General features: G+C 36.4%; 2 protein-coding genes across 5 annotated transcripts; both read left to right on the top strand.

Annotated features, from left to right (window-relative positions):
* The first annotated feature begins 234 nt into the window (after positions 1-234).
* SGK2 (serum/glucocorticoid regulated kinase 2) lies at positions 235-76257 on the top strand. Of its 3 annotated transcripts, none has more exons than XM_074212005.1 (14): positions 235-306; positions 28250-28306; positions 29258-29318; positions 34082-34131; positions 36958-37015; positions 47425-47508; positions 47995-48126; positions 49449-49561; positions 60372-60408; positions 61842-61928; positions 69951-70046; positions 71631-71786; positions 73153-73242; positions 74120-76257. In XM_074212005.1, exons 3-14 carry the CDS (start codon positions 29289-29291, stop codon positions 74273-74275), a joined length of 1089 nt encoding a protein of 362 aa, XP_074068106.1. In that variant the 5' UTR covers positions 235-306; positions 28250-28306; positions 29258-29288; the 3' UTR covers positions 74276-76257. The 3 variants fall into 3 exon arrangements, with proteins under 3 accessions (XP_074068106.1, XP_074068105.1, XP_074068104.1); XM_074212004.1 differs by lacking the exon at positions 235-306 and adding an exon at positions 27994-28061; XM_074212003.1 differs by lacking the exons at positions 235-306; positions 28250-28306 and adding an exon at positions 28871-28980 and having other exon boundaries at positions 74120-76256.
* Positions 76258-82024: 5767 nt separating this feature from the next.
* Positions 82025-120331, top strand: IFT52 (intraflagellar transport 52). 2 transcript variants are annotated; one of them, XM_074212001.1, is made up of 15 exons: positions 82025-82162; positions 87407-87531; positions 89124-89211; positions 91014-91143; positions 91260-91335; positions 94531-94602; positions 96595-96721; positions 97891-98007; positions 98907-98993; positions 102455-102523; positions 105827-105981; positions 110029-110116; positions 115984-116092; positions 116779-116924; positions 118069-120331. In XM_074212001.1, the coding sequence occupies exons 1-15, from the start codon at positions 82142-82144 to the stop codon at positions 118114-118116; spliced, it is 1458 nt and encodes a 485-aa protein (XP_074068102.1). In that variant the 5' UTR covers positions 82025-82141; the 3' UTR covers positions 118117-120331. The 2 variants fall into 2 exon arrangements, with proteins under 2 accessions (XP_074068102.1, XP_074068103.1); XM_074212002.1 differs by lacking the exon at positions 97891-98007 and having other exon boundaries at positions 82028-82162.
* The last annotated feature ends 1565 nt before the right edge of the window (positions 120332-121896 follow it).

Raw genomic sequence — 121896 nt, 5'->3', positions numbered from 1 at the left:
GTGTTTTTGTGGCAATTAGTCTAACAAAACATTTAAGGGAACCAACTGATGCGGTTGGTCCTGCACTTCCGGAAGGAGTTATACACAGCAAAATGGCAACTACGAAACAAGACAGAGCCAGTTATGTTATGCCAGAAATTTACTTTTGACAGTAGCTTCCCCTGCTCGATCAGCTCACACCATTCCTGGAATGTCTGCTCATGCTTTCCCGTTTCTAGTTCTTCAGAATGTGGGCTTCTTCACTGGAATATGAGCCTCTGAGGAATCATATTTTTGCCTTTCTCTGTTTCTGCAGTGCTTATCACAGTAAGTGCTTAGCATACAATAAATAAGAACTTAATAAATGCTTGTGGATTGACTCTTCCCCAGGAGCTTGATTCTTTGACTTAGGTTCCCCATCCCTGAACCAAAAGAATCTTGTGCTTAGAGTTAGGAGAACTAGGATTGAATCCTTGAGTCTATAGAATTAGAGTTGAAAGTAGCCTTTAGAGGACGTCCAATTCCAAACCTCTCATTTTACAGATGAGAAAAATAAGATCCCTAGAAGTAAAGTGGCTTGCATAGACAGTAAGCAGACTTTTAAAGTTACTTTTTTTTCCTTTTGAATTCACTTTGAGTTTCTCTCAATTGAGTATATATTTCCCCACTGTATTCATTATTTTCTTCTGTTTACTCATATCTTCAACCTGTTTCTGCATTGGGTTTTGTTTTTGCATCAAACTTTTCTCCCTTCCATACTCTTGAATGATGTGGGTAGGCCCTGCTTAGTGTTGGATGTAGTGGTTAAGACTAAACTTTGACTTCTATAGAAATTACTGGATTTAGCTCAATGACCTCACAGCTCAACTTAAAGTTAGCCTTGGATCTTTCTCTTAACTCCTGTCTATTAAAATTCTGAACTCAGATTTTGCTTTTTTTGTCCTATCCAGAAGTTGATGATGATGCTCAAAGCAGGACTTTTAGAAAACCCTAGGAACTTTGTTTCCCAGGGGCTAGCCTTTTATCTTGTTGGGATTATGTGTGGGCTGCCAGGAGGCTGAACTACCTTTACAGTTTTGTGTGTGTGTGGTTGTGTATCTGGGGAACTATCTGGGCAGTGAGTTACCAGGGCACTGGCCTCATTTTATCTTCTGGTCTTTGGCTCCTTTGAGAAGACTACCCCAGATTGTCTCCACAGGATTCTGTCAGTCTTTTTGTTCAAGCCTGAATAGAGGCACCTATAGCTGTTCCCTTCCCTCTTGTTTGTCTTCATTCATTCTAGTGCATGTGTAAAGCTTTAATGGGTATTTGTAGGGATCTTGGTCTTTCAGGTTCCTAATGCATAACCACCTTTGCCCAATTCCTCTCAAAGCAAGATTCCAACCTAGGTCCTCTGAAGCCAGAACTGGTCTTCTTTTGACTCTATTACTGCCTCCCAACTTCAGTTTTCAATAAGTCACATTATCTACCAGAGGCTCAGTTTCCTCACATACATCTATCTACCTCACTATTTGTAAACCATTAAATGGGTATAGTAAATTGAGTGTCCTGGACTTAGCTTCAGGAAGAATTGAATTCACACACTGTGGTCCTGGGAAAGTCACTTGAGCTCTCACAGTTTTAATTTTCTCACTTATATAATGGGATAATAATAGGACTTACTTGGGGTTATTGTAAGGATCAAATGAGATTATATTTCTAAAGCACTTAGCATAACCCGTGGAACATAGTAGATGCTACATAAATATTAGCTTTTTATTATTATTATTATTAACAATATTATTAGAGTGCTTTGAAAATTTCAAGACACTCTTAAATGCTAGTTATTATTAAATGCTACCTATAAAACAGAGAGAACTATTATTATTATTATTATAAGACTTTGAACTTTAGAGTTTAGTAACAAGTGCAGTTGAATAAGGTGGAACTGCCTCTCAGGAAATACTACTCTGGAACCATCCATGTCCTGTAGTAAGGGGAGAGACCCAATTAATTTTACTGTTGAGGGGGTTAGTGCTTGAAGCTTAAAGGTGATTTTAAAACTGTTACACACTGACTTAGGATGGAGTGAGTTCTCCTATTATTCTGATTATTATCTCTCCTAGAGAAATGTGGGGCAGCCTCTCTTATTCTAAATAGGATCACAATTACTAGTTTTCAGTTAACTCTTCTAGAAATACAAAGAGAAGAGAAATTTATCTGTCATAGTCTTGATAATTTTTAAAAATACATTTAAATGTATTTTATATAGTTGTACTTAGTATTATATATTTATGTAAATTAAATTAAATACATTTAAGAATCTAAATTACATTATTTTTAAAATAGTGTTCTCTCGATGCTGTCAAAATATTTGGAAACACCCTCTTTTCCAGAGCTAAGGCCCTGCTTGCTGCGCCTTAGTTTAGCACAACAATAATCCTTTGCACTCACCTCTATTAATGTTACCTTATGGCAAAATGTATTGCTTTGACCAGCACCAGGTGTTCTCTGAGGGATTTATGATTTTCATATTAATTTTTAACTGTAGATTTGTTGGAGTTTCTCTATTTACCAGGAACCTGAATCAGAAACAACTAACATTCTACACCTGAAAGTAATCAATCATTTCTCCTGACACTCTCAACAACAACCATGCTTGTAACTGCTAAGTAAATCGAACCAGGGGCTGCACTACAGTTCCTGCAAGGTGAACTCTGGTTCTGTACCCCACTGAATAATCACAAGGCTCAACAAGCCTAAAGACTTGAAACAATCATAAGACTAACTGATTCTAATAACTTGGGCACTGATCCCTCAGGATCTAACAACATCTGTATTGCAGGAAGTGCCAACCCTGGAAGTTGTTTACTAAAGACCTAACAATGACTGTGTTATTGTCCCACCTATTATGGTTTTTAAGAATAAAAGCCCTACCCCTACAGAAGCCCTCCTCAGAATGACTTTGGCTTGCAAACCCATTTTCCTCACTTTGAAATTAAACTTCTGTTTGATTCCTGACTCTCTTGTCTCTAGTCTGCTTTGTTCACTCTGACTGCCCACAGGTTAGAGACCAGTTTCTGTCCTGCTGATCATGCCATTGGCTTTACAGCACAGTTATTTCCCCCTCCCCATCCCATAACCTACAGATTGTGTCATCATTTATAAAGAATTTTAAAAAATTAGACAAAGCCAGACACTTCAGGCTGATTATGTACAGAATAAATTCTGTCTTAACAATTCCCCTCCCTTCTGCCCTGAGGAGGGAGGTTTTTTCATTTCTTCTTCTCTAGGAATTTCCCTAATTTTTTTCCACTTCTTAGAATTTAATTTCCTATTAAATAAGCTTTTTGTTTACATTGTGGTGATTGTATAAGTCCATGAATAAAAACAAGATTTAGATTTAAGATTTAGAGCTGGACTCTCACCTGAACTCATTTTCCTTTCCCACTCCCTACCCCTAAACCATCCTTTCTTCCTACTCCCCTATTTCTTTCAAGGGTACCTCCCAGTCACTCTGTCTTGAAACCTAGGAGTCATCTTTAATTCCTTACTCTCTTTCCTACTCTCCTTCATAGCTAATCTGCTGATAAAGCCTGTGCACTTTATCTTCTTAATATCTTGCTATTTCTCTTCTGCTACTTACTGTCATCTTCCACTCAGCTGTCAAAGTGACCTTAAAAGATAGATCTGACCATATCATTCCCCTCCTCAGTAAACTCCAATGACTTCCTATCCCCTCTAGGACTAAATATAAAATCCTCTGAGGATTTTATGCCCTTCTCCATACTTTTCCTGATTTCTTAAACCTTATGTAGCCCCACATATTCTGCACTCCAGTGGCAAAGGTTTCTTTGCTATTCCTTGCACAAAACACTCCATCTTCAGATATTTTCACTGGTGCAGCATCTGACCTCTTGGCTCATGTTTTTTTAATTGATATTTTATTTTATATTTTCAATTATATATTATGAAAGTCTTTTGACATTCATCCATATATATGCATATTTTTAAGTTATATAATTTCCTTCCACCCCCACTCCCACCCTGCCTCATGTTAAAACAAAAACCTGGGTTAGAGAATTTCCAGAAAATTAGAACTCAGAAAACTAATATAATTAAGACCTTTATTATGCAGACAGACAAATAAAAGCATACATATAGCAATATAAACTGATAAAGATATATACTCCTGAATGTAAGAAACACACTGTATTGTAAAGGTGAGAGAGATACATCCACTGGGGAAGCATGCTCAAAGTTGAGGTTCAAATGGCAAAATTATATACCATTGCAGGGATCCAGCCTCCATGAGGTCTCTGGAACCTGACAGAAGGGATAGAGTCGGCAAAAGGAATTGAGTGAACACAAGGGTTTAAAGGCAGAATCAGGTTGACTGACTGTCAGATGCTCAGATTTATTTTTATAGTCTCAGAATCATATAAGCATCAAGCATGCAAGCCAAAATCATTTCCTTGGTTACAAAAGTTTATAATTTTCATTATCTATCAATCATGTGGTTCATATGGTTACAAGTTTGATCATGTAGTTCATGTGGTTACAAGTTTAATCATATAGTTAATTTCTTGTCCCTGCTCAGACCGTGATGACCTTAACCTGTCTGTCACCTAATTAATTTCTTGTCCCTGCTCAGACTGTGATGACCTCAACCTGTCTGTCGCCTAATTTGTTGCTGCATAGTAAAGTTATTAATTAAACATAACTTTCCTAATAATAATCTCTGATATAATTCATTTAATGGAATGTTTTTTATGTTTTTTATGTTTCTGTGTATGTAATGTTTTTTGACACGCTCTCTTGACAGTTATATTTGTCCACCCATCCGTTAACTTCTTCAATAACCATTTTCCTTTCAGCCCTTGTTGATAGACACCACGGTTTCTATGACTTTTTATTCTTTCCCTTTTTATTCTTTCCCAATAAACTAAGGCTGTTAAAGTTCACATATCGGTCACCTATACTGACTATTCTTTCACCATCTTTATCATATATTCCTGTGTATGGTAAAGGGGGGCAAAGCTGTTGATTTTCCAGGAATTCTACCTAACCCATCTTGTATCTGTTTTCCCTGTATATATTCTGATGTCTCCTTGGAATTCCCAGTGTTGTATTTTCCAAAGATTTCAAAAATGTTGGAACTTTTTGTATGCCTTGGGAATGGGCAATCCTGTTAAATTTGGACAGAGTTTACAATCTGTTTTATTCAAGGAATTTCCCTGGAATTCTTCCTTTATAGTAATTCCACTATTAGAATGTGTAAGTTTTGCAATCAATATTAATCCTACAAATATTGGTATACATGGAATCCATATATATCTATATCTCTCTCTCTCTATATATATATATACATGTATATGTATATATATATACATATATATATATATATACATATATATATGTATTGAAGAAGGAAATGTTGTTCCATCAGGTGGTGTGGCCGCCTTGAGTCCTCTTGCCACGTCTGTGTCAAGCAGCCTAGAGACCCTGGCTCCCAACATACCCTAAGAATGGGTTTGATTAAAAACAAATTATCAATGTCAGATATAGGAGAAAGTATTCTTACTCAGGACCCAGCTATGATGGAGAAGTTCTTAGGTACCATGCTTTGGCAAAGCTCAGGTAAGGGGAGTCTCTTTGTAGATGCCACAAACTGATGGGGAAGGATCTAATCTTAATTATCTAAGGCAGCAGAAAATGAGAACTAGGTCAGACTGTTACAACTGACCAATTTTGGGTTTAGTCATGTCTGACCTTTCTTCATGAGTCTATTTGGATTTTCCTGGCTACACTACTGACATTTAAAGTCCTTTACATTATGGTTTCCACCATTTTTCTTTCATGTTAATTCGCTTCATGCATACTCTAATTTCAATCAAATTGGCCTGTAGTTGCTTGCAAATCATATTCCATCTCCTGCCTCTTGGGCTTTGTACAGGTAGTTTCCCATTCTCAGAATGCACTTCCCCCTCAACCAAGATCATAAGTAGTAAGCTCAATAGGTGGGATTTGAACCAAGTATCTCCAGTCCAAAGCAATGCTCTGATAACTTTTATTTTCCAGAAGCAAAATTGTTTGTTATAATCAACAAACTTTAGCTTCCTTTTTACATTCTTTTCATCTACATTATTGTGTTCATGGTAAATATTGTTTTTAGATTCTGTGTATTTTACCCTGCTTAAATTCACATAGCTTTTCCCATCGTTTCTCATGGCATAATAGTATTCCATTACATTCATACACTATAGGTTGTTCAGTCATTCCCTAAGTGACAATGATAAGTAGTGATATTTCTAACTATTTGTTAAAAATGAATGAATGAAAAAAATTGCTAAATGCTTATTGTGTACCAAGTGTTCATATTTTGTTCTTGTATTCTTCCCTTTAACTTTGTTGGATGTTCTTACTTGAATTTTCAGAGATAGTGGGAGGACAAAGAAAAAGGGAGTGTTGAGGAAGATAGAGATGAATAGAGGCTGTTTGGTACCAGAAGAAGAGAGAGTGTTTGTGTGTTTGTGTGTGTGTGTGTGTGTGTGTGTGTGTGTGTGTGTGTGTGTGTGTGAATTTTCTGGCACTGAATAACTCTTCTCTGCACCACATTGTCAGGCCTGGTACTGGAGAGACAGTGTAGTTATTGTTGGAGGGATAGAAGAAGGATATCAAAGTAGAACTGACTGATGGATCAAGTGGAAGATGGCTTCTCTTACTCCTGGATGATGGTACAGCAAGGGGTGGCCTTGTTAACAGGTGCGTGGGGGTCTTAAAAACTTGGTTCTCTATGACAATTAACTCAATTTAAAATAGGAATAATGATAGTACCTATCACCTGATCAAATGAGGCAATATTTAAAATGCTTAGTAAGGTCTCTAGTACATAGGAGGTGCTATATAAAGGCTGGCTATTATTATTATTATTATTATTATTGTTGTTGTCAAACTATAGGCTTATGAAGCTCTGGATTGGTAGAGAGAGCAGAGAAAACTAGTTCTTTGAATAATCAGGGTGAAATCACCAGCAAAATCTGTAGAAAGTTGAGTAACTTATTGCGTGGATCTTATAGCTGGCAATGGTTAGGTTTTGGTCATTGCAATTTGTATGTTTCAGATATCAGAGCAATAGTGATGTTCACTGTACTTGGGTCATAGTCAGGGTTTGATGGGTTCTTTTAGATAGTATGGGGTGGCAGCTGGGTGGCACAGTGAATAGAGCACCAACCGAATTCAGGAGGACCTGAATTCAAATCTAGCCTTAGACACTAGATACTTACTAGCTTTGTAACCTTAGGCAAGTCACTTGACCCCCTGCCCCACAAAACCCATAATCTAGACAATGTAGGGAAAAGACTGTTGGGTTCTCTGAGACCTTAAGCACATGAAAATATTGGGGGGGGGCAGAGTTCAGGGAATTCTCTGAATAAAAGACATTGTAGTTATTCAGTCATTTCAATTTTGTCTAAGGATTCATGGCTTCATTTGAGGTTTTCTTTGAAGGGATTTAAAATTTCCTTCCCTAGTTCATTTTTACAGATGAGAAAACTGAGGAATCCTGGAGAAGGGACTTGACAGAATGTGGGACTTTGTGGCAGGAATCTTCTTGGATCCCATCTGGGAGATCTAGAGGAAGGCTTCTGATAGATCCATATTTGCAACTTGGACTTTTTGGATTAATCACATTTCAGTCTGGAACTCTGTGCAGAAAAGATGCTAGTCTCAAATCCAGTCCATAGAATGTTTCTTTTTTTAAAAAAAAGTTTGGTGATCTGTGTAATTTTGGCAAAGTAAACTTTTTCCAAAGCCTTGATCCATAGAGGCTGGATCTATGTCCTCTGAGGTTCAAATCAAGAATTATATGGTCTTAGTCAACACAGGTTGTATGTGTGACATTAGACAAATTCCTTTTCTGCTTGGCTTCAATTTCTTCCTCTGTTCAACAAGGGGTTTGAATCTATAATCTAATCTGTATTGATCCTTTCCTGTGATGTTGCCAGGCTGCTACTGGTTCCCTGCTATGGCATAAATGCAGCTAGATGTCACAGTGGATAGAGTATCAGCCCTAGAATCAGGAGGACCTGAATTCAAATTCTGCCTCAGACACACTTAACTCTTACTAGCTGTGTGACCTTAGGAAAGTCACTTAACATGGATTGCCTTGCTTCCAGGTTCATCCTGAGTTATCTTGATCCATATCTGGTCACTGGATCCAGATGGTTCTAGAGGAGAAAGTGAGGCTGATGACTGAGCACAGCTCTGCCCCCCCCCACTCAAATCCAATTCTCATGCATGTTGTAGCATCACCTCCCTGATATTATGGCCTTTTTCAGGAATAAAGGACAAGCATCATCATCATGGCTTAGAGAGAGATCCTAACAATGGGCTCTCCTGAGACCTTGGGGGACTTGTACACTTAAGATACAGTGTTACACAGCTCAGATAAGGTTGTAACACTAGAATTTGTCTTTGCATTATTAACTAAAACTTCCTGATAGTGTAGTGGACTCTGGACTCCATCTCCTACTCTGTGGATGCCTAAATCTCCCCCCTCAGGGTGCAGAGTATCTAGCGTTTTAGATAATTTAGAATCTGGGGTATCTCTTTTCTTATACCATCAGCTAGAGTTCCCATTCTGGTGTATTCTCTACTACCATTAACTTTCAGGGTTTAATACCTAGTTTCACTTAGCCAATTAACATCAGTTAGCTTTTCCAAAGGGATAAATAAAACAAGAACACAAGTTAAAAACATCCCCCCCCAATATTTGAGAATATGTATTTCCTCATACAATCTCAGTCCCAGGGGATATTTGATTGATGTGATTTCTATATAACACTGGTCTGCCAAAGTCACATTCAAATGCAGTTGGTTGATAGATGGATGAGTTGGCATCTTTAATATTCCTCAGTTGGGTCAAATTTCCCTCCCTGTCTAACTTTTTGTAAATCTAGGAATGTACTTCAGCTCCCAGACCTCTGATGACTCTTCCTCCTTTCAAATCTCAGGTCATAATTATCTCCAATTGCCTTTGCCTAAAAGCAAGAAATAATGTAATGGAGAAATAAGCAACAGCAGGGTCATGTGCTCTCTGTTTCATGGTGGTCTGAGATGATCCCCAACCCCATCCAAAGACCCTCTTTGCTCAAATACCAGCCAGACCCAGACTGTGGATTAGTTAGTGCCTTTTGAGTGTACTACAATTCTGACTTCATAGGTAATCAGAAAGACTTCTATTCTCCATGTGGTTAGCTGTCTCATTCAGTTATAGAATATCTACATGTGCTCCAAATGGGGGCGGAGCAAGACCCTTCCACAACTCATCCTCCTGCCTTTCTAGAGGCAGTCTCTCTAGATTCTTCATCTAGGGATTGCATCGACCAACCATTCTGCTCATTCTCACTAGCACCTAATTAATCAAATTTTCAATCTGAAAGAATCCTTTGTCATCTAATTTAATCCCTTCATTTTAGAGTGAGAAAATAGGCCCAGCAAAGGGAAAGGGTTAACAAAGTCATGCAGATTACAAATAGCAGAATCAGGATCTGAATTTAGTCCCCTGATTCCAAATCCATCTTTTTCTTAAAGTTTCATAATACCTTTAAGCTTTTTTTATGGAACTGGTCTGTTCTCTTTTCTAAACTGATTTATTGCCCTCAAATGTAATCTGCTTCCTCTCTGGTTTACTTTCTTTTTCTCTTCCCTTGAACTCACAGGAATTAGTTTCTCTAATGATTATAAAACTATTATTGACTGGCAATAGGAAGAGTACTGGATCTGGGAAATCTGAACTCAGATATTTACTAGTTGTGTGATCCTGGGCAAGTCACTTAACCTCTTTTTGCCTAATCCACTGGGGAAGAAAATGGTGAACCACTCCAGTATCTTTGCCAAGAAAACCCCAAATGGGATCATGGAGAATCAGAAACAATTGAAAAGCAGCAATAGGAAGTGGTGGTTTCCAACTCCTAACCTATTTCTGTCATGATGCTGCCTCCCATCTGCCAATTACAGCAATAATGTCTAATGTGTCCTAGGTTCTTTTTACAATTCCTTCTGTTCTTCACCATTATAATGGCGAGCATTTACACACACACACACACACACACACACACACACACACACATTTACATACACACATCCAATAAATATATATATATATATATATATATGTATGTATATGTACACATAGTATGCCAGGTACTAAGCCAGGTACTATGTAATGAACTTAACAAATATCTCTTAGATTCTTACCACAATCTTAGGAGATGGGTGCTATTGTTATTAACATTTTACAAATGTGGAAAATGGGACAGAGGGATATTAAATGACTTGCCCAGGGGTCATACAACTAGCTAGGTTGTATCTGAGGCCAAATTTAAACCTAGTTCTTCTTGACTCCAAGCCCAGAGGTGTATCTCCTGTGCCACCAGCCACAGCAAACAAAAACCCTAAGTCTGTGATTGAATGCTGCCCATGGAAAAGCTTCTAGCATATCCATCAGATTTAATAATAATAACTCCTAATTATACTAATTTTGCCAGTCTGACCTTAGTTTCCTCATTTATACAGTGAAAAATTAGAAGTAATTAACATAAAATTCTTCTCAGATCTATATCTTATTATGAGATTGTCATTGTAATGTGACTCTCCCCTCCCACCCCCCCAATCCAGAATTCTTGGATTGTTTGGATTAAGTATCTCCTTCCTCAAGCATAGAAAGAGCCTAGCACTATGTTAATGAAGACATGCAATATCTAAGTTTCCCATCAGGTGGCACACTACTCAAGTCTCCAGCCTGGTTGAGTTCTTTCAGCTGCGATTGACTTTGTGACCCATTTGGGGTTTTCTTGGCAAAGATACTGGAGAATAATTTACCATTTTCTTCTCCAGGTCATTTTACAAATGAAGAAACTGTGATTTTTAGATTGCTTTTTTCTTTTCAAGGCTTCTCTTTATTTGTTAATTTTTTAATGTTGTCTTTTTTCCATCACATTAATTTCTAACTGGCATTTCTCTCTCTCTCTCTCTTACCCATTGAGCCTTGCCATTTTTTCACAAAAGTTAAAACATAAAAAGCAGTTACTCAAAAAGAACTCACATATTGATCACAATCTCATCTATACTCTTGCTTCTCTTTCTCCAGTGAAAGGAGGGAGGTTCATTTTTTTTTTTAGGTTTTTTGGGCTTTTTTTTTTGCAAGGCAAAAATGGGGTTAAGTGGCTTGCCCAAGGCCACACAGCTAGGTCATTATTATTAAGTGTCTGAGGCCAAATTTGAACTCAGGTACTCCTGACTCCAGGGCCGGTGCTCTATCCCCTGTGCCACCTAGCCACCCCCATTATATTTTTTTTCTTAGAATTACACAATGTTCAATTTCATTTTTTTGTTTTTTCTATTTACATTTAAGTGGTCCTTGTAAATATTGTTTTTTCTGTTTCTGCCCATTTCATTCTGCAGCAGTTCATACATAGAGTCCATGCTTCTCTGATTTCTTAATATTTGTCATTTCCTATGGTTCAATAATGTCATATTATTTTGTATACCACAACTGTTCAGTCATTCTGCAGTCAGTGGGCAACTAGTTTTTTTCCTAGTAGCACAAAAATTGTGACTATTAATACTTAGGTTTAATATTTTTCAGTACTTAACAAAGAATTCAGCATATAGTACGTTCTGAATAAATGTTAATTAACTGACCTGTTGTATATGGGACTTTCAGCACTGGTTCTGGGAGCAAGATGAATGGATCTGAAAATTTTAGTCATTTTTTAATATAATTCCAAGTTGCTTTCCAGAATAGTTAAAGAAGTTCCTCAATCAACCAATGGTATGTTGTTCTTGTCTTTCCTTTTACTTTTTTCTTGAAGTACATAGGTAGTTTCCCTCTTGGACAACATAGGAAAAGGGGTGTGTGTGTGTGTGTGTGTGTGTGTGTGTGTGTGTGTGTGTGTGTGTGTGTGTGTGTGTGTGTGTATCACAGACTCCTTTGGTATTCTGATTAAGCCTATGAATATTCTCAGAATATTTGAGTTCTAAAAGTCAAAATCAGTTAGAAATTTAGTGAAATAAACATATACATTTTCCCCTTCCAAGGTGAAGTCTATCCATGAACTCCAGGTTAAGATGTCCAGTCTTAGGGATGAAATAGAATATTGCTCAAAATATCAAAATATGTCTGTTATTTATATCTAGCTCATGAGTCCCCAGTTCATTTGGGTTTTACCCTCTTAATTAACTGCCTACTGTTGTATTTTTTCACTCATGTTGAGTTTTTTATTTTATGTTTTTTTCAAAAATATTTTGTTTTTCCAATTGTATGCCAACAGTAGTTTTTACCAATGATTTTTTGCAAGTTTTTGAGTTTTCCATCTTCTCTTTCTTTCCTTTCCCTCCCCCTCTCCCTGACAGACAGCAGTCATTTATTTTTTATTTTTTTATTTTTTTTGCAAGGCAATGGGGTTAAGTGGCTTGCCTAAGGCCACATGGCTAAGTAATTATTAAGTGTCTGAGGCCAGAGAGCAGTCATTTATAACCACGCTAAACAACAGATTCATATTGATCATGTTGTGAGAGAAGAATCAAATCCAAACAGAAGAAAGAAAACAGAAAGAAAAAAATGACAATTTATAAGACAAATAAAAAAATTGAAAATAATAAACTTGAGTCTTCATTTAAACTCCACAGTTCCTTCTATGGAAATGGATAGTATTATCCATCATGTTTTTAAAATTGTCTTTGATTATTGTACTGCTGAAATGAACAAGTCAATCAATGATTATCACTCCATGATGTTGTGTGTATAATGTTCTTCTGGTTCTGCTCATTTCACTCAACATCAATTCATGCAAATCTTTTCAGACTTTTCTGAAATCCTGTCCTTCATGTTTTCTCATAGAGCAATAATGTTCTATCGCATACATATGCCACAATTTGTTCAACTATTTCCCCAGTTGATGGGCATCCTGTCAATTTCCAATTCTTTGCCACTACAAAGAGAGTTGCTATGAATATTTTTGTACATGTGGAATTTTTACTTTTTTTCATGACCTCTTCAGGATACAAACCCAATAGTGGTATTGCTGGACCAAAGGATATGTATAGTCTTATTATCCTATGGACATAATTCCAAATTGCTCTCCAGAAAGGTTGGATCTAACTGGCTACTGTTTTCATGGATTCTAAGAACTTGGGTGTGGTAGTCATATATTTTATAACAGAGGGGTCAGATAGAGAGCCTGGGGACCCTATGTTGCAGACAAAATTCCTGAGTGAGGCTTAAATCAGATTAAAATATAATTGGGAACTGTTTAAAAAATAAATAAAAATATTTTCACCATAGATAATGTTAATTTGTGTTTTTCTAAGTCAATATGCAGTATACAGGTATTGGGGATAGGGGAGGTTAAAACTCCTTGCCCTGGTTTGGTGTCCAGTCATAAGAGAACACATATACAAACAAATGATCCCTTGAAGTCAAGTTTTAATTATTTGATAATATTTACATCAGGAGTGATGTGAGACACAAGGTCAAGCTGAAAGTTTGTCTTAGCGAGAGCAGGATGAGGTTAAGTAGAAGAATCTGACCCTCCTTAATTAACAGATGGCAAGATGTTAGGATCTTTGATCTGCTTCTTTCCCAGAAAAAAGGGTTGGGGAAGTGAGCTAAGAGGGCAGGAATTGTAGGTGAGACAAGGGAAGGAGGCAATTCTCATTTGTGGTTAGTCTAGGAATGAGGCAGTAGATAAAGGAAGGCATCTTCAGCTATGCAGGTACAGATGGGAGGAGTTCTTTCAGGGCTGCTTTTCTACATCACAAGACTTGTCACAAATCTTATCATAAGATCAAAAGGATTGGAAAAGAATTTTCTCAAACCGGTGTCTTTAGACAGAGAAGAATTTTTCCCAGGTTTGTAGCTCTAAATCTTAAGGCTTCTCTCAGGCATAAGCTCCAATACCCAATTACAGTTTACCACATCAAGGGATCCATTTCTATGTGAGCTTGATGTCACTGGTTTACAAATACAAAATAAAACAAACAAACCAAAAAAAAATGACTCCAAATTCTGCTTTTGACTATTTCAAAATTTTCCACCTCTGTCCTTCAAGACCTTAGGGTACAACTATGGGGAACTCCACCCATACTTCTGATGCTTCCTGAGGAACTGAATGGAAGGTCTTTCCATTCACTCATCATATGCAAAGACCAATAGGAAAGTATGCTTTTCTAGCTCACCAGTCCAATATGATTCACAGGAGCCAACAGTGTCAGAAACTCTGGATTTTCTTTCTTTGGGGATGGCTTCCAACTGTCTTACCCTCATGGTGCTGGCTCCTGGTCAGTTTTGTCACACTATATATCTACCTTTGCTCCCGGGTCACCAGCAGCTACAATCCTAAAACACAATTTATTTTTCTTATTAATAAAAAAGTTTTATTAATTATTATATGGGTGCTTGAAGATTTGTAAATTGGTTTATTGCATAACCAATTTTAGAAGAAAGGTAAAGCAAACTATCATCTTCATTTCACAGAAGTCCAGTGATTTTTGCCCAAAGTTACATATTAAGTGCTGGAACTAATATAAATATTTTTTTCTCACATACACTAGCAGTGACTCCTTTGGTCAACCCTATGATCCCTCCAGGCTAGGTTTTTGTCTTTCATAGGAACTCCAGGTAATTTTTGGTAGGAGATTTGGGTACAGTCTGTCCCAAAGCTTACTAATGAGTTATGTTTTGAAAGTTAATTTATAAATCAGTTGTTTGTCACTTTCCCAAGAAAATATAAATAGCAGGTAGCTTCCAGAACAGCCAACAAAAGCCTGTTTAGCCCCTAATACAGGTGAGCTTCTCCACTAAAGTTCTACTTAGATGTCTAATGTAGCATGAAGGTGACCTGGGGTTCTCAAAGGTCATCTCAGGTAAACACAAGCTTAGAAAGACTTTTAGTATGAGTTGTCATTAGTCAAGAGAATACCAATCTATACAGGTTCACCAAAAGCTTACTTTCCAGTTGAATTTTTTTGGCCATAGTAGTCCATGAAGACCATCTAAGGGTTAGTGGAAATGCCCTCTCTTTCATTTCAGGGATTTCCCCTTCCCCCATTATGAAAACCTAAAGCTTTTAAAGTATTAAAATAGGTATGTAAGCCACTAGTGCTAGTACTACTAGTCTGAGAATTCTAATCCTGGAAATTAGAAGACAACAGATCTTGGGCTGAAAGGGACCTTGGAAATCATCTGATTCAATGAGACACTATGAACAGTACAAGAGGATAGCAGTAACCATCATTTCCTCATTTCATCCATTTGATTAAACAACCAAAGAGAAGCAGACTGATTGGACTAATTCATGAATATCTATTAGAAATGTTAAAAATGTAAATGTAAATTTTTTTAAAATTAAAAAGCAGAATGCTTCTATTTTCATAACAGGTCATATAAAAGAATTCTGTACACAATTACGAATTTCTATTTCAGATTACTTGCTTTAAAAAAAGAGAATAGTCTTTCAAAACTTGTGCTTCAAAACTTCTCTTCTGTGCACTTTATTTATTTTATTTTGCAAGGCAAATGGGATTAAGTGGCTTGCCCAAGGCCACACAACTAGGTAATTATTAAGTGTCTGAGACCAGATTTGAACCCAGGTACTCCTAACTCCAGGGCCGGTGCTTTATCCACAACAACACCTAGCCGCCCCTTTCTGTGTGCTTTAAAAAACTTTCAGTGGTTCATATTTTTTACATCATTACTGCTAACCCTAGCCTTCTCTGACCCTTCCCCCACTTAATCAATAGATTGGAAGGAGGAGACCCTTATAATAAATAAACATAACTAAATAATATGAATCCACATAGAGGCCATGTGAAAAAATGTCTCTACACTTTGTCTTTCAATTCTCTGATAGACTTAAATAACTTGCTTCATCATAGTTCTTCTGGAGATATGACTGATCATTTGAGGAAGAGGATAATTTCAAAAACCTGGGAAGGCTAGTATGAACTGGTGCAAAGCGAAGCAGAACCAAGGAACATTTTATACAGTTAACAGCAATATTGCAAATATAATCAACTTTGAAAGGCTTGATATCTCTGATTAAGACAACAACTGGACTCATGATGAAACAATACTTTCTGCTTCCAAATAAAGGACTCAGAGTACAGACTGAACCATATTTCCTTCTATTTCTTTCTTTCCCTTGCTTTTTTTGGTGGAGGGGGAGAACATGGCTAATGCAAAAAAAATGTTTTGCATAATTTTTTTATATTTTCAATGGATTTTGTTTTCCTTTTCAATGGATGGGGGAAGGAAAGAGGGAGGGAGAGAATTTGGAACTGGAAATAGAACTGAATTAAGAAATGAATCTTATTTTTAAAAAAGAAACTTCTTAAAAGACATCTAGGAACTGCTTCTGTTCCAGAGTTGTAAATTGTCCCAGCCTTGTAATCATCTGAACTCTTAAGTTTATGTCAACTTGTCCCCAGTCTGGCCTTTGGGTATATTTTTGGGAGAGTGTGCCACTGACTGATGTTGGGAAAACACTTAGTAATTAATCTTATTTCTGTTCTTTTTGGGCAAATGCCTTTGCAAAATAACTGAATCAGATTGTCAAAGGGAAATATACAGGGGACAACTTGTGAATGAGTGTTTAGGAGACTAGCCCTTCACAGAATTACCCTTAGAACCAAGCAGCCAGAGTCAGGGTGAATTGGATGAGTGAACCCTGAGGAAATATTACATTTATGTTATCTTTCCTTGACTTGCTTTCCAGGTCATTTAGATTTAGTTTTAGATAACTTATATTTTCTTCTATTTAAGAAAATCTTCTTATTTTAGTCTAATGTTTCTTATTCTGCAAAGACATTGCTTTCTGTTTGTGCTACCCTAGTTTTCAAGGAGTCTATTTTTTGAATAAGATTTACTCTTTCTTTTCTATTCCATGTTCTTGACCTCTTTGCCTCATATCTCTCTTACCTAATCTTAATGATTGAATGGGCATTGACTCAATCAAACTGTGACCCGGGAAAGACATAACTTTAAAAAGCCAGGGTCTCTGGTTGCATCCAGGACCATTTCAGTCATCTTGATCCATATCTGACCACTGGACCCAGATGACTGACTGAAGGAGAAGGTGAGACTGGTAGATTTACAACATCTACGCACTTAAACCCAACTCACTTTCATATCATAGCATTACCAATCTGATGTCATAGTCATTTTCAAGAACAAAGGACAGACAACAACAGCAAGAACATTTGCCTTCCAATTCTTTCCTCAAGAACTTTTTTTAAATTTTGTATTTCTTGCTTCATTTCTCCTGTTTTCATGTAATTATTAAAGAAAATCTATCACCACTTCCACTTTGAGTCTCTGGTCATAATTATTATGGGGTTATATTTAAAATGATTTTTGATAGAGTTGAAAAGATTTTTGATAGTGGTTGCACTAGGAAGGAAATGGAAAGGGTTTAAAGCTTGCATGCCAATCAACAGTGGGTTCAGGCAAAGGAGTGGCCACTACATTTTCAATTTGACAAAAAAGGAGATACAGTCAAGAAGCAAAAAATTCTTTTGACACCAGTTGGATCATTGTCAAGATCAAAAAAACAACAATTGATATAGACCAAACAAGAAAATGCTTAGAGGACTCAAGGGTCAGATATTGACTTCCTATAGGAGACAAAACACTACCCAGTACATTCAGGAAATTCTTAATCCACAAGGTCATAGAACCTGAAGGTCTCCTGGTACACAGCAAATCTTACTGGCTGGTGATTGCTCACAAAGTAAAGTCATTGATGGGAGGGCAGTTCAGCAGACTATCAAGATCATCAATCCAACTCTGTCCAAAAAACTATAAAACTGTATATTCCCTTTTATCCTGCAATGCCACTACTAGTTCTCTATCTCAAAGCATTCATAAAAAAGTGGAAAAGACTCATATGTGGAAAAACTAATTATGGCAACTTTTTTCGTGGTGGAAAAGAATTTTCATTTGAGGGATTGCCCATTGATTGGGAAATGGCTGAATAAATTGAGACATATGAATGTCAGGAAATATTATTGCTCAATAAGAAATGATGAGCAGATAGATTTCAGAAAAACCTGAAAAGACTTGCATGAACTAATGCTGAATGAAGTGAGCAGAACCAGGTGAACATTAAAGACAACATTGTGTAATGATCAACTGTGATAGATTTAGCTCTTCTCAGCTAATAAGCAAAGACAATTCCAAAAGATTCATGATGGAAAATGCTATCTACATCCATAGTGGATGTCTGAATGCAGATCAAGGCATACTATTTTCACTATTTTTTTCTTTCTTGTGGTTTTCCCCTTTTGTTCTCATTCTTCTTTTACAACAGAGCTAATATTGAAATATCTTTAACATGATGTACAAATATAACATTTCAGATTGCTTGCTGTCTTAGGGAGGAAGGAAGGGAGAAAATTTTGGAACCCAAAATCTTATAAAAATGAATGTTGAAAGCTACTTTCACATGTAATTGGGAAAAAAAATAAAATACACTTAAGTATGTGGGGAGGGGGAAGATCATCAATCTAAGTGCTTGACTGAGAAGTAAACAATGAATAAATGTCAGCTCTTTGGGTTAAACCAAACTTCTCAAATGTGATGAAAAAGGTGGGGCAGGGGAAGGAGTACTTGTGATGGGTGAATTCACTTCAAGGTGAATCAAGGATAGTTTCTAATATGGAGGGTTTTTTTTAAGGTTTTTGCAAGGCAAATGGGGTTCAGTGGCTTGCTCAAGGCCACACAGCTAGGTGATTATTAAGTGTCTGAGACCAGATTTGAACCCAAGTACTCCTGACTCCAGGGCCACTGCTTTATCCACTGTGCCACCTAGCTGCCCCGAATATAGAGTTCTTATGATAAACTTGACTCTATGCAAATGTCAGAGTATCTTTGTTAATTTACATAGATCACTTTGTTAATTGGCATAGATGACTTTGCATTTTCTTGTCTGGTCTATGTCAATTGTTGTTGTTTTGATCTTCACAATGATATGACTAGTGTCAAAAGAACTTTTTGTTCTTGACTGTGTCTCCTTTTTTGTCAAACTAAAAATGTAGTGACTACTCCTTTGCCTGAACCCATTGTTGGCTAGCTTGGAAACTTTAAACCCTCTCACATTCCATTTTTAAAAGAGAATATTTGTTAATTTACATAGATCACTTCATTTGATCACCAACATGACCAGCTGCCCATTGTGTGCTTAGCACAGGATCTAGGGTAGAAAAGTTTCTAGAAAGGTTTCTTCTCTTCCTATATCCAAATGACCTAACCTCCCATTTCATTAAGAAAACAGAGGTTAAAGACCAACCAACATGAGTTCTTCTCTATTTCTTATAGCTTCTCAGCATCTTTTTTTCTATCCAAAAAGTTAATATTCTATCTGGACTCTTGAGATTCAGGTATTCTTAAACCACAAAAGCCCTTTGCTTGATTCTTCATTCCTATTCACTTGTCTCAGTTTTCCTTCCCTCTTCTTTACTAAATTCTGTTAGAAAGTTGCATAAGTAGGAAAGCCAAGAGCAAGTATCAAGTATCTTCAGGAAAATCTAGAGAGGAGTTTCTTGGAGAAAGTGGGGGGAGGAAGGGAGGTTGTTTACACATTAATTTCTAATGTCTCTATTTTATCACTTCCTACTTTTTCCCTTATTCCCTTATGATCAGACTTCTGTCTTTACCACTCTCCTGAAACTGCTCTCAGAGGTTACTGCTCGCCTCCTAAACACCAAAATCTCAATTCGTGCTTATAAACCAGATAGCAACTATGTTCCTTTGCTACCTCTAGGGTATAGATGCTTCTCCTTTATGAAGAGGTTCAGGAAAGGGGCTTAAAGATTGGGTTCATTTCAGGGTGAAAAACTCACCAAATCTCTGACTCAGAGAGATAAGAAAGGCTTAAATTTTAATTCACAGGTTACTGCAAAGTTCACAGATTATTACATAAAGTTCGCAGTGACTACAAAAAGTTCACAGGTTAAGTTCTTTGGAGAAGTAGCAAGATGGTGAGTTTCTTAAAGGACAGGTTGATTAGCAGAAGTTGAGTTAAAAAGGCTAAATTGATTAAAAGGAAATAAGAAAAGAAAAGAAGCTTAGATCAGCATAGATCTAGTCATATAGAGCTAGGGCCATATTGGTAGTTTCAAACTGGGAAAGGAGAAGTCAAATTAAAAGGAAAGAAGTGAAAAGAAGAGAAGCTTAGATCAACAAACATCCAATCACATAGATCTGGAACTATATTGGTAAGTTACTAGCTGGGAAAGGAGAAGTCAAGTTAAAAAGGAAAAAGGAGGAGAAAAGAAGCTAAGAGAAGAGAAGAGAAGAGAAGAGAAGAGAAGAGAAGAGAAGAGAAGAGAGAAACAAATAGCAAGGAGTCCAAGACAGAAAGGAAGAGAAGAGAAGGGAAAAGAAAAGAAAAGAAGCTTAGATCAATATAGAACCAGCCACATGGAACCAAAGCTATATTGTTTCAGCAGCATGGTCAGACCATGTGGATCTAACTTAGAGAGAGGAAACAAGTAGCAGCTCATTGGGAATTTTGGAGTGAAAGTAAGAGCTCCCACTGGGCAGAAGTCCACTCAAATACCTTTCAGGTGGGTGGGACAAGGGTATCACTTGAGAAGTGGTTTAGCATCTGGTTTCAAGTATTCTCCAATGTATATGCCACAGGAGTGGTCCCCAAGGAGATGATTATATAAGACAACACTCATTGTGCATTAGTGATATTCTACCATAATCTGCTTTCTCTTGCCATAGAGGATATGACCAAAAGTCCAACTTGGCAGAGGAAGTGGAGATCACAAATAGTACAGAATGGAGAATGCCTTCCACAGTACAGAAAAGTTTCAAAAGATTACCACATTTTCTCTGGGCCCTACTTGACCTCTTTTAGCCCTGGTAAAAGGTAACTGATGTTTTCAGTCCTTTTCCTCCTTAAATTCTGCAGCTTTTGATATTCCTGACCATCACCATCTTCTACCCCTCCCACTTTCTTTCAGATTATCTCTCTTGAGTTCACTTTATTCTAGTATTTTACTACATTGCCATCTTTCTTTTTAAAAGTATATTTTTACTGAAATCTTTTGTTTTTGCATCACTAATCTTCTCTAATGTATTCCTAACCTTTTCCTTCTTCAGAGTGCTATCCCAGATAACAAAGAATAAAAGCAAGGAAATAAGCCACAATTCAGTAAAAATTGTCCAACATATGGTAAAAAGACTTAACTGTATTATTCCATGTCTATAGTCTTCCACTTCTTCATAGAGAGGGAGATGCCTTTCTCTATAAAACTAAAGTATTAGACTTGATGGACTCTAAATCCCTCCCAGTCTTAAATCAATGAGGCAGTGAGGAAGGAGAGAATACTAATAACTGGAAGAATCAGGGAAAGCTTCATGTGGAGGTGGTGCCCAAGCTGAGCCTTGAAAGAAAATATGAGTTCTGAAAGATGAAGAGGGAGTGCATTTTAGGCAGGAGTGATTGTTATTTTATAAATAATATTTTATTTTCCCCAGTTACATGTAAAAATAATTTTTAACATTCATTTAAAATGTTTTTTGAATTCTAAACTTTCATTCTCCCTCCCTCACCTTCCCTTTTCTGAGACAGTGAACAATTGGTTGTACGTTATACATGTTCAATCATGCAAAACAGAGTGCCAAATTATTCATATTGTAAACGAAGACAAAGGAAAAAACCTACCAAAAATACATAAAGTGAAAAATAGTATGCTTCGATCTACACTCAGATTCCACTAGTTTTTTCTCTAGAGGTGGATATTTCACCATGAATTCTTCAGAATTGTCTTGAATCATTATTGCTGAGAAGCGCTGTCATTCATAATTGATCATTATAAAGTGTTGTTGTTACATACAGTATTCTATTGCTTTCTTCACTTTCATTTAAGTCTTTTCAGGTTTTTTAAAAATCAACCTGCTAATCATTTCTTATAGTATAGTAATACTTCATTATAACCATATACCACAATTTGTTCAGTCATTCCCCAAATGGTAGACATCCCTTCAGTTTCCAATTCTTTGCCACTCCAAAAGGAGCTGCTTTAAATATTTTTGTATAAATAAACCCTTCTTCTCCCCCCACCTCCTTTTTAAAAAAAAGATCTCTTTAAAAAGATCTAGTAGTGGTATTTCTGTGTCAAAGAGTAGGCAGAATTTTACAGCCCTTTGGGCATAGTTCCAAATTGCAGGAAAGATGGTTTATGCATATATATGGAGGCAAAAGTAGATGTCACATCAAATTCAGGGAACAACTAATAGTATAGTTTGATTAGGAAATAGAATGTATGAAGGGGAATATTGGGATATAAAGATGGAGATGGAGATTAGAATCAGACTGTAGAGGACCTTGAAAACTCACTAAGACATATTTTATATTGCAGACAATAGATATCCCTAGATCCATCAAAAGTTTTTGAGCAGGGGAATGACATGGCTAAACCTATGCTTTAGAAAGATGATTTTGGTGGTGATTTGGACAGAATTAGTGGCAGAGAAATCAATGAAAAAACTATTATAGTCATCTAAGTGAAAGGTGAAGAATAGCTATGATAGTGGCCATTTGAGTGGAGAAAATGGAATAGGAATAAGAGCCATTGTGAAGGTATAATTTATAAGATTTGATAATAATTAGATGTAGGGGTTGAAGAAAAGGGAAGAGTCAAGGATGACTCTGATGTTATGAACCTGAGTGACTAGAAAAACAGTGCTGCCCTCAACAAAGATAGGGAAGATAAAGGGAGGAAAGAGTCTGGTGCCAGGTGAACATAAAAATAATGAGTTTCATTCTGAATATGTTGAATTTTGAGTTCTGGTGGGATATCCAGGTGGAAAAGTCTAGCACACAGATGGAAGTCACCAACAAAAAGCACAAAAATGCAAAAAATATAATAAAGAAATCAAGGGAAAGAGTATAAAGAAGAGAAACTTCCTACCCTGTTTCTGACTTTCTGGCTTTCATGATTATACCTCTACTATTGTCTCATTCTTGAACTTCCTGGGGCCTTTTTTCCTTGGATCATCAAATCATCACTGCTCAACCTGTAGTACCTGTTTACAAGGACTCAGGCAACCTACCTTCACTGCCCTTCCCTAATTCCCAACTTTTTTGACTTCAAAATCATGGTGCCCTTCTGACTTTTCAACTCCTTTTTTGTGTATCATCTTCTGCCCTTAGAATGAAAACTTGAGGTGGGGGATTATCTTTCTTTTTGCTTCTTCAATGGATTTTTATTATTCACAGATTCTATATTTGTGAATTCTTCTAATTACTAAGATTTATTTGGAACTCCAAAGTCAATATTTGAAACACTTTCCTGGTCATTTTTGGAGATGTGCAGAGTGGTAACAAATTTTAGTCACCCTATGAACAAGTTCCCAGGTGAGGTTTAACAAGACAATACTCTATCTTCATGTTTCATTTCCTAACCTATAAACTTGACCTTTTTGCCATCCACATTTTTTTATTATATTTTTTGCATTTTTGTGCTTTTTGTTGGTGACTTAGCTGTTTAGAATGGCCTCCAAGCACAGAATTGAAGTGTTTGCTAGTATTGGCTAAGCATAGGAAGATGAGTGAAATGTCTTATGAAAAAAAAATATGTATCATGTAATGCATGAGTTATAGTACCATTTGTGGTCAATTTAATGTTAATGAATCAGCAACATTGTACATTCAGAAAAAGGAAGAGGAAATTCCCATATAATTATGTGGAAGAAATATGTTAAATAAGATGCCTTTAAAAAAACATAGAACAAGATTATGTATTGATTAATTGATGAATTGTAATGATCAGAGGCTCTCTGGAACCAAACACTCTTTATCCCTTAGACCAATGGTTCAATATTTGCTAATGAAGTGTTTGTGGCAACTTTATAGAACATAAGTAATGCAAATTACAAGAATTGACTATATTTGTATCCTGAGTGCCTCACACAGTTCCTGCCACGATGATGTTTATCCTTCCTTTCTGAAGACCATGACATCAGGAAGGTGATGTCATGATATGCATAAGAATTGGAATTGAGTAAGAGGATGCTGTGCTAAGTCACCACAGCTTCACTTTCTCCTCTGGAGCCATTTGGGTTCAGTGACTAGATGTAAAGCAATGAGGGTTAAGTGATTTGCCCAAGGTCACACAGCTACTAAGTATCAAGTGTCTGAGGCCAGATTTGAACTTGGATCCTCCTGACTCCAGGGATGGTGCTCTATCTACTTCACCACTTAGTTGTTCTAGACGTATTTAATAATTACTTGGTTCCTTTTTGTCTTTCTTCCAAGAGTGGAACCGTTTTTTTTGCTAGACAATGGGGTTAAGTGACTTGCCCAAGGTCACATAGCTAGGTAATTATTAAATGATTGAGGCCACATTTGAGCTCAAGTCCTTCTGATTCTAAGGTTGATGCTCTATCCACTGCACCACCTACCTGCCCCCCAAGGGTGGAACCTTGAAAGGCATCTGTACTTAATGGCTGAAAGGCTGATAAATCAGCCAAGGAGAATGAAAAGGAGTGATCAAACAAGTTCTGGGAGAGCTAGGAGATAAGTTAATTAAACCAAGGGAAGAAAAGAGTTTCCAGGTTTTACCCCAGCAAGATGCTTCTCCACTTTTTTCTCTCCACTTTTTTAAATGATATGTTATGACAACCTTAGTAAAAATCTTTTATTACCTGCCTATAGAAATTCTTTTTTTTTTAGGTTTTTGCAAGTTGAGCGACTTGCCCAAGGTCACACAGCTTGGTAATTATTAAGTATCTGAGGTCAGATTTGAGCTCAGACCTCCTGACTCTAGGGCCAGTTCACTGTGCCACTTAGTTGCCCCTGATCTTTTAAAAAAAAACAGATAGACAAACTCATATAGATTTGATTAGGTGCTCAAAAATCTTCAGGATAAAAATTGCTTCCTGGGAAGTTCAGATTCATTCCTTTTTGACAGTCGTGGTTCTCTATAATTTGACACCACCCCACCTTTCTAGCCTTATCTTGTATTATACCCTTCTCACATTCTTTGCTCCAGCTAAACAAGATAACTTTCTATAGCCTCTCTGGACCCCAATAACATATTACTGCACTCTCCCATTTCTATTGAGCTTTGCTTAGACACTGATCCCCATCTTTGGGATGAGCTATCTTCACCTTTTGAATTTTTAGCTATCCTTTAAAGTCCAGTCCAAATACCATTTTGAAGTCTTCCCGGATTTCCTGCTAATACCAAAACAATATTAACTGATAATTATTTAGCACTTCAAAGTTTGGCACATGTTTACTTATTTGTTGTACTTGTTCATTACATGGATAATTATTTCTTTTAAGATTCATGATAAACCCATTAGGTTGGTCCTACATTAACAATTGTCTCCCTCAGACCTCACACTGTAATTTGTTTTGCCTCCTTCTAATGCAATTATTATTTATTTTAGGCAGCTACCGGGAAATCAAAGTCTGAGTTCTGGGGGGAGTAATAGTTGCAAAGCTGACTAGAATGGACCCACATAAGACAGGTACCCTGTTGATGAGGTTTTGTTGCCTAGTATGAGTGGAATTGTAGTTCCAAACATTCCATACCTACTGATAGAGACATTGACTAATTGAAGGATGTATTTCCTTGGATGAGGATCCAATGGGGGCTGCTGCTGTTGTGGAATTTTGACTGAATATTGCTAAATCATAACCCCTAAATCTGAAGATTAGGGCTATCTTTGTTTCTATGATTCTCCTTCTGCAAATTGTAAATTTCATTAGGGCCAGAAATCCATCTTAATCTGAGTTTTTTTTTTATTATTGTTGAGGGGGATGTGTTGTCACAGATTAGGCACATTATAAATATTTGTTTTTTTCAGTTCAACAAATATTTAAGCACCTACTTTCTATAAAGCAGCATATTAGGCTCTGGGATGCAAGACATGAATGAAATTTTATGTTTCCTCTAAGTCTTTAGGCTGTATTATGAAGAGGTGTGGTTTCCTAGAGTAGATATAAAATTTGGAAGGACAATGGATCTTTAGAGTAGAGAAATTCACAGGATTTTTTATTTTGTTTTTGTGTTCTGCCATGTTTTTGTCTCTGGTTGAAATCTGAGTTTTAGAAATATAGGATCTTATGCTTGACCCTAATGACCAGCTCTAAGAAATATCTCTGAAAATTCCATGATTTTCAAGCTACATACAAAGTGAAGTGTCTCTCCTCTATTAGGTAGGTTAGTCTCAGTCTGGGAAAATGTCCCAGGTGGTCAGCTCAGGAAGGAATGGGTCTGGAGCTCTTAGTGACTCAATATCCAACTGGTCTCAGGGAAGATTGACAGGTCAGTTATATCTCTTAACTTTTCACCTGCTGGTTCCAGTAAATCACCTGACCTTGAGAGTTCCTCTGATGATGGAAGGTGGTAGGTAGGGCAAATGGAAGAAGAGACATTCATAGCTCCTTCACTATTACAGGTAGACTGTGCCTAAATCTGACAGTTTCAGGTCCGGCCTTTCCATTGGCCAATCTTAGTGGTGGTGTTTAACCCTAAACAGAAATACCTTTTATTGACTGTCCTTGGGCCCAGGTTCTTGGCTTGATCCCTGATACTACCTGAAAGGGCTTGGGTCCAAGGAGAAGGGTGCCTAGGCCTGCTTACAGTCAATAAATTAGGATCTGGAATTTGAGCTCATGAATCTGCCACATTCTTTTCTTATTTCTGTATTTGACTTTCTCTGAGTTGGCAAATACAACACCAATGCTCTCTGACTAATGCTGTCAATAGAACTGGGAAGAGGAAAGAAAGAGAGGGCAAAATAAAACTTAATGAAAGCAAAGTTTCTCACAGCCTTGGCACTGAGCCTAAGAAGGGGGAAGGGAAAGAAAAAAAGAGAACAGGGCTGGAAGTCCCTGGACAGATTTAATTCCCTTACTTTAATTGAGAGGGTGTATTTGCTCTTTCTCTGGTCTTTCTCTTCTCTCAAGTTACTACAAAGGGATGTGTGTGTCTATGTCTGTGTATGTGTGGTGTATCTGTTTGTGTTTGTGTGTGTGTGTGTGTGTGTGTGCGTGTGTATGGTTAGTTGTTAAGGACAGCCCAGGATTGTAGGAGACACAACTTGTTATTGTGAGAAAAGCTTACTGCTAAGTTGTGTAGTGTGGGGTATGTCATATCTTTTTTCTAGACCTTAGTTTCCTCATCTGTAAAATGAGAAGATTTGACTAGGTAAATCTGAAGTTTCCCCTCTAGCTCCAGCATTCTGTTTCTTATATCTTAAGGACCTTTCTAACTCTTTTTTTTTGGGGGGGGGGGTTGCAAGGCAATGGGGTTAAGTGGCTTGCCCAAGGCCACACAGCTAGGTAATTATTAAGTGTCTGAAGTTGGATTTGAACTCAAGTACTCCTGACTCCAGAGCCAGTGCTTTATCCACTGTGCCACCTGCCCGCTCCTGGTCTCATAATCTTAATAGTTGTATGCCCTTGGGCAAGTCACTTAACCCTGCTTGCCTCAGTTTGTTCATCTGTAAAATGGGGTGGAGAAGGAAATGGAAAACCACTCCAGTCTCTTTGCCAAGAGAACCCCAAATGGGGTCACAAACAACTGAACAACTACCATTAACAAAACACTGGCATCCTGTATTCAAAGGTCTTTTTCAGCTTTGACATTATACAATGTGATGCATAAACTATTGGGTTTAGCACCAGAAGAGCCAATTTCAAATCTCAGCTCTATCACATACTACTTATATGCTCTTGTGAAGGGGCTTGGACTAGATTGTTTCTAAGGTCCCCTTTCGGCTCTGTCTGTGTTACTGTGACTCTATTTCTCCTGCAGAGCTTGAATTTCTCATAGACACCACCTCTGCCACTGACTTCTTCCCTGCCACCCTGCCTTGCCTCACCTCCCCCATCCCTGAACTTCCAACGGCAGGTCTGCTCCAGTGGGACCAGTAGGTTAGGGATGGGTGTGTTGTAACAGCTGGGGAAAGGAGGCAAAGGTGAGCAAGCTGTGGGCCCAGCTGATCACTCCCCAGACCTTTGCTGGCTGTTTATTACACAGAAGAAAAACTCCATTGCTCCCTGGGCTCCCAGGTTTCCAACTCTGATAGCTGGTTTCTATTGTAACCCAGGGGCAAATCTTTCCTCCAGGACTGGCTGAAAGCTGATTTCGACTCATCATTTTCCATTGATCTTTAACACTAAGTTATTGGGGAAAATGTAGAGGAGTATATAATTGTCTTTTCTGATTATCAGCTAATGACAGTTGTTTGCCTCTGCAGAACTTCCAGAACAAGGGGACTGGAGAAGGACAGGCAGTGGATTCTGAAGATCTTGAGGTACTGCAGGTTTATGAGGTACCTTGGTTTATGATAATTAGCCATGGGGACGATGGCCATCTGTAGCTCCCCCTGTTAAAAATGAGGTTGGGGGCTCAAGGTTGGGACCACATGCTCTGAGCTGCTTTTAGTAGACCTATTCTAAAAGTCAAGAAACTTAGATTCCAAGTCTAGGCTCTATCACCAACACAGGATGACCTTTGGCAGACTGTTCCCTCTTGAGGACCTCAGTTTCCTCATCTGGAGGACTGAGATTATAATGTCTAGGGTCCCTTCCTGCTCTCAAGTTCTATGGGTTTGTGACCTGTTGCCAGTATGGAGAGGCTTGTGACTGAAAGTTCCTTCCCTGGCTTGGGACAGGTGTTCAGAAAAAGGGGAAAGGGGAAAGGGGTCAGTTCTGAAACTGGAAGATGATTTTGGTATGGAAGAGATTGGATAAATAAAAGGATCTGAACAGGAATCCTGATCTTCCTTCCACTATGTACCTGCAAGCCCCTAAGAAAATGAAGGACTCTTGGTTGACTGACTCCTTGTCATGAGGTCACATTCCTGTGAATTTCTCCACCCCCTCCTCCTTTCTGTACCCATGAGGGCAGAATGTAGTAGATCCAGGAAGGCTCTGATGGTGAGGATGAAAGGGAATAACTTTAGTTTGAAAGGAAAGAATTGAGCAGGTAAGGAAGCTAATGGTTGGGGGCACTGAGCCCTATCAGGCATTTCTGGCATCAAGCCCAAGAGAGGGCAAAGAGGATCAGCCACTGGGTTGGAGAGGGATTCAAGTGACCCTTAGGGAATGCAGTGGTCTGAAAATTGAAGTGTGGAGGTTTACAGTACCTGGGGACTCTCCTTTGATTTGTGCAAAGTGGGGGGGGGGGAAGAGAATGGGAAAGGAAAGGGGGAAGGGAAAGGTAGAGAGGAAGGTTTTTTAATCCCAGCCTCCCTCTTCTCTAGTCTGCAGTGCTGACCGATTTGCTGTTTTACCATGAATCCTTCTGCAAGTCCTAGTCTCCAGGTAAGCTGAAGTATTGCCGATATATAATACCTTCACATTTTAGAGATCTGACTTTCAAGACTGAGATCCTTTGGGGGCTGGTTGGGAAGGCAGTTACATGAAAGTATTTTTATATACTTCCAAAGTCAATGCATCTGTTCTCAGAAGCAAAAAAATTTTTTCTTACTAACAAAAGAAAAAAAGATTTTTAAAATATTGCAGTCTCATCCTCTGCTTATAGTAAGTGACCTTTGGGGAAAAGATCTTCTCTATCTACACCTGTTTTAAAAGAGGGTGTAGGGCTTGAGTATGAAAGGAACCCTATTCTCTGAGCAACTTTTCAGCAAATTTGTATTAAGTTAGGAAATTCAGGTTTTAGTCCAGATTCTGTCACTAATATAGTATAACTTCTGGCAAACTATTCCTTTTCTCTGGACCTCAGTTTCCTCTTCTGTTGGGTGGAGTTTGAAAATATCTAGTCTTTTTCTGCTCTCAAGTTCTCTGAGTCTGTTGATGCTACCTGTAGTGGAGTGTGGAGAGTCTTGTGACTGAAAATTCTGTGGCCTGGGGAAGGCATTCAGAAAAGAGAAAAGGAGCAGGGTATCAGTTCTGAGACTAGATGATGATTTTGGACAAATTGAAAGACTTGAGTAGGGACCTTTCCACCTTTTCTAAAGTGCTGAGAGATTTGCTATTTTACCATGGATTTTTCTGCAAATCCTGGACTCCAGGTGAGTTAAAACTGATTTTGTTTTGGAGTAAGAAGGATCTAGTCCAACAAATCCAATAATCATTTACTAAGCCACACTACTAAGGACCAGGTACAATGGATTCAACTACTAAAAAGAAAGATGTTTGTTGCCCTCAACAATTTACAGTCTAAAGGGGGAGATAACATACAAAATGAGAAGATACACCAAGGGGGGGGGGCGCTTATCCCAGAGGGATGGGGTTGGGATCTTTCTTGTCTTTTAAAATGATGTGGGGGAGAAGATTTCTGGAGGAGGAAATAGGCTGGACTGTTGGGAATTTAATTTACTTCCTTTCTGGTGGACTGAAGAGAAGCCCACTGGAAAGAGGGGAGTGAAAGGGACAGTGGAGGTAGAATCCAGGAATGTGAGTTCATATCCTTGCTCTATTACTTACCTTAGGCAGGTCATTTAACTTTTACTGGTCTTAGTTTCATCTGCAAAGTGGAGGCTGGAATAAATGGATTCTAATGTCCCTTCCAGCTCTAAACCTACTTGGCTGTAGCTGTAGAATGTTCCTGTAGACTAGAGGTGAGAGATAAGTCTGCAAAGATAAGTTGGAGGGGTTTGGAGATGGCATTATTCATGTTTTGATTAAGATGTCTGACATTGCTCTTGATGCTAACACTGGGAGAGGGAATTTCCTTATTTGGAAATTCCCTTTACTGATGCTGGTTAGCATCTGCTTCTTAACTTCTAGTCCTATTTTGCATGAAAAATTGATTTGGGTTCAATGTAAATCATGTTTTACAACTGTAAATTAGACTTTAGGTCTAATTACATTATGAATGATAGGATAGGGATATTTCAGATGGGATTCTTTGTTAAATTAAAAATTGGAGTTATTGACTTTTGAGATTTCTTCTAAAATTTCTAACCTATGGCCTTTAAAAGATTTCAAATAGGGACGGCTAGGTGGCATAGTGGATAAAGCACCGGCCTTGGAGTCAGGAGTACCTGGGTTCAAATCCGGCCTCAGACACTTAATAATTACATAGCTGTGTGGCCTTGGGTAAGCCACTTAACCCCATTTGCTTTGCAAAAGCCTAAAAAACAAAGATTTCAAGAGTTTTGGGAAGGTGTCTATCTTTCTGTTAGGAGAGAGTGGGTAAAAGGATTCTCTCTTCCTCTAGACTACTCTGAAGACTTAAAGGGCTTAAGTTTTTTATTAATGTTCACATTATAGTTTTCTCTGTGTTTTTAATAGACTCTTTCTTTTGATGAACTTCCTTTTCTAGATTGGAAATGGTTGATGTATCACTTAATTTTTAACCTTTCTCAGACTAGTCTTCCAGGTCTAATTCATTAAGTAGAGCTATCACTGTATTAGTCTTATAAAATAGAACCAAGGAGGAAGCAGTATCCTTCCAAGAGGATATACTGAGCAAGAACAAATTAATTAGGTCGCTATAAGATAATGAAGCCAAATAAATAGGCCCTTTAGGTCTACTTATTTACTAAATGATTTGTTAGTCTTTAACATAAAAATCAATTTAAACTATGTTTATTTAGTAACTAGTATAGCAAATTAATTTCAGTGCCTAAAATACCATAATTCTTTTTTTAGTTTCTCTGGGTCTTAAGGGGAATTTTAAAAAATTCAATTAAATTTTTTTCAATTAAAAAAATTGTCTTTTCTTCTTTTTTACTTCTCCCTAACCCTTTCATAAAAAAAAAAGAAAAACCAAACCTTTAATAACAAATATAGGCTTTTTTCTTTATTACAAAAGGAGAGCAATAGAACTCTGGACTACTGAAATATTAGTCAGAAAAAAGAAAGTTTAGATTCTTCTTTGGATACTTACTAGCTGTGTGACTCTGGACAAGTCCTTAAACTTCTTAATGAAATGGGGATAATGATAACACATACCTTCCAGGGTTGTTGTGAGGATAAAATAATATAATATGTGCAAAGAACTTTACAGATCTAAAATCACTATAAAAATATTGACTATAATTATGTGAAATGAAGTTTTTATCATTAAGCACCTGATATCAGCCAGACACTATGCTAAACCCCAGACATACAAAAAAGGGCAAAAACAGCCCCTGTCCTCAAGGAGCCCACAATCTAAAGGGAGAGACAGCAATGCAAAAAGCTATACCATATACATATATATATATACACACATAAATACATAAATATATAAAATATATATTTATGCACATATTTATACACACATACATACTAGCTGTGTGATGGGTCAAGTGACTTACTTAACCTTTTTCTGCCTTAGTTTCCTTATTTGTAAAACAGGGATGATAATGGAGTTATTATAAAGATACAATGAGGTACTTTTAAAGTGCTTTGTAGTCTTTTATTATCGATGTTGAATCATGTCTGGCTCTTTGTTATTCTGTTGACATTGTTGTCCATGAGGTTTTCTTGGCAAGGATCCTGGAATAGTTTGCCATTTCCTTCTCCAGTGGATTAATACAACAGAGGTGAAGTGATTTGCCCAGGGTCTTACAGCTACTAAATGTCTGAAGTTGAATTTGAACTCAGGTCTTCCTGAACTCAGACTAAGAGCTCTATTCACTGAGCCTCTAACTGCCTGTAATTGTAAACCCTGAAGTGTTTTAAAATGCTTGCTGTTATTATATAAAAACAGGGTAGACACAAGATGGAGTTACTCTCTGAGGGAAGTATTAGCATTAAGTGAAATGGGAAAGAGTTCTTGCAAAAGACAAATTGGAGCTGTCTGCAATGGAGAATTCCATCTGTATCCAGATAAAGAGCCATGGAGTTTGAACAAAGACCAAAGACTATTTCCTTTAATTTAGAAAAAAGAACTGCTTTCTTATTGTCTGATCTTGCTATCTCTTTTACTTTATGTTTTTTCCTTAAGGATATGATCTCTCTCTCATCACACTCAATTTGGATCAATGTACAACATGGAAACAATGTAAAGACTGACAAATTGCTTTCTGTGGGGGGGGGAGGGAAGTAAGATTAGGGGGAAAAATTGTAAAACTCAAAATAAATAAAATCTTTAATAAAAAAATAAAACAACAACAAAAAACAAAGAATGTGAGCTCCTTGAAGATAGGGACTGTTTGATCTTTATTTTTGTCTCCCCAGTGTCCAACACAGAATTTTGTTAATAGTAAGAGCTTAATAAATTTTCAGTCAATCATTTATTCATCAACTAGAAGATGTGTTATGGACCAGTTTTTAAGAAACTGAAACTGTAGATTTGCCTCTAGAAATTTCTCTTCTCTGCTAACTTCCTTTCAAACTAAATGATAGGACCTTAGAAGTCATCAATTCCAATCTGTTCGATTTCAGATAAGGGAAACTGAGGACAGGGCATTTTGGTTCTCCCACAACCTCCAGCATCAGATATTCATAAAATGAGAGAAGGGAAGAAAGTATCCCTACTGATATCCAGGAAAGCTAGACATGTCTATGGTGGTCTCTGGAAGTTGTGAAATTATGTGTGATGGCAGTATTGTTCATTACCTGTCTACTTCTTGGCAGTAGGAAGGAAAGGCAATTGTTTGCCTCACTTTACAAAATTGCAGTGGGGAGTGGTAGTGGTGGTGGGGAGCAACAGAAAGATAGAATATACCTCGACTCTCCCTAGAGCATCAGATTATTTGGTTGTGAGGAGGGAGGTAATTTTACATTCTTGCCTCTTATATGAAATTAGTGAGAGTACTGCTAGGCAGAACAATCTCTGAACCCTCTTGGATTTGCTGCTTCTGTTATTTTTCTTTCTCTTGTGGACATAACCTATTCAGAGTTTCTAATGTTTGGCTTTCAAATTGCAAACTGTAGATTTAGTGAATGGGCACAAGGTTGAATTCTGAATCCTAGTGTTTCAGAACTACTTGTCCTGAAACTGTTCTTTAAGTAATTTGGGGAAAAAATAATTTTTTCTTCATCTTTGAATCAGGGCAATACTTGATCCTTTTCTACTTCACAGATGGGAGAATAAATAAATTTATATAGGTTTGACTGTGGCTTTTGAGGAAAAAATACAAAAAGAATAAAAGTGATTTTAAATAACTTACTTTTGTTTATTTTTTTAGACTTCAACATCCAATGGAAATATCAACTTGGGACCCTCAGCAAATCCAAAGTGAGTTCTTAAAATGAAGAAATAGAGGTATCTCTCAGAAGGCCTCTAGATGGGAGAAAATATGTTTGCTACTCAACGGATTTTGTGATTCCCTGCTTCTAACCTCCCACCTTAAAATACGTTTTGTTTACTACCAACAATCTTATTTCAGTCTTCCTAAGGCACATACATTCCCTACCAAAAAATTCCTTCACTTGGCTCCACATTGTCTTGTGCAGTAGTCTTCAAAGTTTTGTGCAAATGAAAAATGTTAAGTATATATGTAGCTTTTATATATATATATATATATACACTTATTTTCAAATTTAAAAATATACTATTATAATAATGATATATATTATATAACATATAAGTAGATTGACAAAAGAATGAGATGAAGATGTAATAATATTTGATTCTCAATTCTCAAATATTACTAAATAGTTAATAGGAAGGTAGTTACAAGGGATACACAATGGTAGGCACAATGGATAGAGTGCTGACCCTGTAATCAGGAGGATCTGAGTTCAAATTTGGCCTCATACACTTACTAAGCTGTGTGATCCTAGGCAAGTCACTTCACCCTGTTTGCCTCAGTTTCCTCTTCTATAAAATGAACTGGAAAAGGAATGGCAAACTACTCTTAACTCTATAATGGGAAAGGAGCTGGAGAAGGAATGATACTCCAGAACTTTGCTACAAAAATCCCAAATGGAGTCACACAGAGTCAAACATGACTAATTGACTAAACAAGTTAATTGGATGTCACTGGAGTTTATTGATTAGGGGAATGATATGATTAGATCAGTCAGTACTCTAAGAAAATTTCCTTGAAGCAAAGGCTTTGAGAGGGGAGAGAGGAGAGACTTGAGGCTGGCAGAGTGTCTAAGCTATTGTAATAATCTGGCAAGAGGTGATGAGGACCTATGTGTAGGGAGAGATATTGTGGAAATAGAAATAAGATTTGCTTACTAATTGGATATATAGGGTGATGGAGGGTGAGGAGTTGAATATGTCACTGAGGTTGCAACCTAGGAAATTGAAAGACTGGTGAATGGTGAATAATAGGGAAGTTTAGAAAAGGAGTGGTTTGAAGAGAAGGAGGAGATAACAACCCTATGCCTGCTTATTCTCTCTGACTCACTTTATGCCACCATAAAAATGGGAAAGTTTGAGAGTTAGGGCTCTTTCTCACTGTCCACTTCCCTGAAGCAGAGCCTGGTCCTTTAGGATAAGATGGGAGACAGAGGAGGTGGGAGAACAATAGATAAGACAAGGAACTTTGCCTATATGACCAGCTGCTTGTTAGATTATAATTGACCTGAGGAGTCAGTGCCAGAAATGGAAGGTCAACATGAAAGAGGGCAGAGTAGAATAGGGGAGAATTGGTTGATAATGGGTAAAGGGGGTGGTGTAGCTAGAGGCAAGGCCAGGATTAGCTAAGGAATGTGACCCATTTTCCCATCCTCTGATTGGTTGATCTGAAAGCCTCTGGGGACAGGGTACAACCCCTACTTTTGAAACCATTGACCTAGTGAACAAAGACCAACTTCTTACCCTGATATTCAGGTTCCTCCAGGGTCCAGCATTTGCAACCTCCCCTTACACCCTTATCCTCCCCTAACCATTCACTGTTTCTAGTTCTGTCCCATGGAGCCAATAATCTTTAGGGCTCCACATAAAGAAGATAATTGGCTATTCTCCAAACAGGCTATTCTCCTGGGTTTTCCTGACTTTGCATTTTTCCTGTGCTTTTCTTTCTTCCTGGCATGGTTTCTTCTCATCTCTACCTGTTGAAATTCAGCCTTTCAAGACCCAGTACACAGGAAGTCTCTTTCAGGAAACTTTTCCTAATGCCTTAGAGCTAAGTAAACTTTCCCTCTTCATCTATATTCACTCAATCTGTGCTTTTGATCTTTTAATGTTGGCCACATCCTGACCAGTATTGCAGTTATTTTCATTCATGACTTTTCTAAGCTCACTTAAGCTGAATGCAACTGAGTATCATAGGACAGTTGAATTTAAAAAAAAAATCATAAATAGTCCATTCTCAACTTTGTGGATGAGCCCAGGGATTAAGTCTTATGACTTCCACTCTTCCTCCTAGCACCATGACTATCTCATAATGGCTGTTGAATCAGGTATTTGTGGAATGAGTGAGAAGCTTTATTTTAGGAAGGTAAGTTAATAATGTGTAGTGAAGAGTTGCCCTCAGCACTGACAAAGAAACATATTGTTCTTCACTATTTTTCTTTTTCCCTCTTAAAGTTATACTTGCCTTTTTTTCTTCTTATTTTCATTGTATTTGATGACAGATGCCCTTCTTTTTTCCTAACCATTTCAAATGCTAACATGCTGTCCTTTTTCACTACAGGGTTTTAATCATTCATTTAGTCAAGGCTTAGAGATCTGAGATGGAAGAGAATTCAGGGTTGTCTAATTCAAACACATACTTATTTTATAAATAAAGAAATGGAAGACTAGAGAGGTTAAGTGACTTGCCCACTCAAGGTCACATGGGTGGGAAATATTCAAGTGGGTATTTCAACCAGGTCTTTCTATTTAAACCCAAGTCTTTCTGCTCAGTCTCTCTGCCTCTGATTTCTTCTTTCCTTTATTTTTCTCTCCTCAATATAACACAAACATCAAGTAGTAGAGAAATAACAATTTGCTTTGAGTCCTGATCAAGTTCTGTGTTATGTAAATGAATTTAAATGTGGCCAGAGAGTTTCCTCCTTAAATGATTAGAATTTCTCTTCTATTGGAAAGATCTGGGGAGTTCCCCCCATATGCCAAAAGTTAGAACAAGAGATTTGTTAATGATGCATTCTTCTTCTCTTTCAACAGTGCCAGGCCAACAGACTTTGACTTTCTGAAAGTGATTGGAAAGGGGAGCTATGGAAAAGTAAGTGATATTTGGGGCCGTAAATCTCCCTTCTTGGTTCCCAAACATTTTTCTCTGCGGTCTCATGGTATTAAGTGTATACCCCTCTCAAATTCACCAGTTTTGAAGATGCAGGCAGTCAAAGAAGGTTACACCCCCATTGTTGTGACAAGGGACTACAATGAGCTGCATGCCAGGTAAACTGATCATGCTCAAAAATTGTGTTCAGTTGTATTAGTTTGTGCAACTCTCCGTGACCCCATTTGATGCTTTCTTGACAGACATACCAGAGTAGTTTGATTGCCACTTCCTTCTCCAACTCATTTGTACAGATGAGGAAACTGAAGCAAATGGGGTTAAATGATTTGCTAATGCAGGCTGGATTTGAACTCAGGTCTTCCTGACTCAAGGCCCTGGACTCTGGTACCACATAGCTTCCTCATACCCTGAAAAGCCTAGGTTAAATAAGACCTCCTAATCCAAGATCAGTCTATTAACTCAGATTTGAGCTAGATCTGATTGTTTGGAAGTTTTTTCTTATATCAAGCTTAAATTTGCCTATTTACCCTACTTTTCAGATTTCTCCATCATTACTTTCATTGCTCCTTACCCCTAACCCTTTTCTTTTCAGCTTTCTTTTATGTGTAATCTTCCTGCAATAGATAGTGAACTTCCTTGGACAGGGAAAATTATTCTTTTTTTTTTTTTTAGTTTTTTTTGCAAGGCAAATGGGGTTAAGTGGCTTGCCCAAGGCCACACAGCTAGGTAATGATTAAGTGTCTGAGGCCGGATTTGAACCCAGGTGCTCCTGACTTCAAGGCCGGTGTTTTATCCACTACGCCACCTAGCCGCCCCTGAAAATTATTCTTTTTGCTTATAGTTGTAGTTCTAATGCTTAGAAAAGCACTTGCACATATTAAGTGCTTAAGAATGCTTGTTGACTTGACCTCTCCCATTCACTGTATCTAATTCTGTCCCATGGAGCCAAGCAGAAAGTCTAAACCTCTTCCATTTAGTAGCACTTGACATATTTGGACACAGCTATCATGTCTCCTCTAAGTCTTTTCCATACCAAACATTACCATTTCTTTCAAACAATTCCCATATGGCATCAACTTGAGGTATTTCACCATTCTGGTTGCCTTCATATTGATGCTTTCCAGATTTTCAATGTCTTTTCCTAAAACATGTACTGAATTAAACAGTACTCAAAGTGTGTTCTTGTTGATGCCTAAAGAAGATCTGAGGACACTGAAAAGGTGAAAGAATTTGGGCTCTTTCTGGGATGTTAAAACTGCTCAGAATTTTATTAAGAAATATAGCAAAGGGGGTGGCTAGGTGGAGCAGTGAATAGAGCACTGGCCCTGAAGTCAGGAGCACCTGAGTTCAAATCCGGCCTCAGACACTTAATCATTACCTAGTTGTGGGGCCTTGGCCAAGTCACTTAACCCCATTTACCTTGCAAAAAAACCTAAAAATAAAAAAACCCTAAAAAAAGAGAAATATAGCAAAGTAAACAGGTTAAAAAACTTTTCTTTCCAAACTTCTTCAGACACATTGATGGCCAAGGATAAAATGTCTTTTCCATTTTATACTTGTGAAATTTATAATTTTTTTGAGCCTAAGATTAGACTTCATATGTATCTGTAGTAAATTCATTCTTATTAGAGTCAGTCTTATGTTCTAGCTTGTCAATATTTGACAAGGGAGGATTCCATCATTGGATTAATTCAATTAATTGTCCCCCTTGATTTAAAAAATGAATATACATGCCATTGATACTTTTTTCACTTCATTAATATGTTTATTCACATCATGTCAATTTCCCTTTGGTTACTTCTCATCTGCTCTCCTCCCCTTTGGCAGTCATAATAGCTGCAGGAGTTTAGAGGAGAAAGATATAATAGAATAGTTTAGGGTATCTTCCTGGAAGAGGCAGAAGTCTTAAAGAATGAATGGCAGGGGGTGGCAGCTAGGTGGCACAGTGGATAGAGCACTGATCCTGGAGTCTGGAGTACCCGAGTTCAAATCCAGCTTCAGACATTTAATATTTACCTAGCTTTGTGGCCTTGGGCAAGCCACTTAAGCCCATTTCCTTTCAAAAAAAATACTTTAAAAAAAAAGAATGAATAGAGGGAACATATGAAGGATAGTCCTCCAATTTAGAAGATTGTCGAATATTTCAGCTTTCAAGGAACAAAAAATTGAAGGAACAAAACTTCAAGTTAGCTTTTTCAGCTTTTTCATATCTCCTTTTCCAACACTAATCACCTCTGACCAGCACTGATAAGACCACTTTTTCACCCAGAGAATTTCTTACCAAAGTAAGGATCTTTGTGTTATCTAGGTTATAAAGGCAAGAGAATATGCTGAATAAGCTGGATGAAACCTCCTGTTCACTACTAAGTCCCCTGCCCCCATAATTAGATACATTCTTTTTTTTTATAGAGAATCTCTTAAACAAGAGTTTGACAACTTTCAGACATCAGGGGAAAAAATGAATCTTTAATTTTATTTTATTAACTTTTAACTGAAATTTAGCATTTTCTTCCATTATGAATTTAAAAAAAAACTCACAGTATTCTGATTAGGGGTCCAAGGCTTCACCAGACTACCAGTCTCTCTCTCTCTCTCTCTCTCTCTCTCTCTCTCTCTCTCTCTCTCTCTCATATAAGAACACTCTCCTTAGACCCCTTTATAGACTCTAAGTCCCTCATTTTCATTCCTAACAGAAGCTGAAAACTACTGCTCTGTGGTAAATAGCATTTCTCTACCCCTCTCTTCCTTTTCCTTGTTCTCTTGCTCTCTCTCTTTCTGTTTCTTGTTTTTTTCCCCCTTGAAATTTGATAAATTTATTTTACTCACAAACTGTTGGCTTGAGTAACAAGAGGATAGTGAGTCAGTCATCAAATATCTTTAGCACTCATTGGGCTCAGAACACGCCCTAGGCCCAGGACAGAGTACATTTTAATGATTAGATATGCTGTGGTTGGAGAGCTTAGGGACTCTTATGTCTGAAATTCTCCATCATCTTTATTCTTGTTAGTGATCATCTATACTCCCCATGTCCCTTTCTCAATACCTGATAATGCTGTTGTTGTTTAGTTCCTGTCCAACCCTTTGTGACCCCATTTGAGGTTTTTCTTTGTAGAAATACAGGAGTGACTTGACATTTCCTTCTTCAGGACATCTAATAGTATCTAAGATGTGTTGGCTCAATACTCAAGTCTGGGAATTTCCTAGGAGTGACCCAGTTACAAACTTCAATAAAAAAACTGTCCGGGCATTGAGCTCTGACTTGGTGTTTCTCCTCCCCAGGACATTTTCACAGATGTTATCTTTCTGTTTTTGATTGTAAGGTCAGAGTCCTAATGTAGGGTATTGAAAGGCATGGGAGCAATGTCAAGCCTATGGGGAGCTAATACTACTATGATGATTATGATGATAATAATTGGTATTTATATAGTACTTTAAAGTTTGTAGAGTGCTTTACAAATATTATCCCCTTTGATGCTGTCAGCAACCTGGGAGATAGGTGCCATTTTTATCTCTATTTTATAGATGAGAAAAACTAAGACAGAGAGGATAAATGACTTACCCAGGGTCACGTAGCTTGTAAGTAGCTGAGACCAGATATACACTCTAATCTTATGAACTTCAGGTACTCTATCACTAAGCTAACTTATCATATTAGTAAGTATTCTCTCCCTGCCCAGTTTTTTTTTTTTTTTACCATACAAAACTATAATTAGGACAGAGGATCTAGGTTTTTTCTCCCAGGGCACTGAAACTGAAGACACAAAAATTAAACAAATACAATTCTTCAACTTGATAATCCCCCTCAACTCAACTGCTTATGTTTGAGTTTCTTACTACTAGTTTCTATTTTCAAATTTATTTTGAAATCTTTTGTGTTGTGATTAAGTATTGTGATTAAGGCACAAAGCTCTAAACATGATCAATTTATTACTAAGGAAAGCTGTTACCAATTAACGGGGTCTCTCAGTTCCTTAGATCAAAAGATCTTGAATGAGATAAGAAGAATATTTTTATGGACAAAAGGAGGAACATTCAGGAGCTAGAAGACACTATAGATAGGCAAGAATAGGATTGGTTATATTTCTTGAAGCACACAAGCATGGGGATAGTATGATTGGATGGAAGTCTGTAATTCAGGGCTAGCCCACCCCTCCTTCCATCCCCTCTGGTCCACCTGCATGACTAGTTAGTGTCATGGTGATAACAGACCAAACTTCCTTGAAGAACAGCTAGTATTTCAGAGATAACAGACCAGACTCCTTTACAACCACCTGCATGCTTCAAGGCTAACATATTGCCTTGACACAAGAATGAAATGGAGATTAGAAGGAAAATTGAACTTCCAAACTTAACTCAGAGTAATTTACAGGAAAGCTGAACTTCCAAATTTAACTCAGTGGCAAATGACATATAACTTTGTTGTTTTACTGTTAAGGGCAGCTAGATAATACAGTATATAGAGCACTGGGTTTGAACTAAGAAAGATTCATCTTCCTGAGTTCAAATTGATCTCAGACATTTATTAACTGTGTGATCCTTGGCAAGTCATTTAATTCTCTATATTTCAGTTTCCTCATCTGTAAAATGAGCTAGAAAAGTAAATTGCAAACTATTTTAGTATCCTTGCCAAGAAAAACCTCAGAAATGGAGTTACAAAGATTCAGACATGACTGGAATGACTGAACAACAACATCATTACTGACATTTTATGGTAAATTATGACACAAATGAAATAAATTATAGAATAAAATCAATTTCATTTTCTCAATTTTCACCAGTTAACCCAAACTGTAGCAATATATAATAAAAAGGACTAATCCAGCAAAACCAATTAATACAAGAGCCATATCTGACTATATATGTGTATATATATATATATATATATATATATATATATATATGTAATATTGTATCCCTTGAGCTTCTACCTTAGGACAGGAGTGAATCTCTTCTCTAGGCCCAACTTTAGTCATCATAATTGCAAAGCATTCAGTTTTGTTTTCTTATTTTTTTCCACTTACATTGTTATAGTTATTGTTTTCCTGGATCTGTTTTTTCCATTCTGATTAATTTTATACACATTTTCTCAGACTTTTATGAATTTATTATGTCCTTTTTTAATCATTATTTTTAAATCATAGACAACTAGTAAGTGAGCACAAAGAGTGCTAGGACTGGAGTTAGGAAGATCTAAGTTCAAATAAATTTGGTAAAGGATTGAAACATAGTGTTATTTTTTTTTCTTGTTCTATTTTTCCCCCAGAACATGTCTAATGTGGAAATTTATTTAACTGGACTTCACATTTGTGATGGATTCTATATTTCTTGCCTTCTCAATAGGTGCAGTTTCCCCAATTGGAAACTAGAAATAATAATAGCACCTATCTCTTAGGACTATTGTAGCAAATGAAATAATACTGGTAAAGCACTTAGCACCTAGTTAGTATTTAAAAAATGCTTATTCCCTTCCCCTCCCCATCTTGAATTGCAAATTCAATGAGAAGTCATGATTTGTTCCATTTAGAAGCACATTTAGAATGATTTATTTATTTATTGGTTTTTGCAAGGCAGTGGGGTTAAGTGACTTGCCTAAGGTCACACAGCTAGGCAATTAGTAAGGGTCTAAGGCTGGATGTGAACTCAGGCCCCCCTGACTTCATAGCCAGTGCTCTATCCACTGTGCCACCTAGCTGCCCCCAAATGATTTACTTCTGCTGTTTTTAGTGCATTTTACTTTGGCTGCTACAATGTACTTGTTTCCATTCTTCAAAGAGAGCATTGTATTGAAGTTAGAATCCTTTGTTTAAATCCCAGTCTCTCATTCCCCAACAGGTCAATAATCAAAGGATAAGAACAGGCAGGTTTATTTTTTAAACTTAAAAAATTTAATATAATGTAATTTAATTTTAAAAAATGTTCAGTTCCAGATTTTCTCTCTTCCAATTTCTTTTGCACTCATTGAGAAGGCAAGAAATATAGAACCCATCACAAATCTGAAGTCCAGTCAAATAAATTTCCACATTAGACATGTTTTGGGAGAGAAATAGAACAAGAAAAAAATAACACTATATTATTTAAATCCTTCACTGAATCTATGAGCTATCTCTCTCTGGAGGTAGATAATATTCTTCACTGTGAATCCTTAGAAATGTGGTGGGTCATTATGATGATCAGAGTTACCAAGTCTTTCACAATTCTTTTGTTTCTATTTATCCTCACCCTCCATCAGTTCATATAAAGAGGCAGTTTTCAAAGGAAGAAATACAAGTTATCAATAGCCATTTGAAACAATGTTCCAGATCAGTAATAATTATGCAAATTAAATCCAATCTGAGATTTCACCTTACATTCATCAGATTGGTAAAGTTAACAAGAAAAAAATAACAACAGTTGCAAGGGCTGCAGGAAAAGAGACACATTAGTGCATTTCTGGTAGAGTAATGAATTGGTTCAGTCATTCTAGAAAGCAATTTTAACTAAGCCCTGAAAGTCACTAAATATGCATATCCTTTGCCCCAGTAATACAACTACTAGACTCCTATCCCCAAAATATCAAAGAAATAGGATAAGGAGGCAAACACACAAAAATATTTCTATTAACATTTTTTGTGATATCAAAGAACTGGACATGAAAGATGTACCCATCAATTGGGAAATGGCTGAACAAATTAAAATATAGGAATTGAACAAAATACTATTTTGCCATTTGAAGTGAAGAAAGGGATGGTTTCAGTGAAACCTGGGAAAGTTTGTATGGGCTTATGAAGAGTAAAGTGAGCAGAGCCAGGAGAACAATTTATATAACAGAACTAAAAAACTTTGATTGGCTTAAGGACCTTGATCAATAAAATGACCAGCCATAATTCTAGAGAGCTGCTCATGGTGAAACATCAGAATTCTTTATTTTGGGATATAGCTGACATAGAAATTTGTTTTGTTTAACTCTACACATTTGCTACAAGTGTTTTGGTTTTCTTTCTTTCCCCCAACATGGGGAATAGATTTTTTTGTTAATTAAAAATTTTTTATTTACTTCTAATCAATTCCTTTTGTTTTCTCTTGAGGAAGAAAAGGAACTCTGCTGTTAACTAGCATCTTTGGTAAATTACTTTCCTCCTCTGGGTTTCAGTTTCCCTTTTATGTGAAATAAGGGTATGAGATGAGATAATTTCTTTTTTTTTCTTTTATTAAAGATTTTATTTGAGTTTTACAATTCCCCCCATCTTACTTCCCTCCCCCACCCCACCCCCCACAGAAAGCAATCTGTCAGTTTTTAATTTGTTTTGTTTCCATGCTGTACATTGATCCAGATTGAGTGTGATGAGAGAGAAATCATGTCCTTAAGGAAGAAACAAAAAGTATAAGAGATAACAAGAGCAGACAATAAGATATCTGTTTTTTTTCTAAATTAAAGGGAAAAAGGGAAAAACTTTGTTCAAACTCCACAGTTCTTTATCTGGATACAGATGGCATTCTCCATTGCAGACAACCCAAAATTGTCCCTGATTGTTGCACTGATGGACCGAGCAAGTCCATCAAGGTTGATCATCACTCCCATGTTGCTGTTAGGGTGTACAGTGTTTTCTGGTTCTGCTCATCTCACTCAGCATCACTCCATGCAAATCCCTCCAGGCTTCCCTGAATTCCCATCCCTCCTGGTTTCTAATAGAACAATATTGTTCCATGACATACATATACCACAGTTTGCTAAGCCATTCCCCAATTGAAGGACATTTACTTGATTTCCAATTCTCTGCTACCACAAACAGGGCTGGTATGAATATTTTTGTACAGGTGATGTTTTTACCCTTTTTCATCATCTCTTCAGGGTATAGACCCAGTAGTGGTCTTGCTGGATCAAAGGTATGCTCATTTTTTGTTGCCCTTTGGGCGTAATTCCAAATTTCTCTCCAGAAAGGTTGAATGAGTTTACAGCTCCACCAACAATGTAATAGTGTTCCAGATTTCCCACAACCCTTCCAACAATGATCATTATCCTTTCTGTTCATATTGACCAGTCTGAGAGGTGTGAGGTGGTACCTCAGAGAAGCTTTAATTTGCATTTCTCTAATATTTAATGATTTAGAACAATTTTTCATATGGCTATGGATTGCTTTGATCTCCTCATCTGTAAATTGCCTTTGTATATCCTTTGACCATTTGAGACTAGATAATTTCTAATCCCCTGCAAGAAATTAATTCTGTGGTCCTGTGACTATCACCTTAACTAAATACATGTAAAACAGGGGAAACTGAAGTTCAAATTGCCAGAGTTCAGATTGATACAATAATAAGTATTGCAAAAAAAAAAGGGAAACCAGGTGCCATAGGTTGCCTTAATCAGTATTATTGTGAAGCTCAATGGAAATTTCCAGGCTGGATCTCTGCCAAAAGGATTTGTCTAGTGATTCAGAGATGTTTAGCCTCCTTTTGGTATCAATGCTAACATGTAGCCTAGCCCTCTTCAGTATCTTAAAAGAACCACAGTTTTACTCGTTTAACTCGTTACACCTCTCTCTCTCTCTCTCTCTCTCTCTCTCTCTCTCTCTCTCTCTCTCTCTCTCTCTCTCTCTCTCTCTCTCTCCCCCCACGCCCTCTCTCTCTCTCTCTCTCTTGTTTTTGTTTTTGTTTTTTTGAGAGCATCCTTCTTAAAAAACAATCTTCCCCACAGTTGACAGAGAACTTACTTCTTCCCAAGGCCAAACCCAAAGTAATCTTCTAGGGTAACAATATTTATCACCGGTACTGAATGGTCAAAGCTTCCAGAGAAGATTCCATGCTTTTGATGCTTTTTTCCAACAGAAAACACAACAGGCTAGTAATAGATTTACTGAAATTTTTTTGAAAAAGAATAAAAGTAAGAAAGGAGGGTTCCTTAAGCATTTTTAAATGCCCAGAAAGAAATAAGAGAAAGTAGAAAAGTTTTGACAATAACTTGTTTGATCTCCTTTATACTTGAATGGAGAAGAAAGCATGCTAGTACATGTGCAGATTTGTGTCTGCATAGACAATTCCCTTTTTCTGTTCTTTGTATGTAGAAATGTTCATTTTATTTGGTGTTTGTTAATTTCACAATAAAAAAGATAGCTTTTGGATATATGTGTAAACACATTCATACATGTACCCACATGTAATACAATATACATGACACACACAAACATGTACATGCATATTCCATATAAGAGATACATGTATGCACATATATGCAATACATGTGTGTACATGCATCTATGTACATAGACATAGGTTTTGACATAGACATAGACATTGACATTGATAGATATAGACATAGACATAAGCATAGACATAGATGTAAAATGATCCTTTTTCCTCTGGATTTAATGAGTTCGAGTTAAATAATAATAAAACAGATTTCTTCACTGCTTTAGGTTTATAAAACCCTTTACTTACTACAATCCTTTGACAAGGATAGTACAAATATTTTTATTCTGCCTGATAGCTGAGGAAATTCAGACAGGGTCAGGTTTAATGACTTAAGCTGGTTCACATAGTACTAAGGTCCCTAAGCTGGACCCTTCCCACTACCCTTTGCTAATGGAATAGAGTCAAAGAATATAAGTAGTGAGAGGAAGGCTCCCAGTGGCTTAGCTAGTTCAGGGGTTCCCAAGCTTTTTTGGTTCCCCTGTCTCTTGGTCTTCAGTAAACCTTTCTGTATCTCCTATTCAGTAAGGAAAGGAAATGAAATCTAGTATTTACCATACAAAGGAACATGAGAAATAGAATTATTAAATTTAAATCTTGTGAGTATATTTAGTAAGAATTCAGGTATACCGAAAATATAACTTTATTGCTTATTAATCAATTCAGAACAATCAAACCCAAATATTCCCAATACAACTTTGTTGTGTTTCTTATAACCACTGAGGGCACATGTAACCCAGGTTAGGAACATCTTATCCCTTATACACCTAAAAGGAATTCCCAGCTCCAATTCCTCTACAAGTGGTAGTCCAGCCTCAGTTTGATGGCCTCCAGTGAGGAGGAATGTGTCATCTTTGAGACCCCAAAACCACCTCTGGAGGGAGATCATTTCATTTTTGAATAACTAATTTTTAGGATTCCCCCCCGCGCCAAGTTTAGGCCTAAACTTGATTTTTTGCAGTCTCTACTATTTTTCCAAGTTCTACCTTGTGCTCCAAAGGGAACAATCTAATCCCTTTTCTAATATTGTAGCTTTTTTTTTCTTTTTTTGGCAAAGCAATTAAGTGACTTGCCCAGGCTCACCCAGCTAGTAAGTATGTAGTCCTCTTGACTCCACGGCCGGTGTTTTACTGTGATACCTACCTGCTCCTTCATATGGCAACTCTTTAGTTAACTTGGAGACAAGGTTACCATCTCTTACAACTAACTCTTCTGTGTTTCTGATGTAGGTTCTCTTGGCCAAACGCAAGTCTGATGGGAAATTTTATGCTGTAAAAGTCTTACAGAAGAAATCCATCTTGAAAAAGAAAGAGGTAACAGAGCTCAAGTAGAGAAAACTGGAGATAATTTGCTTCTTCTTCCCCTCTCATCCCCCTCCATCACCTCATCCCTCCAGTTCTATGAAGTCCTTAGAAAGATGATAATATATTTTCAGGCTCTGTATATAATAGCCCAGTCTCCTGAAGTTTGAGAATGAATGGGTGGGTGACTATTTGTGTTTAACTCCCTCTGGCTTAGACTCCTCCTAGTTTGGATTGTACCTGATTAGGACAGACTCTTCTTGTCCATCCACAAAAGCCTGGCACCAACCAATAGGAGAAAGTAGATAGATCCTGTTATTCTTCTTTGATAACTATACTTGCTTTTTCTGGGTAGACAACACTTTTCAGGGTAGGCAGGAAGTCACTGCCTATGAATGGAGAGGGCAATGCACATGTGTTCCCCTTAGTCTGTGTGTTGGAGCAGGAAGCAGTATAACTTGGATTTTTTTTCCCCCTCTTGGGTTTGAATCATGGCAGCAAAATCATATCATGGCAGAGCGCAATGTGCTTCTAAAGAATGTGACACACCCTTTTCTGGTGGGCCTCCGCTACTCCTTTCAGACTTCAGAGAAACTCTATTTTGTCCTAGACTACGCCAATGGAGGAGAGGTGGGTCATCAACTCTATTCACTGGGCCACATCAGGCAGATTTAATATCATAGCTTCTTCACAAACTTTGAGCTGAAAGGGAGCTTAGTGATTAACTAGCTCAAGTCCCCTCCCTGTACAGATGAGTATAACATCTAAAATTAAAGGAATTTTCCCAATGTCTCACAGATAGTAGGTAGCTAGAGGGCACAGTGGATAAAAAGCAAGACTTGGACTCAGGAAGACTTATCTTCCTAAATTGAAATCTGGCCTCAGATACACACTAACTGTGTGACTCCAGGCAAGACACTTCACCCTTTTTGCCTTGATTTCCTCATCTATAAAATGAACTGGAGAAGGAAATGGCAAAGCACTTCAGTAACTCTGCCAAGAATGGGACCTCAAATGGGATCAAAATGACTCAGACACAACTAACTGACAAAACAACAACATAGAAATAGTGACAGAGTTGAAATTTGAACCTTGATTCTCTTAACTCCAAATTCAGCAGTCTTTTCAATATACAATGAGATGCAAGGTCTTCCACTGTGCTGAGCTAACATCTCAGGTGATAGATACATAATGGGATAATGGATATGAATTCTGGCAGGGATATAAGGGAAATCTAGGCAAAATGAAAATAGAATCTATTCATAAAAATTTATTAAAAAATAAAGAAAAGAATGAAGTATACAAACTTTAGACCAGTAAACTCCACTTTGGTTCTTGGCAAACAGCTAGGATACATTTTTAAAAGGATATGATTTGGCTTCTGGAGACATATAACCTTAACTTTTAATTGTGTCATTTATTTGAAGGAATGATTGTAGGTGGGGAGAGGGGAGGAATTTGGGGTAGGTCCAAGAACCCTACACTCCAGGCCTGGAGGGAGTCAGTAAGACCTGAGATGGTCATTAACTTTGTGACCCTGGGCAAGTGACTTAACTCTGTTGTCTTAGTTTCCACATTTGTAAAATGAGCTGGAAAAGAAAATGACAAACCATTCTAGTATCTTTGCCAAGAAAATCCCAAATAAGGTCATGAAGAATCAGATGTGACTGAAAATGATTGAACAACAATAAAAATCAAGAACCCTTTCATAATTTTGAGAGATGGGTAGGATGAGAAAGAAGTTTTCCATTATTATAAAAAAGGCCAAAGCAAAGCTGCTCACTTAAACTTGGTCTCATTGATTCCTTAATCTTAACTATCCATAACTTCTTACATATTTCCTATTAGGCAGAATGTAATCACATTGGCCTGTGAGAATTGAAGATGATTGATGGAAGTAGTTCTCACTTCATGTAAGGAGATATTTGCTTACAAGTTATTCTTTCCTGCAGCTCTTCTTCCACTTGCAGAGAGAGCATTGTTTCCAAGAACCTCGAGCTCGATTCTATGCTGCTGAGGTGGCTAGTGCTATTGGTTACCTGCATTCTCTGAACATCATTTACAGGTAGGTTTTCTCTAATCATATGAGAACAAGCACTAGAAGAGACTTCGATTATCTTACAGGTTTAGCTAGAATTATGCTCTTAAAAATATTATCTATAGTTTATTTTAAATGTGTGTTAAATCCAACAATTTAATTAGCAAAATTTCTCTATTATTTTTTACTTCCTACTCTAAATTTCTTTTTTGTCTAAATCAGCAACTCTCAAAATATGATCTAGGAACCCCTGGGAGTCCCCAGAACCTTTTCAAAGGGTGTGTGAAATCAAAATTGTTTTTATAATAATGCAGAATTGTTTTTATTTCTGAAATTTAGATATCAATGGATATAATCCACATAAACAAAAACTCTTTAAGGGGTACTTAGTAATTTATAAGAGTTTAAAGTCTGTGACCAAAAAAATCTGATAACTACTTATTAAAATGTTTGCTAACTTTGCCTTTTAATAATATATTTGAACTGTTTACAGTTATCCCTTCCAGTTATGAGTCTTAGGGACCTAGCACACCTATGATCTGGAAAATCCCTGTAAAGTTTTTTGGTCAATCTGTTTTTGGGGGGTTATGGTTTATTTTACATTATAACAATAATGTTGTTGTGAAAGTAAACATAAACTCATCCCCCCCCCCAAAAAAGATAGAGAAATCACAAGAGAAATGAAGTGAGAGGGAAAAAAGTGTACTTCAGTCTGTGTTCAGATTCCATTGGCTCAATCTCTGGGATGAGTTGCCTTCTTTATCATAAGTCCATCAGAGAAGTTGCTTCAAAATAGTTGCCATTACTAGCTGTATTTCCCCTCTATTCTATTCCTCCTCATTTCCATTTATTCTATCCTCTCTCTCCTTTTACCCTGTCCCTCCTCAGAAGTATGTTGTATCTAAGTATCCTCTCCCACAATCTTCCCTCTCTTCTAATATCTACACTCCCCTCCTCTCCCCCTCCTCCCCATTTCTACTAACCCTTTCTCTCCTTTTTTCCTTTAGAGTAAGATAAATTTCTATAACCTGTTGAATGTGTTATTTCCTCTCTGAATCACTTCCAATGAGAATGAAGGCTCACTCATTCCCCCTTACCTTCCCCCTTCCAATCCATTGCAAAACCTTTTTCTTGACTCTCATGAAATATCTTGGTCCTTTTTTTCCTCTCCTTTCCCTTTTGCCCAGTACTTTCCTTTATCATCCATTGACCCCATCTTTATATTTTAGTATACCATTATATTCAATTCCATCCTGAGTCTTGTCTAAATATGCTCCTTTTAACTGCTCTTACAATGAGAAGGTTCATATGAGTTATCGGTGTCTTCTTCCCATAAAGAAATATATGCAGTTCAACATCATTAAGTTCCTCATAATTAGTCCTTCCAGTCCACCCTCTGAGTCCTGTACTTGTAGATCAAACTTTCTGTTCAACTCTGATCATTTCAACAGGAAAGACTGAAAATCCCCTGTTTAATTGAAAGTTCATTTTTTCACTTGAAAGAGGATGTTCAGTTTTTCTGGATAGTTTATTATCAGTTGTAAACCAAGATCTTTTGCCTTCTGGATTATCATAATCCAAGTCCTATGAGCCTTTAATGCAGATGTTGCCAAATCCTGTGTTATCCTGACTGTAGCATCATGGTAGTTGAATTGTTTCTTTATGGCAGCGTGGTATTTTCTCTTTGATTTGGGACTTTTGGAATTTAGCTTTAATATTTCTGGGGAGTTCTTAATTTGGGATCTCTTTCAGGAGGTGATCAATTTCTATTTCACCCTCTACTTCTAGGATCTTAGGGCAATTCTGAAGTATTATTTATTGAAAAATGAAGCCTAGGCTTTTTTTTCCTGGTCATGACTTTCAGGTAGCTCAATGATTTTTAAATTATCTCTTCTGGATCTGTTTTCCGGGTCAATTGTTTTTCCAGTGAGCTATTTCACATTTTCTTCTAGTCTTTTGTTCTTTTAGTATTGTTTTATTGTTTCTTGATTTCTCACAGTCATCAATCAACTTCCTTTAGCTCCATTCTACATTTGAAGGAGTTGTTTTCTTTGTAGAGTTTTTATAATCTCCTTTTCCAAATGACCAAGTCTGCTTTTTGAGGCATTCTTCTCTTCATTTGCCTTTTGGGTTGCTTTTTTCCATTTGGTCTAAACTAGTTTTGAACATGTTATTTTCTTCAGTATTTTTTGTATGTTTTTCACCAAGCTACTGACTTGGTTTTTCATGATTTTCCTGCATCACTCTCATTTCTCTTCCCAATTTTTCTTCTACCTCCCTTCCATGCTTTTCAAAGTCTTTTCTGAGCTCATCCATAGTCTGAGCCCATTTCCTATTTCTCTTAGAGGCTTTGGATACAGAAGCTCGGACTCTGTCATCTTCTGAGTATGTATTTTGATCCTCCCTTGGGCCAAAGTAATTTTCTATGGCCAATTTCTTCCTTTTCTTTTCTTTCCTTATTTCCTCAGCCCATGACTGATTTACTGCACTTCCAAGGCTTTGGGGTGTTTTGGGGACACCCCACAAGGATCTTAATTTCTCCAAGGTCTTATGAGAGGCTATGACTACTCGCTTGCCTGTGTTCTGGTCTGTGGATGACCACAGACCCTCCCCTCTGACCTAGAGTTGTGAGAAGCACTCCTGCTCCTCAATAGTAAGTAGTAGGGGCAACCTGGATCTGAGAGTGGGCTCCAAGGATAGCAAAGGGACCTCTGTACTATCTCTCCACCCTCTTACCATCTGTGGGCTGAGCACTCTGGAAATATTGGGTGGCTTCACAGGTTCCTGCCTCAGGGCTGCTCTAAGGCCAATGCTAGTTCAGGCTCCATGCTCACAATGGTGCGGCAGGGTTCTCTCATTTCCCTTTCAAGCTGTCCTGGTGATCCCTGGGCCAAGAAGGCTGGAAACTAGTCCCTCTGCCATGGGCCCAGGTTGCGGCTTGCTCTTTCCAACCCCCAGTCTGATGAAACAGACCCTTTACTCAAATCTTCTATTTTGTCTTGGACTGGGTAATTATATCACTCAGACTTTCTGTGGGTTCTGCCCCTCTAAATTTTGGCTAGAGTCATAATTTGATGATTTTTAGAGTTTTGGGGGGATGAGTTTCTGGGAATTCCTGCCCTCATGCCGCCATCTTGGCTCCACCCCTCTTGATCAACCTTTCTTACTGAAGAAGTCTAAATTTTTTCTTTTTCTTTTATGAGGTATTTACAGTTCCTTATTGTAAAATTTGGGTTAGGTATTTGGTCATTGGCTATAAGTAGGTCAATGTTAAGTAAAAATATTTTTTCTGTGTTATCTGCAACTTCATTATGTTTTCCACTAAATCCTCCAAATTTTCCTATTAACTATGAGGGATCTTCCTTCTCCTAGTTTCCAAGACTCATGATGTAGGTGTCATCCTTAACTCCTCACATATAAACCCTCCATATCCAATCTGTTTCCTATTGATTTCACCTTTTACAACATCTCTCAGATATTCCTCCTTCTCTCCTCTGATAATTCCACCACCCTGGAACAGGCAGTTATCACTTCACCTTTGGGCTACTGCAATAGGCTACTGGTGGATCAACCTGCCATAAATGTTTCCTCACTTAGAATTCATACTTCATTCAGCCAAAGTGATTTTCCTGAAGTGCCAGTCCAAACCCATACCCATACTCTGTAAACTCCAGTGGCTCCCGATCACTTACAGAATGAAATGTAAAATCTTCTGTTTGTCATTAAAAGCTTTTCATAGCCTAAACACCCTCTTGCTGCTTATACCTTTACAATCTTCTTACACTTGATATCCCTCCACATATTGACCTCCTGGCTGTTCCCTGAACAAGACATTTGATCTCTCAGCTTAGGCATTTTCTCTGGCCTTCCTCCATTCCTGGAATACTCTCCATCCTCATCTCTGCCTCCTGGCTTTCCTGGTTTCTTCCAAGTCTCAGCTAATATCCCTTCTACTGGAAGCTTTTCCAAGCTCTCTTAATCCTAGTGTCTTCTTTCTGTCCATGGTTTTTATCTATCCTGTGTATAGCTTATTTATATACTTATGTTTGTTCATTATCTTCCCATTGGATGGTGAATTCTTGGAGAGAATTAGCCTTTTTCTGTACCCCCGGTATTTAGCACAGTGTCTGGAAGAAACTTAATAAATGCTTATTGAATGAAAGACTATTCAGGCCCACTGTCCCTCTCATCACCAGAGTCTCCTCATTGCTCTCCCTGCAACCCATCTCTCCTTTTCCTAATCAACATGTGAGGAATCTTTTTTTTTTTACCAGGGGCCATTTGGATATTTATAACATTATTTGCCTGCTCTATTTTGTCAAACATTTAATTAATTTGTCCCTAAAAAGCTCCTAGATTTATTGAATTATTTTGAGGCCCATTTGTGGTTTAGCCCCTGGTCTGGATGTTCTCCACCCCTGTTCTTGTCTATCTGCAGCCAAAATAATTTTTCTGAGGTTTGGATTGTTTTACATCACTCCCAAAGTCAAAAACCTTTAGTTACTCCTCAATGCTTCTATGATAAAATAGAAACTTCTCAGCCTGCCATTTCAGACCCTTCATAATTTGATTTCAATCTTCCTTTCCAAACTTTTTTTGGATTGCTCCTCTCTTCTTGAAAAATAAGTTCAATTCAAACATTTATTAAGCACTCTCTATTTAAATAAATATATACTAGGCTTTGAAGGAAGGCCCAGAATTTAAGACAGCTATTTTACTACCCTCAAAGGAACTTACAAAATAGTCTAGGTATGACCACACTAATAATTACTATATAAAATACAGAAATATTATAAAGTCAGTGACCTCCATATAAATTTTATTTATAATAAAACTTCTTTTTAAATAGATGCCATTGCCACCACCCTTTATCACATAATTAGCAATATCAGCAGTTATCTCAATTAAAAAGTCATCCCTTTTTTGTTTGTTTGTTTTGTTTTTCTGCAAGGCAATGGGGTTAAATAACTTGGCCAACATCACACAGCTAGGGTAATTATTATTAAGTGTCTGAGGTCAGATTTGTACTTAGGTCCTCCTGACTCCAGGGCTGATGCTCTATCCACTGCACCACCTAGCTGTCCCTAGGTTATTCCTTTAATGATCAAGCATTTCTGTTACTATTTAGTACTACTCTACAGAGGTTTATTATTCAATCTTTTTTTTTAGTTGTGTCAGACTCTCCATGGGATTTTTATGGCAAAGATACTGGAATGTTTTGCCATTTCCTTCTCCTGTTCATTTTACAGATGAGGAAACTGAGGCAAATAGAGTTATATGGCTTGCCAAGGGTCACACAGCTAGTAAATGAAGCTAGATTTGAATTTAGGAAGATGAGTTTTCCTAACTCCAGGTTCAGTACTTTATCCACTGTACCACCTAGTTGTCACAGAGGTTTACTGCATCCAAATACCTATGGGAATGATAATAAAAATACACATTTATAAAGAGCTTTAAAATTTTCAGAATGCTTACAAATATTTCATTTTATCTTCATAACAACTCTATTTTATAGATGAGGTGGATAGGTAGACAGAGTTTAAGTGACTTGCTCAGTCACTAGTAGTGTCTGAGGCTGGATTTGAACTCAGTTCTTCATAGTTCCATGCTCATTGCTCTTTCCCCTGTGTCACCTAACTCTTTCTTCCTTTGAAGTAGGGTACCTCCTCAAAGTAGTGAATTCTCTACAGATTCAATGAATGTCAACATGACTAAGTAGTTCCACAAAGAACATACATTACAAATAGCACAAAAACACATTTATCCAAATAACAAAACAGATATCAGAGAACTAATACATAGGAAGAATATATGCCAGACAATACATTGTGAAGGAGGTTTATCCATTGGAAGTTCAGCTCAATCAAGAGAGTATCCTATATCTCATCCAAGGGAAACTCCTCGATGTCTTGAGTATAGCAGGTTGAGGAAGGGGACACGATGGCAATTGCCCATTCTTCTCATGTCTTCCAAGAATCTTCTTTTAACAACCTGAATTGGAGTTGGCCTCTACCATCTTCTCTCTAAAAACTGGGGGAGCCAAAAGTCAGAAGTACCCAGTGTGATTTAATTCTGGAAGATTTGAAGCTTGATGAGTTCCCAAATAGCATGGGCCCTGAAAAGTCTAGAAGAAGTTCTTGAAGCTACTTTAAGACTATTCTAGCTTTTGTCTCACATCTTTACTAGTGGCGCCATGGGTCATCAACAGCTCTACTGGAGCCACCCTTGTAAATTCAGCCAGGGGTCTTGGTCATGCCACGTCTGTTTGAACCACCATGGCCTGATCCGCAAATATGGCCTGAATATGTGCTGCCAAAGCAGAATGTGAGAGACATCGGCTTCATCAAGTTGGACTAAATTGTATTTAAGGACCTCTGCTTCATTAATTACTCTGACCATCAGTGGCCACCACTGGATTTCAGTCTGTACAACTATTTGATCTACCCACCTGAAGATCGATTCTGTTGTGCCTGCTATGCTAATTTGTTTATATAATTAAAAAAAGGTCATCTCTCAGTTGTGACTAAAATTTAGTGTGAACTTATTGACCCGTCAACGAATTATGTGAAGATAAAAAATAAGATATTAATCATAAAAAAAGACTATTCTAGGGGAAGCTAGGTGGTACAGTGAATAGAGCACTGGCCCTGGAGTCAGGAGGACCTGAGTTCAAATCTGCTCTCAAACACTTACAAATTACCTTAGTTGTATGACCTTGGGCAAGTCACGTAACTCCATTGCCTTGCAAAAACTTAAAAAAAAAACTATTCTATAGGATATCAATTGGGCATTCTGTATGACCAAAAATATTGAGTTAAGATTCACACATCTGTATGAACTGCATTCAGATCTAATTCTGTTTCCAATCAAAATTCTATACTTAGCCAGATCTTCAAACATCAGTTATCCTTTCCTACATAGCAAAAGTTTGACATTATATGACATGCTTTACTCAAGATATTTTTCTTCCCAAACAGTAAATATGGGACCAAGGAATGTAAATATTAAACCATTTTAATTGTTTTATTATGAAAACAATAAAAGGAGATGAAGTTTAGCAGTGTTTACTTGGTCTCCTGCAATCTCTTCTCATAGTTGAAAATGTTTATATCTAAATCCTGTCCAACCTTACTTATAAAAGTTTTTGTTGAAATAATAAACAATATATTTTGATTTGCCATTTTAGTGTGCTTAACTTGGCTTTGTTTACTAAAACCATGGGAAGGCTGCAAAAAAAATCACCCTGTTAGCCATACAGCCCTGATCTAGATGGTCAATAATTGGGCTGAACACAGTCTGACATTAGTGCAGCCTTTGTGGTCTTAGCCTTTTCTTGAAAAGTTGACTTGGTTTGGCCACTATAGCCACTCTGCTTCCTGTTGCAGCCTCTTTTTTTCCCCTGAGGCAATCCTCCTTTTTCATATTGTGAAATTGGTGCTTGCAGCACTGTGTTTTAGTAAATTCTGTGGGTATGGGGGACATGCATTACTTTCAGAATGAAGAGGTGCTGCTTTACTGACTCTTCATGTACTCTATTTTCAAGATTATTCCCAAGTTCAGTGTTGCTTCTTTAACCTCTATTCCCCATGACCAGGAATTCATTCACTCCTCAAGTCTTCCTCTTAGAATTCTGATCTTTTTTCTACATCTCTACTCAGGGGCTACTTTCTCTATGACGTCTTAAATTCATGCTTTCTTCCTCAAATTACTCTTTATTTACTTCTCAGTGTACAATACATGTTTTACCTCCCAATGAAATGAAAACCCTGGAAAGCGAGGGCTATTCGAGTTTTAGCTTTGAATCCCCCATGCTCTCCATATAATAGTTGTTTAAGAAATGGTTGCTGAATGGAATTAACTGAACTCAACTGGGAGCATAGTTTGTGTTTTGTTTTTGGGCTCTGATCCTCTGTAGAGTTTATGACAGTCTTGAATGTCTCCTTGTGTTAATTTCCATCAAAAGACAAAGACAATATTTCCTGATCCTTACCCTCTGAAAGCTATAATGATAATCAATGGTAATGGTGTAAGGGTCTGAGGATAATAATCAGATTGCTAGCTCTTAGTATTAGCAGAGTCTGTGTCTTCTGTTTATTATTTTGCACATAGTTGGTACTTAATAAAAATGTTTATTGGACTGAATTAATAAAAGTTTGTTTTGTGTAAAGTTCTTTGTACAGCTTTAAAATTACTTTCATATTATTATTTTATTTAATTCTTATAACTGTCTTGTAAATTAGGCATTCCAGAACAAAACTGAGGTGCAGAGACTCAAGTGGTGTACTCTGGATTAGAAAGCTAGTTTGTGATGGAGCAAACCATCACTAAACTCCAAGTCTCCTGAACACAAAGTCAACATGACTTTTTAGCTATCTAGAGTTTTAAAAAATGGTTATGGAGGATGCTTTCTCCATTTTTACAAAGGACTTTAATGCAAGTGGTTTAAGGGGAGAGGAAGATGTAGGTGTATTTTCTGGTCTTTCCTAACTGAGGGGGAAGTTGGTCTAGGTCTGGCCTTGAGAGACTCTTTGGAAACTAAAAAAGAGAGTGGGGTTGGGAGTGGGGATTGAGGCCAGGTTTAGAGTGGGTAGAACTGGGAGCAATTTATAACAGTTTTACTGTTACTGTTACTGTTACTCAGTTCCCTTTCTCCTGTTTGTTAAACCAGTTATCTCTTCACCAGCTTGGGATGGAGGCTGTGTTTTCATTCTTAGAATGACCAAGCATGGTCAAGCAGAAATTTGATTTTAGCTATTAAAATGACAATATGAGACCCAAAGATAAATTTAGTTCTGACCTGAATTCAAAAAACCTTTGTACAGTCAAAACCATCTCTCCCTCTCGAGCCAATTTTATGGGACTGAGTTTGCTTCCATTTTTGTTCCTCACCTCTAACTTCACATAAAACTGTTCCACATGTCAAATTAAAAAATAGCTTTTTGATATATAGCACTGCCTCTTTTCTTCTCTCCTTATCTGCACTTATGGGTTGGGTCCCCAGAGGGTAGTTGCTTCCTACTATTCTGGGAGTCTATACTCCTAACACTATATATATATATATATATATATATATAGTTCTTGAGCTTCCCATTAACAATTAGTCAATAGTCAAAATTAGTTCATAATAAAGCTATTTATTCAAATGCTATAGGAAGAACAACAGTTCAGCTCTTTCCCTGTAAACCTGAGACATTCTCTTCTACAAATACATATCATATCCATTGGGTTGGTGGGGATAAGCTTAAAAATAAGAGGAAAAAGATTCACATCTAGGATACATAACTTACAAGAGTAACTAACTATCCCTGGTGTTACATTCATACTGCAGCATTCTATAGGCAGCTAAGTAGTACAGTGACCTATTTAAAATGTAAGGCCTGGAGTCAGGAAAACTTGAATTCAAATCTGGTCTCAGACATTTACCAGTATGTGACCTGGACAAGTCAGCTATTTACCTCAGTTTCTTCATTTATAAAATGAACTGAAGAAGGAATGATAAACCACTCTAATTTCTTAGTCAAGAAAATCCTACATGGAGCCATGAAGAGTCTGACACAACTGAACAACACCCCTAGAATAATAAAGACAAAAATAGCAGAAACAATAGTAAAAATAACTACCATTTATAAAGCAATTTAAGGTTCATAAACATTTTTATAAATATTATCTCATTTGATTCTCACCACCATTATGGGGGGTATCTCTTATTGTTATTCCCATTTTGCAGATGAGAAAATTGAAGCAGGCTTAAGTTAAGTGACTTACCCCAGGGTCACCTAACTAGTAAGTATCCAAGGTTTGATTTGAATTCAGGTCTTCCTGACTCCAAGTCCAGCATGATCCACTGAAATTCAGAGTATTAGCTCTTTAGAGTCCTCTCCTGCCTCAGAATACAGAGCTAGTTATCTTGGAGTCCTTAGACCTAGGTTGTCTGGTCCCAGTGCTTCTGTGTTGTTCTGGTGCTACTGTTTCCTTCTATGTATTATTCCTAATTTTCTATCCTTGAATGTAACTTAGTGTTGATATTTGTATAAATGTCTGATGTTATAGATGCAAAATTGTGAAGGAATTTTGAAGGTTTCTTGACGATTTTAATTTTTATCATGATTTCTCCACATGATGATAATAGAAACAGTTAGCCTAGCACACTTGGATAACATTTGGGCATTACAAGAACATGGATTGAAAATCATCCAGCTCATTACTTTATCTTATTTTACAGAGAAGAAAACTGTCACCAGAGGTGAAGTACCTTGCATGAAATCAGATAGAGCAGCAGAGCTAGGATTCAAAGCTGGCTCATCTGGTTCCAAATCCAGGGCTCCTTCCACTAAGGACCCTGCTTTGCTCTTAGTTCACTGTCTGTCCCTTGTTGTTTCCATCTATAATTCAGGTCTGGATTGAGAAGGTGACAGTCATGACTTGGTGTAGATTACTGAAAATGTGCTTTGCTTTGTTCTTTTCTTTTATTCATCATGTTTTTATATAGTCCTTTCAAAATGCCTCCTTTAAAACATCCCTCTGAAGGAAGGTATTTTACAAAATGGTACTTTTTCCATTTTGCCAGTGAACTCAGACTGGTGATTTGCCTAAGGACACATAGTGGTAGAGTCATGATTCATTCTATACCCCTTTTACCCCCTTGTTCTACTTTTCTTAAATTAAATTTTTTAAAAAAGCATTTATTATGTAATTATTATTCAAAAGACACTGGATATACAAGAAAGCAAACAACATAGTCTTTGCCCTCAAAGAATGCACAGTCTACAGGGGAATTTAGATGTCCTTAACGAATAGCAAAACAACAAAATTTTCCTTTCTTTCTCTTCTTCCACAGGGACTTGAAACCGGAGAACATTCTCTTGGATTGCCAGGTCCGTGTGTGTATGTGTGTGTGTGTGTGTGTGTGTGTGTGTGTGTGTGTGTGTGTGTGTTTAGGAAGGAAATAAGAACAAATACTTTTTCACTGACACATTCCCAAAAGGCTTTATTTATTTGAGGTCACAGAGGGGGCAGAGTCAGAATTCACATTGCTCTACCTATTCTCCTCTACCCCTACCCCAGTCGTCATGAGGGTACTTTTCTTAGTTCTTTAGAAATTTTATTAAGCATCTGTTAATATTAAGACTAAAGACTTCCTCTGATAGCTCATTATAGCACAAAAATGACCTGGCTTCTTAAAGACTCTGCCAGACATAGTCTATGAAAAGCTAGGCAGTTCAGTAGAGGGCTGGGCTTGGATTCAGGAAGATCTGAATTCAATCTGACCTCACACACTTCCTAGTTGTGTGACTCTGGGCAAGTCATTTAAACTCCATCAGCCTCAGTTTCCTCTTCAGTAAAATGGAATTTTAATAGTTCCTAGTTTCCAGGATTGTTGGAGGCTCAAGTGATAATTTTTAAGCACTTACCACATAGTAAGCACTATACAAATGTTAGCTATGATGATGATGTTGCCAGTGATACACAAGCTTTGGCAATGCTATTCAAATCAACAAATACTTATTAAAGTACCTGATTTTTTCGAGACACCATGTCAGGCTTTTGGTATGCAAAGACAAAAATAAAACAGTCCCTAACCTATGATACCTTAAGATATGTACATTCTATAGGGGAAATAACAAGTCTACACAAAGTAGATATAAAGCAATTTCAAGAGGGAAAGGGCACTAAGAGAAGTAGGAATCAGGAAAGGTCTTAGAGAGGAGGCTTTGTTTTGGGGGCTGTGCTTTGAAGAATGCTAGGGATTTTTCCTGAGGCAAAAGAAGGGAGGGTAGTGCATTCTAGATGTGGGGACTCCCTATGTGGGGATGTGGGAACAAACCTATGCAACAACATGAGGCAGGTCTAAAAAGAATTGTAGGGTGTTAGAAAGCACAGACTTCAAGTCAGATAGCCTTTGAATGAATTTTGGCTCACCTATTAACTACTTTTATGACGTTTAGCAAGTTACATAATCTCTCTGGTCCTAAACTTCTTCATGATAGGATTGGATTAAATGAACTCTTGAGATCTCTTCTGGTTCTAGAATTATCAGCCTGGATTGAAAGGCTTTGAAACCCAATGATTATCATCCACAGATGAGCTGAATTTAGACAGGTTCATCACTGGAGGGCAGGTCATAAGTGGATAATATTTGGGGATGGGAAGGTGACAAGGGAGGAGGAAAGGACCATAACAACTCAAAAAAGAGCCTCTACTAAAGTATGAAAAGGTTGAGAAAACTAATTAGGGTAGTGGGTTGCAAAGGACAATTCATCCATTTAGAATGGAACTTTTCAGTTTTTTCTTGTTTGTTTCTCTTTAGGGTCATATTGTTTTAACTGATTTTGGACTTTGCAAAGAAGGAATGGAGCCAGAAGAAACCACATCCACTTTCTGTGGCACCCCTGAGGTATAAAATGGGTAGTTGCTGGATCTCCTTAGTCATCTGGAAGGGCACAAACCTGAAAGTTATTGGAGTAGTTGCTCATTTGCATGTGTTAACAGTTAAAATCAACTTCAGATTGTTAACAATAACTGGATAAAAATTGGCATTTACTTGAAAGATTTAGCTAATGCTGAATCTTGTGAAGGATTTTCTCTTTACCTGGGTTTAGAATGGTCACTCCCTAAGATTTTAAATGTTAATTATTGCTAATTTTGATTGGTACTAATTTACCATAAGTAATGTGATAGTCTTCTGCATTTCCTTCCAAGATCTCAAAATAACTGAATATTTCTGGAAAATAAGATTATCTGACCTATGTTGACATTAGAACTTTGTCTTTTGCTATAATGTGTGTGTGTATAATGAGCTGAATAGGTGCTTCATGGAGGAAGCTGGAATGATCAGGCAAAATGTAGGACAAGATATAGACATATATATATATATGTATATATACATATATATATATATGTATAAATATAACATCATAGTCACAGAGATCCTTTTTAATCTGGTGGTCAGGGAATCTTCTTCCAAAGAAACTGTTGGTGGGAAACAGAAAAGGTGTGTTTGCCATAGACTCTCCAAATGATTTCTCCTTATTTTGTCATCTCATATTATTTGGGCTGGTCCCCAAAACATTTATTACTATCTTGTTGAGATATAGCACTAAATGAAATTTTTCTCTGACTCATGAGCTGTTCTAGAATCAGTTCAGAATCAGTTTGGAAGATCTATTCAGTTGCTCACTAATGAAATTGTTTGCCATCTCTTTTTGACCTGCTACAGACCACCTAGATACTTGAGAAACAATGGATGGCTATCTAGGGGGATAGTTATGGGAATTATGAGATTATGGGTTTACCATAATCTCTTTTTTCCTTTTTCCTTTCTCTCTTCTTTTTAAAAAAATCTATCTCTTTTAATAAAATGCATAGAGGGTGTACTATTAGTAGCCTGAATTGAGAGAGTCTTAATTTTAGGTCTATATCTCCCATTAACTGGCTGTAAGACCAAAGATACACCTCCTAGATTCTTTGAACTTCAGTCCTCATCTGTAACATGAGGGGGCTGGAGTGATGATCTCAAAGATTCTTTCCAGATCTAAAATGAATGAAAAATAATTTGTTAAGTATTTATCATGTACCAAGCATTAGAGATACAAATAGAGACAGTTCTTGTCCTCAAGTAGGGAGAGGACAGTACATAGAAAGGAGGTAGAGTCAGAAAGGGGGAAGGTGGAGATATGGAGCAATGGAATGGTGGTGGCATGGTTTGGAGACAGTGATTGAGAGCATGATGGCCTAAGTTAGGTCTAAGAACCCAGGGGCAGAAACCTAGTTTGGAGAGGTGGTAAATTGAGGAGGACCAGAGTGATGGCAGAATTATTTGTAGCTGGCTGCTAAGCTTTTCCTCTGTTTATGGCATTTCTTTGACCCTAAAAGAGCCAGACTGTACTTACCATTTTATATATATATATATATATATATATATATATATATATATATATATATATATATATATATATATATATATATATATATATGCATAGAAAAAATCTGGGTCACTAAGGTTATGATTCACCCAATTTCCCTCTCTCTCTTGGAGTTGTTCTGTGTCTCCCCTGTGATGTTCAATCAATGGTTCTAACAAGACTACTCAGATTCTTTTGATATATTTGTTATTCATTTAAGAGATAGTTATTAAAGACTATTTATGTAGACAAGTGTCTTAGACATTGTGGAAGGTACTAAAGATAAATCCCAGTGCCTTTTCTCAGGTTGTTTTCAATCAAGTAGAGAAGTTTGTGGAAATAGGACAGATAAGTGAAGAACTAAGCCATAATAAGACAACATGAGATAATTTGCATAAAAGTAGTATAGGTGCTTTGAGGAGCGAGCTGGGGTGATTAAGCAAGATGTAAGAATACAGAACATCAGGCAGCCAGGTGATAAAGTAGATAAAGCATTGGTCTAGGAATTAGGAAGACCTGGGTTCAAATTTGACCTTAGACACTTATTAGTTGTATGTGACCCTGAACAAGTCATTTAACCCAATTGCTCTTCCCCTCCCCAAAAGGAACAGGACATTTGACCTGGACCTTGGAGTCAAAATTTCGATAGATATAAGGGGAGGATATTCTAAGGAAAGAGAAAGGAATGAATAAAAATGTACAAGTAGGAAGAAGGAAGACACATTTGGAGGCAATGTAGCAATCTCAAGCAATCTAAATAACTCTCTGGGTGACTTCTAGGAATCCTAATATGAGATTAAAAAATTGGCTCGTTTTTCCTGCCCATTTCAGTTCTTACATTTGGCAGCAAAGATCTCTCTAAATGAATGGGGAAAGCATAATGACGGGAACTTAGCATACATACTAGATAGGGGAAAAGGAGGAAAGCCTATGCATTAGACTGATATGTCCAAATGAGATTTTTTTGTACAGCTGATCAGAGAATGGGGAACTCTTCACATTTATGTCTAGATTATTGTGGAGGTGTAGTATCTACAAAAACAGCTTCTCAGTTTCCCTTTTTAGGAAAGGAAAAGTCCCATCTCTGATATATATTAGAACTTCTTGTTCAGGGACTCCAGAATGATCATTTGGTTATAAGTGGGAGCAAGATAGTCATTACCTCCACTTCTACGTATATATATATATATATATATATATATATATATATATATATATATATATATATCTTTGAAAATGGATTTGGTTGAGGAGGATGAGAATATGATATTTAAGTATTTCCCAATCTTCTTGAGGTTAAGGGGAATGTGGAGACTCTTATCTATAAGCAAAAAGGGTTCTAAAATCATTTGGCTCCAGATGGACACTTAAACATGAATTATAATTGGACAAACTAGGGAGACCTTGACTGTTTTAGGGATGAAAGCAAAAAGAAGTGAGAAGAGATTAAACTATATAGGTAGGTATGTAGAATAGTAGCCAGTTACTATAGATGGGCACAAGTTTTTCTGGAGAGTTCTGTTTCAAACTTAGGTTGCTCTCTCAGATGAGAATAAAAGACCCCTTGATGGAGGTACTTATAGTTTTTTAAATTGAGACTTGAAACATCTCAAAACCTCATCCCCCCACAAATGCTTCATAAATGTCTGGGGCTTGCTGTTGTCTCTTGGATGAAAGGTAAATTTCTCTCTTACATATTTAAATATAACTCATAGCAGTCACAAAACCACACTACAAAGTTATCACATCACTTACAATTTTTTTTAATTTTTATTTTTGCAAGGCAAATGGGGTTAAGTGGCTTGCCCAAGGCCACACAGCTAGGTAATTATGAAGTGTCTCAGGCTGGATTTGAACTCAGGTACTCCTGACTCCAGGGCCGGTGCTCTATCCACTGTGCCATCTAGCCACCCTAAACTTACAATTTAACAAGATCTATAATCACTGTCATTTGCCCAGAACATAAGTTAATTTTATTTTTTCATCCATCCATCCATTTATCTGTCAGACATTTATTAATGTATTAATAAGTTAAGGCTGGAAAAGTAGTTTGATTTAGATTCAAGAGAGTTTTGAATGCTAAGGTAAAGAAACTGAACTTTATCCTGGAGGCAACAGAAATCACCAAATGTTTTTCAGCATAGGGAAGATGTGATCCAAATAATGACTTCAAAAGATTTTTCTGGAAGTACATACAGAATGAATTTTAGAGGAGAATTTTTAACTGGAGGGGAAAAAAGACCAATTAGAAAGCTATTTTTATGGGGTGGCTAGGTGGCACAGTGGATAGAGCACCGGCCCTGAAGTCAGGAGTACCTGGGTTCAAATTGGGTCTCAGACACTCAATAATTACCTAGCTGTGTGGCCTTGGGCAAGCCACTTAACCCCATTTGTCTTGCAAAAAAAAAACCCTAAAAAAAAGAAAGCTATTTTATCATTCCAAATAAGGACCAGAAGCAGGGTGGTTCCAGTAGTAACTGAAAGCAAATTGGTAATATTTTTTGGCATTGGTGTTAAATTACAGTAGGTACCTGGGTTCAAATTGGGTCTCAGACCTAGCTGTGTGGCCTTGGGCAAGCTACTTAACCCCATTTGCCTTGCAAAAACCTAAAAAACAAACAAACAAACAAACAAGAAATTACAGTAGGAAAAAACTTCCTTGGAAATCATGCCAATGGCATCTAATCTTTGGTTTGGGGACCAAGAAAGAATCTGGAAAGGTCATATAATCTATTCCTTTGCATTTAGTAAATATTACTTTATTCTCTCCTAGTCAGATAAAGCTTTCCTCTTTAAAAAAATCCAGGGAAATAAAAGTAATTTCTTAACCTTCTTTGATAACATATTCCCTTTCCAAAAGTTTCCTAGAAAGAAATTTTTTACTTATATCTCTCCCAGGTCTTTCAGGTTGGAGTTCAAATTTGTTTCCTTGTTTTCTAGCTCTAGGTATTTGGATGAAATTGCTACAAATATGCATTAACAGATTTTATGTGAAAATAGAGTTGAAAAGTGATTCATTTTCCATAGTGATCCTTCATATGTCTGAATCATTCCCCAGCTTTCTCTTCTTTTCACTATTTAATGTCTTTTCTTTTCATCTAATTCTTTACATTTTATTTCACAACTTTTAAATAGAATACTAGTTCTATTGACTTCTTTTTTATTTGTGAAGTAGAGGGTATAAACTAGATAAATATTTCATCAAAGCCTAGTGTGATGGCAATATGGCTTCTCTGAGAAATTTTCAGTGTTAGTAATATTTATTTTTGTCAAAATTATTTAATTTATATAAATTTTCCAGTGTGAAAATGGTCTTACTTTTCTTCATTTTGTTTCCCATATTTCTATGTTAACTTAGTGATATTCTGATGACCTGATTAGTTGGGACTGAGTTTGAAATCAGTTAGTAAATTGACAAATATAGTGAACCCCTTCTCTGTACTGGATACTATATAAGTCCTACAGATATAAAGACAATAAAGAAACAGTCCTTGACCTCAAGGAGTTTTCTGATGGGCTCTGACACTCCTTTTTAACTCTATCATCTGTCAAAATAAGCAACTCTCTAGTTCTTTTTTGCTCTGGGATCCCCTTTAGCTAGCTTTCTTCATAAACATTAAACTACCTGAAATAAAACAAGGACTTTCCCTCTTTTGGCACAATATTTAAAATAAAATTTTTTAGTTTTTTTAAAAAAGGAAATGGGGTTAGGTGACTTGCCCAAGGTCACATAGCTAGGTAACTATTAAGTGTCTGAGGCCAAATTTAAACTCAGGTACTCCTGACTCCAGGGCCGGTGCTCCATTAAGTTCAATTTTACTTTATTTTCTCTCCATCTTATTCCTTTTCCTGTCCCCTCCCTCCTACTTATAAATTAGTTCTCTGTCTTAAAGTGAGTAGATGCTTCATCATGAGTCTGCTGACTCATTGGTCACCGCATTGATTAGAGTTTCTAAGTCTTTCAGCATTGTTCATCTTTGCAATACTGTTATTGTATAAATTATTCTCTTAGTTCCATTCTCTTCACTTTGTTCATACAGTTCATACAAATCTTTCCAGATTTCTTTAAAACCAACCCCTTCATCATTTCTCACAGCACAATAGTATTACATCACATTCATATCTTATTTTGTCACAATAGATAAAAGAAGTACATTCATGTTATCATTTCAAAAATCCTTTGATAAGAGAATCCCCTTTTTTGATAGAGTTAACCTGTGCCTTAATGGTTTAGGGGAAGAGCTGGTCACCTTAGCATCATGTTGGTGGTATCTGCTAAAGATGGTGGTGGTGGTGGTGGTGGTATAACTATTAGTGAATGTGTCAGGGCATGGGTCATCAGAGTTGTTCAAGAGAGATGAAATGCATATTCTTTCTTGTAACTGATTTATTTATTTTTTGCACCTAGTAGTATTTTTCCAAATTATATGTAATGTTAGTTTTCAACATTCATTCTTTTAAGATTTTGAGTTCCTCTTTCTCTCCTCTCCCCCCTCCCTAAGAAGCAAACATTTGATAGAGGCTATTTATGTACAGTCATGTTAAATATATTTTCATATAATCATGTTGTGAAAGAATAATCAGAACAAAAGGGAAAAACAATAAGAATTAAAAAAAAAGAACAAAAAGAAAAGTGAAAATAGTATGCTTTTATCTGCATCCAGATTCCATAGTTCTTTCTCTGAATGTGGATAACATTGTCCATTATGATTTGTAATTGTCTTGGATCACTGTATTGCTGAGAAGAGCTAAATTTATCTAAGCTTCATCACACTATGTTGTTGTTACTTTATGCAGTGTTTTCCTGATTCTGCTCACTTCACTGAGTACCAATTCATACAAGTACAGATTTTTCTGAAATCTGCCTGCTCAGTATTTCTTATAGACAACAGTAAGAATCCATATTCTTGACTATATTCTTTGTTAGAGCTGCAAAGAGCCTAGGGTCAGAAGTCAGGAGAACTGAGTACCATCTCTCCATTGATCTTTTGTGTGACTTTTTGCAAATCACTTCATTCTGGGCTTTAATTTCCCCAGTCATGAAATGTTTGTTGGATGAAGGATTAAAAGAAGGAGAAGCTTAGTATATGGTTTTAAACTCAAATTTTACATTTGCTTTAAGTTTATATCACTAATCTATTTGTACTCTCTTCCCTACTACTCTATAAATTCCTTAGGGGCAAGTACCGCATCTTATTTCATTTTTTATACTTTTGTACTTGACACAGGACTTTGGACCAAGTTGTTGCTTAATATTTATTAGGGTTTATTAAGTTTATTTGTTGGATTGAATCTGACTTAAGCCTAACATTTTAAAGATAAGGAAAGTAAAGTGAAATGATTTGTCCTTTAAGCACAATGCTTTCAGAAAATGAATTGGATGCTTTTAGAGAAACCTGGAAAGACTTATATGAACTGATTCAAAGTTAAGTGAGGGGGCGGCTGGGTGGCATGGGGCGGCTAGGTGGCACAGTGGATAAAGCACTGGTCCTGGAGTCAGGAGTACCTTGGTTCAAATCCGGTCTCAGACACTTAATAATTACCTAGCTGTGTGGCCTTGGGCAAGTCACTTAACTCCATTTGCCTTGCAAAAACCTAAAGAAAAAACAGAGTTTTTAGGGGCAGCTAGGTGGCATAGTGGATAGAGCACCGGCCTTGGAGTCAGGAGTACCTGAGTTCAAATCCGGCCTCAGACATTTAATAATTACCTAGCTGTGTGGCCTTGGGCAAGCCACTTAACCCCCTTGCCTTGCAAAAAAAAAACTTAAAAAACCCCCAAAAAACAAAGTTAAGTGAGCAGAGCCATGTGAACATTAACATGATAAGAGTAATGCTGTATGATGAAGAATTATGAACGACTTAGTTATTCTCAGCAATACAATTTGAGAGCTTTTCAAAGGATTCATGACAAAAAATGCTGAAACCTGCTATTTCCCTCTCTTTTTCTCTTTTCTTCCTTTCCTTTATTTTTTCTTGAGTCTTCTTGTGCATAATGACTAATAAGGAAATGTTTCACATGATTGCACATTTATAACCTATATCAAATTGATTGCTGTCTTAGGGAGAGGGAAAGGAAGGGAAAGATGGATAGAATTAGGAACTCAAAATCTAAAAAAAAAAAAAAGAACACCAAAAATTGCTTTTACATGTAATTGCAGGAAAATAAATTACTATTTAAAAAAAAGAAATGATTTGCCCTTGGACACTAAGCTAGCTAGCACTGGCAAATTCCTTTTTGCACACAGCTTTATAGGGGTGAAAATGCTCACTTAAAGTTTAATTTTGTTTTTCAGTTAGTGAGTATCTTCTCTCCTTCCTCCCATATAAAAGAAAAACAAAACTCTTTCTAACAAATTATGCATATTGAGAAGAATAATCCCCACATTATTTGCATTCAAAAATATATGTCTTCATCACCTCTCTGTCAGGAAGTAGGCAGCATTATTCATCAGTCCTCTGGAATCATGATTGGTTATGGAATTGATTGGAGTTCTTATGTATTATTTCTCTAATAGTATTTGGCTCCTGAAGTATTGAGAAAACAACCTTATGACCGAACAGTAGATTGGTGGTGTTTGGGGGCTGTTCTTTATGAGATGCTTTGTGGCTTGGTAAGTGTTAGAACATTATAATATTCAATTGATATTAACTACAGTATTCGAATGAAGTTCCTTTTATCTACTGTTGTTAATAACTTGAATTTAGCTAACCAAATTAAGTATTCCTCCTTTCTAGGAACTTATAAGTTAAGAAACAATAAAGATGAATAAGAAGGTGAAGGCAAAAAAGAAAAAAAGTGTTTTATGAAGTGAGGAAACTAAAGAGCTAAAAAAAAGAAGGCTGGAAAACTTGATGATAAATGGGAAAAGATTGGGGATGGGGAGAGAGGAGAAAATTACAGAAAAAAGGAACAAACTCATGAATGATGTTTCTTTGCATAAAGATTCCTTGGGATATCCACAAACTTCCCACCAAGGGAGTTCCCTTTAGTTCCCAGGGCTCCCAGCTCATTTTTGGTCCCCTTATCCTTAGATTTCGGTAATATTTGATATTAAGTAGGTAAGGAAAGACATTCTAGAGTTAACAATGCAAACATTTTGCCAACCTTTTGGAGATTGGGAACTCATCCTTAGACATGGCAATAGGTTAACATTTTCTTTTTAGTTGTGCAAGAACTTGTAGCTGCATTAAGAGAAGCATAATATTTTAGGACTAGGGAAGTGGCAAAACTGCTGTGCTCTGTCCTGATCAGCATTGTATTTTATTCTGGGCACCACATTTTGGGAGATCATCTAAAGAATAATAAATAACCAAAATAGTGAAGGTCCTCAAAGTAATATCTTATGAAGATCAGTTTAAGGAATTGGGAATGTTTAGTCTGGAAAAGAGATGATTTAAGGATGGAAAACATGATTACCATCTTCAAGTATAAGAGGCTGAATTGGGGGTGGGGGGAGAAGGAGAAAAAATAAAGTAAAAAGTTCGCAGGAGGGAACAAAAGAAATCCAAGAAGGAACTAAAGTTGGGTAGCTTTGAAAACAATGTGTAATATTTATTACATAGGTTTTCTTGAAATGGAAATTTATTGGTTTATAATAAATCCTCTCATGTTCTGCTGTGTACATGGAAATGTTTTTTCTTTTCTTGTTTTGTATTTAAGTTTAAAATGAATAAAAAATTTATACATACATACAAAAGTATTCAAAAGCTTGCAATATGAAAGAGGAGTTAGACTTGACCCCATAGGGCAGATCCAGGAGCAACTAAAAGAAGTGTCAGAAAGGTACACTTATGCTTATTGCAAGGAAAAACGTCCTGCATGCCATAGGAAATAGGTTCTCTCTCTCTCTCTCTCTCTGAAACTCTTCAAGCCAATGTTAGATAACCAACTGTTAGGCATGTTCAAAATAGGACTCATTTCTTTAGAGGCTAGATAAGATGCCTTTGAGGTCCCTTATAACTGAGATTCTGTGATTATTCCAGAGTTTACTTTATTGAAGGGTATGCAAAGTGTCCAGTCTATCATAATTTATAGGAAGTGACTTGTGGGTCTATGCTGTATTTAGGAGGTATATTGTCAAGTTATTGTTTTTGTCCTGAAGTAAAACTCTCTGGAAAAAAAATATTGTATTTACTATGATTAGTCTCTGATCTATGATAGATAACACAGGTCTCTTTCTTTCCCTATTTGGCAGCCACCTTTCTATAGCCAAGATGTTTCTGAAATGTATGAAAACATCCTTCACAAGCCTCTCCAGATTCAAGGAGGCAAAACAGTGGCAGCCTGTGATCTCCTGCATGGCCTTCTCCAAAAAGACCAGAAGAAAAGACTGGGTGCCAAAGCAGACTTTGTACGTGATAAGTCTCTGAGGGCTCTCTTCTGTCCTCTCCCATCCCACATCTTCTGTTTCTAGTTGTTTCTTAACCTCCAGAACATAAGCATTTTTTAAAATGCAGGTGGTCTAACTTCATCAAAGACTATGGTTTAAAAGAATGCCTAACATGTAATGGTGGGACTTTGACAGCTCATCTAATATGTTTCCCTGTCTCTGGTTAGGATGGTTCTTAGATCACTTTTGAATGATAATTTCTTCCACACCACTTTACAGAGCAGAGACTTTCAACCCAAATTCAGATATCATTTCTATTATCCAATAATCTTATCGTTATAACCTAAAGCCATTCTTTTCTTTCTCCTTTCTTCTTAATGAATAGATGCTGTACATTTCCCTTGTGGGAAGATTTGGAGCAATTAGTTAAATTTTTCCATATCTTTGAGAAGCATTTGTTACCAAAAGTTTTAGTGGAAGAAGTTTCTTCATATGAAAAATGGGGATAATATTCATAGTAGCTCCTATTTCAAAGGATTGTTGAGAATCAAATGAAATAATATATGCAAGTGTTTCATGTATATTTAAGTGTTATATAAGTGTCAGTTAACATAATAATAAGAGCCATCATTTACATCATTTACTTTAGGATTCACAAAATACTTTACATGCATTTTATCACCTTATCCTTATAATAGCCCTGTGAGTTTCAAGCTATTATTAACCCCATTGTATTACAGAAGAGGGAAAATGCAGAGAGAAGTTCAGTAACTTGCTTAAGATCATAGAGCTATCAGCATCTTGGTGTAGATTTAAATTTAGATCTTCCTTACTTCAAACTCCCCTTCTCTGCCCACAATGCCACCTCACTACATGTGATAATAGTAATAGTAATTATTATTAATAAAGTGGGTAGAGATAAATATGAATTGTAATAGAATTAATTTTTTAATTATCCCTTGTGAACTGCTAAAGTTCAAAACAAATATTTGAGGGCTTGTAAGATGAATATGATATTAGATAATATGCTTTAAAGTTTCTGAAGTACATTACAGATATTATCTCACTTGAGCTTCAGAAAATCCATTGTGAGGATAACTTTCAGGGATTATCCCCATTTTTCAGAAGAGAAACCTGAAGGTCAGAGAGGCTCAGTGACTCCTCAAGGGTCACACAGCTAGTTAAGTATCAGAAACAGGATTCGAATCCATGTCTTCCTAATTCTGAGACCAACATTTTCTGACTACTCTCCCACAATATCACCATGCTGAAGAATAGATATTCTCATTTCCAAAAGTTGCAAGGTAGAACAAAGACTCTTAGTTTAGAGGCAGCTCTAATGTATAGGGTAAGATTTTTCTCTAAAACAACATTTTTTTTCTTGCAGCTTGAGATAAAAAATCATGTCTTCTTCAGCCCAATAAACTGGGATGATTTATATCACAAGAGACTCACTCCTCCTTTCAACCCAAATGTGGTAAGAGGATGTATCATTATTTGCTCAATTACTCTTCATCACTTTAATTAACTTGTTCAAAAGCACAACTATCACTTGCTGAAGCTTATCTATATGCCCCTCTGCTTCCTAATCAAAAAGTGGTTTTCATTAATTCTCATTAGTTCATTATTATCTTCCCCTCTCTTTCCCCTTTCTTCATTGCTGTGAGGGCTTAGTGATACATGGAGTCATGTTGTAAGCTGATGTGAGAGGAAGTCAAATTGAAGTGTAATAGAGGGTGATTTTTTTCCTTTTTAATGCATTTTTTCCCAATTTCATGTAAATAGAATTTTAAACATTTTTTAAATAAAATTTTGAGTTCCAAATTGTCTTCACTCCCCTCACTCTTTCCTTAAGTTGGTAAGCAATTTAATATAGGTCATATACAAATATATAAAGGCAGGCATTTAAAACATTTCTATATTAGTCAAGAGCAAGCTTATTCTATAGCAGAGACTCATTTTCTGTGCTGGATCACTTTGGCATTATAGGGGAGCCTACAGACCTTTTCTTAGAATAATATTTTTAAATACATAGTATTATAAAGGAAACTTTATTTCCTTTATATAAAGGATATCTTTTAAATATCCTTTATATATATATATATATATATGTATATATATATATATATATTACATATATAGATATATAAGATAAGTCTTTTGTTCTCTTTGAACTAGATAGTGAGAGGACACTCAGTTATTGAATTGTAACAATGAAAATAGCAATTTATGAAATGCTTGCTAGGTATCAGTCTATCATCTGTCTATCTACTGTTCACAGACTTTAAGAACCCCTTTATCTAAAGCTTGCATTAAACTTCACATTCCATCCTTTCATGTTTTTTTCTCTAAAGGTGGGGCCTGCTGACTTAAGACACTTCGACCCAGAGTTCACTAGGGAAACAATTTCCAGTTCTATTGGATGTACACCGGATTTAACAGCCAGCAGCTCTGGGTCTTCCAGTGCATTTTTAGGTTTTTCTTATGCACCTGGGGATGAGAATTTTTAAAAATTGCTAATGGCCCCAGGCATCATCTCTAAAGAATTGTTCATGTTATTTATCTTGTGAATCAAATTGTACTGTCCTAAAGTGGAAGATGTGATAAATATAACTGTACATGTTTCAATTTTCTCATGTAGCACTCTTAGTGCTACATCAGAATGGTATTCTTTTGATGGGATAAAACTTACAGGAAGGAAGGAACAGAGGAAGAAAGACAGAAAAGAGGAAAAGAAGGAAGGAAGGAACAGAGGGTAAGGTAATGTGGTCTACTAAAAATTGACCTTAGTTGGGGTGGCAGTAATAGGTCACTACCATAATCTATAGTCTGTTTTTGAAACTTACCTTTGCCAGTTCCCCTACTAGTGGACCGGTCCTGAAAGATTGATATATAAGACTCATTTATAAACCAATTTATTAATATACAATGGAAGGTATATCTGGTATCAAAACCAGTAATGGTTATTTTTACAGGGTGTCTTTAAATGAATGAATTCAAAGTTTCTTGAAATTTCTTGGAATTATTCAAATTATTCAGAAGTCATTATCTTTTGATCCAATAATTTTATTATTTGAGCAGATATCCCAAGAAGATCAATGACAGAAAGTATAGCAGCACTTTTTTTCATTTTAAAGATTTTATTTATTTTGAGTTTTACAATTTTTTCCCCTAATTTTGCTTTCCTCCCCCTACCCCACAGAAGGCATTGTTAGTCTTTACATTGTTTCCATGGTATACATTGATCTAAGTTGAATGTGATGAGAGAGAAATCATATCCTTAAGGATAATAAGATAATAAGATAACATTTTTTTTTAAATTAAAGGTAATAGTCTTTGGTCTTTGTTCAAACTCCACAATTCTTTCTCTGGATACAGATGGTATTCTCCATTGCAGATACCCCCAAATTTGTCCCTGATTGTTGCACTGATGGAATGATCAAGTCCATCAAGGTTGATCATCACCCCCATGTTGCTGTTAGGGTGTACAATGCTTTCTGGTTCTGCTCATCTCATTCAGCATCAGTTCATGCAATCCTTCCGGGCTTCTCTGAATTCCCATCCCTCCTGGTTTCTAATAGAACAATAGTGTTCCATGACATACATATACCACAGTTTGTTAAGCCATTCCCCAAATGAAAGACATTCACTTAATTTCCAATTTTTTGTTACCACAAACAGGGCTGCTATGAATATTTTTGTACAAGTGATGTTTTTACCCTTTTTCCTCATCTCTTCAGGGTATAGACCCAGTAGTGGTATTGCTGGATCAAAGGGTATGCACATTTTTGTTGCCCTTTGGGCATAATCCCAGAAAGGCTGGATGAGTTCACAGTTCCACCAACAATGTATTAGTGTCCCAGATTTCCCACATCCCTTCCAACATTGATCATTGTCCCTTCTGGTCACATTGGCCAGTTCCAGAGTACTCATGAAATGAAATAAAATATGTCTCTCCTCTCAGCAGACATATGGTAGAAACAGATGTGTTATGAGTCTTATTTTGTCCAAAAAAATCAATGTGTCAATTGTTTTGCTTAATTTTAATAATGTAACAATAGTTAATATCTATAAGGTATTTTAAAGTTTGTAGAGCACTTTATATACATTATCTCATTTGAGTCTCACAACAAAATCTGTGAAGTAGATACAACAGGAATTCTTTTCAATTTTTAGGGTGAAGAAACTAAAGCACAGTGGTTTGGTGACTTCTCAGGGTCATACAGCTAAGAAAATTTCTGTCACAGGATTTGAATCCAGGTTTTCTTGACACCAAGTCCAGTACAAGATTCATGTCTCTCTACTTTGTTCTAAGAGAGAGTTCTCTTTAGAAAATGATGGCAATTTTTGAAAAGCATTAATTTAAAAAAAAACATTAAAAACTTGCTTCTACCAAATAAAACAGAAAACTATGCTGTGTTTATTCCTGCACCAAGATGTGTAGATCATTCAACATTTATTAAGCCCCTCTGGTATATAAGGCACTGGGATAAAGTATTGGAGATACAAGGGCAATTAAATAGTGAAGTGGATAGACTTTCAGGTCTGAAACTGGGAAGACTAATCTTCCTGAGTTCAAATATGACTTCAGACACTTAGCTGTGTGACTCTAGTCAAGTCACTTAAACCCTGTTTACCTCAGTTTACTTATCTGTAAAATGAACTGGAAAAGGAAATGGCAAATCACTTCAATATCTTTGCTATTAAAAAACCCAAAATTCGGTCAGAAAGAGTTGGATACACTAAAAACAAATGAATAACAGCAACAAATTAGAGATACAAAAATAAATTGCCATAGTCTCTGCTTTCAAGAAGCTTAGATACTCAGGAAAAGAAAAATAGAACCTAAAAGATTCAGAACAGATGGCAAAAACTAGAGCTTTTTAGTAGGTAGAACTGAAGTCTGAGCTGGAAAATAATCAACTTCTACTAAGACAAAACAAACAACAACAACAAAAAAATCAGGTATGATGAACATAGACTCATTCACTGAATTCCCCAGAATTCAAGGTCCTTTGTTACTTGAAATCAAACACTGAATCAAAGGACAGGTAATGATCTAATAGAACTTGTTTCCTCAAGAGATAGTAAGTGGCAAGAAATATAACTTAAGGTAGTGTTCTAATTATGCACTATAGCATCTCTTAAAGAACAGCTCCCCGCCTCAAAAAGAGTAAACAACTTTTTCTAGACAATTAGCATGACTAGGTAACTTTTATCATCCATCTTACTCCCTTGTGCCAACTTCTTTTTTTAGGCCTTAAGATTTCAAGGTGAAAGGGAATGTATAGTTATTTAGTTTAATTCTCTCATTTTAAAAAGAAGAAAACTGAGTCCATAAAAGGTTAAGTGGCTTGTCTCATACAGAGTTAGTATCCTCATCACCATGTATTCATGGAGTATGTGTGTGTGAAGAGCAAGAAAATAGATCCAGGAATAAGACCATGATTAAACATGGTTCTCTAGAGGCTAAATGCTCTGTGAGGGAAAACTGGTGAAGGAAATTCCCAAAATAGGTGCTCAGTGCACCAAAACAATGATCCCCAGTACCATGGAGAGCAACCTTTCCCACTTTCTCACTAACTCACTAGCTGGTCTTTTGTTTCTTTGGACTAGATGGGGGGGGGGTTGGGGACAGACACACAGTTATTGAATTGTGACAATGAAAACATAAATTTATTAAATGCCTACTAGGTATCAAACATTCTGTTGAGAATTCAAATACAAAGATGAAACTGTCTCTGGTCTCAAGGAGCTTATATTCCATCAGAATGAATAGCTACATAAGGATTATTTATTTTAAAAAAAGAAAATATAAGATAACTTGAGGCATGATTATGCTAGTAGTTATGGAGACCAAGAAATACATGAAATGAGGGGCAGCACTTGATGGGAGCTTTGAAGGAAGCCAAAGATTTCAGGAAGTAATGGTGATTAGAGAATGCATTTCAAGTCTAGGGCTAGTACAAAGAAAGCAAGAAATGAAATGCGATGTGAGAAATAGCATATGGGTGAATTTGCTGAGATGTGTGAAGGGGAATAATGTCTAAAATGCCTGGAAAAGTGGGATGCAACCACTTTGAAAAGGGCTTTAATTGACAAGCAAAAGAATTTTTGATTTTTTTTTGCAAGGCAGTGGGGTTAAGTGACTTGCCCAAGGTCACACAACTAGGCAATTATTATGTGTCTGAGAGCAAATTTCAACTCAGATCCTCCTGACTCCAAGGCTAGTGCTCTATCCACTGTGCCACCTAGCTTCCCCTTTTGATTTGATTCTAATAGTGATGGAGATTTATGGACCAGGGGAATAACTTAGTCAGCTTTAAGACTATCACTTTGGCATCTGTACAGAGGATTGATTGGGAAAGGGAGACATCTGAGGTAGCAAGATTAATGAGTTACTAAAGTTACTAAAGTTACCACATTAGTCCAGGTAAGGGGTAAACTAGAGTTGGTAACCCTGTAGAGAGAAGGTGAAATATGAGAGAGAAGTGGAGGTAGAATTGATAAAACTTGGCAACTGATTGGATGTGTTTGATTAAGTAGAGTGAGAAACCAAGTCATACTCTGAGGTTGTAAACCTAGGTGAGTGGAAGGTTAGGGGTGCCCTCTACAGAAATAAAAAGGAATGAATGGGGACAGGAGGAGGGAAGGGAGATGATGAAATCTGTTTTTAAAATGAGTTCATCTGTTGTTCTATATCTCTTTTCACAAACTCCTTGAAAAAGCTGTCTACATTCCATGTTATCACTTTCTCACCTCCTACTCACTTTTCAATCTGATTTACAATCTGGCTTTTCTTCTTATTGTTTGATAGAAATTGCTCTCTTCAGGGTCATGTTGCTACCAAAAAAAAAGTAAGCATTTATTATTTGTAGTGCCCTCTGTTAAGTCCTAGAAGAGTTATTAATTTCTAAAATTCTGAACTTAAACATCCAAACATAATTTCCATATTCCAGGTAGAAAAAGATTGAATATGAAATCATCACACAGACACACATACAAACACACACACAAACACACACACACATAAATTCAACAAGTTAATTTCAAAGCTGCCCAGATTATCTATTTATTATTGCCTCCATCTGAATGTCTTTTTGTGCTCATTTGGGCAACACATACCCTAAAATTACAACAAGGCAGAGAAAATTAGCATGAACTTCTGTTCTTTTTTTGTGAATTTTCTTTTAAATGTTTCAATGACTTCCATCTTTTCTTTCTTTTTTCTCTTTCTTTCTTCCTTTGTTCATTCATTCATTCTTTTGGCAACATTCTTTTTTCTTAGCTATTTACTGGAGTGGTATTTTCCTTCCTAGCTCATTTTACAGATGAAGAACTGAGACAAACCAGGTGGAAGTGACTTGCCCAAGGTCATACAACTAAGTGTCTAAGGTCAAATTTGAATTCAAAAAGATTCATCTTCCTGACTCCAGGTCCAGCACTCTATCCACAGTGCCACCAGCTGCCCAAAGTAGAATATGCAACAAAGGGTCTTAGGTAGTCTGAATAAGGACACAGGGACTTGACAGTATGGCAAAGAGTTTCTTCTCCTCCATTGAAATGATAAACATAGTTATCAGGTTGCCAAAGGGTCTGCATCAGTCAATCGACAAAATTTTTTGATGACTATTATCAAGTTGTTTCTCCATTAATGTGGTTTCATGGCCCCATCCCAGCTACCTTCCTTTGAGCTCAGTCTGAAATAAACATTTCCTTTCTAAAATGTGAGGATGCCTAGAGCTGGACTCAGTAATCCCTAAGGGTGCTGACCAGAGCAAAGTATCATGGGACTATATGAATGAGGGTTGACCAGGGAACTTTCAGATCATCTAATCCAATTTTTTTTTATTTTACAGACAAAAAAAAATAGTTGAGATCAGAAAGGTTGAAGGACTTTTCTGAGACATAGTATTAGTTTAAAGAACAAAATCTGTTGCTCTATCTACAATTTAACAATTTCCACAATCCTTTCTTGTTAGATCCTAAACATCTATCAATGCAACCCCAAGACACTTCCTTTATCAAAGTGTTTCTTTGATATCTCATCCTGATATGGAAATAGCTCTGGCTTTTAGAAGAAAATGCCAACAAAGTCTAACTCTGGCAGTTCCTACCAAATTTCCCAGTATGGTCTGGGAAATAAATTTTAGAAGGAACTGAGTATTGTTGATATTTTCTTTCATCATAGGAATTCAGAAAGACCATCCAGGAAGGCATGCACAAATTTGTTTAGCCCCTATGCCTTCAAAGTTCTTACTTCTCTTGCTTGTTGATTTTCTACAACTGCTTTTAAAATGAAGTTCAGATACAACCTCCTCCATGTAGCCTTCTCAGATCCCTTCTTTCCCTTCCAGCTGGAGATGACTTGGCTTTCTTTAACAACACTTTTGTTATCTTTTAATGCATTTGTCATGAATTCTTTTGTACTTTAGTTGCTTTTTCTAGTGTCACCTACCTGGTGCAGGACTGGTTTGACTGGTATTTTATCATCACAACTTGTATTGCTATTATGTTTTTTGTTTTGATTTTGCTAACCCTAGGAGAGTCACCCTGGCATAGTGCATGGAGGGTTGACCTTTGGAGTCAGGAAGTTGGGAGTTCTAATGCTCCTTCTCTGAAGCATATTAACAAGTTATTTAATTTCCCAAAGCCCCCAAGCAGCATTCTGACTAAGTTGAAGATCTGAGTCCATAGAGGGAGTTCCCATACCACAAATATATCATACTCACAAAATTAGAGGTCTGGACTTTAAAAAAAAAGGAAAACAGTCTTAACACCTTCTCCTGTCTCTATGTAAGCTCTACAGGAGTAGGGAATCATGTTGTCCAAACTTTGCTGTAATCTTTTTTTAAATTTTTTTTCTTTTATTAAAGATTTTAGGGGCAGCTAGGTGGCACAGTGGATAGAACACTGGCCCTGGAGTCATGAGTCCCTGAGTTCAAATCCTGCCTCAGACGCTTGATAATTACCTAGCTGTGTGGCCTTGGGCACTTAACCCCATTGCCTTTCAAAAAAAAAAACCTTAAAAAATTTTTGAGTTTTACAATTTTTCCCCCAAGCTTCCTTCCCTCCCCCCCCCCAGAAGGCAATCTGTCAGTCTTTACTTCATTTCCATGTTGTACATTGATCCAAATTGAGTGTGATGAGAGAAAGCATATCCTTAAGGAAGAAACAAAAAGTATAAGAGATAACAAGATCAGAAAATAAGATATGTTTTTTTTTCTAAATTAAAGGGAATAGTCCTTGAACTTTGTTCGAACTCCACGGCTCTTTATCTGGATACAGGTGGCATTCTTCTTTGCAGACAGCCCAAAATTGTCTCTGATTGTTGCACTGATGGAATGAGCGAGTCCATCAAGGTTGATCATCACCCCCATGTTGCTGTTAGGATGTACAGTGTTTTTCTGGTTCTTTTCATCTCACTCAGCATCAGTTCATGCAAATCTCTCCAGGCTTCCCTGAATTCTCATCCCTCCTGGTTTCTAATACAACAATAGTGTTCCATGACATACACATACCACAGTTTGCTAAGCTATTCCTCAATTGAAGGACATTTACCTGATTTCCAATTCTTTGCCACCACAGATGGGGCTGCTACGGATATTTTTGTACAAGTGATGTTTTTACCCTTTTCCCTCATCTCTTCAGGGTATAGACCCAGTAGTGGTATTGCTGGGTCAAAGGGTATGCACATTTTTGTTGCCCTTTGGGCATAGTTCTAAATTTCTCTCCAGAAAGGTTGGATGAGTTCACAACTTTGCTGTAGAATCTAACAGTGCTCTTTATCCTGTGGGCACTGAACAAATGTTCATTGAAACCATGCGGCGCCCAAACTGAAAACCCGCAGTTAGATGGCAAGAGTGCTTAGATGGTGCCCAGCAACCGCTGCTGCTGGCGGGGAGGGTCCGGACAGGAGCAGCCAATAGCCGGCAAGAACAGCGTCTGGAAGAAACCATTACTCTCTTCGTAGGAACCGAGGAATGTTGATCGTTGAATTTTGTTATCTTTCCAAGTTTTTAGCCATTATTAAAAACAAAAATAAACTATTTAATATTGGCGTCCCCGGAAGGAAAAAAAAAGTTCATCTTTGTCGTAGTTTTATTAACGAAAAATAGGTCAGTCCATTGTCTCAAGTCAAAAATTCCCGCTGGGGCTCAGAGATCCGCTTCTTCCTTTCCCAAGCAAACGGGGAGCGGGGCAAGCGTGAGCGTATTGCGTCATCACGCTACCTGCGCTCCCCCAGGTCCGCCATCTTGGTAGCGGGCGGCCTGTAGGTGCGCCTGCGCGCGAGGCGGCCCTCCCGTTGCTAGGCGGAGCGGTGGCCGTGGCGTCTCCGCTCCCCGTGATGCCCTTCGGCGCGGCGCGGCGCGGCGATGGTGGTCAGTGGGCCGCAGGTAAGCGGGCTCCCGGGCTGTGGGCTGCGGGATGAAGACCCCCTCCTCCGCCGGCCTGGGCGGCCCTTCCCCTGCCCTGCCCGCATCCCCAGGCCCAGAGGCAGGCGGACTCCGCAGGCGTGCGTCGTGTTAGGCTCCAGAGCTGGAAGGAACCTTCCAGAACCCCTTATTTGCAAAGTTGATGGGGCGCCTGAGGTCGGGAAAGGAAGGGGAGCTCGCTGGGATTTGAACCCGAGCCTTCTCGGGTGCTGCGCTGATTTTGGACTCCTAGATTTTGATTTTTGTGCCTCAGAAATGACTCTGGGCGCCAAACGGGGCTACAGCCACTCTAGGCCATCTCGGATGCATGATTCAAAAAAACTGATACTGTTTCTTTTTAATTTCCTCTCCCTTGCCGAGTCGGGCCTGCTCCGCTCGCAAAAGACTTAGGAAACTTTTTTTTTTGTTTTTTTTGTTTTTTTGCAAGGCACACGGGGTTAAGTGGCTTGCCCAAGGCCACACAGCTAAAACTTAGGAAACTTTAACAGAAAAATCAGTCCACTGAGTAGGACGAGATACACAGTATACCATCCTTGCTGCGAAGAGAAGACAGGTGCATTTTATCAGTTCTTTTAAGTCACATCTCTGGGTCATTACGGTAACAGTTTATCCGTGCTCCGCGTGACCGGCCCACTCGCAAAACTTCCCCTTCACATCCTTACTCTTGAGTCACCTCAAATGCTGCCTCTCTTATATGTTTTTCCAGTTCCCCCAGAGTAAGTGAACTCCTTTCTTTTTCTTTTTAGTTCATTAATTTGTTTTGAATTTTACAATTTTTCCCCCTAATCTCGCTTCCCTCCCCCCCACCACCACAGAAGGCATTGTTTCCATGGTATACTTTGATCTGAGTTGAATGTGATGAGAGAGGAATCATATCCTTAAGGAAGAAAAATAAAGTATAAGAGATAGAAAAATTACATAAGATGATAACAGTTTTTTTTAAATTAAAAGTAATAGTCTTTGGTCTTCAGTGAATTCTCTTTTCAAATACCTCTCAGTTTGGACAGCTCCTATTCACTTAATTAATATGGATGGCATTTTATAGAGGCTGTGGGTCCGGAGCATTTGATTTGTAATTAAAAGACCTGATAACAAAAGAATGCTAGATTTGGATTTGTTCATTCTTGATTTTCCTTCCCGTCTGATGTTTCTTTTTCAATTTCTTTTGCTAGCTCTATGTCCATGTCATTGTGAATTGTGGCTGAGCACCAAAGCTCTGTCTTGGGCTCTCTTTTCACTCCATATTCTTTCCCTCATGGGTCTAGTTACTATCTTTGTGCAAATGACAAGCTCCAATTCTGCATCATCAATTAATTACTTGTTAGATATTTTGAATTGGCTCCCAGTAATGCCCTCAATTAAACCCCTTAAGACCAAGGCAATTTTTTATTTTCCCCACACAAACCTACCTTATTTTTTTTTGTTTTTTGCAAGGCAAATGGGGTTAAGTGGCTTGCCCAAGGCCACACCGCTAGGTAATTATTAAGTGTCTGAGGTCGGATTTGAACTGACTCCAGGACCGGTGCTCAATCCACTGTGCCACCTAGCCCCCCCTTGGACTTTTAATCAAGAATATTTTGAAATTATTTCATTAATGTTCCATTTTCCTTTTTTAAAGATTATGATCAATTTTTCCAGATAATTTATTCTTGAGCCAAGTTTCTAGGTAGATTTTTTTTTTTGCAAGGCAACCAGGGGTTAAGTGGCTTGCCCAAGGCCACACAGCTAGGTGATTATTAAGTGTCTGAGACCAGATTTGAACCCAGGTACTCCTGACTCCAAAGCTGGTGCTTTATCCACTACGCCACCTAGCCACCCCCCTACACCTACCTTTCTTCCTAATTTTTCTGTTTCTTTTGTATTCATCCCCTTAGTTTCTGTTATCCAGTTTTGCAATCTCGATTTTGCATCCTCAGTTCCTCATTCATATCACTAAATTGCTAAATCTTGTTTCTATCTATACATATCTCCAGGATGTCTGCTTCTCTCCATTCACATCATCAGTACTTCATAGTATCATCACTTCTCAATCTGGACTATTGCAGTAGTCTTCTAATTGATTTTCTGCTTTCCCCTCACTCAAATTCATCAGAATTCAATAGGACCCCTAAAGTAATTTTCTTAAAGTGTTTATGTGACTATTTGCCATTCTCAGTAAACTCCAATGATTTCATTATCATTGCTAGGATCAAATATAAACTTAAAATTCTTTATAATCTGACCCATTCTGCTTTTCCAGCCTTGTAATATATTATACTCTCCATAAATCATGTTCCAGCTATCCTGGCCTTCTTGTTTCTTGCTTTTGGACTAGCTGTTGAATGCTTTTCCTTCTTTGTGGCTCTCAGGATGCTTAGTTTCCTTCAAAATTCATCTACAATTCTACCTTCAGTTTAAGATCTTTCAGTTTCCTCCTCATTTCTTGTTCCCCACAAGATTACATATGTGTCTTATGTAATACCTATATGTGTTCATGCAGTGCATTGTTCTTGAGGCTGGGAATTGTTTTGCTTTTGAATGTATATCCTTGATATCAAACACAGTGTTTTACAAAAGGAAGGGTGCATATATGTTTGTTTGTTGTTTTGATGTCTGAAGATCTAAGGTTCCAATTCTGACTCCACCACATAGTGTGGTTAGGAGCAAGTTATTTTTCCTCTCCAGGTCTCAATTTCCTTTTCTATAAGATGAGGAAGTTGTATTTTGTAAAGTATGTTCTAATTTCAAATTCTGTGATGCTGTTTATGTTCATGTCTATCAGATTTTAAGTTCTTTGAGGACTATGTTTTATCTTTAGTGTCTTCAATACTTAGGAATATCTTCAACTGAAAAATTCTTCACCGGGTGACCCAGCCTTTTTAGGTTGGTCCTCAGGCAACAGACATAGCTTCTCACTGGCATTTTACTTAAAGCCTTTTTAGTTTGTTTTAAGATCTACCAGAGCTTTTACAATTCTAGTGTCCACTTTTTACCATGGTGAGACTTCAAGAGTAGGATTTTAGAGGAGGACCATTCATGTCTACCTTTTAGGATGCCCATTTACCTGAGTAAAACAGATTCTGAAAAGCTGAATTTAATAATTTGATCTAAAAAAAAATAGTATGATCTAAGTAGTGTATAGTGGAAAAAGTAGTGGTTTGAGTGGATTCTAGGCATAGTTATAACATTGCCTAGGTATATGACCATGGACAAATAACTTATTCCTTGTGGGTCTTTCATTTTTAAAATCTGACTGAGAGGAGACATAGGGTAAGAAGCCCTGAAGAATACTTAGCCTTATACTCTTTATTTTACTAATTCAGCAATACTGGAGCCAAGAACAACTACCAAGATTGATTTCTTGATGCTCCCAAGAATACTTTGATATGAGAATACTTACTTTGAGCTTTCCTTTCTGTGTCTGTATTGTTAGACTGATTCATTTCCTTTTTTTGTTGCTTGTCTTTGGAACTTGATTTTGAAGTCAAATTTAGTCATTCAGCATTTATTAAGTGCCTATCAAATGTGTTAAGAACTGGGGGATACAGAGAAATACAAAACTCAATCTCTGATCTTAAGGAATTCATAATCTAAGGGTAATATCCAAACAATTAGGTAGATTTTTAGAGTTTAAATTGGAGATAATCATGGAGGGAAGGCACTATTAAAGGGGAAGTGGAAAAGCCTTCTTGCTAAAGGTGAGATTTTAACAAAAATTTGAAGGAGACCAGGATATAGAAATAAGGAGGAAGAGCATTCCAGGAATAAGAAACTCTCACAGAAAATGGCCAGAGTTGGAAATGGAATGTCTTGGGTGAGTTTAAACATAACTGAAACCAGTGCCACTGGATGGTAGAATATTGAGGAGAGGAATCCTGAAACAAAAATTTATGTCTGAATATTTTAATGACATTTGAGTTGCATATAGTTCTTATTCTTAGGTGAAGTCCTTTAATCATTTTCTCTACATGTAGATCTCTGTTGCAGAAGTTTTAAAATATGCATAGGAAAGTTCAAATTTTAAATTATTTTTAGTTTCCATTGTTACTGATAGCTTATTATTTACTGGTTATTTACTGAGCTTATTATTTATTGGTTCCTTTAAAAATTGATAGATGTTCATAGTTTTAACAGCAATTTTTTTGGCTTACATTTAGCAGTCCTTATATTGTGCAGAGGCATTAGTGGAAAGAATGGATCTAGGCAGAGCAACTGGAATTAATCCTAGCCCTGCTACTTATCTCTGAGTGATCTTGGGAAAATGACTTAACTTCTCTGGAACTACTTTTCTTCCTTATCTACAAAGGAGAGGTTGGACCAGATGGCCTCTAACGTCCCTTCTGATTCTGAGTCCAGTATCCAGAACCTTTGACATAGCTTTTCTTAGACTGAAAAGTTTGGCTTGTATAGGTGCTCTTTGTTGTCTTGTGATAGAACCAGGGAGGGTGGTTGCCTAACTCTTTAACTTAGAGCCTTGGTTGGTAACAGAGCATCAAATAAGATTGTTTTGGGTTTGGGGGAACTCAGTTCAGAAACAGTTTCAAAATGGAAGTGGTGAATAAGGTTTAATGTCTAAGGTGTAATATCATTGATACTTCCCAAAATAGTTTGGTTGATGCCTTTTGGTGAAAAGGCTTGATGGAAGGAAACCTCAAAGGAGATGTAGTGATTATGGGAAGAATTGATGAAGGAAGGTCCATGGATATAGGGCCCTTTGCAGAATTATAGTTCAAAATGTAACTTTACAAAGGAAATACAGAACTATAATAAAAAATAGAGTAATGACTTGAGAGGGTAGTATGGAAGAGATGAGTAGGATAGAGAGCTTCCAGATCAGAAGTCCTTTTTTTTCCAATGTTCTGAATTGAGCACTGGGTTTCTCTATAGAATAATGGCTTGGTTTTTTCCTTTAAAGTTTAACCTTGGAGATTTGTAATAATATTGTAGTTGGAATAGTGTTATAAACTTGTTATTCAAATAAAATCTTTTAAGTGTACAAAGGAAGATTTGCATTGTTTATTTTATATTTTAGAATTTGGGGTATTGTGTATGTTCAGAATGAATTTTTAAAGTCCTAATTTTGCTCTATATAACTTTATAATCTTGTAAATGTATTTAGATTTATTTGTAAACAGGTATCATCTTGGTATTCCAATTTGTGTTCTTTTGGAATATTATCTCCTCCAAATACATTGCCTTTTACTTTCTCATTCTTTTTCATTTGAGGTAACTATGGAAAAAGAACTTCGAAGTACCATTCTCTTTAATGCATCAAAAAAGGAGATATTTACCACCAACAGTGGCTATAAGTCTTTGCAGAAAAGGCTTCGTAGTAACTGGAAGATTCAAAGGTGAGAAGTAAAAAAAAAAAAATCACTGTTTTCTATTCCTAGTAATTGTAGCAGCTGTAACATACTAGTAAATTGGAACACTCTTTTTCTGAATAACTAACAGTTGTAGCCTTTTAGTATCTAGTCTTTTCTCAAATATTTCTTGTGGTAAAAGGACCACTTATTAAATTATTTAAGGAGTTAAATATAAAGATAATGAACTAGTAAATAGTTATTGTTCTCTTACAAATAAGTAGACAAATTCTATATTGAATTCAGTATCAAATTTTACAAAGCAAGAAGTAATACTAATGTCACTTCTAGGTTTTGATTGCTAAACCTTTTTCAAACACTAAGCTACTCAAATAATAATAAAACTCATCCAATAATATATGTTTGAATAGGTTCAGTATAATGGAAATAAAAATAAGAATATTCATTTTCCTATAAAATGAATCTAGATTTCTAGTTAAAGGCTATAATTATTCAGTATTATCATTGTCTATTTTGTAATTTTCTTTTTAGCTGAAAGTATCTGAGCAGAATCCAGATGGTCATCATGGATTAGGGATAATGATGAAGAGATTCTTGCATTTATCTTTTAAAAAAATGTTTTTACTTTTAAAAAAAAATCAGCATTTTGTTTTTTTCCAGTTACATGTAAAAAACAATTGTTAACCTTTGTTTTTTACAATTTTCAGTTGCAAATTCTCTCCTGCTCTTTCATTGAAAAGGCAAGCAATTTGCTATAGGTTATACAAGTGAAGTCATGCAAAAACTATAAGTTGTGAAAGAGACAAAAATTAAGACAAGAAAAATAGAAGTTGGGGCTGCTAGGTGGTGCAGTGGATAGAGCACTGGCCTTGGAGTCAGAAGTACCTGAGTTCAAATCCAGCCTCAGACATTTAATAATTAACCTAGCCATGTGGCCTTGGGCAAGCCACTTAACCCCATTGCCTTGCAAAAAAAAATAAAAAAGAAAAGAAAAGAAAGAAAAACAGAAGTTAAAAAAACCACTAGATACTTTAGAACTGTCTTGGATCTTTGTATTGCTGAGAATAGCTAAGTCATCATGCATAGTTGATCACTGCACAATAATGCTATGAATAACATTCTCTTGCTTCTGCTTATTTCACTTTGTAACACTTCATGAAAATCCTTCCAGGTTTTTCTAAAAACATCTTGCTCATCATTTCTTATAGCACAATAGTATTCCCTTACAATCATATACCCCAACTTGTTTAACATTCCCCAATAATAGATGGGCAATTTCCAATTCTTTGCTACCACAGAAAAAGCTTCAATAAATATTTTTTGTACATATAAGTCCTTTTCCATTTAAAAAAATATTTCTTTGGGATACAGAAATAGCATTGGTATTGGTGAGTCAAAGAGTATGCACATTTTATAGCCCTTTGGATATAGTTCCAAAAAAGTGCTACATAATGGTTAGTTCACAACTGATGGAAGGTTATCCTAAATTGCCCCAATGGTTCTTCTCATGTTACAGTTCCATAACTTGTATTTTCTAGACAATCTGCTAGACTGAATAATTAATAAATGATTCTAGGCTATAGGCTATATAATCATATTTGCTTAATTTTCTTTTTTAGTTTAAAAGATGAAATCACATCAGAGAAGTTGATTGGGGTGAAATTGTGGATTACAGCAGGACCAAGGGAAAAATTTACAGCTGCTGAGGTAAGAACTACTTTGCAAGTAGAGTAAAGCTAAATCTTGTTTATCACTAGCTACTACTGGATTTATTAGTATCATCTTAACTTCTGTTTGTAATTCTTTTTTAATTTATTTAATTACCTCCTGTGGAAATAAGTTAATTAAACTATAAGAGATACTCTTCGAATTGCATTATTCTAATAAAGCAGCTCTTCTCTTTTTTCTAATTCATAATAGTATGTCTCTAATTTAAGTGCAGCACCATATTAGGCTTCTGATAGTTTTCATGCTACTGTTCTTTGCTAGTACATTTAATATATGGAGGAGGATTTAGAATGATTGACTTTTCTTCATTTTTTTTTTTTGATAGTGGTACAGCAGTGAAAAAGTATGAAAGAATTTGGGTAGTCTAGGGTAGCTTATGCTTGAAATACACTTTTCTCCTTATATCTGTAGCTTTTTTGATAAGGCTAAATGGTGTTAGGGTTAGAATACTGGACTTACAGTCAAAGATCTGAGTTTAAATTTTGGCACCACCTCATATTCTAACCTCATTGGTTTTCCTTTTTCCAAAATCTCTTATCCCCAGTCCATCTTACACAGAATTGCCAAATTGATATTCTTAGGATAGGTCTGACCATGTCATTTCCTAGTTAAAGAAATTAATTTTTTTCCCACTTTACTGCATTGTCTCCATTTATTTTTGAATCTGTTGCATTCTTCTGTGAGAATAAACTTCTTATGGACAGGGACTGACTCATTTTTGTCTTTTTATCTTCAACACCTAACACAGTGCTTGACATAGAGCAGGAAGTAATAAATGCTGGTTGCATTGGACAAGGCTCTGTGCATCCTCTCTAAAAATGGCAAAGACACATATACTATCTACTTTACATAGTTGTTATAGAGAAAAACACTTTGTAAACCTTAAAATGCTATAGAATAATGTTTTTATTCGTACTTTTATTGTGTTAAAGCCACTAATTTTTACTTTGACGATTCTCTTTGGAATTAGTTTTTTTGGTTCTATTTCATGAGAGTGAAAGACCCAGCTTATGGAACTTGTGTGGAATTAAAAGTATTTGGAAAATACTTTCTTGCCCTAAAATACAGCTAGACTAATAAAGTGCTGCTTAGACCTTCCTGCTTACTTTTGTGTTGTAAAGAGAGGAATCTGAGTGGTTCTGATTCTCTATGGCTGCATTTTTCTTTTCTTTTTCCCCCTTCACCCCTAGTATTTTATCTGCTTGGTTAAACAGCTGGTCAGGATATGAGAGTTAAGATTTTATCAAGTGGGGACAACTAGGTGGCACAGTGGATAGAGTACTGGCCCTGGAATCAGGAGGACCTGAGTTCAAGTCCAGCCTCAGATACTTAATAATTAACTAGCTGTGAGACTTTGGGCAAGTCACTTCACCCCATTGCCTTGCAAAAAGGCAAAAAATAATTTTATCAAGTGACTGAAGGAAGGAGAGGAGATAGCTGGTGGCTATGTTTTTATTAAAAGATGTGTGTTTATTCATTGTAAATATCTGCTTTTCTAAATTTTGTCTTCCTTATGATGTGATAGTTTCTTCTGTTATTAAAGGGTTTTTCATTTGAAAACTCACCTTTGTAAAATATAATAATTGAATCATCATTATTTTGAAGCTTTGTGCTTAAAGACAAGCTTGACAGCCTTGTGCAGTGATCTGATAAAAAGCTTGTTTTTATATTTAGTTGCTTTTTAAAATTAAAGCAAAAAACCTAAGTATAATTGAGTATTTTTTTCATATGGTACTTAAGAGTAATTTCTCAGAGATATTTGTATTTTTTCTTTTGTTTAGTTTGAAGTGCTAAAGAAATATCTTGAAAGTGGTGGAGATATCCTTGTTATGCTAGGAGAAGGTGGTGAATCCAGATTTGACACCAATATTAACTTTCTACTAGAAGAGTATGGGATCATGGTTAACAATGGTAACTGAACTTTTTATAAACGTGGCCCTGGAAGTAATATTTTCAATGACTGTTTTTAATCCATAAAATTTATCATTTATTGTAGTCTAAAAAATCATTTTTTTCTTCCCCTGAAGATGCTGTGGTGAGAAATGTATATTACAAATATTTTCATCCTAAAGAAGCTTTGGTATCCAATGGAGTCTTGAACAGGTAAACATATCAAAAGTTTAAATTTGATAGTCATACTCCTCCTGCTCTGCCATTTTACTACTCTTGCCAATCGTACACTCTCATTGCCTACATCCCACTTTTAATTATCTTCTTCTGTCCTGTGAATTATGAAACTTTCATTCTTGAGAATATTTGAGAGTCCACCTTTCTGCTATATTCCATGAAAAAAGTGCTCATTTACTGCCTACTTTCATGTCTCCTAAGAGTGTGTATATTAACATCCTTAGTGTTGTCTTCATATTACAAGAGTGTAAGTGTCTAATTATATGTAGTGTTGTTAGGTGCTGTATAAATCATGGCAGGCATGGTACCTCCCTCCTGGTATTTTATAATCTAAGGCAGTCATTGAGAAGTTTGCCCATTCTTCATATTGATGGTTGGTTGTATTCCTGGGAAACGTGCTGTAAGTCCAAACAACATAAGCAGATATGTGTTTTTCCTGGAAACAATTATATTATGGGTAATGACCTAAACTAAGGGCTTGATATTTTTACACAAATTATTAAAAACATTCTGTTTATTAACAATATATATTATTTAAGTTTGATCTAAAACAATTAGTACAAAACCACCCCGTTGCTAAACTTAATATAATATTAACTTATACATTTTACATTATATATATGTATATATATATATATCTATTTCATAATTTCAGCCTTAGTTTTGCTTTGACGTGTTAGAAGGTGGAGAAGGAATGCCTTTGTTTGGCTTTTGTATAGATTAAAAGGAATATAAAGGCATTTTTGGGGAAAAAAAGGAACAACATAAGGAAAAGTGAGATTGACTATGTTTGTAATATGATCATTTTGGAATCTCAAATTAACAGTAAAGAAAGCCAACATTGACTAAATAGAATATGAAGTCAGATTGTGAGGGCTTTTTTACTACTGGGGTTATGGAGTTGGGATTCATCATGTAAGCAGTAGGTAGGGTTGTTGATTTTATGTTGAGCAGGGAAGTGCTTTGATGAAATTAATACTTACATTTTAGTATAAGTTTTAGTTTTGAGTCTAGTGTATTTAGTGGAGGTACTGACTGAAACTTGGAAGTTGAGGAATAATATAATTTGGAGAAGGTTTCATGGACACTGCAGGACTTGATCTCTGGAAGAAAAGGATTGCACAATGATGGCATTCTATTAGATTTTATGTCCCAGAGGTGGGAATGATATAAATGTACATAAAAAATTTAACTAAAGTTGTTAAGCTCTTTGGAGCTAATTAGGAAGATATAAGAAGTCACATGAAAGTAAGACCCACTGCATTTGATGAAGATCTTTGAAGCTTGAGCACATTTTTAATATGTGTATATATTTATGTTCATATGTCATAGGCATATATTTCCAGGAACTAAATAAATAGCAGTTATTGACATGTCAGCAAGCATCTATTAGTAAGTGGCACTGTGCTAAGTGCTGGGCATACAGAGTAAGACAAAAATATCCCTGCCCTCAAGGAATTCATAATTTAATGGAGGAGATAAAATGCAAAAAACTATGTACAAATGACTTATATAGAATAATTTGGAAGCAGTCTCAGAGGACAGGTATTAGCGTAAGGGAGGACCAAAAGGTTCCTTGATGAAAATGGAATTTTGACTAAAATTTGAAAAAAGGTGGGCAAGTCAGGAGTGGAGACAAGGAAGGAAAACATTCCAGGTTTGAAGGACAGCCTGCATCTGTATAGGCATGTAATTGGGAGATGGAATATCATAAGGAATACTAAGGATATTGGAGTCACTGAATTGTAGAATACCAGAAGGAATGTAAAGGGTAAGAGGATGGGAAAGGAAAATTAGCCACATTGTGAAAGGATTTAATAGCAAGATAGGAAGTTTTGAGGAAGGAAATGGTAGAGTAAAGATAATGAGTTCTGTTTTGGACTTGTTGAATGTAGGGGCATCCAATTCAAGATATCCTATGGGCAGTTGAATTGGGAGAGAGCTTAGGGCTGGATAAATAAATCTGATAATTATCTGCATTGACATGAGAATTAAATGAGAACTAGTGAGATCACCAAGTGAAATAGAATAGAAGGAGAAGGAAATGGGGTCTATAAGAATTATCCTGGGTAAAATGTACAGTTAGGGATCAAGACCTGGATGAACGACGGGCAAAAGACACTTAGAAGGACTATTCAGATAGTTAGGAGAGAATCTGGAGAGACAGTAGTGTTAGGAAAACTTAGAGGAGATCAAAGAGAAGAGGGTAATGGACAGTGTCAAAGATTACAGAAAAGACAAGATAAGACGTGGGAAAAGGCCATTGCATTTGGCAGGTAACTTTGGAGAGAACAATTTTCAGTCCAATGATGGGGTCAGAAGCTGAACTGCAGAAAATCAAGAATAGAGTGAGAGGAAGGGGATTGGGAGGCACAGATTGAGTTTAGCCATAAAAGGGAGGAGAAATATAGGAGGAGAAGTAGCAGGAATGAATGGATCAAAAAGGAGAATTAGACACTAACCCAATAACTTTCTGCTGTGACAGGAACTGTTATAACAAGTTTCTTCTCTGTCATATATTTCTACCTCTCCAGATCTTATCCATTCATTTTTCAGGCCTCAGCTCAAATCCCACTTCTACAAAAAAGCCACTCAGCCTCTGATTCATCCATAAAATGCTTTAGCAATAATTGTCTATACCAGTTATTCATTCAAGTACTTAATCACAGACTGCCTTATGCTATTATTAAACTTCATATATGCAGTGGATAGAGCACCAGCCCTAGAGTTAGGAGGACCTGAGTTCAAATGTGACCTCAGACAGTTAATAGTTACCTAGCTGTGTGACTTTGGACAAGTCACTTAACCCCACTGCCTTTCAAAAACCAGAAAAAAGAAAAAAAAGGAAAAAACTTCATATATACATATATATATATATATATATATATATATATATATATATATATATATATATATACTTTTTTTTTCATATTCTGACCAATGAATCAGAAAAGCCTCTTGGGCAGGATCTTTGGAGTGATCTTTGGGGTGCAGTCAGGGGAGAAACTTAAAATAGCCTAAAGTTGTTTGCCTTTCGATCTTAGATTGTTTTAGAGTCTTTTGAAACAAATTCTTCAGACCTCTTAAGTATTTTCTTTAGTATTTACTGGACATACATTGTATTAAATTCAAGTTTGTTTTTTAAACCTAGTTTGTATTTTTTTTTTTAAGAGAAATAAGCCGAGCTGCCGGAAAAGCTGTGCCTGGAATAATTGATGAGGAAAGCAATGGAAACAATGCCCAGTAAGTGTATATCTTTAGTCTCAGGTTTTTTTTTCCTTTGGAGTGTTAACAATGGGAATTCCAGATGTCACCTAGTGTTTTTTAGCTCCTTCATGCACTCTTGTTCTGAGTTAATAGTTAAATTAGTATAAATTTAGATAGTACTGATGAGATAGGGAATATGGGGTATTCAGATAGAACTAGCACCTTTGGTGTGAGGACTTGCTGAACTCTTTTTAGGACTGCTCATCCACCTCTGATATTCACCTTTACCTAACTCACTTGTGCAGTGGCTGTACTCCAGTAGAGCCATCCTTCTTGGCAGACAGGCCTCATGCTGTTTGGTGAGTTGGGGGGGAGAGGTGCCTCCTTCAAGCCTGTGAAGACTTCCCCCCCAGTGGAATGGACAAATGAGAGAACAATTTGTTCCTAGGGTCATGAAGACAGCTGAATGGATCACTTAGAGCTTGGTCAGATCAGACATGGAAAATGCCATGGTCACCCACTGTATCCCAGGTCATTGCTAGTCTCTTGACTTCTGTGACTAAAGAAGAAAGAATGAAGTTGATGACTTTGTGCAACAATGCTTCACTTAAATCCAATTCATGCACAAGTCAAGATATCATCCATGATGTCATTGATTCTCTTCAAAAAGGAAGGATGGGGGCGGCTAGGTGGCGCAGTGGATAGAGCACCGGCCCTGGAGTCAGGAGTACCTGAGTTCAAATTCAGCCTCACATGCTTAACAATTACCTAGTTGTGTGACCTTGAGCAAACCACTTAACCCCATTTCCTTGCAAAAACCTAAAAAAAAAAAAAAAGACAAACAAAAACAACTCCTGAGATGATGAGGGAAATTGCTGAAGTTAAATGCTTTGTGAAGTGAAATGAAATTTGTTCAGATTAAAGTAATCATAATAAGATTTAAGATAACTAAAAAAAGACAGCAAGTATAACCTTGGACTTTGAGTTAGGAGAAATAGATTTTAGTTCTCTTTCACTAACTTTTCTTCTTTATAAAATATTCCTATTTTCATCAGACAGTTGATAGGAGATAAAATGTGACAATTTAAAAAATTAAAAACTACATAAATATAAATCATCTTAAAAGGAATCCCATCTTTCTTCTGATGTAATCCTGAAGTTCAAAATGTACTAGTTGAGTAAACCAAATGAGCTTAGAACTCTTTAAGAGGCTTGTCAAGCTTTGACCCTACTGTTCTAGTTTAGTTATGCAGTTATATTATTGTGTATTATTGGCCTCTGTCTTGGTGTCCTGTCTCTCTCTGAGATTTTAAGTTCTTTAATGATGGGTAGGGACTATGTCTCATCTAATCTTTGCAACTCTGACAGTTCTAATCCTGCTATACACACAGTTGCTTAATAAATATATGCTATGTTGTATTTATTTTCATCATATGGGCTCAATCCCCTTAAGCTGAAAAATCTTCTTTCTAGACCTTTAAAACATATTTAAATCCCTCAGCACTCTCAAAGAGTGGTATTAACACTTTTGTGAGGGTTGTGTTCTCTCTTTCCACTTATTCTACTCTTCCCCTCTACCAAAAAAAAATCTCAAATGACTTATTTCTTAACAGCAAAGTTTTTTTTTTTAATAAATGAATGAGGAATATAAGTAATAATGGCAATGTTTGCCATTTCCATTTTTCTTTTTATTTTGCATCTGAAAAATATTAATAATGCCAGTACTGTCTAAGGTTATCTTCAGTTGATCTTGTATGTTTCTTGTTTATATATAGTTGTTTGCATGTTGTACATGTATAATATTGTGAACTCCTTGAGGGTGGAAGCTCTGTTTGCCTTTCTTTGTAGACCCAGTGCTTGAAAAATGACAAGCTCTTAATAAATGCAAATTTACTTCAGTTGCTACCAATTGTAGTTTGGAAAACCAAGGCCTGGTAGAAAAGATTCTTTTCTGATCAATAGATTGGGCATCATTCTTTGTCAGCCTTATCAAATGTTTTTATTTTTAATGTCTGAACTTTTCTGTAGGGCTCTCACCTTTGTATATCCATTTGGTGCCACACTGAGTGTGATGAAACCAGCAGTAGCTGTTCTATCAACTGGGTCTGTCTGCTTTCCCCTTAACAGACCCATTCTGGCTTTCTACCACTCTAAGGTACAAATTTCCTTGAATTTGTCTTTATGTACATTACTTGACACGTAAAAAAAGAATTGTTTGAGACATTTAAACCAGTTTGTTACTTTTAAATATCCTTATCCATGACTACAGAATCTTTCCTTTAGTACTTTTTAAAGTAACACCCATTCAGATGCAAATAGATTTAATGAAATAGGAGGATGTACTAGATTACATGGTATGATGCTGCTAATAGCAATTTTAGCTTATCCCAAGAAAACTGAAATCAGAAAAACAATGACCAAACTCATGTCCTATATACCAATCCTTATTTTTCTTTACTTAAGAAGTTTATGTGCCTTTGCTGCTTAAAATAACTATACATGTAAAACATTATTAATAAAGGGATTATTGCAAATGACCTTCCCCAAAGAGCTAGATCCATTTTCAGATGAAAACAAATGTTTAATCGTGGAAGCTAGATGTGAAAAATGTATATTTCCTTTTACATATTTGAATTTTCATCCACAAAAGATAGTTGCATTATGTTTAAGTGCCCTTAAAAACATGTTTTAACATGGAAGAATCCTGGTGATCTGATTTCTCAGTTATGAACAGAAATACTTCATTTTACAATAGTCAATACTTAATGAATGAATGAATGTATAGAACACATTAGCCAACTTTGAGCACTCTGCTATGTACAGCTTGGTCCTTATTATATGACTCCTGAAGTGAGTGGTTTTATATGTCCAAAAAAACACAATTAGAAGTTATAATTATGTAAAATATGGTAATTGATTTCAGCCCAGTGGAAATATTGCTAATTTAAATAATCTAACCATTTCATAACTAATTAAGACCTGGCTTTATTTGTACCAGCAAGAGGTTATTGTCTGCTTGTTTCCTAGAAATGATAATTGTAATTTCTCCTGTCTTTTCTGTAGTGCTTTGTGAGCACAGTTTCTATGAGACAAGTCAGTATCATGAGATCAAAAAATGATTACTGAGAATGACCTCAGAATCCTATTAGAAATCATTGGCAGTTCCTGGATTAGAACTTGGATATTGGCTCCTAGTTTAATATTATTTACATCACTGAGCTTGTGGTTACCCCTTTCCGGCCCTTTTGCTTTACTAGACTAGAATTGTTAATATGAAGGGCAGGGACAGAATTGGTCTTTAACTAGACATCCTTTTTCATTTAGCTGGAGGAAATTATAGACAAAATGCTGGAAGAGGAAGCTGAAGACAATGGTAGAATCTCTGTCAGGGCAGAAAAAAGGATTAGAAAGAAGATCTATAATCTATTTGAGAGAAATGAGGTAGGGAAAAGATGATGATATTAGGGAAAGGAAAATATAAGATGAATTATGATTAGTAGAAAGGAAAGTCATTTTTTTGAACTTTCTTTCTGGGAGTTACATATAGTTTTGTTTCCAATCACAGCAGTATTCAGTCATTTGTCCTTTTGTAAAACTCTACCAATTGAAACCTCTATTTAAAATAGTCTTGAATTATTTCCAGTGGTTTTTATTTCATTTTTTTGCCTCCTCACCTCAATGCCCTAATCCAATGAATGAATCAATTTTTAATGTGATGTCCAATATTAATTTCCTGAAAGATCTTTTAAAAATTCTAGAGTTTGCTCTTTTGCAGTATCTAACTCAATAAAATGTTCATCTTGTTAAAATATTCAAAATGCATGCCTCAGATATAATTCTGTTTATTTGATGTCAAACAAAGCTGTACTATACCATTTTGCTATAATAGGTGTAAAAACTGATTGTGAAACCCATAAATGTCTTCATGACCTGATTATACATTTAATAGTTTTTAATTCAGTTTATATAGCTTACTTTTGAATCTTTCTTTCTTTTAAGAACACAAGAAGATAATTATCCTCTCATTATACAGGATAATATAAAATGGGGGTGGGGGAACACAAATTAAAGCATGATTGTCATTGTCTCATGCACATAGTATTTACCTTTAAAAGTCAAATAGAAGACTAAGACTATGCAAGAATTTAAATGAAAATGAGATTTGGATCTTAGTATATTATGGTATTATATTGTGTATATCCTAATTGTTTTGTAGCCTTTGTAATTTGTTTAGTTTATAGAATGTACTCTGAGCAACCCTAAATGGATAGATGGTGATGAACATAAGCTTGTCATGTTTTTGATTTGTGTGTTTTCAATGTATTGTTTGTCATTGACAGAACCAAGGTGGAAAGTTGGCAGTGCTAGGTTCTTGCCACATGTTTAGTGACCAGTATTTGGATAAAGAAGAAAATAGCAAAATCATGGTAAGATTTTTTTGGAATGATTATTTTGTTTTACAATAAATATATATCATTTTTGGCCATTGATGTATTCAGTCATTTGTAAAACAAATAAGCTATTTGAGAAAATGCAATGGCCATTGCTTTTTCAGCTATTCCTTTAAGGACAACATCAATGAAAGAGAGCCTTAATTGATAAGCTAAAATATGGAAATAAATCTATCCAAGTGTAAACTCAGGTTCCTCCTCAAACAGTCAAGCATTAAGTGCCTACTATGAACCAGGTGCTAGATTCTAGGGATAGAAAGACAAAAAATAAAATAGTCTCTGCCTTCCAAGAGTTGACATGCCATCAAGGTAGACAACACACACACACACACACACACACACACACACACACACACACAAAATTTCAAGCTATTTAATTCTAGGAGGGAAGGTGCTAACAACTGGGGAGAACAAGAGAGGCCTCATGTAAAAGGAGGGAGCTTAAGTTGAGTTTTGATGGCAACAAAGGATTCTAAGTGGCAGAGATGAAAAGACTGTGTTTTGGGTATGCAGGTCAGCCATACAAAGTGATTGAGATGGGAGAAGGAGAATCAAGGGCAAGAAGTACACAATGGAAAGCAAAGTGGAACAGGCTGGAATGTTAGGGTTGCAAAAAAAGGAGTTTTTATTTATCCTAGCGACAGTAAAAGCCACTGAAATTTCCTGACCAGGCCGTTAGCTTGGGAAGCCCTGCTCTTATTTTGTTCTGCTTTTTTAAAATTTTATTTTATTTTTTTTTAGTTTTTTTTTGGCAAGGCAATGGGGTTAAGTGGCTTGCCCAAGACCACACAGCTAGGTAATTATTAAGTGTCTGAGGCCGGATTTGAACTCCAGTACTCCTGACTCCAGGGCTGGGCTCTATCCACTGAGCCACCTAGCTTCCCCCCTGCTCTTATTTTGACAGCTGTGTGGAGGATAAATTGGAGATGGGAAAGATTTGAAGCTAGGATGCCAAATAACAGGCATTCTTGAAATGGGCCAGCCAAGAGGCAATGAAGTACTGAGCAAGGAGAGTGGACATGTGAGGAAAGAGAAGGGGTCATTGAATATGTGGGGTGGAAAGTAAATGAGGAATCAAGATAACCAGAGGGAAAGGTGATGCCCTGGACAGAAAGAGGGAAGTTGAGCAACTGGTTGGTCGGGACTTTGGGCATGTTGAGTTCAAGACTTACCAGTTGGAAATACAGAGTTGGTGATGTGGGACTAGGGCCCAGGAGAGTCTGGGTAGTAGACTAGGTGCCATCTGCACAGGAGCAGGAATAGGAGGGTGGCAAAAAGCCTGGCACACAGTAACCAGGCACAGCTAAGTGTTTTACAAATGTTAACCTACCAGGGTCCTTACAAACTCTGCTACTGTGATTATCCCTAGGATAAGGGATGCAAGTGAGCACTTTCTTGGAAACTTATAGTCTAGGAAGCTAGGTGATGCATGGATAGTACTGGAGTCAGGAAGATCAGAGTTTAACTTCAATTTTGGACAAACTGGTAACCTTGGGCAGTTTACTTTATTTCTGTTTGTATTAGTTTCCTCATCTCAGAGTTGTTACGAGGATCCAATAAGATTATATTTATAAAGTATTTATTTGGTATGGTGTGTGGTGTGTAATAAGCATTATATTAAAAATTAGTTATGTTAATATGAGATTACTGAGACGTTAAATGACTTTTCCAAGATCATAACCAGTATATATTAGTGGCTTGAGGTAGTGGGTAGGCATTAGACTTGAAGACAGCAAGACCTGGGTTTAAATCTCACCAGAGACATTTAACTAGCTTTTTGACCATAGGTAAATCACAATCTCTTTTTGCTTCAGTTTTCATATCTGTAAAATGGTTGACTTGATGGCCTGACTCTTTATCAGTTATGCCGTCCCAGTCTCTCCATCTGCATAGAAACGATACTCAAATGGAGTCATTGAAATTACCAAGTGTGAGAATATGTATAGAGAAGAGAAGAGGAGATATCCCTGTAAAATGTCTGTTAGGAGGTGTGATATAGAGATGAACTAAGAAAGGAAACTGAGAAGTGGTTAGACTGGTAAAGAACCGAGAGAGTGCTGCCATAACTCAGAGAGGAGAGAACATCCAGGAAAATAGGACGGTCAGTTATGTTAGATGCTGCAGAAAGGTCAAGAGTAATGATTGAGGAAAGCCTATTAAATTTAGCTCCTAAGAGATTGCTAATTTTGGAGGGAGAAGTTCAGTGGAGTGATGGGGTTAGAGGATAGATTGCAAATTTAGAAAAGAAAGAAAAAAGGAAGAGAAGGCATTAGGTATAGACAATTTTTTCCCTAGAAATTTGGTGAAGAGAGAGTAGTTTAGAATTATAGCTTGAGTGATTGGTAGGGTTTAATAGGATTCTGTTAAGGATTGAGAAGTCTTGGTATATTTTTAGGCAACAAGAAAAAAACTAATAAATGATTGTGGTAGCTATCTACAGGAGAAGATGAAAGAGGAGATGAGATAAAGGAAATATTGTTAGAATGGGCCTTGGTGAAAATTACTGTTGATACTTCAGAGACTAGAGTAGAGGAGGAGGAGGAGAGAATAGAGTTTAGCTTCTGAAATTTAGAATAATACATAATACAAACTATTAGCAAAATCCAGCTGAAATTTGGAAGACTAAACTGGCTCTTGCAGATATATTTTGGACATTAAAACCATGAGAGATTTTTATTTTAACCCTTTCCATTTCCAGAATTCTATTTTCTATTTGAAACTTTTAAAATTTTCTTAGAAGTTGTAACTGAGTGAGCTTGACTTATTAGTAATGTAAGTCAGACCAGTGACAAATTTTTTAGTGATATTTTAAAGCTGAACTAAACTTGAGGTGTCAAATTCATAGTCTGAATACAAATTCCTGACAACTGCCTGAACAAGATAAAAAATATAATTGAGATATATTTAACAAAATAAGTGGTTTTCTAACTCAATATATGGCTACAATCATCCTTTTCTATTTGATTTTTGACACCACTGCTTTAACTGTATTACACATATTTTATACTTTATGTATATTATGAAATGTTTAAAAACTCTAAAATTCCAGATACTCAAAAGCAAAAGAATTTCATGATCTATTATGAAATGAATATTTATAATCTATTTTTCAACAAATGAATTGAGATTTTGTGAAATTTATTTTTGTGATTCATTCTACCATCAAAACAAAATGGACATCTTTGTTAACTTTTTAAATGAATGCCAGTGAAATCTGTTACAAAATTATAGAACTAAACTTAGAAAAAATTTTTAGATGAAATGATAATTTAACTTGGCAGTATTTGGAAGAAAATTTCATGAATCGTAATAGTTTTTAAATTGTTGATGAAATTACATTGAGAAATAGTTCATGGAACAACTAATTTTAGTCTATTTTTAATCTTTTTAATTTACTATTTCTCACTTACTTTATTTGACTTTGTTTTTGCCTCTAGGATGTAGTTTTCCAGTGGCTCACCACAACAGACATCCATTTAAACCAGATTGATGCAGAAGACCCAGAGGTAGGAAATCATTTAAAATTTAATTTAGAGAGACAGCATTTTGCCATTTTTAACCTTCTGAAAGGAGTGTCCTCTTCTTAAGCTCTATTTTTAAGACAGTGTTATCAAGTACTATGAAGAATCTGTAATCTCATTGATGTTCTTCCTTTTTTTTGATATAGATAAGAACTCATCTTTGTTTTCTTATCCTGTGTTAACTGTGATCTTTCAGAGCTCTTCCGAAATGATAAACCCAGTCTTCTATGTTAGTCATCCCCTAGGCCTTTCTATATTTTTTGTTTTTCATTGGATCCCTGAAGCCATTGTTTATTATTCTTCATTGATGATATGACTGGACATAGATAAACTGATTCTGAGACAGCATCCATATCAATGGTCTGTCTTATTTTTTTGTGATCCTGTTTTGTTGCTCTCCCTGTCCAGTAACTTTCAACTTTCTTGTATAAGAAAGTATTCCCAAATCTTACACTTATTTTCCAGCATAATTTTTACTGTTGTCATGGTTTTCATTTTAATTAGGGTACTTATTACTTAGTGCCTGCTAACAACAAAGTGAAGTTACTGTTGTAAAGTATTTGAGTTGAACTTGTAAAATCTGTTTATCATAAAATAGTCTTTCAGAAGGAAAGGAATTCTACTTCAGAATTTATGTTTGATAAATGTTAACAGAACATTTCTTAATAACCTATGTTCAACTTTATCTCTAAATCATGAAGTACTAAAAACAGTTAAATATCTGGTATGTTCCCTCTATAACTATTGTATTTATATGAATTTGTATATGTATTTATATATAACTCATGTATTTATATGAAGCCAATACAAATTATAATTGGCATTAATAGTAAGCAGTAGATCTAGAATCTTAGCATGAAAGACCTAAAATAAACTCAATCTACTCATTTAAAAATATTTTAAAATTTATTAATTTGATAAAGTATAGCAGAAAGTCCACTTTGTATTTAATAAGGCAGAACCAAGAAAATCCACAACTAAGCAAACAAAATGTTTCTTTGTTGTGAAATTCTATTGCATCTGTTCCTATTTCTTTCCTTTTCTTTTTTTTTGATATAGTTGTCAATTGTAAGAAGGAGAGTGATAACCTATGGACAGATAGCTCAGGTGTTTCATTATTATTCATGAAGCTTTTGGATATTTGAAGGAAGGCCGTCATACAGTGAATGGAGCTTCTATGGAGATTATATAGGAGGACATGTATAGGAAAGGCATAGAATTAGAAAGCATGGTTGGGTTGGAATCTGCCCCACTAGAGGAAGTAGATTATCCGAATAAAGAATTCAGGGTGTATATGAAGTTCTTTTAACCTCCTAATCTGAACTGTCAAAGGAAGCCAGACTCCTAGAGGGGACTTGATCTATCAAATATCTCATAGTCAGTTAGTAGTTTAATATTCTTCTATTTGACTATTAAAGTGTTGAAGACAGAGAAGAAGGAAGTCTGCCTACCCTATAGAACCTCACTTCACAGGATGAAATCTGAGGTTTCTTCAGACTTTGGGGGGCACTTGATCTGAGATTTTAGTGACCCTGGTGAACCCCATCCTCAAGGAAGAATCTCCTCTCTTGATGTAGATCAGCATCATTTCTGCACCTTCTGGTCTATTTTTTTTTTTTTTAAGTTTTTGCAAGGCAAATGGGGTTAAGTGGCTTGCCCAAGGCCACACAACTAGGTAATTATTAAGTGTCTGAGACCGGATTTGAAACCAGGTACTCCTGACTCCAGGGCCAGTGCTTTATCCACTGTGCCACCTAGCTGCCCCCTGCACCTTCTAGTCTTAAGAGAGCTTCTGGAACCTTGCTAGATGAAGTGACTTGCCCAGGTTCCTACAGCCAAAATATGTCAGAACCAAGACTTGAACTCAGGTTTTCCTGGTTCTGAGACCATCACTCTTTTCACTACTTTTTCCTAAAACTTTTGAATCATAGGTTTCTGAAGTTTTCAGTTTTGGATGTTGAGAGCTGATGTATTTTCTCCTGAATTATATAAAAAGCAGAGAAATTACTCATTAGGAAATCCAAATCTTCTTGTTAGTGGAATATATCAATCAGTGAACTAATTCATAATAATTATTAATTGTAATTAATTACAGTTAATTGGTTAAAATTACAGAAAGATTGGTCATGACAGAAATAAAAAATAAATGCCAATGAAAAGATCTAATTCATTGAAAGAAAAGTTTGCTATATACTTTTTTATTTTAAGACATGCCAGTTTTTCATTTTTTATGAAAATTCTATGGCATATGTGAAAGGAGGGGAAGTAGATTTCAATTTCAAATTGTGTCTGGAAAGGGATCTTGCCTAGTAATATACACTGTGGGTAGGAAAAAGTTTTAAGACATCTGTGTGCTAGTTATTCTGATCTTAAACAGTTTCTTTTCATCTCATTTTCCTGTTCAAGTACTTATAAAATAATAAAGAGAAAAAAGGATCCATAAGGTGAAGACAGTAGTAAAATGTTCTACAATGTTCACTTCTCCAAATTTCACTAGGAGCCCACAGGAACATGGGTTATAAGAAGGAACAAACTCTGTAGTTGTCAGGACAGAACTGTAATTATCTTTTAAGGATCATGATACTGTTCCCTATGCTGGTAGAGGATATCAAGTGATGTGGAGAGGGAGGGACATAGATTGGAAAATGAGAAAGGAAGACCATAGGGTCATTGGGATTTTATATTTCAAGACTTTTCTATATGAAGAATTAGTTTTAGGGGCAGCTAGGTGGCGCAGTGGATAAAGCCCCCCCCCCCCCCCGGAGTCAGGAGTACCTGGGTTCAAATCCGGTCTCAGACACTTAATAATTACCTAGATGTGTGGCCTTGGGCAAGCCACTTAACCCCATTGCCTTGCAAAAAAAAAAAAAATTAGTTTTTACGAATTTTGGAAAATCTTTTGCTTTTCTGCCCTAACTTTGCAAATTGAATGAAACTGCTGGGCAATTGTTCTGTGCAGTTGTGTCATGGAAAGGTGAATTTCTTTAACTTAGGACATTATGAGTATGGTTACATAATGCTTTTAATTTAATATTAATATTAAAAATAAAAATTAAGGGCGGTTAGGTGGTACAGTGGATGGAGCACCAGCCCTGGAGTCAGGAGTTCAAATCTGGCCTCAGACATTTAATAATTACCTAGCTGTGTGGCCTTGGGCAAGCCACTTAACTCCATTGCCTAGCAAAAACCTAAAAATAAAAAATGAAAAATAAAAATTAAACATGACTGAAGAAAATTTTTCCTCCTTTTTCCTTTCATCATTCAAGGTATCAATCTTGTGCTTTTCAGATTTCTGATTATACCATGTTGCCAGACACTGCTATGTTGTCAGAGCGACTTCGAGTGTGTCTTCAGGAGGGTGATGAGAACCCGCGTGACTTCACAACTCTCTTTGACTTATCCATTTACCAACTGGATACCACTTCTTTATCTAAAGTTATCAAGTCAGCACCTTTAACTTCTCTTTTAGAAATGCATTTTAACTTGATTTTAAAGTTTTAGAGGGGTTTTTTGTTTTTCTTAATGTTTGGCTTTTAAACATAAATTTAGTAATAGGAATCAAGGTTCTTAGAATCCTTACTTAGCCATGAGTAAAATATACCATTTGGCTAAGACACCATTAGGTAACAAGTTTCTGGAAGGCACTTCTTTTGTCTTGCTTTGGTTTTTCTTCTTTCACTGCTCAGTCTTCATTCCTCCAGAATAACAGGAAGTAGAGTCACTAGAACTGGAAGAGACTTTAGAGATTATGGAGTCCAACCTCCTCATTTGGCTGATGAGGAAACTCTTAGGGTTAGTGTTTCTGGTGACTGCTTTCACTTTTTATGAAAGATGTAATGATCTAGAAATGAATTTTTTTGTCAGTCTGGAGTAGTAGATGGAGAGTTGGCCTGGGAACCAGGAAAACGTAGGTTCACATCCTGACTTTTGTGTGTTTATTGATTGTGATCCCTGGATAAGTCATTTAGCCCTCTTTTTTTCCCCTTTTGTACTTTGGATCTCCTTAGTAAAGAAAGCTTTTCTATATAATCTCCTGAGTCATGATGTGTTTTTTTTTTTGATCATGTTATAAAAGACCTTCAAAGGAAATTTTGATTGAAGTTGTTAAAGTAGCAGGAAAATAGATGATACTACTTCTAGAATTAGGCTTAGAAAGGATGCTGAGGAAGAGATTTATGAATTATTCCCAGAATCAAGACAACACTCTTAGATTTGGGAATAATAAGACCTTTTGAATTGAGAACAATTGACCTATTTAACATTAGGGTTCACTAGTGAGAAAAAACTATATTAAGAGGGTTTGAAAGGAGTCTCAAACACAGTGAAGTCATTGACTACAGTGGTATCAGAGTAATTAAGCATTCATAAAAACTTATTTTCTCTTGTTCTGGTGGTGGGTTGTTTGTCCTTTGTTTTTAAAGAGGAGCAGTGACATTGCATGATGATCATTTGAGTCATACCTGAATTGGATTTAAGTGAGGCAGAATTGTCAGCTTCACTCTCTCTTCCAGGGTCATTGAAGTTCAGTGGCAGGACAAAAATCAAGATGACGGGCCATGGCCTGGGATGCAGTAGATGATTTTGGTAATTGTGATGTCTGACCAGACACTGAGTCCTCCACAATACCTGCTTCAGCCACTTTGTTGACACTTGGAACAAATTGTTCTCATCTACCTATTCTGCTGAGGGAAATCTTCACCTGCTTGGGTGTTAGAGGTTAGAGGTCATCACCAAACTGGTTTAACCCTTCTGCTGAGATAGTTTTATTGGAGTATGGCATGTGTCTAGAGTGTGGTACAAGTGGGGGAGGTGGTGCTGGGCATCTAGGTGGTGTAGTGCATAGAGCACTAGCCTTGGAGTCAGGAGGATGGGAGTTCAAATCCAGTCTTAGACACTTAGTAGCTGTGTGACCTTAGGCAAATCATTAACCCTGATTGCCTAGCATCCAAGGCCGTCTTCAATCATCCTGATTCATATCAGACCCCACCAGATCCACATGGTTTTGGAGGAGAAAGTGAGACTGGTGACTTAGCACAGCATCCCCCCTCACTCAAATCCAGTTCATGTGCTAGTCATGGCATCACCTCCCTGATGTTATGGTCTGAAAATGAAGAATCATCATCATCATCATCATCACTGAGGTGTGGCTTGGAACCACAGATGAGAATTGGGTGAAGGTAGACACCAAAGGTGGATGAGTGGCCTTGAAAAGGGCTCAGTAAGCCTTTAGACCAGAGGTTTTAGCCTCCTGAGCTCCCCATGCTGAGAAACAGAGGAATGAAAAGCAGCTTTTAGGGCTGGAGAAACTAGCAGCAGCTCCCAGTTGGGAGAGGGACAGGTTGACCAAGGCTGTGAAAGTACCAGGCAGGGTCAAAGCAAAGTGTTCATTTTCTCCTGTCAGCTCCCCTTTCACTTGAACTATTGCTAGAAACTAATGATGCAGAAAGGCCTTGTTTCTTTTTAGCTCCCACTTTAACCTTGCTTACTTAAATTAAGAAGAAAACATGAAGACATGGGGAAAAGGGGGCTTCTAATAAGGATGTTATTTGATTCATCACTGTTTGTGCCAGTTTTTACAGACTGACTTCAAGTCACTGTTATTGTGTAAATGCTTCTTATTACCTCTGAATATCCATCTGCTCAATTAAAAATTCATAAAATAATGACTTTATAGCCATTTTAAAGCTAGAAAGAACCTTAGAGGTCATGTAGAATGTCTTATTTTACAGATGAGGAAATGGAGGCCCAAGGTGTGGAAGTGACTTGCCCATGATCATATAACTATTGGTGCGGTGAGGGCATGTTTATAAATACATAATTCCATGTTTATAACTATTCACAGAGCACTCCTGTTTTCAGAGGTGCTTTGTGTGAAATTATAAAGGTAAAAACCCATTTTAGTTCAAGATTCAGTTCTATTTAAAGCATTGATGATGATGATAATGGCAATAAGTAAAGAAAGTAAAATAAGACCTTGAGATTATAGAGCTAGAGTTGAAATGGATATAGTGTCCAGTTGTTTATTTTACAGATGAGAAAACTTCAGTCTTGGGGAGGATAAATAAGATCAACAGCTAATGCCTTCTGCCTAAATGATTTTGTATTTTTTTTTTAGCATTTATTTATATGTCCATCTTCTCCCTTCCCCCCCACCCCGAATAAATGCAGTTTTCTTAAGGTTGGGTACTATTTCATTTTCATCTTGGTGTCACCAAAACCTAGCACAATAAAAGGGCATAAATAGGGCTTTTCCATTTGATTTGCACAATAATCCAGTGAGACAGGTGGTGTAAATGTTATTTCCCCCATTTTACAGATGAGGACATTGAGTCTCAGGGGAGAGTGACTTAAATGTTTTAGTCATTGATCGAACTTAATTTCCAGAAGCCACTTCCAGAGCCCTTTTTCTCTTATAGCATCATGACATCATTATATAATGTAAGCTGAAAGGCAGGGAGAGAGCATTTATTAAGTGTATGAGACCGGATTTGAACTCACTGCACCACCTAGCCGCCCCGAGTAAGGAACTTTCAACCTGGAAATTCTCTCCATGAGTGCAGATCAGTACCTCATATATAACTTATAGTTATAGAAGTCATGAGAAGTTTTATTTTTCTAGGAAAAAAATGTTGCTTCCTGTAAGGAAGGCACCTCCAGTTAAATGGTGAGAAAAGAGTCTTCTGAAAAACACCTAAGCAAGAGTTGACTGGGATAGGTCTTTCTTTAGCCAGAAACTCCTTATAAGAAATAATGGAATGTCAGAGGTTGGACTCTTCTTAAAGAAATGTATCATTTTACATAAAAGTAAACAGGTTAAGTGCCTTGTCTAAGGTTACTGGGCTTAGAAATGACAAACTTAAAAATTTAAATTGACACTATTCTTTCCACAATATCATTTTGTTCTTTATATAAATGTAATACTCTGTTAAGCTCTAATTACCCTGTGAGTCAAATTCAATTCTAAATTTTTTCTTTTTCTTTTTTTTTAGAAGGCAGTGGGATTAAGTGACTTTGCCCAAGGTCAAACAGCTAGGTAATTATTAAGTGTTCTGAGGTCATATTTGAACTCAGGCCTTCCTGACTCCAGGGCCAGTGCTCTATCCACTCCACCACTGCCTTCAATTCTAAATTCAATAATATTAAATACTTCTGTTTGAAATGGGCATTATGTTTGTTCTAATTATCTTTTGTTTGAAAAATATAGGCAGAGCAGCTTAATGTTTACGAGTTGTGTGACTTTGGACAAGTCACTTAACCCCATTGCCTTGCAAAAACTTTTTAAAAAAAGGAATATAGGCTTTTTGGGATGGGGGGGGTCATTTCTTCCTTAGAATTGATAGATTAAGAAGTATGTGTCCTGTGTGACCTTGGGCAAGTCACCTCATTGCCTTGTTAAAAAAAAAGCATGTGTCACAAAACTATTAATTGGGAATATTTACTTGTAACTTATCTTGCCTGACCTTAATTCATATTTTTTTTTCTTTTTACAGAGCTTATGAACAACTAAATGTAAAGCATGAGCCTCTCCAACTCATCCAACCTCAATTTGAGACTCCACTACCTGCTCTTCAACCAGCAGTAAGTTGCTAAGGTTTTGTATTATGTGATGGAGCTACTTGACATTCATTTTGCCCATTATACCTAGTTGTAGAAATAGTGCTATGACAGAAAGTGATAGAGAAGTCAAACTAAAGCTGATTAAACCAGAGAGATACTATTAAAACTGTCTTGCCAAGATGCAGAAAAGGCCTTGAGGCTTTATTTAGCAATCATACTAGTAGAGGTGAGGCTAGAAGATCAGCAAAATATTCATCTTGTTACTTTTGAACAAACTTGGCATTTATATATAATGTTATTTTATAATTAACCCACTTTTTAAGAACTATTTGGCATAATTTTGGCTATTACTCCTGTGACTTTAAAAATGATAAATAAAATGCTATTTTCCTGTGTTTTGTTTTTATACTTCCACCACTAATTATGAGAATCATCTAATTATGAGAACATTCAGTGGATCACAGAATTTCAGATTTGGAAGAGACTTAAGAGACCATGTAGACTATTTTGTGTATGCATAAGAATCTCCTGTGTATGGCCCACAAATTGTTGTCTAGGCTTTTCTTGAAGACCCCTAGTGAAAAGGAACCTACTCTGTCTTCAACCCACAAACATACATTATCTTTCCTAGTCTAGGTGTTGGGAATACAAATAGAAACTTGAGATGATCCCTGCTCTCAAGGAGCCTGCATTCTATTAGGGGGATGTGATTGGTTCATAGATAGTTAAATTCAGAGTATGTGCAAATAAATACAGTGATTTAGGGGTGGGGGGGGATATTTATAATAAGAGGTATCAGGAAAGTCTGCCTACAGGAAGTGCATCTGAACTGAATCTTGAAAGTAGTTCCAGGATGAAGAATTGAGAAAAGAAAGGATTCAGGGCAGCAGGGAGGTGGCAAGGGGCTGCATGTCGTGTATGGGGACTAGCATGTAAGCTAGTATGTGTGAGAGGAGGTGATGTGCCAACTTCCTGGAAGGAAGCTAGGGTCATGCTGGGAAAGATTATACATATCAAATGGAGTAGTTTGAGATTATTCTAAAAGCAGGACGATTCCTCTTCATGAGATTGACCTCAGACACTCAACTGGCAAGCATTTAATCTTGTTTGCCTTAGATTCCTCATCAGCAAAATATGCTAGAGAAGGAAATGGTAAACCATTCCAGAACTTTTGCCACAAAAACCCCAAATGGGATTCTGAAGAGTCAGACATGACTGAAAGGACTCAGCAACAACAAAGGCAGTAAAGAGCCACTTAGTCCTGATTAGAGGGAAAATAAAGTCAGATCTCCATCTGCAGGCAATCTGTCTCTGCTAATTGAGAAGTTTTTCTTTATGTTGAGACAGAATTAATCTTAAAGCAACTTCTACCCATTGCTCCTAGTTATTCCCTCTGGGGCCAAACTGAACATATCTATTATTCCTTCCATGTGAAAGTCCTTCCTCCATGGAAAGAAAGCTATCGCACTCCTTCTTGTCTTCTCTTGTCTACCCTTTTCTGTCAGCTGATTTTAATGTAGCATGAACTTGACGCCCTTCGTCATACTCTGCTCTGAAAAATGTGACAACCCAACTCAACACAACCTCCCAGTTATATTTTGATCAGGGCAAAACCCGGGAGACTGACTGATGATTTTTGGCTAATCCTGAATGCTTCACCTCTCTAAATGAAGTTTTCTTGGCTGCTTTATTTCAAATCAACTCATACTGAACTGCAAACCCCCCAGAACTACCACCATCTAGTCTTGTCACTCCTGTCTTGTACTTGTAAAGTTGGTTTCTTTGAACCTAAATATAAGACTTTTAAGTTGTATCTCATAATGATTTGTGATCTTATCCTTCATAGTTGTATAACTGTCCCTCCCAACTTTATATCATCAGTCTCTCATAGTCAGTCAGTCAACATTTCCAGGCACTGTGTTAGCTCTGGGAATACAAAAAGAGACAAAAGGCAGTCCCTGCCCTCCATGAACTTAGAATTTAATGGGGGAGGCAACAGGTAAACAAATATATACATAACAGTGTATAAACAGGATAAATAGAAAATTCATAAAAAAAGACACTAGATAGGATTTTAGTTGGTATTTAAAGGAAGCCAGTAAGGTCAAGAGGTGGAGATGAGGAGGGAGAGCATGTCAGCCATGAAAATGTAAGTTTAATAAGAATCATCATTGATATACCTTTATCTAAGAGACTGATAAAAAATTTTAAACTTAACACGTGGGTCTGAACATATATTCTCTTAGTTTCTCCACTAGGAACCTCCAAATAATGGGGAAAAATTGTTGCTTGAGCTATGTCTTGAAGGTAGTGAGTGTGATTCTATGAGGGATGAGAGTGCATCGCCCCCTTACTACCATATAAATATATTATATTATTAATAATTTAATAATAAAATAATTTAATAAAGATAAATTTAATAATATAATATTAAATGTTTTATATTTATTCATTAGATACTATTATATGTAAGTATTCTCTCCTAGTAGAATAAAAGCTAAGGTATTCGCAGTGTTTTGCCTTCATACATACATTGTTCTAAATAATAGTACAATTAGATTATTATTAATGTGGTAATAGTAAACTTAGAAGTCCATAGTAGAATGTCCAAGGGAATGTGTACTGGGACCTTTGTGTTAAGCTCAAACGTTTTTTATCAGTCTTCTAGATAAAGGGATACAAATGATAATTTTTAAGAAATTTATCTGACTGACCTAGGAGGTGAAGGGCCATCTGGGAGAAACAGAGAGAAGACTAGTTTTGTTGGACATTTGTCCTTAGTTTTAAACTACTAAGGAATGCGGTGTGAGGGGTGGGAATGAAAACTGCTTATGTAAGTCTGTGTATGTGATCTTTATTGCCTGTTCTTCTGTCTTTTATACATGGGCTTTATATGTGAATGCTAAGTTATTTAGTGAATTTCTTGGTCTCTTTAAACCACCTTTCTGCTTTCTTCCTCATCGTAATTTTTCTCAGAGTTTCATTTTTGGGAATTTCCTGTCCATTCCTGGCTTGATTTCTGAAGAATTTTAGTCCATGGAGTCCTACTCATCTTTTCTTTCTTTCTTTTTAATTAAAATTTGTTTTCAAATTTATTTTCTTTCCTTCCTAACTCACTCCAATGAATAAATGGCAGTTGGGATGGGGAAGAAGGAGGAGAGAATACTTGCAACAAATTTTCCTAGCCAAGCAAAATAAATTTTCAAATTGACCTTGAACAAGAAAAGAAAAACAGATCTCAATTTGCAACTTGAGTCCATCACCTCTCTCTTAGGAGATGGGCTTCAGGAAAAGGCTTTATCACTGGTCCTCTGGAATCATGGTTGGTCATTACGTTGATAAAAGGTTTTAAAGTCTTTTATTTTTATAGTGTTATTGTCTGTATTGTTCTTCTAGCTCTGCCACGTCCCTTTGCATCAGTTCATATATGTCTCCCCAGGTTTCTCTGAAGCTGTCTTTTACACTGTTTCTTACAGCTCAATAGTTTTCCATTTCTTTTATATATCAGTTTGTTTTGTCATTTTTCAACTGATGGACACTAGTTTCTAGTTCTTTACCACCAAAAGAAATTATAGTTCTGTATATATGGATCCTTAACCTTTTTCTTTGATCTCTTTTGGGATATGGACCTAGTACTGACATTGCTGGGTCAAAGAATATGTAGTAACTTTGGGGGCATAATTCTAATTTACATTTAAAAATAGCCAGAGCAATTCACAGCAGCACCAATATAGCATTAGTGTGCCTGTTTTTCCATAATTCCTTTTACATTTGTCTTTTTCCTTTTTTTCTGTCATACTTGCCAATCTAATGAGTATGAGGTAGAACCTCTGAGCTTCTTTAATTTGGGTTGCTATATGTTTAGACTTTCATACAGCATTATATATTCTATTGAAAACAATCCAAACTAGAAACAACTTGGGGAATTGTACTGACATTCAGTATATTTTCTAATAGGAAATTATCTTGGTCTGAAATTTCTGGTCTTACCTTAATGACAAACTCAATTAGTCTTTTCTTTAAGACAATGCTTTGGACTTGAAATGTTTTTCTGTCATTGTTATCAAAGGCTTAATTGCTTTCTGGGAGGAAACCGGGTAAAGGTTGAAGAAGGAGCTCTTTAAATACCCAGCAAATGAATTAGAGTGGTAATCAAGCTTATGGTAGAATGTCTTCATCTAATTCAGGTTATTATCTATCTCTTCCCTTCACCTAATAGAATGGTTTAGAAATGTGATTCTCTGAGATGCTTTGACATTTTTAATGATTCTTGTTTTGCTTCATGAATCCAAGCTGTTAACCAAACAAAGTATTTTGTCCTATTATGGAATTTTGTCATCTTTTCAAAATACTGGAAATTGTAAGGTGAAAGTGACTTATGTCAGATGTACAAATCCATGACAAGATTATGCTTTTTGGATTTCTTTCTCTCCTAACAAAGATGCTTAGAATTAAAATTATTTAATGAATGAAGTTATCTCGGTTTGTCAGTAAACATTTATTAAGCACCTACCATGTTCTAGACATTGTGTTAAGGAGAGAAGAAGAGGAAAAGGAGCTCACACTAAATAGGGGACAACATGCAGCCAACTATATACAAGCAAGCTCTCTATAGGATAAAAAGGTAATAAGAGGTAGAAGACACTGGAACTCAAAGAACTTGAGAAAAATCTTCCTAAAGAAGATTAGATTTTAGGTGAGACAAGAAGCCAGGAGACAAAGATGAGGAAAGAGAACATTCCAGCATGGAAAGCAGTCAGAGAAAATGCCTGGAGCCAAAAGATGGAGTGACTTGTTCAAGGGATAGCCAGGAAGCCAGGGTCACTGGATCAAAGAGTAGGTGGCAGGAAACAAAATATTGGAAGACTGGAAAGATAGGAGGAGCCTAGGGTAAGAGTATCTTTGAATGCTAAACAGAGGATGTTGTGTTTGATCTTGGAGGTGATAGGGATCCAGTAAACTAGAGTTTATTGATTATGTGGCAGACACAGTTGAACCTTTGCTTTGGGAAAATCACTCTGGTGGCTAAATGGAAGATGGTTTGGAGTGTCTGGCAGACTTGAGCCCAAAACAAAGTGCTGAATTTAACTACAGCTGTAGAAGAGGGAAAAAAAATGAAAATGAGTGGTTCACAACTATTCTGGAAAGCCATTTAGAATTCTGTGAAGAGAGTAACTGAAATGTTCATACCCGTTCATGCAGAGATTCCATTGTTAGGCCTATATTTACAAAAAGAAAGACTGTAGTTCAAGTTGCTTTGAGGATGATCTCAAAGAATTAGAAACAAAGTAGATGCCCATTGGTTGGTTTGTGGCTGAACAAATTGTGGTATGTGAATGCGACTGAATGTTGCTATTCTAGATTTATTGTTTTATCTTCTCAGTGACCAAGACAGTGTTCTGCACATGATGGGTACTTAATGTTTGTAGAATTGTTCTTTGTATCATCTGCAGCTTTTGCATAGTAATATTCATATAGTCAGTATTCACTTATTAACATCTAAATCTATGTCTCATCATTTAGCATAATAATTGCTTTTAGTAAATTATTTATTAAAATTTTGGTTAAATATTTGTTAAATTAATGAATTTAAGTAGACATGCTTCAACAATTGATACTGGAAATGATAAAAGTGTGTAACAGAGGAGCAACAGAGAGGGATAAGTGGAAAGTCAAGAGAGGAATCTCTGAGGGTTTTATATAGGGAAAGGGTCTGAGATTTCTCAAATGCTGTAAAAGCTGTATTAGTCTTATAAGTACTTAAGCAATAACAATGCATTCTGAGATCATGAAATAAGAATATTTATGTTTTAAATATTCATTTTAGAATTTTCAGTAGCCTAAGGTGAACTTTTCACAATTAATAACAAAAGATGTTTTATACCTAGGTTTTTCCTCCCAGTTTCAGAGAATTACCACCACCTCCTTTGGAACTGTTTGACTTGGATGAAACTTTCTCTTCAGAGAAAGCACGGCTTGCTCAAATTACCAATAAGTGTAAGTTTGATCAGTTTATATCTTTTGTGGTTTTTTTTCCTTTGAAATATTTAACTGTAACATTTGTCTCATTGAACTGAAAAAAACATGACTAGAATTTAAAGTGTATTTTATGTTTCCTTTATTTCATGCAAATTATTGTAATATTTCCCTCCAGTGGCTGATTATCCCAGTTAGTTAGACCATAGTGCTAATAAGTTGAAGGTATGGGTTTTATTCCTTTCTGAACCATTAACTGGCCACAGATTATGCTCTTAACCCAAGTTACCTCTCAAAAATATGTGCTATTGATGATAGGTTAAGTAAAGAATATGGACAGATGAATACAAATCAATCACCACTACCAGAAAAGAATTAAAATATGCATGCACTCAGTTGCCACTAGGTCACAGATGTCATCTTTGCTTGATGGGTAATGTGGAAATGATAGTTCCAAAAAATTATGGGTACCCAAACCATTCAAGTCTCTTCTAATGAGAAATGTCAAAATCTTTTGCATGAATACAAATAATGGGGTCCTAAAGCTTCTATTATTTTATATAATAGCATCTTATATTTTAAAATGTAATTTAGAGATAGCAAAAGGTTTTGAACAATTAATTGTGAACAGTGTAGAATGTGTTACATTTTAAACTTTAGGATACAGCAGGAGACAGTATTTGAGCTGAGTGTTGCCATCTTTTTAGGTACTGAGGAGGACCTGGAATTCTATGTCAGGAAGTGTGGTGACATTCTTGGAGTGACTAATAAACTACAAAAGGAACAACAGGATGCTAAACATGTTCTGGAGCATATATTCTTCCAAGTGGTGGAATTTAAGAAACTGAATCAGGTAGTGTGTTTATACCATACCAAATACTAAAATTATTGTTTAGTTCTGAGAACTGGATTCTGATGGTGAAAATCCCATTTTTAAAACATACATAAGGAATGATGACCATGTGGACTGAATTTAATCTTTGGCTTAATTTACCCCTGCTCTTTATTTATATTTTAAGAAATAAAGGCTCGTTGACTGCTTTTTCCCCCCCTATATGAATGTCTTGTGAGAAGGAACAGATTGATGGACTTAAGTTTGAGGAGGAAAGAGGGGAGGGAATAAACATCTGTCCAATGCCTTCTATGTGCTAGACACTGTGTTAAGAAATTTACAAATATAACTTTATTTGATTCTCCTAGCAATCTAGGAGGTAGGAGCAATTGTCATTCCCAATTTACAGATGAGGAAATGTAGGCATGTTAAGTGGTTTAAATGACTTGCTCAAAACCACCTAACTACAGTGTCCAAAGCTGGATTTGAACTCAATTCTTTCTAACTCCAGGTCCAGACCTCTGTCCACTGTGTTACTCAGTTACTATGTAGAAGTAGCTCTTGTGTAGTGATCACAGCAACAAGGCCCATGGCACCTTAAGCAGTAAGGTGAATAGGAACTTTGGGCCTCTTAGGAATCTGGAAGAGCAGTTACTGTCTTTTAAGTCTTTGGTAAGAAGTTATGATTGAGGGGAAGATGAACATTGCTGACAGGCTTCATGTTTTTTGATTGAAATTGCAGTGGATGATCCATTTTTAATTTTAGAACTCTTATCCAGAGCTGGATGAAATTAATAACAACTGACTAGCACTTTTAATATTTGCTAGGTGCTTGCCATATGTGATCACATTTAATCCTCACAACTGTCCTGTGATTTCAGTAGGACAAATATCACCTCACTTGAATGAGGATATTATGACTTAGAGTAGGAAAGGACCCAGCTCATAGTCTCGGTGTTCAATATCCTAGATAGGATCTAAGCAGAATCCTGACTGATTCCAAGACCAGTAATTCTGATCTGCCATTTGACCTCTCAGCTTCTTTAGTGTTAGATCAATGCTAAATACCAGAAGCTGCCTATGGCCACTCAGTTTAACAGTCATTAGTACTTGAATAAATGTGTTTTAGCATTATATTAAAATTCCTTTTTTTTTTTTTTTTAAGGAGCATGATGTTGACACAAGTGAAGCTACATTTCATAGCAATTTCTGAGGACATCTTTTACAAGACCAGAAGAAGGGGAGATACTAAGACAACCAACCTACTGTCTGGTCTCTCACTGTAAACTCTTTTTCTGTTTTTCCATATATTTGTCAAAATTGCCTCTCTACTATCAGCCATGAATTTTTATATTGTAAATAGGTACAAACTTAAAAACTCTATATATCTTCTGCAGTGACTACGCAGGTACACTATGAGGATTGGTAACTATCAAAATCGTTATGTAAGATAAATATCCCATATTCTTTTTTTATTGGAGCTATACTTTTGTAATGAGAGAAATATTCTTACATTAAAATGTTCTCTTTCAATTCCAGTCCTGTCTTTGTCTTGTTAAAGGTGTAATAATTTGCTTCAGATTTTTTGTGATATTTACACAACTTTTATGCTTAATGAATATTAATTAATGTAGCCTATTGGCTACAAAAAATAAGTTAATTTGCAGAATCTACTTAATATAATGGACCATGAACAGAAATTAACAGGCTCCTAGGTCTATGAAACCTAGCCCTTCCTAAGCTCTGGTCCTGTGTCTTCAAATGAAATATTATAAAATTGAAGTTACCTTGAGTAATATTTCCCCTAAGGTCTCTTCCTTCTCTGAATATTTTACTTTGTAGGCCTTTTAAATAATAAATAATCATTTGTTTTATGTTCATTATTTGTGCATGTTACTGCAAACTTTTGTTTACAGCTTCAAGGAAAAGACTAATAACTTTTAACAGGTATTTTGTGGTCCATTCTGAATTTCTTTTCTTGAATATTAAATCAGTTAATTAATAAATATTAATTAATCAACTGTCTTATTGTGTGCCAGGAAGTATAATGGGCAGTAGCCACGCAAAAAAAAGGGTGTGGGAGGTCCCTGCACTCAAAAGTTTAAATTCTCTAGGGAAAGACAATATGTACATGTATGAGTTTCCATAAAAATATCTCTGACAGTTTGAGGAGAGGCACCAGCAACAAGAAAGAATCAGGATTTTGTTGTTGTCATTGTTGCCTTTATATAGGTATAGTCATTGTCTATATTCTTTTTTATTCTATTCTTTATTGTTTAATCATGTATGACTCCATTTGGGGTTTTTCTTGGCAGAGATACTAGACTTGTTTGCCACTTTCTTCTCCAGATCATGTTACAGATGAGGAAACTGAAGTAAGCAGGGTTAAGTGACTTGCCCAGGGTCCTACAGTTAGTGAATATCTGGGTCCACTTTGGAGCAGAGGAAATGAGTCTTCTTGAGGTCAGGCCTGGGATACTATTCATTGCACCATCTGATTCTGTTCACTGTCATATGATTTTTTTAATTTATTTTTTTAGGGTTTTGCAAGGCAAATGGGGTTAAGTGGCTTGCCCAAGGCCACACAGCTAGGTAATTATTAAGTGTCTGAGACCGGATTTGAACCCAGGTACTCCTGACTCCAGGGCTGGTGCTTTATCTACTACGCCACCTAGCTGCCCCCCCCATTTTTTTTGTCAGGTGATTTTAAAATAGATTTTAAGTACTTACAAGGAAAGGAATATATCTTATACTTTAAAAAAATATATATTCTGGGGCATCTAAGTGGCACAGTGAATACAGCACTAGCCCTGTCTTCAGGAGGACCTGAGTTCAAATTCAGCCTCAGACACATAATACCTACTTAGCTATGTGACCTTGGGCAAGTCACTTAACCCCATGGCCTTGCAAAAACAAAAACAACAAATATATCTCCTTCATAGTAACAAAACATATAATATGGAATCTCAATAAATACTTGCTGAATGATTGAACACAAATTAGAGGGAATATATGATACTCTTTAGATGTAAGAAAATACATAGGTAATTGAAACACTTAGGGAACCATTTATACACATTAATAATAATAACCTTTACCTTTCTCCTTGGATCAAAGATGGCACATTATTTTGTATTTTATTAATGTACTTCAATAATATTGTGTATTATTATTATTATTATTAATATTATTAGCTTTGTATGTATAATTTCCCTACCAGATTTTAAGTTCTGATTGAATTAAATCATAAGTATTTATTAATTGTTTTCACTTTTTCCCCCTAAAGTCTTGATCTCTAATGTTAATTCAGATATATCTTGACTTGCCCACAAAGTTGTGAACTGTGTGCCTCATTCTACTTTTGAACTTTACACCTAGCATAATAACTGGTATATAAGAAATAAATAATTCACATTTGTCACCTTGAAGAGGTTCTGAAGCCACTTTTCGATCAACATTCTGGGATTTCTGTTCCTTATTCAGCTAAAGCATACTATGCTTTTAGATTTTTGCTATGAATGTTTCTTATTTCTCTTTTAAGAACCATCTTCAAGTTTCATTATTTTGTTATTGCTTGGGCTTTTAGAAAAGAAACACAGTTTGATTAATGTCATCAAAATTCAAACATTTTTATTAAGGAGGGATATAAATTATTGCATCCCAACTGATGTTCACATGTGTTGTCCTTCAATGAATGATAATGCATCCTTATTTCAACTATGCTTCCATTGCTTCAAATGTGATTCAAACTCTTCAAAAGCCAGTTTTCAAGCCAGATCTCATTATTTTTGATGCTGAATATTGTCAAGCAATTTGAATCACCATATTTAGCAGTTATTGATCTCTGAAATTTTCCAAAAATTAACCCTTCCCATTGACCTTATTTATTTATATTTTAGAAATTTTAGTCAATTCTTCACTGGCCCTGGAGTCAGGAATACTTGAGTTCAAATTTGGCCTCAGACATTTAATAATTGCCTAACTGTGTGACCTTGGGCAAGTCACTCAACCCCATTGACTTAAATAAATAAATTTTTTTAAAAAAAGAAATTTTAGTCAATTTTCTAGCTATATGCAAAGAAAGTTTTCAACAGTCCTTTTTTTTGCAAGTTTAACATTTTTCTCTCTCCCTCCCCTCCTCCCCTAGCAGGAAGCACTCTAATATAGATCATACATGTATAAACATGTTAAAACATAAATCCATATTAATCATGTTGTAAAAGAAGAATCAAAATGAAAAAATATACTAAATAAGACAATTTTGAAAATTGAAGATAGTAAGCTTTGGTTTGCTTAGTTCCTTCTCTGGATATGAATGGTATTTTCTATTACAAGTCTTTTAGAATTGTCTTTGATTATTGCTCTATTGAAATGTTCAACATAGTTGATCATCACCCAGTGTTGCTGTTAATGTGTATAGTGTTCTTCTGGTTCTGCTCATTTCACTCAGCATTAATTCATACAGGTCTTTCCAGGCTATTCTGAAATCCCATCCCCCACTGAGCTTATTTAAAGGAACATTAAGGGGGCTATTAGGTGGCACAATGGATAGAGCACCGGCCCTGGAGTCAGGAGGACCTGGGTTCAAATCCAGCCTCAGACACTTAATAATTACCCAGCTGTGTGGCCTTGGGCAAGCCACTTAACCCCATTGCCTTGCAACAACAACAACAACAAATTTTTAAAAAATAATAAAGGAATATTAATAGATTCAGAAACATATTCCAAGAAATCTGAAAAAAGCTTTAGGCAATGGTAGTGTGGTTGAACCTTTAAGGGACTATAATTTGTAATTATCAAATGTGTTTTCCATCATTGCACAAATATTAGTGACTACAGTAAATATACTGTCACTAGGAGAGCTGCAATCTGCAAATGTAATTAAATTTTTAACTTTTTGTTTTAAAATAAAACTTTTAAATGTTTAGGACCTGAGTTTAAATCCTGGCTCTTCTGCTTATTGCAGGACCCTAGGCAGGTCAACTCTTTAGGA

This window comes from Macrotis lagotis, chromosome 1 (assembly GCF_037893015.1).
Source record: "Macrotis lagotis isolate mMagLag1 chromosome 1, bilby.v1.9.chrom.fasta, whole genome shotgun sequence".
NCBI classification, from domain to species: Eukaryota; Metazoa; Chordata; class Mammalia; order Peramelemorphia; family Peramelidae; genus Macrotis; species Macrotis lagotis.
Note: the sequence above shows the minus strand (reverse complement) of the source record. Positions and strands in the feature narration are given on the sequence as shown.

Bases quoted from the DNA above. Each gene is read 5' to 3' on its own strand.
- SGK2 (XM_074212005.1), top strand. From the start codon at position 29,289: ATGAATCCTTCTGCAAGTCCTAGTCTCCAG. The intron at 37,016-47,424 runs GTAAGTGATATT...TTTCTGATGTAG, and splicing joins GAAAGGGGAGCTATGGAAAA to GTTCTCTTGGCCAAACGCAA. The intron at 60,409-61,841 runs GTCCGTGTGTGT...GTTTCTCTTTAG, and splicing joins ACATTCTCTTGGATTGCCAG to GGTCATATTGTTTTAACTGA.
- IFT52 (XM_074212001.1), top strand. From the start codon at position 82,142: ATGGTGGTCAGTGGGCCGCAG. The intron at 87,532-89,123 runs GTGAGAAGTAAA...TTTCTTTTTTAG, and splicing joins AGTAACTGGAAGATTCAAAG to TTTAAAAGATGAAATCACAT. The intron at 96,722-97,890 runs GTACAAATTTCC...TTTTTCATTTAG, and splicing joins TGGCTTTCTACCACTCTAAG to CTGGAGGAAATTATAGACAA.